The 109,615-nt window shown below is 36.5% G+C and overlaps 1 protein-coding gene and 1 pseudogene across 3 annotated transcripts; both read left to right on the top strand.

The window, feature by feature from the left end:
• Positions 1-7,368: 7,368 nt before the first annotated feature.
• BTBD8 (BTB domain containing 8) lies at positions 7,369-100,601 on the top strand. 3 transcript variants are annotated; one of them, XM_025417666.3, is made up of 18 exons: positions 7,369-7,704; positions 13,324-13,521; positions 31,166-31,401; positions 34,556-34,673; positions 55,631-55,720; positions 64,924-65,004; positions 66,184-66,280; positions 70,856-70,944; positions 71,490-71,592; positions 83,750-83,932; positions 84,607-84,744; positions 85,610-85,739; positions 88,154-88,215; positions 92,463-93,171; positions 93,427-93,511; positions 93,927-94,066; positions 96,149-98,464; positions 99,735-100,601. In XM_025417666.3, the coding sequence occupies exons 1-18, from the start codon at positions 7,556-7,558 to the stop codon at positions 100,202-100,204; spliced, it is 5,394 nt and encodes a 1,797-aa protein (XP_025273451.1). In that variant the 5' UTR covers positions 7,369-7,555; the 3' UTR covers positions 100,205-100,601. The 3 variants fall into 3 exon arrangements, with proteins under 3 accessions (XP_025273451.1, XP_025273452.1, XP_025273453.1); XM_025417667.3 differs by lacking the exon at positions 13,324-13,521 and having other exon boundaries at positions 7,393-7,704; XM_025417668.3 differs by lacking the exons at positions 7,369-7,704; positions 13,324-13,521; positions 34,556-34,673 and having other exon boundaries at positions 31,276-31,401.
• Positions 43,553-44,245, top strand: LOC112640879 (creatine kinase B-type-like; annotated as a pseudogene).
• Positions 100,602-109,615: the final 9,014 nt, after the last annotated feature.

Genomic DNA, 109,615 nt, shown 5'->3' with positions numbered 1-109,615 from the left:
GAGGAGAAATAATAACTAAAACCACTGAAATATTATTATAAGAGAATAGGGATCCCTGGGTGGTGCAGCGGTTTGGCGCCTGCCTTTGGCCCAGGGCGTGATCCTGGAGACCCGGGATCGAATCCCATGTCAGGCTCCCGGTGCATGGAGCCTGCTTCTCCCTCTGCCTGTGTCCTGCCTCTCTCTCTCTCACTGTGTGCCTATCATAAATGAATAAAAAAAAAATAAGAGAACATTATAAAAAGCTATATGCCAACAAATTGGATAATCTGGAAGTAAAGGGTAAGTTCCTAGAAACATATAAATTACCAAAACTGAAACAGGAAGACATACAAAACTTGAACAGACCAATAACCAGCAAAGAAATTGAATCAGTAATAAAAAAATCTCCCAACAAACCAAAGTCCAGGGCTAGGTGCCTCACAGGGAAATTCTACCAAACATTTAAAGAAGAGTTAATACAGGGGCATTTGGGTGTCTCAGTCGGTTAAGTGTCCAACTCTTGGTTTTGGCTCAGGTTGTGATCTCAGTTTCATTTGATTGAGGCCTATGTTGGGCTAGACATGGAGACTACTTGAGATTCTTACTTCTTTTGCTTCCCCCATCCCTTGTGCATTTATATACTCTGTCTCTCAAATACATAAATCTGGTTAAAAAATGAGCAAAAGATATGAATAGACTTTTTTTCCAAGAAAACATACAAATGGCTTACAGATATATGAAAAGATGCTCAACATCATTCATCATCAGGGAAATACAAATCAAAACTACAGTGAGATATTACCTCATGCCAGTCAGAATAGCTAAAATCAACAACACAGGAAACAACAGGTGTTAGTGAGGACATAGAGAAAGGGGAACCCTCTTACCCTTTTGGTGGAAATAATAAAAATGAAAAGATATAATATTGGGAATACCATTGAAACAATTATAAATGGTATGGCTGCCATTTAAAGTTTTTTGTTGTTTTTGTTATGAAAGTTATTATTTATTTATTTATTTATTTATTTATTTATTTATTTATGATTGTATTTATTTGAGACAGTGAGAGAGAAGGAACAGGGTGAGGGGCAGAGGGAGAGGGAGAAGCAGATTTCCTCCCCTCTGAGCAGGGAGCCCAATGAGAGGCTTCAACCCCAGGACCCTGAGATCATGACCTGAGCTGAAAGGCAGATGCTTAACCAACTGAACCCCTGAAAGTGATTCAGAATGAGTAAAGAAATTACAACAGAGTACAATTTCTGAAAAGCTGACTAATATTGCAAATATAAGTTATAAATACAGGAATTTGACAAATTCTACTTTGTATGAGTCTCATCAAAGGGGAAATTTGTGTTTATAATTGCATATTCTGCATTACTAATAATGCCCCTTTCACTCTGACTAAACACCAATGAGAACTGAAGCCCCTACTTACTGTTGTATACCTCCTAACTACCGATATACTTCTAGCACCCTTTGCTATGAGACATCTTCACATGTGATGTGATGGGACCTTGGGCCCTATCCCTTCATGTCACTATGCAGGATGAATCAATGAAATATTCCTGGAAGCCATTCCTGCACCAGAACAGGGAGAAACAACATATCTAGATATGGAAATGATTGTGAACCAAAAAATATGCCTTTCTAACCCAAACTACTATATCTTCAACTTAGTTTCATTATGGCCATATCCCAAAAATGCCTGTAGGCACTCAGTGCCACTATATGAGGGGACACTTGGCTAAGAAGGAAGTCTTGATCAAATGTGGCATAATTGCTTACCTTTGCAAAATTTACAAAAACATACCCCCAAAACTGCAGAAAGGAAATAAATTCTAGGGTCTTCCAATGGAATCTTGGGAGGGGCTTGTACAAGTGGGGCCCCTAAAGCTTACATTTCATTAGTTAGCTTCCTAGTATTTTGAGATGGAAGGAAAAAGAGATGAGTGAGGGAGAGGTGAGCAGAGGAGGAAAGTTTAAGGAAAGTGACAGAAAAAAATTAAATACTGTTCTGAGATCATTTCCATGCATTTCTCACCTGAGAAAGGACAGGATATGTGATATTTTATAATCCTGTCTTATTTCAGGCTGCTATGACAAAAATACTAGGGACTAGTGGCCTAAAATATCAACATTTATTTCTTATAGATCTAGAAGCTGGGAAGTCCAAGATCAATGCGCTGGCAAATGGTGTCTCATAGGAGCTTGCTCCCTGGTGTGTAAACAGCTGTCTTCTCACAGTGTTCTCTTATGGTGGAAGGGGCAAGGGAGTTCTTTGGGGTCTTTAAAAAAAAATTTTTTTTTAGGGGATCCCTGGGTGGCGCAGTGGTTTGGCGCCTGCCTTTGGCCCAGGGCACGATCCTGGAGACCCGGGATCGAATCCCACATCAGACTCCCGGTGCATGGAGCCTGCTTCTCCCTCTGCCTGTGTCTCTGCCTCTCTCTCTCTCTCTCTGTGACTATCATAAATAAATAAAATAAAAATTAAAAATTTTTTTTAACTTATTTATTCACAAGAGGTAGAGAGAGAGAGAGAGAGAGAGAGAGGCAGAGAGGCAGAGACACAGATAGAGGGAGAAGCAGGCTCCATGCAGTGAGCTGGACGCAGGACTCAGTCCCGGGTCTCCAGGATCACATCCCGGGATGCAGGGCACTAAACTGCTGCGCCATCGAAGCTGCCCTCTGGGGTCTTTTTTATAAAGAAACTAATCGCATTCATTGAGGGTTCCATCCTCATGACCTGATTACCTCCTGAAGGCCCCAACTCCAAATTCCTTCACATTGAGGATTAGATTTCCTTTTTTTTTTTTTTTTAAGATTTATTTATTTATTTATTCAGAGAGAGCGAAAGAGAGGCAGAGACACAGGCAGAGAGAGAAGCAGGCTCCATGCAGAGAGCCCGACGTGGGACTCGATCCCGGGTCTCCAGGATCACACCCCGGGCTGCAGGCGGCGCTAAACCGCTGCGCCACCGGGGCTGCCCGAGGATTAGATTTCCACATATGAATTTTGGGAGGACACAAATAGTCATCCTTAGTACCCACCCAACTTGATATTTCCATGATAATAATGCAAAATGCCTTAAATTGAATATAGTCTAATTGTTATTAGTAATATTTATCTTATGATACTCTGATAACTTCTATAGGAATGTATAGATAAGTTATTCTGTTAATGTTGTTAGGAGCCAAGAGTTTTTCAGTGAAAGAAAAAAAATAGAACAGAGTTTAAAAACAAAAAAATCTAAAAATCTCATAATATTAAATTTGAATCAGATACAGTATAAATTCAGCAACTTTTTTTCTTATAGAAATGTGTATTGCTTAGAAACAACCCTTCCAATATCGGTGAGCACACTTAGCACCCAGATTGTGGCCTATACCTACCATTCCACAGTAAAATGAACTGTAGCTCTTTAGAGGAATAGCTGGGGTGGGAAATAAACAAGGTATCTGGTATTGGTTGTGCCAGAGAGCAAGGAAACTATCACAGATTAAAGAATGTGTCAAAAGGACACAGGAGCCAGTATTCCCATTGAATTCCCAAGGAATTCCCATTGGCCAGATAAGGCTATTTGAGCATCAAATAAATAAATAAATAAATAAAAATAATCTTTGCATATATAAAAATTAATGAGTTCATGAAAATAACAAAAATAATAAATCAAACACATTGGAATTAATGAGGGTACCAACTCCTTTCTTTGAAAAGTGATCATTTAAATAAGAGAATTTAGTATTTATCCTGCTTTTGCAGTGTGAAATGTATCTCTGGATATCCAGTATTTCTAACTGATGAAGAATGGTTCTTCTTTAAGGAAGATTTCCAGCAAATGAATCTAGATAATGATAGAATTATACAATTATTTTGCAATGCCTAGTTGGTTCAAACAAGAATTAGCAACAGATAAACTACCAGATGAAAATGTATGATACATTTTAGCAACATTAAAAGGAGAATAACCAAACATTATGTGCCCCCTAATATGATACAAAGTAAATTATCATTTGTAGTAGGCAGATTAATGCCTGCCTCCACCTTCCCAAAAGATATCCATGTCTTAATCCCAGAACCTGTGAATATGTTGTCAGGTTACATGGCAACGGGGTATTAAGGTTGCAAATAAAATTAGGTTTGCTAATTAGCTGACCTTAAAACAGGGAGATTATCCTGGATTATTCAGTTGGACTGAATGTAAAGGAAAGATGGAGGCAAAAGAAGAGGTCAAAATAATGCAATGTGAGAAGAACTCAGCCTGCTGGTTTGGAAGATGGGAGAAAGGATGTCAAGAGCCAAGATATATGGACAGCCTCTAGAATCTGCAAAAAGGAAACTCTCCCTTAGAGCCTCCATAAGGGAATGCAGTCCTGCTCAAACATTGATTTTAGCCCAGTGAGATCCATGTAGGATTTCTAACCTACAAAACTGAAGGAAAAATTTTGTGTTGTTTTTGAGCCATTAAATTTGTGGTAGTTTGTTAAAGCAGCAATAGAAAATTAATAGACCACCTGTTAAGTATTTTTTGCTAAAGAATTGAGCCTGAATCTAATCAAGTCTCTGAAACTAACAATGGCAGGAAATGTACAGTATAAATGAACATAGTAAGTGATACTACAAGGACACAAACAGTAAAATTTAAAATTCTCAGTTGGCTGGGCTTCTACAACATCAATGGCATGAAGATAAAAATGGGAGAGCAAACTGCTCTAGATTAAAAGAGACAGAGGGGACATAAGAACCAAACACAACCTCTGAATCATTTGAAAACTGATTCAAACCAACTATAAAGGATATTTTTTAGGACAGTTGGGAAAATTTTATAATGGGTTATGTAGTAAATGGAATTATTGTTAATTTGTAAGGAAGAAGTTAGTGGATAGAAAAATCCACTTTTTTTAGAGATGCATATTGAAGTATGTAGGAATGAAATTAAACAATGTCTGTGGTTTGATTTTCAAATATTTTAGAAGGAAGGAAGAAGAGAAGGAAACATGAGAAAAGACGAAAAGGAGAAAAGACTTGATAAAGCATACATGCCCAAATTGTGATAATTGTTGAATCATGGTAATGGGTATACTGGGGTTCATTGTTTCTCTCTTTACTTCATATATTTGAAATGTTTCAAATGAAAACATTTTTATTTTTTAAAGATTTTATTTATCCATTTATTAGAGACACAGAAAGAGAGAGGGTGAGAGAGGTAGAGACACAGGCAGAAGGAGGAGCATGCTCCATGTGGGGAGCCCCATGTGGGACTCCATCCCAGGACTCCAGGACCACGCCCCGGGCTGAAGGCAGGCGCCAAACCCCCTGAGCCACTCAGGGATCCCCAAATGAAAACATTTTTAAAGAAGGAAAAAAGAACGCATCCAAAAAAATCACTTAATCACTTTTCTTTCATGAAATTGTAGTTTTTGAAAGAGTTTTTGCCTCCCAAGGATTTTACCTAAATTGATTTTTCACACGTGAGTATCATAGTTAACGCCAGCCCAACCCAAAATTATGGATTTAGCTGTATCTACCTTCAATGCTCCCTTTGCTAGTTACTTAGGATTCTCTTTTCTTCCTAAATGTCTCTCAGGAAAAAAAAAATCTGATAACGTCACTCACATTAAATGACCTCATAGCCTGAATTAATGAAAATGAATATGCTTTTTTATTTTTAACAGAAAATAATGCTTTAAGTAAAAATTCTCTGATGGTGAAATGTGGAGCATTATTGACAAGATCTTCGTTTAAATTTTTTATTTATTTGTAAGATTTTTGTTTTTTAAAGGCTCACTTTTTCTTTAATCACTTCACATAGTCAATTGCCTAAGGTGTTTTTAAGAGAATTAAATTATATGAACCAGAAAACCATTCTGTCAAAAATTCTGAACCAGTGAGTTAATGCAATTGTGCATTGTAAAAATGCCTGTTATTTCCTTGATGAAGGGACATGGTGGAACTCTTGCAGGACTTTGAAAGGGAAGAGTTGGTTGCTAGTCAGCCTACCCTTTAATACCTAGACCACCACTACATGGGCTGTGTGACCTTTCTGAAGTTACCTGTCCTGTCATGCCTCATCTTCCTCACCTGCAGATTTCGCTCATGTTAGTATGTACCTAAGTGGTGGCTGTGAAGACTGAGGTAATGTATATAAAGCAGTTCTCTCACCTAATAAGCATTCAGTAAATACTGTTATTATTTTTGACACTCCTCTTTTCCACAGGAATAGAGATTCGATTATCCAGTTATTTATTTACTTATTTATTTATTTATTTAATTTATTATTTTTCATTATCGTGTCTGAAAACTTCAGAGGGGCATTATTTGGCCAAACAGCTACTTTTGGGCCAATCTTATGGTACAAGGCCCATCTATTTTTCCAAATACTTGGTATTTGGAAGAGAGACGCAAGAACCACATGTAACTTTTGAATCGCTTGAAAACTGATTCAAACCAACCAATGATAAAGGATCCTTTGTGCGCAGCTTTGGAACGAAGCGGAATTATTGAGCTTTCTTCCTTCGGTCAAAGTGTCAAAAAAAAATTTTTTTTTTAATTATATCCAGTCCAGATATTTTCTTCAGGCCAAAATGTTCAAAATTCCATGGCCCACCAGTCCACTCACTGCCCTGCTCCTTCAGCCTTGCCTCCTTCCTTCCTCCCCATAAATATTCTGGTTTTATATGCAAAGCCCTGGAATACGAGCTGGTATTTCTCAGCTAAACGTCCCCGAGCGGTTATCTGAGCCACTCCCTGGGTTAGAAAGCGATGGGGGGCCTTGTGGACTCTGTACACACCCTTCGCAGAGGACTCGGGGGTGTTCTAACTCTTGCCGATTTCACGCAGTTCTTTCCCGGCTCCTCACACCCCCGGCTTTTCTCGCCCAAAGCAACAAAACGAGCGAGCGTGACTCGCCACAGAAAAGGTCCTGTGGGGATCCCTGGGTGGCGCAGCGGTTTGGCGCCTGCCTTTGTCCCAGGGCGCGATCCTGGAGATCCGGGATCGAATCCCACGTCGGGCTCCCGGTGCATGGAGCCTGCTTCTCCCTCTGCCTGTGTCTCTGCCTCTCTCTCTCTCTCTCTCTCTGTGACTATCATAAATAAATAAAATTAAAAAAAAAAAAAAGGTCCTGTGAACTGTTCTTTCCTGGGGAAGAAAGAAAAAATAAAAAAAAGCGCGCTGACGTCCCAGGAAGACACAATGTGGAAAGGCTCACAGGTCGATACGAACCCGGCCCGCAATAAAAGCCCCCGCCGAGCAAACGCTGCGAGGAAAAACAGCCCGAGAGGCCGGTCCCTTCCTCCAGACCGTTTGCTTCCCGGGCAGTGGGGGCGGGGCGCCCGCGGGCCGAGGTAAACAGAGCTACTGCGCCTGCGCACAGCCTTCCCGGGTCACGTGTCGCCGCGGAGAGCCGTCCCGCGGCCGTCAGGGGCCGAGTGCAAACCCGAGAGGCGTCAACCTTTCCCTGAGGGGCGGATTCGGGCCGGAGCCGAGCGTTCGGTCGGAAACGCCCCCTTCTTCCACAGCCGGAGGTCGAGGTGCTGTACCGGGCCTGCGGCGTGGCGCCGCGCCGCCGTGGGACATGGCCGGCTGTGGGGAGGGCAGCGCGGCGCCCGCGGTACTTCTGGGGTCCCCTGCAGTTTGCAGTAAGGGGTTGCAAAGGAAGGGGCCCTGTGAGCGGCGCCGGCTGAAGGCGGTGGTATCGGAGCAGCTCAGCCAGGATCTGCTCAGGTAGGAGGAGGCGGGAACTCTGGCTGCTTGCATCCATCTCCGCCCAAGAAGCCGTGGCTCCTTCTCGGCCTCTCCATCCCTCCCCTCCGCGCTCTCCTCGCCTCAGGCTTTTGTGGGACGTGCACCGATCTCCTCACAGACGGAGCGGTTCTCTCGTCGGAAAGCAATCCCGAGCACCTCGGAGAGTACGTAGGCGATTTAAAAAAAGGAAATCACCAGGAGTATCGTCGTGACGTGCAGCACCAGTTTAAGACAGAATAACTCGAATAGGCTTACATCTTGAAAGACAGATCGCTAAGGTCGAGATGGGTCCAGGCTTGGGGGTCCTGAAACGTACACTTAAATAAGTTTAAACAGTTTGAGAAACATGACAGATTAGGTGTACAAATGAATATATAGGATAAGGAAAAATAGAACAAATTAGTGGAGTCACGGAGGTCTCTTACTTCTGAACTCTTTAAACAATTTACTAGAAATGCTTCCATAGAAATTCTTCCTGATTGCAACCTGGCTTCCCCTCTCCACCTAGAACACTCCACAGCTCCCGACAACTCCCAGCTCCCACGAGGATGCGAGCAAACGGAGGGTTGTTTCCGGAGCTTAACTCGGGCTGTGGTGAATCCAGTTGATGACATCTCAGTTTATAAAGAAAATGAAGCTTGGAAATATTCCCTAGCCAACTGCCATTTCCACCAAAACTGATTTTGTGAGCATTCGTGTGCATCAGAATCACCTGGAGGGCTTGTTAAGATTTAGATTTACTGGGTCCCAGGCCACAGTGCTCCTTCAGTTGGTCAGGAATAGAGCTTTTGCATTTCTCACAAGGTCCCAGGTGATGGTGATGCTGATGCTGGCTGCTTGGGTCAGACTTTAAGACTGAACTAAAGTAAACATAATAACTAATAACCAACAGTGGTACAGCATTCTACATTTTTAAAAGTGCTATCACCAACACTTAGGCTCCAGCAGCTATAAACTAGGCTTTCTATAAAGTAAAAAAATTTCCTTTTAACTTGGGCCTATCCAGTAGAGATGCTCTTTTGTCTCCACCAGTGGGGGATTAATGTAAAAGATGGAAAAATAAAGCTGAAGTTGTTCTGTTTCCAGGGTGAATCTGGAAGGAGACAATCCTCTTCAGTGGCTTTATTCTCCTGGCTATATTGTGAGCTTTAAGGTGCAAGGCATTTAAGGAAGAGAACAGATCTAATTTATATAAAGAAAATGAGGCTAAAGTATTATCTTTAGCCTCATCTGAACAGTAATTAAGGATACGAGCCTGAACTCCTAAGTTCCTCTTACAAGCAAAAAAAAAAAAAAAAAAAAGTAGTTTTTTTAAACAAGAAAATTTCATTTGTGTTCCCAGCCACCCTAATTGCTGTGCCAAATTAATCCTTTCCAAACACAATATAATGGATTTATTCTGCAAATATTAATGAAGTATTAGCACCCACTATGTACCTAGATTTGTACTAGGTCATGAAAAATCAAAGATTAATAAGACATAGCTTTGATTATTGTGCTTACACTTTAGTAAAAGAAGTAATAGCCAAACAAAAGTTATGGGGACTGGCATGAGTTTGGGGAAGGCTTTTTAGGGTGACATTTGAGTGATCTCCTGAGGATTGATTAAAAGTTGACTAGGTAAAGATCAGGAAGGGAGAATTAGGATATCTAAACAAAGGGAATGGCTTTTACAAAGGCACAGAGATTTGAAAAAGTTTGATTTATTTTGGGAAAGCAAGTTGTGTTAGATTCTTCCAAACAGCAAGGAACAGAAACATCTCTGGGTTACCTAAGATAATAGGGTATATGGAGAAGTGAATAAAATAGGAAACTGTTTCAGTGGTCAAAAAGCCAGATCCGACCTAATGTAGAATTGGAAAGTTGCCTGGAATATGATAGCAGCTATACTGTAAGACCTCATTGAGAAATGGACCATTATTCAGGACAATTGTAAGAAAAATAGCTAAACTTACTGCTATTCTACTATTAGATAGATGCTAGGTTGACATGTTTTAGTTAGTACCCTGTGAGGTAAGTCTTGGTAGTATTCCCATTTATTTATTTATTTATTAAAGGTTTTTATTTATTTATTCATGAGAGACCCACAGAGACACAGGCAGAGGGAGAAGCAGGCCTCCCGCAGGGGCCTGATGCGGGACTTGATCCCAGAACCCGGGATCACAACCTGAGCCAGAGGCAGACTCTCAACCGCTGAGCCACTCAGGTGTCCCAATATTATTCCCATTTAACAGATAAGGAAATTGAACATTGAGGATGAAGGGATAGAGTGAATAAAAACCTTGACACTCTGACTCCAGAAACATTAAAATGATTTGCCCAAGGTCCTATAACCGGAATATGAGCCAGTCAGTGTGCTTTCTTTGCAGTAGTTTTACAAACTGATCTTTCAGTAATTTTGTTCCTTCATCTCTGCTTCTGTCCTTAGCCATTCCTTTTTCTTACTCTTAGATTTGCTTTGAAACTCTCTTACAGTGTTATCAGTTGGTTTCTGTTTATTATAGAACATTTCTGTTAGAGTTTGCAGCTTTAACTACCATATTGGCTCTTGGCTAACCTTGGCTTATTCCATTTTCCATTCAGATGTGGTTAAGAGCATCAGGGTCATGTGCTACTAAGCTGAGCCATATGTAAATGATAAATGAATTTGGTAGCTTTTTGGGAGGGGATTGTGGGTATGGCCTGCAACCAAAGTGACAGCAGATGAGGGTGAAATGGGTAAACTAAGAATAGACCGCGGAGGCCTTCTTTCTTCAGTGAAAAGTTTGGAATGTATTGTGAAGATAGTGGAGAGCCATTGGTGTTTTTTAAATAGAGGATTAACATATTTAGATTTTAAGTTGAGAAATTAGGAACAAGGAAACCAGTTAGGAGATTTTTTAATAGTCAAGAAATACATAATGGCAGGGGCAATGGAAAAAGTGAAAGGGATTCACATGTACAATTGATGGGCTCAGTGACCAATTACATGTGGAGATACAGAGAAAGGGAAACATAGAAGATGGCGCCAAATCTTAGGGCATTTGAAAGGGAGGAGTAAGGTGAATGCTGAGGAAATCCTATCCAGGAGACAATTGGAAATATGTCTGGAGTTGAGAATGAAGATTGGAGTAACAGATACACAGTAAAGGTTAGTGGTATATCAGTACCCAGTTGTCCAAGCCGAAAAAGAGAGGTTATTCCCTTCTATTCACCTTCTACATCCAGTCACCAAGTCCTGCCAATTTTATTATCAACGTATATTTTAATTCCATTCCTCAGTCTCTATCACCATTGATCTCTTCTAGCTCAAGCCTTTACATCATTCATCTGTGTTGTGCAGTAATTTTCTCATTTCCTCCAAATTCCTCGTCTACACAACTAATAGGTGATATTTTGAAAAATGAATTTGTGTTTCAAAACGTTTGGTGATTCGCCTTCAACTGTAAGATGGAGTTAAACTCTTTTCTTCTTACATGTCTTTATCCCAGAAGCTTCCTCTGTCGCTTAGCCCCACAGTACTCTATGCTGACCAGTTTGTAGCTCCATACTCACACATACCTTAGCAAGGAATGTGGAGCCAGGAACTAACTCTCTATGACCTTGCCTTGCTTCCCTGACCAACTCTTGTTTGATCTTTAAAATCTCATTTGGTTTTCTTGCCCTCTGTAAGGTCTTTTACGTCTGTCTCTGAAAAAAATTTGTGTTATCGAATATATCACACTCCTTAATTTTCAGGCATATCTTCCCTACTATTTAGTAAAATCCTCAAGGGCACATATGTTTAGTCATCTACCTGTCCCCAGTGCCTGGTATATAGTTCATGCTCAGTACATTTTTTGTGATAATCAGCAGTCCAAAATGCATTAGATAGGTTAACGCAATAGTTGGCAGAGAAATGAAATAGAAAGAAGCTGGATCTTGACATGGTTGAGCCTTTGCTCCAACCTGTCCTTCCTCTAGACTTTACTTTTAGATAAGCAAATAAATCCCTTTAATATTTAAGCCAGTCTGAGTCAGATAATTCTGTTAATTGTAGCACACAAGATATGCTTGTAACTGATATAGTTTTATAAAATAAAAGGCACTATAGTTTCATATTAGCAATTTTTTAAACACATTAAATTTTTTTATTTAACAAATACTCATGAGCATGTATTAAGAACAAGGCAGATTCCCTAGTGATGGTTATATGGCTACCAGCTGCATTGATTACTTACTTGGGGAGGAAGGGAAGATGATGAGAAGGTGGGTGGGAGGAAGGAACAAATTGAGTATTTGTCCAATTTGAGTTTTTATTAATGTTTGAGAGACCGGTTGCATTTTTCCATAGCTTTAAAAGCCACTTATGAAAATTATTGATTAAGATATTGACTAAAATGCTTCTGTTTGCTTATTGTTTCCAAGGATCTGAAAGTTTTGTGTTCTGAAGCCTTTGTTTTGTTAAGGGTAAAATACAACAAAATTCAACAAGCAGATATTGAGCTCTGTATACTGAATATACAGTTTTTGCCTTTGGGAGTTTATTGTCTAGTAGGGAGAAAGACGCATACAAATAATGATGCAATGACAGAAGTGCTATAATAGAGGTATGCACTGAGTGTTTTGGGATCAGAGGAAGAAGCCATTAACTTGGTCTTGGGGGAGTGTGAATGTCTGTGGCAACATTCTGAGCTTTCAGTGTAATGGATATCTTTATCCATTACTTGTACCTTTGTACCTCCTATACTGTACTGGTGTGATTGCCAGTTATATCTTGTGATATGGAAATCCTCTGAAAATACATACCTTGCCAAGGATAATGATATAGTGATATGAAATATTATTTAGTGTTTAGAGAATAGAAATATATATTTACCACAGGGACAAGAGATTATGACAGTTTGTATTATGATGCTGATTTCCGTTCTTCCATCACTTTACATGTAATCAGTGGGCTTTACCATAACCATGTGCATTAGTAAAGGGATTTAAATGGGTTACCCCATGAGCCCATCATTTTAATAATAGATTAGAGCATGGTTTGTACTCTTTGTGTGAGGAAAAAACTGGAAAAGGACTTAAATGTCACATTCTTGATGGCCAGGCCTGCATTTCAGACTTGGTATTTAACAATAGTCAGAACAAAGTGTACCAGTTTCTAATCTGTATTGTCTATTATACTCAGCTTGTTTGTTTTGTTGACATTTTCCTTTTTTTTTTTTTTTTGGCTTATTTTAATAAGATTTAAAAATTTTTATTCTTTTCAATAGTCAATGACCATATGACTTTGTGTTCTTGTTCTGAAATCTAATGTAGGTACATTTTAAAGGAAAGTCCACATAAATAGCCAGAAAATAAATTTTATTATTGCCAGAAGGAATTAAAAGATATTTTTTGAAAAATAGTCTTACTCTTTTTAGTGTGATCACCTTTTGTTTTCACTATAAATTTTAGAAAATTAGATTCTAAGCCAGTATTAAACAGTGTTCTTTGGAATGAACTGAGAACAAACTCATTTTCATATTAACCTTTTTAAATTTTGTTATTTACCTCTATATTTTTAGTTCGTGCTATTTTGAAAAATTATTTTATATTTTTGATTATCACTAAACTATGGTTCCTTTTTATTCATTACAGGCTCCTAAGGGAAGAAATCCATACAGATGTTACTTTTTCTGTAGGTTGTACTTTGTTCAAAGCGCACAAAGCAGTCCTTTTAGCAAGGGTTCCTGATTTCTATTTTCATACTATTGGACAGACATCTGATAATTTAACAAATCATGAGTCTATTGCTGTGGAGAACTTTGAAGCTTCAGAATTTAGAACATTTTTACAGTAAGTGTTTATCTTTATTCTCTTATATTTAAGTCTAATATATCTTTATGTTTTAAATATATATGTATGTTTAATTTCCTGTTTTTTCGTATCTTTTATAACCTAAAAAAATCTATTCATTTAAATAACAAATTATCTTAGTAATTAGTATTAGTAGAGGCTAAATATTAGAGTATTAGAAGCTTAGTGTTCAAAAAGACTAAGTAAGTAGTAATTTGAGACTGAGCCTAAAGGAGGAAAAATGGTGTTTTCTCTAGTAATTTGAATGAGTTACTCTGTGCCAAGATTTTTTGACAGTGGCACTATTGATACGTTGGGTTGGATAATTCTTTGTTTTAGGGTCTGTGCTGTGCATCTTATATGTTTAGCAGTATCCCTGTCCACTAGCCCCTAGATGCAAGTAGCATTCTTCTTGAGCCCCCACCCCCTGAATTGTGACAATCACAATGTCTGCCAGATGTTGCCAAATGTCCTCTTGGGGGTAGAATTACCTCCTGTTGAGAACCATTGCTATATACTGACTTCTATGTTATTGGTGTGCAAAAACTTCAAATTATGTTTGTAAAAATATGAGATCATAACTTTTTATTCTTTTGGCTTGTGTGTGGTCAAAATTTTTGAAAACAGAACATCCATTGAACTCGTTAGTGATTTTAGGGACTTGTGTTTGCTGAACTTAGAATTTTAATCACCTAAGTAATGGGAGAAATTAGTTTAAATTAATCCCCATTCTAATTGATTAGAATTTCATTTTAATGCTTTACTATTATTTTCATGTATGTATAATTATTTGACACCCATTTTTGCTAAATGTATCCAGGAAGGAGGTCTTTTTTAATGTAGTTTCTCAAGATTATATCTCTTTGTGTGGGTTAAATAAGACGCTTATAAAGCACTTAGCACAGTGGTATGGCATATTGTAAGCACTGAATACATTTTAATAAGTGTTATTTATAGTAGTAGGCCTGTACTAGGCCCTATGAAATGATGTATTTCTGGAGTGTATGTTTATTTTCTTTTTTTAAAAAAAAATATTTTACTTGTAAGTAATCTCTGCACCCAATGTGGGGCTCAAACTCACAACCCCAAGATCAAGAGTGGCATGCTCTACTGACTGAGCCAGCCAGGCACCCTTTGAGTGTATGTTTAGATGAAGATGCATAGGATATATCAAATTTTTGTATATCAGAGAAAAGAAGAAACTATACCACTGTTTTCCTTTATTTATTGTCATTAAAAGTAATAGAAAAAAAAAAGATAGACAGCATAGTAAAGTGGAGGAGGCACTGGACTTGACAACAAGGCAGAGATCTGCCTTTGGGCTATGCATTATCTTGTTTTATTTCTTTGAGCCTCAGTTTTCTCATATTTAGAACAAGGAGGTTGGTTGGAGTAGATGGCTTTGTGCTTCATAGCCCTTCACAGGCCTCTATTTAAAGCACATAATCACATTTTGTATTGTATTAGGTTAGTCATGTACGTCTGTGGTTATGTAAGCTTTTTGATATTAGATCATCTCATTGATGTACACATCCTCAGTGGTATCTCGTGTAGTGTCTTGCAAAAGTGCTTGTGATGTACCCCTTATTTTTTAGCAGATTGCATTGAAATCTCATCTATATTAATATAAAGTAGAAGAGGATTATAATGTAAAATATTGAGATTAATTTTTTTAATAGAACTTCAGAAAAAATAATTTTAAAAATTTTACTTATGAAATTCAGTTGTTATTAGTGGCTTTATTGCACATCCTTTCTCTTTAGACAACCAATAAAATTTTTTGAGATACTGTATTGCTACTTACTATAGAGTCCTTTGATATTATGCACTTGAGTTAGAGTAGAAATAACAGTCTGTGAAAAACTGTTGTATATACAACATCATATATGATTCAAATGATTGGCAGTGGAAAATAGTTCTTGCTTCATGACTTCATGACTAAAATTTAAAAATTCAACTTAGGGCAGTCCCGGTGGTGCAGCGGTTTAGCGCCGCCGCCGCCTGCGGCCTGGGGTGTGATCCTGGAGACCCAGGATCGAGTCCCACGTCAGGCTCCCTGCATGGAGCCTGCTTCTCGCTCTGCCTGTGTCTCTGCCTCTCTGCCTGCCTCTCTCTCTCTCTCTCTCTCTGCCTCTGAATAAAAAATAAATAAAAATTAAAAAATAATAATAAAAAAATAAAAATAATAACAATTAAAATTCAACTTAGTATCATAAAAATCTTTGATTTCCCAAGAAGACTTAACACGTTGTCATTGTCAGAGTATGTATATCTGTGTGTATGCGTGTGCTAGGAAAGGCTTTTTTTTACTCTCCGATTGTTTATTCCATAGTCTGTTTTTGTTTTTAAGAGAAATAGCCTTTGAATTTTTTCTTTTTTTTTTTTTTTTAAAGATTTTATTTACTTATTCATGAGAGACACAGAGAGGCAGAAATATAGGCAGAGGGAGAACCAGGCTCCCTGCTGGGAGCCTGATGGAGAACTCATCCCAGGGCCCCAGGGTCACGCCCTGGGCCAAATGCCAACGCTCAACCACTGAGCTACCCAGGTGCCCTGACCTTTGAATTTTCAACATAACATCAATAACTGCGGAATGCTAAGATAACTTGTCAGTAAGATAAACACATTGAACAGTACAGAAACAAAGATTCTGTTTCCCCGGCAGCATTTTCAGGTGGTGGTTTTTTTTTTTTTTTTTTTTTCAGGTGGTGGTTATTTTCTCTCTCATATTTCTTATACTAACAAGACTGGAAGTGGGTGGGATAGATGTCTTGTATTAACTGTATTTAACTATATTTTCTTATTTTCTGTATTATTGTTGCTCTGGCATCTGGGGCCTCACTGACAGTAGAGATTGTTCCCCCCAGGGTTAGGTAATTCCTATTGAGCACATGAAGTAATTCTGCATTCATTCCAACACCCACCTCCTCAATCTGGTTCTTACATTCCACAAGGCAGTATTTCTCTGCCTTAATCTTCCCAGGGCCAAGTACTAGGCAACTAAAGGCCATCCTTATAGCCCAGAGTACCCCCTACCCCACCTCACCCCACCCCACTCCCATCCCCAATTATTAAAACTATCTAATATTAAGCTTCTTCAGCTGCTTATTTTGTCTCACTCCTTGTTTCCCACAGAAAACACAATAAAGGCTTTTGCGGTGCTTTGCCCTCCCTCCTGCTTCCAAACCAACCCTATTGCTTCCCCATGTGGCCATTCCTGGTGTGGTGTGCCTCTTTCCAATTGGGGACTGTAAATTACAAACTATCTTTTCAATGGCAGTCATTTCCTCATCATTTGGCCTCAGCATACTTGAATAAACCGAATTTCCAGGGACGTTTTAAAACATTTGATAACCAATTGCTGCCTTTAGATCTTTCTTCCTCCCATCTTCTAAACTGCCTGTCTTTAAATCTCATGAGCCAGTCCTCTGTACTCCCCCAAGTCAGTCCTCCTCATTTCTTCTTTCTTACTTTCTAAAAATGTTAATTAATTTTAATTTTAGTTCCTTAGTTAACAATACGGTGTTATATTAGTCAGGTGTACAATATAGTGATTGTACGTGCAGTAATTTTGTACATTACTCAGTGCTCATCATGGTAAGTGTACTCTTAATCCCCTTAACCTATTTCATCCATCCTCCTCACCTACCGCCCCCCTGGTAACCATCTGTTTGTTCTCTGTAGTTAAGAGTCTGCTTTTTGGTTTGTCTCTTCTTTTTCTTTGTTTTGTTTCTTAAATTCCACATGTGAGTGAAATTGTATGGTATTTGTCTTTCTCTGACTTATTTCCCTTAACATGGTATCCTCTTGGGACACCTGGTTGGCTCAGTGGTTGAGCATCTGCCTTCAGCTCAGGGTGTGATTCCAGGGTCCTGGGATTGAGTCCCACATTGGGCTCCCTGTAAGGAGCCTGCTTCTCCCTCTGCCTGTGTGTCTCTGCCTCTTTCTCTCTCTTTCTCTCTCGAATAAATAAATAAAACCTTTTTTAAAAACCCATTATATTCTCTTGATCCATTTATGTTGTTGCAGCTGGCAAGATTATATTCTTTTTTTATGGCTCAGTAATATTTCATTATGTATATATACCATACCTTCTTTATCCATTCATCTGTTGATGGATATTTGGGTTGCTTCCATAATTTGGTTATTGTACATAATGCTGCAGTCAGCATAGAGGTACATATAATCTTTCAATTAGTACTTTTGTATTCTTTGGATAAATACCCAGTAGTGGAATTACTGGATCATATAGTAATTCTATTTTTAACTTTTTGAGGAACCTCCATACTGTTTTCCACAGTGGCTACACCAGTTTTGCATTCCCACCAACAGTGTACAAGGGTTCCTTTTTTTCTACATCCTTCCCAACACTAGTTTCTTGTCTTTTTTATTCTAGCCATCATGAGTGGTATGAGGTGATATTTCATTGTGGTTTTGATTTGCATTTCCCTGATCAGTACTGTTGAACATCTTTCTATGTGTCAGTTGCCATCTGTCTGTCTTATTTGGAAAAATACCTACTCAGGTCCTCTGCATATTATTTAATGGGATTTTTGAGGGTTTTTTGTTTGTTTTTTGTTTTGGTGTTGAGTTGTGTAAGTTCTTTATATATTTTGGATACTGACCCTTTATCGGATATGTCATTTACAAATATCTTCTCCCATTCACTGGATTGTCTTTTAGTTTCATTGATTGTTTCCTTGCTGTGCAGAAGCCTTTTATTTTGATATAGTGCCAGTAGTTTATTTTTGCTTTTATTTTCCTTGCCTCTGGAGACATATCTAGAAAAATGTTGGTATGGGTAATGTCAGAGGTGTTACTGCCTGTGCTCTTTTCTATGATTTTAATGGTTTCAGGTCTCTCATTTAGGTCCTTAATTCATGTCAAGTTTATTTTCATGTTGGTGTGAAGTGGTTCAGTTTTCCCAACACCATTGTTAAAAAATTTTTTATTTTTTAAGATTTTATTTGTTTATTCCTGAGAGACGAGAGAGAGAGAGAGAGGCAGAGACAGAAACAGGCTTCCTGCAAGGAGCCTGATGTGGGACTCGATCCCAGATGCCAGGATCATGCCCTGAGCCGAAGGCAGACGCTCAACCGCTGAGCCACTCCGGCGTCCCCCAACACCATTTATTGAAGAGACTTTTCCCTGTTGCATATTCTTGCTTCCTTTACTGAAGATTGGTTTACCATATACTCATGGTTTTATTTCTGGGTTCTCTATCCAGTTCATTAATCCGTGTTTATATTTTTATGCCAGTACCATACTGTTTTGATTACTATAGCTTTGCAGTATATCTTCAAATCTGGGGTTGTGATACCTCCAGCTTTGTCTTTTTTTCAAGATTGTTTTTTGGCTATTCGGGGTCTTTCGTGGTTCTATCCAAATTTTAAGGTTGTTCTAGTTCTGTGAAAAATGCTATTGGTATTTTGATAGGGATTGTTTTGCATGTATAGATTGCTTTGGGTATTGTAGACATTGTTTTTATAGACTTTTTTTTAAAAGATTGATTGGAGAGAGAGCACAAGTACAGGGTGGGACAGAAAAGGAAGGAGAGGAAGAGGGAAGAATCTCAAGCAGACTCTGCATTGAGCTTGGACCTGATGCTGGGCTCAATCTCATGACCCTGAGACCATGACCTAAGCCAAAATGAACAATTAGACACTTAACTGAGCTACCGAGGCATCCTTGGTAATATAGACATTTTAACAATATTTGTCCTTCCAATCCATGAGAATGGAATATATGTCCATTTCATTGTGTCATCTACAATTTCTTTCATCAGTGTTTTATAGTTCTCAGAGTACATCTTTTACCTCCTTGGTTAAACTTATTCCTAGGTATTTTATTATTTCGAGTGTAATTATAAATGGGTTTGTTTTCTTAATTTCTCTTTCTGCTGCTTCTTTATTATTGTATAGAAATGCAATGGATTTTGTATCCTGTGACTTTACTGAATTCATTTATCAGTTCTAGTAGTTTTTTGGTGGAATCTTTAGTTTTCTATGTATAGTATCATGTCATCTGCAAATAGTGAAAGTTTTACTTCTTTACCAGTTTGAATGTCTTTTATTTTTTCTTCCTGATTGCTGGGGCTAAGACTTCCAATACTATGTTGAATAAAAGTGGTGAGAGTGGACATCCTTGTCTTATTCCTGATCTTAAGAGAAATGCTCTCAGTTTTTCCCCATTGAAGATGATGTTATCTTTGGGGGTTTTATATATGGCCTTTATCACTGAGGTATGTTCCCTCTAAATCTCCTTTGTTGAGGGTTTTTGTCGTGAATGGTAATTATACTTTGTCAAATACTTTTTCTGCATCTATTGAAATGATCATATGGTTTTTATCCTTTCTCTTGTATTACTTTGAGTTATGAATATTGAATCACCCTTGCATCCTGGGAATAAATCCCATTTGATCATGGTGAGTGATTTTTTAATGCATTGTTAGATTTGATTTGCTAGTATTTTGTTAAGGATTTTTGCATTTATATTCATCAGACATATTGGCCTATAGTTTTGGGGGTTTTTTGGGTGTCTTTATCTGGTATTGGTATCAGGGTAATGCTGGCTTCGTGGAATGAATTTGGAAGATCTCCTTCCTCTTTTATTTTTTGGAAGAGTTTGAGAAGAATAGGTATTAACTCTTCTTTAAGTGTTTGTTGGAATTTACCTGTGAAGCTGTTTGGTCCTAGAGTTTTGTTGTTGTTATATACTTTTGTTGGATTGTTCCCTTTGTGATTATGTAGTGTCCTTTTCCATCTCTTGTTTTAAAGTCTATTTTGTCCAATATAAATATTGCTCCTTTGGCTTTCTTTTCACTTCCATTTGCATAATGATTGCTTTTCCATTCCTTTACTTTCAATCTGCGGGTATCTTTAGTATGAAATGAGTCTCTTGTAGATGGTTCCTGCTTTTTTATCTGTTCTGTCACTCTATATCTTTTTATTGGTACATTTAGTCCTATTTCATTGAAAGTAATTATGGAAAGGTATGGGCTTACTGCCATTTTGTTGCATGTTATGGTTGTTTTTGTAGTTCTTCTCTGTTTATTTCTTACTCTCTTCCCTCACTGTTTCTTTTTTTTTCTTTTTTTATTTATTTATGATAGTCACAGAGAGAGAGGCAGAGACACAGGCAGAGGGAGAAGCAGGCTCCATGCACCGGGAGCCCGACATGGGATTCGATCCCAGGTCTCCAGGATCGCGCCCTGGGCCAAAGGCAGGTGCCAAACCGCTGCGCCACCCAGGGATCCCCCCTCACTGTTTCTTTAGTGATATGCTTGGATATCACTTTGGTTATTGTTTTTGTTTTCTGGTAATCAATAGATATGATATCTACACATCTTACACATATAGCATTCTGTATTAAGTTGATGATTCCTGAAGTTTGAACCCACTCTTAACTTCTCTTCCCCCATCCCTGCTATATTTTAGGTATATGATGTCATACTTTATATCCTTTTAGTTTGGGAATCACTTGACTGATTTTAGTAGATATACTTAATTTTACTGCTTTTGTACTTCTGGCTTTTTTTTTTAACAACTATTTGTGATCTTTCTACCAAAGGAGTTACTTTTAAAATTTCGTGTAGAGCTAGTTTAGTGGTTATGAATTCCTTTAACTTTTGTTTGCCTGGGAAACTTCTTCAGTTGTGAATGATAGCCTTGCTGGATAGAGTATTCTTGGCTGCAGTTTTTTTCCTTTTAGTACATTGAATATATCCTGCCATTTTCTTCTGGTTTGCAAAGTTTCTGCTGAAAAATCAGCTGATAGCCTTATGAGGTTTTCCCCTGTATATAACTGTTTTCTTTTCTCTTGCTGCTTTTAAAATTCTTTATAACCACTTTTCTCCATTTTAATTACTATGTGTCTTTGTGTGGACCTCTGTGGGTTGATTTTGTTGAGAGCTCTCTATGCCTCTGGATCTGGATTTCTGTTTCCTTCCCCAGATTCAGTAAGTTTTCTGGCATTATTTTTCAAATAAATTTTCTGCCCCCTTTTCTGTATCTTCTCCTTCTTGGATCCCTATAATGCAAATATTATTATGTTTGACTATGTTGCTGGGCTCCCTTAGTCAATTTTAATTTTTTTTTAATTTTTATTTATTTTATGATAGTCACAGAGAGAGAGAAAGAGAGAGAGAGAGGCAGAGACATAGGCAGAGGGAGAAGCAGGCTCCATGCACCGGGAGCCCGACGTGGGATTCGATCCCGGGTCTCCAGGATCGCGCCCTGGGCCAAAGGCAGGCGCTAAACCACTGCGCCACCCAGGGATCCCCAATTTTAATTTTTTATTATTATTTTTCTCTCTCCTGTTTAGCTTGATTGCTTTCCATTACTCTGTTGTTCAGGTTGCTGACTAATTTTTTTTTTTTTTTTTTTTTTGCTTCCTCCAGTGTACTATTTCTTCTCTCTAGTGTATTTTTAATTTCAGTTGCTGAGTTCTTTGATTGGCTCTTTTTCATATTTCTATCTCTTTGTTGAGTGTTTCACTGAGGTCCTCCACTCTTTTCTCAAATCCAGTCAGTATCTTCATGACCATTACTATAAATTCTCTATCAGGCATATTACTTATCTCCATTTGTTTAGCTCTCTTGCTATGATTTTGTCCCGTTCTTTCATTTAGTACATATTCCTCTGTCTTCTCATGTTATCTAACTCTCTGTATCTGTTTATATGTGTTAGGAAAATTAGCTATCTCTCCTCCTTGTGAAAACAGTACCTTATGAAGAAGAGGTCTTATAGTGCCTATTGTGCAGTATCTCCTGTTCACTAGAACCTGACACTTTTTTTTTTTTTAAGATTTTATTTATTTATTCATGAGACACACAGAGAGAGAGAAAGGCAGAGAGAGGCAGAGGGAGAAGCAGGCTCCATGCAGGGAGCCTGATGTAGGACTCGATCCCGGGACCCCAGGACCATGCCCTGGGCTGAAGGCAGGTGCTAAACCACTGAGCCACCCAGGTATCCCCAGAACCTGGCACTTCAAAGGTATCTTTTATGTTTGGTGTATTTTCCCCTGTGTTGTGGCTGAACCATTTTTGCCTTTATTGTAGTTGTCTGCAATGGCTCTCTTTGCCTGTTGTGGCCAGAGTTTGGTCCCTGTGTTGTTAGTGGGCCAGTCTGGGGCCACTTTGGGCTTGATTGAGCCATATCAGGCATTTGCCAGAGATGCAGTAGCATGGAACTGCAGGTACTTTTCTGCATTGTCTCCTGAGAATTTTTCATTGGTGAGTGGAGTACGCGTCAGACCTGATGTCTGTCCCCAACCCATGCTGGGGCTGCATTTGGACTAGTATGTGTGATTAATTTCTCCTCTCCCCCAGAGCAGAGGCACATTGAAATGTTGATGGATCCTGTTAGGGCTGTTTGCATACTGCCAGGCTTATGGCACTGCTTTGGATGGGCTTCAGCCAAGGACGTATTGAATGGGGCAGGTCTGCAGGAAAATGTGGGATGGGGTTGTGAGGAGCCAGTAGGTCTGTGTCAGTCAGTTGTGGGTAGGGGTCTGTAGCCCCTGGGGAAAAGTCTCGGCTAGGCTGTGATGGAGAGGGCATTTCTGTAGGAGAATTGGGGTATGGAGTATACTTTAGCATGTAAAAGGATAGTGTACATGCTCTGCTTGTTCCTGCAGGTGCCCATGTAGCTAGACTTTGGTGTGGGGGAGGGTAATGGTGCTCAACAGCTGTTTTGTTCTTGGAGAAGTTCCCTAAGATCCCTACCCCTCCAGCACACACTCTGATATTAGCAAATAACCCCTCCCCCCCTTTTTAAGGTTTTTATTTATTTATTCATGATAGACATAGAGAGAGAGAGAGAGAGAGAGAGAGAGGCAGAGACACAGGCAGAGGAAGAAGCAGGCTCCACGCTGGGAGCCCGACTCGGGACTCGATCCTTGGACTCCAGGACCGCGCCCTGGGCCAAAGGCAGGCACTAAACCACTGAGCCACCCAGGGATCCCCCAAAACCCCTTCTTATATGCCCCAGGTATTTTTCAAACTGCTGCAGCTCTGCTGTATTTCATTGTGGCTGTTGTTGTGCTCTCTCCTTAAATGAGGGGACTCCTGGCTCTCTCAGAGCTTTGCTTGCTGATTTTTAAAGTTCCAGGTGTTAAGCCCCACTGATTGTTGAGTCCATCTGGTTTTTAAAGCCAAATATTATGGGGATTCATCTTTCCCATGTGGGTCCCCCGTGGCTAGTGTCTGGTCATCTTCATGTCCATGGCATCCTTCTTTCCCACAAACAGTCCCAAGGGCCATTTGACTCCTGACAGCATCTCCACCCTTCCTGCCCTTTTTGATGTGTCCTCTTTTCTACATTTAGCTGTGGAGAATCTGTTCTGCCAGTCTTCAGTTTATTTCCTAGGTTATTTTCATAGATGTGAGTGTTATATACTTGTATTCATGGGAGAGGTGTGCTTAAGATCCTCCTACTCCACTATTTTTCCTAGAAGTCAGTCCTTTTCATTTCTCAAAGAAATTCTTGTTAATTTCTCTAGTAATGTAATTCTTGGTAATTACAATTGTCACATAGGTAATGTTTCCAATACCATGGACTTTTGGTTCTTTTAATTCTTCTAGTAATCTGGTTCTCCACACTACCTCACTACCGTGTCAAATCCTAAATCATGTCATTATCAATAACTGCATAATCTTGATTCCAAGCATCTCAACCTCTAACTTCCACCTCCTGTCTTTCTACCTTACTCCTTTAAAACTCCCAAATATAATAATTTATCAACTCCATCCGGACCTGTAATGACTCTTACCTCAGTTTTATTGTCTCTTATCCTCTTGTCCTTACTTTAGCTTAAATTTGTCTATCATTATATCACTTCCTTTACATACAGCCTTTCTCCCCTTGCCCCCTCTGAATTTGCCTTATTTGCATGTCAAAACCCCAAACCTCAAATCCAGCTCTTTGACTATTTTACTCCTGCATCCACACAATTAAATGACAAGAGAAAAACATAGGCTATTTGGTCTCACTTTAAATTATGACCATGAACCTCAGGTAAGCACTTAGTGCTGACTGTCAATCATACTCAATGCAGTCATACTATATCTCCCTAGTCCCATTTGCTCTCCTACTCTCCTAGATGATTTCACACCTCCTTTTTGTTGAGCCATCAGCTGTTCTTCCCCATCTTCATTCTTACTTGATGACCTTTCTTCCTATTTCACTGAGAAAATCAAAGCAATTAGAAGAGAACTTTCACAAACTGTTCCCACATCTATTCATTTAGTTCCATTTACACCATATGCTTTGTCTTCTCCCCAGTTACTATTGATAAACTGTCAGTGCTTCTAAAACCGTTCCCTCCACTTGTGCGCCAGTTGTCACCCTATTTCTTTTCTCCTATTGAGGAACATTGCTCCAGCAATTTTCGTTTTCCCCAAAAGAAGTTTCTTTTTTTTTTTTTGGACCTTCTCATTGTTATATAAACATGATATTTTATCCCCATTTTAAAAATAAGAGAAGCCCTTCTTGACCTCACTTCCCTCTCAACTAATACTCTGCCAGCTAGTACTCTAATGCTCTGCACCCTTTTGTAATAAAGCTCAAGAGTTATCTATTACACTGCCTCCAGTTCCTCTCCTTCTTTTCTCAGTCTTTTAAAAAACAGATAAAATTCACACATCTTAAAATTCACCCTTCTAAACTGTATAATTCAGTGGCTTTAGTATATATGCAGTGTTTTGCAACTACCACCACTCCAATTCCAGAATACTTTCACCATCCTAAAAAGAAGTTTCATGTCCCCAACAGTCACTTCCCACTCTCTCCTCTCCCATTTCCTGGCAGTCAGTAATCTACTTTCTGTCTTTATGGTTTTGCCTATCTGGGGCATTTCATATAAATAGAATCATATAATAAAAGACCTTTTATGTCTGGCTTTTTAAACTTAGTGTGATGTTTTCAGGATTTATTGATGTTGTGGTGTTTGTCAGTTCTTCATTTGTTTTCATGGCTGAATATTTCATCGTATGATGGATAAAGGATCATCACAACCATCCTCAGGTTTGATGATTTGGTGAGTTATAGGACTCAGCATATAGTCTTATTCTGGGCTATGATTTATTACAAAAGAAATAAAAAGAAAAGGCATATGAAGTGAAGTATGGGAAACTAGGCACAACCTTCTAAGAGTCTTCTCCCAGTGGAATCACACAGGACATGCTTAATTCCCCTAGTTAATGAGTTATGACAACACTTCTAAAATGTTGCCAACCAGGGGAGCTCATTAGAGGCTCTGTCCAGAGTTTTTACTAGGTGTTTGTCATGTAGGCACCCTGTATCTATTGTGCATCCATATTGCAGACTCCTGGAAGGAAAGCAGGTGTTAAGCATAAACCATACTATTTATATAAATAGTTCAGGCAGAATGAGCCTGTCATGCTTGTGCCATGCTTGTCATTTATAGAATGCCAGGAACACTTCTGAAATCATGTTCCCAAATGTCCTCCAAGGACCAACCTTATAATTAAGTCTTTTAAAAGATAGTCAGGGCTGCTATGTTAAACCTCTTCTGTGCATATGGATATACCATATTTTGTTTATCCATTCATCAGTTGATAGACATTTGGGTTGTTTTGACTTTTTCGCTGTTATGAATAATTCTACTATGAACATTCATGCACAGAATTTTGTATGAACATATGTTTTCATTTCTCTTGTGTTATAGAAGTGAAATTGCTGGGTCATACGGTAAACTTTTGAGGAAATGCCAGAACTCTTTTCCAAAGAGGCTACACCATTTTACATTCCTACTAGTATGTGTGAGGATTCCAATTTCTCTACATTCTTGACAACACTTGTTATTATCTGTCATTTTGATTATAGTCATCATAGTGGGTGTGAAGTGGTATCTCATTGTGATTTTGATTTGTATTTCTCTAATGGCTAATGATGTTGAGTATCTTTTCATGTGCATATTGGCTACTATATATCTTCTTTAGTAAACTCTATTCACATTCTTTGCCCATTTTAAATTGGGCCATTTGTCTTTATATTATTGAGTTGTGTTGTTTATATTTTTAAATTATTTATATATTCTATATTCTATACATAGTCTCTATGTAAGAGTTTTATTCTGGGGCACCTGAGGGGCTCAGTCGGTTAAGCATCTGCCTTCCGCTCAGGTCATGATCCAGGGTCCTGGGATCGAGCCCCATATTGGACTCCCTGCAAAATGGGGAATCTGCTTCTCCCTCTACCCCTCTACTCTGCTTATGCTCCCTCTCTTTCACCAGCATTCTTTCTCTCAAATAAATAAATAAAATCTTAAAGAATTTATTGTATGTAAAAGGATTTTATTTTATTTTTATTTTTTAATATTTTATCCATTTATTCATGAGAGAAAGAGAGAGAGAGGCAGAGACACAGGTAGGGGGAGAAGCAGGCTCCATGCAGGGAGCCTGACATGGGACTCGATCCCAGGCCCCCAGGATCACACCCTGGGCTGAAGGCAGTGCTAAACTGCTGAGCCACCCAGGCTGCCCTGTAAAAGGATATTAAAATTCTTTATATGTAGTCTCTTATCAGATATGTGATTTACAAACATTTTCTCTGATTGTGTGAGTTGTCTTTTAACTTTCTTCATAGTGTCCTTGAAAGTACAAAAGTTTATAATAATTTCTGTGATTTTCATTTTCTTTTCTTTTCTTTTTTTTTTTTGTCACTTGTGCTTTTGGTGTTATGTGTAAAAAACTGTTGCCTAATCCAGAGTCTTGAAGATTTATACCTGTGTATACTTTTTTAGTTCTTACTTTTAGAACTTTCACCTTTTCCATTTGGATATCCAGTTGTCTCAGCATCGTCTTTCTTTTTTTTTTTTTTTAATTTTTATTTATTTATGATAGTCACACAGAGAGAGAGAGAGAGGCAGAGACATAGGCAGAGGGAGAAGCAGGCTCCATGCACCGGGAGCCCGATGTGGGATTTGATCCCGGGTCTCCAGGATCGCGCCCTGGGCCAAAGGCAGGCGCCAAACCGCTGCGCCACCCAGGGATCCCAGCATCGTCTTTCTAAGAAACTATTCTTTTCATATTGGATTGTTGGACATCTGTAAAGGAAAACCACATTACTGTGTATTTCCATTACTTTTAATACTCTACTCATAGTATACATCACTTCCTACCCTTCTGGTCACCATATGTGTGGGAGTTTTCCCCCACACCAAGCAATTCTGAGATTCTCTAGATACCAGCTGGGTGTCTACAAGTACAACTCAATTCTGACACTACCTGGAGATAATACTTTTTTTTTTAATTTTTATTTATTTATGATAGTCACAGAGAGAGAGAGGCAGAGACACAAGCAGAGGGAGAAGCAGGCTCCATGCACTGGGAGCCCAATGTGGGATTCGATCCCGGGTCTCCAGGATCGCACCCTGGGCCAAAGGCAGGCGCCAAACCGCTGCACCACCCAGGGATCCCTGGAGATAATACTTGATCCCACAGGTAAACAGTTCAGTCCCATAAGATTGTCTCCAACCCTTTTCAGATGCCAATTGTGAGTCCAGGTTGTTCCCTGTACTCCTGACCAACCAGCCTTGAATTGGAGGTACCCATGACTCCTTTCTTAGGTTCAGGTAATTTACTAGAATAGCTCACAGAACTCAGGAAAAGATTTTACTTACTATATTGCCAATTTACTATAAAAGGATGTTACTTAATAACAATCAGATGGGAGAGATGCAAAGGGCAAGTATGTGGGAGGAGGAGTGGAACTCCCATGCCCTCTCTGGGCACACCACCCTCCCAGCACCTCCACGTGTTCACCAACTCAGAGGTTCACCAAATCCCATCCTTTAGGGTTTCTGTGGAGGCTTTATTTCCTAGGCATGATGGATGGAATTATTGGCCATTGATGATTAATTCAGACTCTTTCGCCAACTGGCCCATATCCTTGAGGGTTTTCCAAATGTCACCTAGCTCATTAATGTAAACTCTGCTGTGGTTCAAGGGCTTGTTGTTATGAGTAAGAAAAGCCATCCATTCCACTTCCATCCATCTGGAGCTACTTCAGAAGCTGGGAACAAAGTTAAGTATTATAGCAAAAGATGTCTCTATGACTCTTGCATAGGAAATTACAAGAGTATTAGGAGATATGTGCTAGGAACAGTGGACAAAGACCAACTATGTATTTCATATTATAAATCACAATATCACAAATCTGTTGTCAAAAGTTAGTTGCCCATATATGTAGTTCTAGACACTCAGTTCCATTCCACTGATCTATATGTTTATCCTCATGCCACTACCACACAGTACAGATGACTGTACCTTTGTAGGAAACAGAATTTGGGAAGTGTGAATCCTCCATCTTTGTTCTTTGTTAAGATTGTTTTGACTATTCTGGGTACCTTGCATTTCTATTTGAATTTAAGGACTGACTTTTCAATTTCTGGAGAAAGGTAGTTTAATTTTGATAGATATTGCATTGAATCTATAGAGCAATTCAGAGAGTATTGCCATTTTAACAATATTAAATCATCTGCTGTGTGATGGGCATTAAGGAGGGTGCATGATGAGATGAGCACTGGAAGATGTATGTCGGCAGATTGAATTTAAATAAAATTTAAAAATCAAAAGTCATCTAGAATGTTTCCCTTTACATAATTGCTTTCAGCATTGTTTTGTAATTTTTTAAAAAGATTTTATTTATTTATTCATGAGAGACACAGGCAGAGGGAGAGGCAGGCTCCATACAGGGAGCTCGATGTGGAACTCTATCCTGGGTCTCCAGGATCACACCCTGGCTGAAGGCGGCGCCGAACTGCTGAGCCACCTGGGCTGCCCTTGTTTTGTAATTTTGAATGAACAAGTCTTATGCTTTTTTGTGAAATATATTCGTAAGCATTTTTTTTATCTATTGTAAATGGTATTATTTTCTAATTTTATTTCAGATTGTTCATTTCTAGTATTTAGAAATACAAGTGATTTTTGCATATTGATCTTGTATCCTGCAACCTTGTAGAACTTGTTTAACAAATAGGTTTTGGGGTGGATTTCCAAGGACTTCTATATACAAGTTTGTCATTTGTAAATAAAGATAGCTTTACTTATTCCTTTGTAATCCAGATGCCTTTTATTTCTTTTTCTTGCCTAATCCCCTGGCTACAGCCTCTAGTTAAATGTTGAATAGAAGTAATGAGAACAGGCAGACATCCTTTCTAATCTTACAAGGAAAGCTTTCAGTCTTGTGCCATTAAATATGATGTTAGCTGTGGGTTTTTCATAGATATTCTTTATCAGGTTGAGGACATTCCTTCTATTTCTAGTTTGTTGAGTGTTTCATCATGACAGGGTATCAGATTTTGTCAAAGGTTTTTTCTGCATCTATTGATGTGATCATGTGGTTTTTGTCCTGTTGATATAGTGTCTTAGTCCTGCTAAGAGAACTAAATTTAAAAAGTTTTATGATGTCTTTGGGCTGCTATAAAAAAATACTACAGACTGGATGGCTTATAAACAACAAAAATTCATTTCTCACATTTCTGGAGGGTGGAAGTCCAAGATCAGAGTGCCAGCATGGTAGGATTCTGATGAAGACCCTATTTTGGGTTGTAGGTGCTGACTTCTCACTGTGTTCTCACATTTTGGAAGGAGGCAAGGGATCTTTTTGGAGCCTGTTTTATAAGGGCACTAATTCCATTTATAAGGGCTTCACCTAATTAACTTCTCAAAGGCCCTACCTCCTGCCTAATGTTACATTGGGCATTAGGTTTCAACATATGAGTTTTGAGGGTCTACAAACATTCAGACCATAGCATGTGATATATAGCATTGATTTTCATTTGTTTAGCGACCATTGAATTCCTGAGATAAACCCCAGTTGCTTGTGGTGTATAATTCTTTTGAAATGTTGCTAGATTCAATTTGCTGTTACTTTGCTAAGGAATATTAATCTACGGTTTTCTTATGGTGTCTATCTGCTTTTGTATCAGGATAATAATGGCCTCAGAATGAGTTAGGAAGTGTGCCGCTTTCTAGTTTTTGGAAAAGTTTGTGAAGGTTTGGTGTTATTTCTTTAAACATTTGGTAGATTCACCAGTGAAGCCACCTGGTCCTGGATTTTTCTTTGTGGAAAGTTTTTAATTACTAATTCAGTCTCTGTAGTTGGTATAGGTCTGTTCAGATACTCTGTTTCTTCTTAAGTCAAGTTTGGTAGTGTGTGTCTTTCTAGGAATTGTGCATTTTATCTAAGTTATCTAGTGTGATTGTATTATATATTACTTTCTAACATTAAAACATTTTCTACTTTTAAAACTTTATGCTATTTGAGATCTTTTTCCAGTTAGTCCAGATAAAAATGGTTTTAAAATTATGTCGTTGGGGGATCCCTGTGTGGCTCAGCGGTTTGGCGCCTGCCTTTGGCCCGGGGCATGATCCTGGAGTCCTGGGATCGAGTCCTGTGTCGGGCTCCCGGCGTGGAGCCTGCTTCTCCCTCCTCCTGTGTCCTGCCTCTCTCTCTCTCACTCTATGTCTATCATAAATAAATAAATAAATAAATAAATAAATAAATAAATAAATCTTTAAAAAAATTATATCGTTGTATTATATGAAAGCAGCACTTGGGAGACTAGGTTTTAAGAATCACCAACATTATTTTTATTAATATTTTACATTTTCTTTTAGGATTGTATATTCATCAAACAGAAGCATAAAAAACTATGAAGAGGAAATTCTTAAAAAAAAGATAGTGGAGAGGGGAGTACCACAAAAGACACACGACTTCAGTTTTGGAAAGTGCACTGACAATGGTGGAAGATCATCTGTCGAGTTCTTAGATAAAAAGTCACCTCATTGTTCTCTTCTGAAGCATGAAGTTCCAGAGGATATCAGTGATGGAGAGAACAATTTAATTTCTACTGGTGAGGCATTTTTTTCTGGATTTTTATAAAATTGCAATGCCATGATAGTAATTATATTCTGATACAATTGGAGAAAAACATACTTCAAAAATCAATTATACTGGTTTCTTTCTAATAGGTAAATGAAATAAAAATAAATGAAAGTAAATGTAATAAAAGTAAGTGAAAGTAAATTTATATGGGTAAGTGAAAGTAATCCTATAGTCAACTCCTAGTTTTCCCAAACAATTGGAGATGGGGTTATTATGAACAATACACATGTAATTCACAATTGTCCTCTTAAGCCTCCACATGTCATCATCATTATTCTAATCTACACCAGTAAAAGCTTTAAGCAGACTATAGATCCAGTTGTTATAACATAACATATGTATTACTTAAAAACAACATGCAACATAAAATCATCATTATATTTTGTCACAGCACAAAAATTACAGTTTTGTTGTGACATGTTGTAAAAAGATAGGAATATAATAAAAACAGTATGGTTTTACACAGGTTGAATTGTTAAGAAATACATTACTACAATAAATATGGTATTTGACCTTGTAAAAGAATTTCAGTTTGTTTGTAGAAGTGGTTATCAGAAGGGTTGCAGCTTATGAATTATTGTGAATTGGCAGAAGGAGGATGTTAAGGACATAGGAAGGTATAGATAAATATGAGTATAAAAAATGATAGAAGTATAGATGATATAGTTAGAGACATATAGTAGATATTCTGACAGGAAACTCGAGATCTCTGGATCAAAAAACCGACTGTTACAGTTACAGAGCATCTAAGTTCCCAAACCCCAGTCCCTACAAGGTTAGGTGGTGAGGGCCTGATGTTACCCTACATGTGAAGTGGGATTGCACTATAAAAGAGGAACACTAAAATTAGGAGACTCTGATAGACTACTGGCAGATCTGCCCATCTTCTTCAGAGAAAGAGAGAGTAGGAGGGAGGGGTCTTTACTTTGGAAGGTAAATAAATCTTCCCTGATGAACAGAGAGGAACATATTAGCTTCACCACCCAGGAGTATAGGGAAATGGTTTTAAGGGGAAGAAAACCTGTCAATCTTTCTGGAACCTCACAGTTATCTCTAGCTTCCAAACCTGTTTGTTCTTTAATCATTCTTTGTCCAAGTTTTCCAATGCTTTGCTCAGAAAGGTCAGACCATAGGGAAACACAAAAATATTTATAGAAAATGGTCTCCTAACAGTTGGTTATCTGAAATCAGATGGAAATGTATAACACCAGATATGGAGGATGTGGCTCATAACATATGCAGTGAATTGAGGTATCTGGTAGATATTTAGGATGTTTCTGTGTATTTTGTGTATTCTTACATGGCTCCGTTCAGCTGGGTGCGGTTTTTTTGCATTGACCTAGTATTTCTTGTGAATGAGCTGCGAGGAAGTGAAATGCACATAAGCAAATGAAAATTTCACATTACATTCAGATTGTTTCCTAATAAATCAATTGTGTTAGATCAAACTGGTATTTTCAAAACAGGGACTGTAGCAGAATGTATATGAAAGTATCTGTTAACTAAAGGATTTTATTACTGATATTTAGTACAACAACAATAACTAAATTGATTTAAGCCCACTTAGAATCCTCTTTTGTGTGTTAACAACATCTAACTATGGTGAATAAGTGAATGGATGTGTCTTCTAGGCTTTAAGGTAGATCCATTCATACAGTTTATCTCATTTAGTCTCAGATAACTCTAAGGAGTAAGTGGCTATAAGCTGATTTATAGATGAGAACTCTAAGAGCATAAAGGACTTTCTCAAGGCCACCCAGAGCAGTTGGTTGAGCTGATATTTAGTACTCATTTTTCTTGCCTCTTGTCTAGAGTTCTGTCACAGCCCCACGGCATCCCATTAAAGTGGCCAAACACATTGCAGTTTTAAGTGAAGAGTTCATTTACTTTCAACCCCCGTCTTAACTATTTCTCTATTCCTCCGTGGAAAATTCCCATGTTGACCAGTTTAGCAGATACTCGTTGTCCACATCTTACTAACTTCTTTGCAGGCTTTCCTACTGTGAGTGTCACCCTCCTTGAAGCTTCCTGTGTACTATGACACTGTACTCTCTTGATTCTCCTTCTTGGCCATTCGTCTGCCTCCTTCACTGGCACATTGTCTTTCTACCCCCTAAATAATTGGTTTTCTCCCATTTTTTTAAGCTTCATATCCAACCACTTACTAGACATATCTGTCTAAATATACCTTAAATATTTCAAAATTTAGTCTGCCTCAAACCGACTTAATCATCTGCCTCGAACATAATTTGTTCTTAAGTACTCTATCATGTAAATTTTATCACTATCATTCTACTCAGTTACTCTTTTACCCTTCATTATATTCATAACCATGTTTGTTGATTTGTCTTCTAAATATTTTTTTAAGTTTATTTATTTACTTATTTAAGTAATCTCTACACCAACATTGGGCTCAGACTCAGGACCCTGAGATTGAGACTTATGCTCCTCCAGCTGAGCCAGCCAGGTGCCCTTCTCTTAAATATTATTACACACTTCTCTTTTTTATCCTCCTGCCATTTCTTTATTTCAGGTCTTTGCAATTTTTCTTGAGCATTTGTACCCCCGCTAGTTGCTAGGCCTTTCATTGTGCCACCCTCCATTTATACCGTGTAGAACAATGTTTATTAACTACAGGTCTGATCATGGCACTCCCTTTATTAAAATTCTTAAGTAGTTTCCCATTGATTTTATTTGGATATCTATTGGTTCAAATGTTATTTTCACCAAAAAAGTCATGAACAGGAATAGGAAGGTAATAGGTAACAAGAAAGGGCATCAAAATTGGAAAATTTTCTAACTTCTTATGTCAGATATTCATGAAGTGGCTTTAATTTGGGTATGTAATTTTGTGATAATATTACCTATATTTAAATGTGAATCTATATTAAAAGGTATATTTAATTATTTAAGTTGAAATTTATATTTCAAAGCAAGATATATAGGATTTTAAAGGTTGTTTTATTTTGAAATTACCAGTTAAATATTTTAGTTACTATTGCTCTCTCTTAGTAGCTAATCATGATAACTATATGGAAAACCTTTAGTTAATATTAAAACACATTTTGGGGGATATTTATAAGAAAGAAACTATTTTTTAGTTTTGTTTTTCTCTTTTAAAGATAATTATGACTTGGATCCTGCATCTGAATTAGGAGAAGATTTATTGAAACTTTACGTGAAACATTGTTGCCCAGATATTGATATTTATGTTGATGGAAAAAGTTTTAAAGCTCACAGGTAAATAGGCATGTGATTGATTTGGTGTCTTGGTTGTGAAAGTAAAGTTTAAAGGGGTGGCTGTCTCTTTCTAGCACAGTGGTTTTCAAGCTCTGATTCATAAAAGTCACAGAGGTGTCATGGTTGTACCTCAGGGAGCCCCTGACAGGGGAAGAGGTTGTACATCGGGTAGAGTTTTTTGCCTGCAGGTTCACATAGACACACATATCCCTTCCCCAGACATGTTCGCATGTTTTAGCCAGAGCGAATTTCTACTTTGCATTGGGCATGAACCTAAGATTTCATTAGAAGGAAATATTCTATTGCCTAAAATAGGTTTGAAAGCCACTGTCACAGAAAATGTAATTAAATGCAATTTTTAATTTCACAGGCATTATAGTATTGAAAATTATTATTTCTATATGAATGACATATATTTTCTCTGGATGCATTTTGGTTCAAAGTCTTTGATTCAGAATAGATATTCTTATGAATAGCATTGATTAGAAGGCTTAGTATTTCAATGTACTTTGAAAAAACCATTATCATGCTTTAGAATTGGGTTGCTTCAACATTCTGGGCTTTTAGATTTCAAATTAAAGCCTGCTCTTTTTTGCAAGTAACTAAAATCTGCTTAAAAGAAGAAAAATTTTTAATAAGAAATACAGATTTTTGTTTGGGAACTCAAGGGAAAGACGTACAGCTGAGCCTCACAATGGACAAAAAATGGTACCAGAACACTGAGGAGCCCAGTGTTCTTCCTCCCTCTCTTTGTGTTTAAATAGAATGTCGATAAGTTATTCTGGTGCTTCTGAAGAGGAAGAACCAGGCTGTTTGCAATGGCAAGAACCAGTCTTCTAGGCTCAAGGGTGCACATTCTTAGTGAAATTAGCAATGGGTTTAGATTATAGGATTCAACTATGCCAACAGTACTGATGTTTGTGCTCTCAAACTTCATATTGGCTTTGCCAGTTAATTGACAGCATTACCTTGCTAAACTCTAGGATTCCCAGTTTCAGTCAGACTACCATTCACAATTTGAGCTTTTCTCTGGGGAACATGTATTTTATAATTATAAGTACATACATATGCACATTTTTCCAATTTTTATGAAATCTGCATTATATATATAGTAAAATACAGGATATAATACAGATTTAGTAATATGTTTTCCATATCATGGATATATATTTTCAAATATTGTGTGCATATGTGTTTGTTTGTTTGTTTGCTTCTTTCATTCTTTTTTATGGGGGGGCAACACAGTTTTATTTTAAAAATTAATTTAATTTTATTTTGTGTTCAGGTTTTTCTTGAAACCACAGGGGGATCATACCAAAGTTTACTTATAGAGCCCAAAGGTTATTGTTGTCATACGGGGAAAGCAAGACCTTGTGATCATTTGCAATATATCCTCAAACAGTGTCTATATTTGGCCTCTCTGTGCGCTGCCTGACAGTGGACTGTTTTAGGAACTGGATCTAGAATATTAGGTTTGCATTTCAGAAGAGCTCTTGCTCACACTTCTGGTTTATTTTGTTCACCTAGCAATAAAAAATAAATGTATATTAACTAGAAGGGCAGTTTCCTGAGCACATGTTACAAGAAGATCTGGCTTAATGTTTTCTACTACTCAGTACACTTCTGTGAGTTACAATGGCAAAATCTAAATCTCATTACCTTCCTACTCCAAACTGAACAACTCTCTGTTTAGTACATAATTTTATTATTCAATTTAAGGAATATTATGTCAGTAGTTCAGAAGACATATATTCATGTCATGTAATTTAAAGCCCAGCATCAGACCTTTCTGAATTACTTCTTGTTCTAGCTGGTCAACGTTCACATTTATCTTAGTGGTGTGGCTAAAAATCTGTTTGTAATATGGCTGTTTTCATTTTAAAATTATATGTACTCATATATTGAAAGATCAGTGCAAGTACTAATAATTACCAGGATTTATGATCAGAATTATATTCACATTAGGGGTCTATTTTATAAATAGTTTGCTAGTGTAATATGTCTAAATTGATGTGGTAATGAGGTAGTTTCTTCTTGAGTCCCTGTTTCTCATGCTCTCTCTTCATAAATATCCCCATACCTGGTTCTTCCAAGATTATCTCTCCCATTGCTAGTTGCTCTGTCCAGTCTTTATCTTGATCCCTAGCTTAATGCCTGGAGCCCTTGATATGCAGTTTGATGCCAGTCACTTGCTTGTGGTAGCACAATTAAGCCAAAGAAGTTATTTTATAACAGAGTAATTAAGAGTGTGTGAACTGTGTGTGGAGCCTTTCTGTCTGGTTTTGAATTCTAGCCCTGCCATCTTTTAGCTCTGTGAATTTGGGCAAGTCATTTAACCATTTTGTGCTTCAGATCTTCATCAAACAGGATATTCTCAAGGCACTCATCTCACAGGGTGATTATTAGGATTAAAATACTTTAAAGTACTATTTAGGTGTTTGTTATCATCATGCAGGCAACAAGCCTTTGATAACAAGTTTTTGTGTAGAAAGTAACAACAACCTGTATGCACTTATAGGGGACAAGCAGAGAAATGTGGCTTGAATCACTTCCATTTCACCCCAATCCAAGAAAGGATGGAATAGCAGTGGGCCGTCAGGAAAAGTCAAATTTACTTTACTTTTTTCCATCTACACAGGCCTTTTCCCCTCTGAAGCATATTCTACACTCTTCTCACATCTTTGTCCTTATTTATCTATAATACTTCTATTCAAAGGAGAAATGAAGAGAGCACTTTTTATTTGAAAGGATGGGGGTTATAATAAATGGAGGACCCCCTAGAATTCATTGATCCTGTTTTTATGTTACTCCTTTTCTGAGTACTGCTTCCTGGGATGCTACTACGCATTACCTACTTTTGTAGACCTCTGTAACATTACTTTCCTGCCTGAATTGCTCTCATTCACCAGATGAGTACTATCTGGATATTGTACATTTCTGTCTTTATTTCCTCCTATCATCTTCAGCCTACCCCTAAGTTCACACCTGACCCACTCTATTGGGGATTTCCCATTTTATGGCATTATTTATTATTGTAGTGTTTCCAGAGAGATTGAATCTGTTTCATTTTTAAGATTGTCTGTTGTACTTCTGTGTTCCATAATTAAGATTTTCTTGGGCTGATTTATTGAAATAAATCATTTATTTATTGAAATAGCATGGCAGTGATTCCTGATTTTAGCTTTGATGCTCAATCTGATATCCTTTCCAAAATGCCTTTCTTTTCAGTGCCTGATATTATACCATTAGATTTTTCATTCAGTGAGTTAAAGTATCCAACTCCCCTTTTAAAATGTAGATTTTTTTCTGAATATTTAGCAAATTGGAACTCAGTCAGAAGGTCAGTGTTCTAGTTTGTGCCATAGTATTAATCAGTTATATGTTCAACTGGAAGCTTTTCTAGAAGTGTATAGTTCAGTAATTCATAAGCTAGTTTTTCTGGGTTTAGATTCTGACTCCATCATTTATGGAATGGTCAAGAAGTGCCTTCAAGTCTCAATTTCTTTATCTATGAAAAGAATAATAATAGTAATTATAGCATGGGATGGCTCTGGGGATTGAATGAGGTAATGCACACAAAATAACCTAATAGCTGGCACATTATAAGCTTCTAGTGAATGTTTGTTGATATAAATATGTATTGGGTATCTGGAAGGGAGACACATTGTTGTGTCTTATACCTTATAGTAGAGGCTGGCAAACTATGGCTCAGATCTGGTCACTGCCTTCTTTTTATATAAAACAACAAAAAACAAGCATATGCAACAGTACCCTGTAAAGCCTGATATTTAAATCTGATATTTATTATCTGTCCCTTTACAGAAAAAGTTTGCTATCTTACTCAGATTGCCAGGAAGCCTTAATAATTATAAAATTCCAAATTACCATGCAATGAAGTGAGTCACTAACATCTTAATATTAATTACTTTGTTAGTAATAAGTGGTCAGCCCTGTCCACTTGTGAGGTTTGATGTGATAACAATAGAAGGAAAACAGAAAATTCCTGAGTGCTACAGGCTTTTAAGGGAGGTTGCAGTGGGGTACCAAAGCTAAAGGCACTGGGTGCCCGATGCAGTACAATCTCCCTGATTGAACTAGACTAAAACTGCTCTTTAGATATTCTCTATAGAACATACTAACAGCACAGGAGGCAGAACTGTCAAGGTTTAGGAGGCTCTTCTCTGTACTTAGATTTTTCCGTTCTTGTCATTGAGTTTGTGTCTTCTAAGAGTCACTTGGGTTGTTCCCAAACCTGTTTAATGCCATTTAACTTATAATTTTCACAGCATAACTTAATGAAATATTAAATAAATCAATGATACATGAGTATGAAAGAATTTTTATGGGGCACCTGGGTTGCTCAGTCAGTTAAATGTTTTACTCTTCATTTTGGCTCAGGTCATGATCTCAGGGTTGTGCTATTGAGCCGCGTTGGGTTCTGCACTCAGTGTGGAGTCTGTTTGAGATTTTCTTTCCTTCCCCTCTTCCCGCTGGTGCTCTCTCTCTCTCTCTCTCTCTCTCTAAAATAAGTAAATCTTAAAAGTATTTTAAAAAGTTAAAAAAAAAGTTATTCCAGTACAAAATAAAGTGAATGGGAAGATTTAATAAAGAAGAGACATTTTAAAAATTGTTACTGAATTTAGTATAGATGAACAATGTAAAAGTTTGAGGGGGAAGTTACAAAAATCTAAAATGATTCTATACATTGGGTGCTTCACAAAAGTTTTAGATTTCATTCTTCATTTTAGAGAAATTTGAATTCGAAATTATAGATGTATATACATATAGTTTTTGTGAGAAAAAAGATGCTCTAATCAGTGAACTCACATTAAAAAAAGGATTGGCCTTATGGTGAAAGATTTGTGAATGAATCCATATGTATTTTTTTTTAAATTGGCAGATATTTTATTAAGATACAGTTTTTGGAAGTGGGACAGACATTCTAACTGGTCTTCAGATACATTTGTTAATGATTGGTTGGTTGCAAGTGAGCATGAAAACAGTTTGGAGAATTTCAAAAGAGAAAGGATTGTTCAGTGTTAGGGGTAGAGAGGCTTTTTCTTTTCTTTCTTTTTTTATTTTTTATTTTTTTTTATTTATTCATGAGAGACACAGAGAAAGAGGCAGAGACATAGGCAGAGGGAGAAGCAGGTGTCCTGTGGGGAGCCTGATGTGGGACTTGATTCTGGAACTCCAGGATCATGCCCTGAGCTGAAGGCAGATCCTCACCACTGAGCCACCCAGGCATCCCCGGGTAGAGAGTTTTTTGAGACTGCTAATTTCCTGCAAGAAGTTAAGGTCATTATCAAGTGATTACTGGTGGTTTTCTCGTTTTCTCCCCATGAAGAGTATAGAAGGTTTTTTTTGTTTTTTTTTTTTTTTTTTTTAAGCATACTTCTACCTGTATAATTTGGAATTTCTGGAATTTTATTTTATTTTATTTTTAATTTTTTAAAAATTTTTATTTATTTATGATAGTCACAGAGAGAGAGAGAGAGGCAGAGACATAGGCAGGGGGAGAAGCAGGCTCCATGCACTGGGAGCCCGATGTGGGATTCGATCCTGGGTCTCCAGGATCGCGCCCTGGGCCAAAGGCAGGCGCCAAACCGCTGCGCCACCCAGGGATCCCGGAATTTCTGGAATTTTAATGCTCAGTAAAATGATTGTTTTATTGACATACAGTTGACTAATACAATATTGTATTAGTTTCAAGTGCATAACCGTGATTCAACAACTTATGTTATGCAGTGCTCACCACAATAAGTGTAGTTACCACTGTCCTCATACACAGTCATTACAGTATTAGTGACTATATTTCCTATGCTGTACTTTTCCATATTTATTTTTAAGTTATTATAAAATGATTATGACATATACAAATAATTAAATTCTCTTAATTATTTTTGATTAGCCAAACAACTATCAGTTCTAATTTTGTTGGATAATAGGGCATCCATCCATTACACTTTACAAATAATTTTTTTACTTAGGAAGGCTAATCTTATGAAAGCTTTAATCAATGGATGTCAAAATGGATGTCTTAAGAAAAAGCTCTTTGCTTTTTTTAAAGTATGTGTTCTCTAAGATGCTTGCAAAGATGTGCAGTGAGTAATAGTGACAACTCCAAAAAGTTTGATTCACTACCCTTGGTTTAACTTTATTTAGTTATATAGAAATAGTTTAAAAAGTATTCTTGGAGCAAGAGTACTTAAAAACAAAACAAAAACAACAACAACAACAAAAAACAGTCTTAGTGAAAAATTCCTTCTTTAGAGCTTCCCCAAGTAATCCAGGCCATTATTCTGCCTGGAGTAGTGAATCTAGTTCAGCTAACATCAGGAAGTATTGAATAGCAAGCAATGTGCTAATGCAAGAGCAAGGGGGAAATTAGGGCATCTTGACAGAGCCAGAAGCAGAAGCAGCCTTGTCAGTTGAGATTAAATTTAATCAAAAGGAGAAAATGTTTTTTGGCATGTTGAAGAATGAAAAATCTGGCAAAGATTTTTAATATGCTCTGCCATCTCATAGCACTTTTTTAAAAATGTAGGCTCCATGCCCAGTGTAGAGCCCAGTGTGGGCTTGAACTCATAACCTCGATTTCAAAACCTGAGTTAAGACCAAGAGTTGGATGCTTAACTGACTGAGACACCCAGTCACCTTATACAGCATTTTTTTTCATACAGCTTGCTTTTCTTTTCTCTTTTCTTTTCTTTTCTTCTTTCTTATTTTTCATGAGATACGCAGAAAGAGAGAGGCAGAGACATAGGCAGAGGGAGAAGCAGACTCCATGCAGGGAGTCTGATGTGGGACTTGATCCCAGAACTCCAGGAGCCGAAGGCAGACCCTCAACTGCTAAGCCACCCAGGCCTCCCCATATAGCATTATTTTTAAACTGAGGCTTGTATCTAATTAAGTAGGAATATTTTCGAAGTTTCTGTCTTAAAGTCGGGGAAATTGTTTAAGTCTCAAATGCTTTTAATCTTACTTAAAGGAAATAGCATGTTGTATTAGTGCAAATATTCTGAGAAGCAGACATGAGGATAGGGTTTATACTTGCAAGAAATTTAGTAGGCTAAATGCATGTGAGAGAACATGGTAAGGAACCCAGGGGTGACTGAAGGAGCTGTCAAACTTCTGTGTTGATCTGCCTATGATGGAAGGAACAGGGAAAGGAAGGAAGCTTGGGTAGTATTTGTCTTAGGCTACAGTGAAGTTCTGAGGAAAATCAGCAGTGTTAGAAAGTTCCCAGGCCAAGGTCACCCATCAGAAAAGGCCCTATCTCTCTGGAATAGTGTCCTGGATGTCCTCAGTCACTAGTAGAGAACAGCCTGTGAGAAAGCCTTGGTACCCATGTGGTAACGAATGCAGGGTGCCCTACTGGAGCCATTGGTCAGTTATGCAGTCAAAGATCAGAGAGATGCATTCTCATGCCTGCCACACATGTAAGTTATGACATGCTATATGTTTATACAGGTATAGCTCCTATTGCGTTTGGCTTTATGGTGCTTTGCAGATGGTATGAGTTTTGTTGTTATTGTTGTTTTGTTTTGTTTTTGTTTTTGTTTTACAAATTGAAGATTCATGGCAACCTGCAGCAAACAAGTCCAATTAGTGCCACTTTCCCAACTGCCATTTGCACACTTCATGTCTCTGGTCACATTTTGGTAATCCTTGCAATATTTCTATTTTTTTTTCATTATTTGTTGTGGTGATCAGTGATCTTTGATGTTATTATTATAATTGTCTTGGAGTGCCACAAACTACACCCATAAAAACATGGCAAACTTAATTGATATGTATTGTGTTTGTTCTGACTTCTCTCTCAATCAGCCATTCCCTTATCTTTCTTTCTCCCTTTCCTCAAGCTTCCCTATTCCTTGGAACACAACAGTGTTGAAATTAGGCCAGTTAATAACCCTACAATGGATTCTAAGTGTTCAAGTGAAGGGAAGAGTTGCACATCTCTCACTTTAAATCAAAAGCTAGAAATAATTAAGCTTAGTGAGGAAGGCATGTTGAAAGCCAAGACAGGTTGAAAGCTAAGCCTCTTTTGCCAAACACTTAGCCAAGTTGTGAATGCCAAGGAAAAGTTCTTGAAGGAAATTAAAAGTGCTACTCCAGTGAAAAAACAAATGTTAAATGAAAACCTGATGGAGAAAGTTTTAGTGGTCTGGATGGAAGCTCAAACCAGCCATCACATTCCTTTAAGCCAAAGCCTAATCCAGAGTAGGGTTTTAACTCTCTTCAATTCTATGAAGACTCAAAGAGGTGAGGAAGCTGTAGAAGCAAATTTTGAAGCCAGTAAAGGTTGGTTCATGAGGTTGAAGGAAAGAGATTGTCTTCATAACATAAAAGTGCAGGGTGAAGGGAATCCCTGGGTGGCTCAGCGGTTTAGTGCCTGCCTTTGGCCGAGGGTGTGATCCTGGAGTCCCAGGATCGAGTCCCATGTCGGGCTCCCTGCATGGAGCCTGCTTCTCCCTCTGCCTGTGTCTCTGCCTCTCTCTGTGTGTCTTTCATGAATAAATAAATAAAATCTTAAAAAAAAAAAAAAAGTGCAGCGTGAAGCGCCAAGTGCTGGTGTAGAAGCTATAGCAAATTAAAAAAAAAAAAAAAAGCTATAGCAAATTATACAGAAGATCTAGCTAAGATAATTCATGTAGGTGGCTACACTCAACTACAGATTTTCACAGATTTTATTCTTTTGGAAGAAGATGTGATCATATTTGCAAATGATATATTTGGTAATGGGTTAGTATCCAAAATCTGTGTAGAACTTATCAAATTCAACTCCCAAACAACAAATAATCTAGTTAAGAAATGGACAGAAGACATGAATAGGCATTTTCTCAAAGACATACAGATAGCTAACAGACACATGAAAAGATGCTCAACACATGACCGAGGCGGAGCAGCAGCAGCTCATTGACAACCACTTCCTCTTTGATAAGCCCATGTCACCCCTGCTCCTGGCCTCGGGCATGGCCTGCGACTGGCCAGATGCCTGTGGCATCTGGCACAATGACAATAAGACCTTCCTGGTGTGGATCAACGAGGAAGACCACCTGCAGGTCATCTCCATGCAGAAAGGGGGCAACATGAAGGAGGTGTTCGCTCGGTTCTGCAACGACCTCACCCAGATTGAAACACTTTTCAAGTCGAAGAATTATGAATTCATGTGGAACCCTCACCTGGGCTACATCCTCACCTCCCCATCCAACTTGGGCACAGGCCTGCGGGCAGGTGTGCACATCAAGCTGCCCCTCCTGGGCAAGCATGAGAAGTTCCTGGAGGTGCTCAAGTGGCTGCGGCTTCAGAAATGAGGCACAGGTGGTGTGGACACAGCTGCTGTGGGTGGTGTCTTTGATGTCTCCAACGCAGACCGCCTGGGCTTCTCAGAGGTGGAGCTGGTACAGATGGTGGTGGATGGTGTGAAGCTGCTCAGTGAGATGGAGCAGCATCTGCCACCACCACCAGCCCCACTGCTTCCTAACTTATTGCCCGGGCAGTGCCCGCCATGCATCCCTCTGTTGTTCGCCACTTGGCAGCTGAGCCCTTAGCCTCCCTGTAGAGACTTCTGTCACCCTTGGTAGAGTTTATTTTTGTGACGGCTAAGATGTTGCTGATGCTGAAATAAACTAGGGTTTCAGCCTGCTACTACCAGTCAAAAAAAATAAAAAATAAAAAAAAATAAAAAGAAGATGTTCAACATCATTCATCATCAGGAAAATACAAATCAAGTACAATGATACATTACCTCACACCTGTCAGAACGGCTAAAATTAACAATGCAGGAAACAACAGTTGTTGGTGAAGATTTGGACAAAGGAGAACCCTCTTACCTTGTTGGTGGGAATGCAAACTGGTGTAGCCACTCTGGAAAATTGTATGGAGGTTCCTCAGAAAGTTAAAAATAGTACTACCCTATGATCCAGCAATCATACTAATAGATATTTATCCAAAGGATACAAAAATACAGATTCAAGGGGGCACATGCACCTAGTGTTTAGCAGTAGTATCAACAATAGCCAAATTTTATGGAAAGAGCCCAAATATCCAGCAACTGATGAATAAAGAAGATGTGATATATATATATATATATATACACACACACATATACACACACACACACACACACACACACAATGGAATATTACTCAGCCATCAAAAAGAATGAAAGCTTGCCATTTGCAATGATGTGGATGGAGCTAGAGTGTATTGTGCTAAGCAAAATAAGTCAAAAAAAGAATTACTGTATGATTTTACTCATGTGGAATTTAAGAAATGAAACAAGTGAACATGGAGTGGGGGGGAGAGAGAGGCAAACCAGAAAACAGGCTTTTTTTTTAATTACAGAGAAAAAACTGAGGATTACTAGGAGGGAGGTGGGCAGGGGATTATACACAGACAAAACTTAATTCCTGTCATTTCTGGAGTTCTTTTTCTCATAACTCCCTCCTCCATTGTATTGTGCCCCATAAATTCCATCTGACTTATCCTCCTGAAGCTCCTATATTAGTCTTCTCAACTCAGGAAGACAACCAGGCTCTTCTTGTGTTTGTTCTCCCTATGCCATGATCTACAATTTGTTTCCAGGAAGAAAAGTATCATAACTATAGGACTTACCTAATTAGTTTTCCCTCTTTTAGGAATCAGTCCTATACTACCTTTTTTTTTCCAGTGTCATATTTTATTCACTTTTCTACTTGTTAATGTAGAAAAGTTACCTTTTCTACAAAAGTGGAAGCAGAATCCCTAATATTTTTAAAAAGGTTTTATTTATTTATTCATGAGAGACACAGAGAGAGAGAGGCAGAGATATAGGCAGAGGGAGGAGAAGCAGGCTTCATGCAGTGAGCCCGATGTGGGACTCAATCCCAGGACTCCAGGATCATGCCCTGAGCCAAAAGGCTGTCATCCAACCATTGAGCCATCCAGGCATCCCTAATTTTTTTTTAAGACTTTATTTATTTATTTATTTATTTATTCATTCATTCATTCATTCATTCATGAGAGACACAGAACGAGAGGCAGAGACACAGGCAGATTGAGAAGCAGGCTCCATGCAAGGAGCCCGATGTGGTACTCGAACCTGAGCCAGAGGCAGATGCTCAACCACCCAGGCATCCCTTTAATTTTTTTCTTAATATCCTTTATTTTTTAGGACAGAAAAACTGGGAAGAGTACAGAGAATTCTCATATGCCCTCACGCAGTTCCCATATTATCAACATCTTTTATATACATTTAGTGTAGTACATTTGGTACAATTAACCAACATTGAGACCTTATTAACTAAAGTCCATAGTTTATTCAGAATTCTTTAGTTTTTGCCTAATATTTTTTTTCCCCAGGGTCACATCCAGGATGCCACATTACATTTAATGGTCGTGTCTCTTTAGGCTTCTCTTAGCTGTAACAGTTTCATAGACTTTACTTGTTTTTGATGACTTGGACAGTTTGAGCTCTGGGTAAGTATTTTGTAGAAATATTCCTCAATTGGAGTTTATCTGATTTTTAAAAAGATTTTATTTATTTATTCATGAGAGACAGAGAGAGAGAGAGAGGCAGAGACGCAGACAGAGGGAAAAGCAGGCTCCCTGTAGGGAGCCTGATGTGGGACTTGATCCCAGGACCCTGTGATCACAACCTGAGCCGAGGGCAGACGCTCAACCACTGAGCCACCCAGGCGTCCCTATCTGAATTTTTTCACCATTAAATAGGTTATAGGTTTTGGTGAGGAAGTTCAAAAGGATAAAGTGTCATTTCTTATTATATCATTTCATGGGTACATGTAATGGTAGTGACTTATTACTGTTGATGTTAACCTTGATCACCTGGCTAAGGTAGTTTTTTGATTTTGCACTGTAAAATTATTCTCATCACCATCCCCAATCTCCCATTTGCACACTATACTCTCTGGAAAGAACTGTATATAGCCCACACTTAAGGGATGGGAGTTAGGGCTCACCTTCTTGAGGGAATAGTATGTATCTAAATTATTTGGAATTCTTTTGCTCAAGAAATTTGCATCTTTTCCCCATTTATTTATTCAGTCATTTCTATATATCAGTATATACAGAAATTCAGGAGTGATTCAGCAGATCTTATGATAAAGGACAGACCAGAGTGGACAAACAGAAACTAAGCTGCAGAGCACTGAGCAGAGGCTTTTGATGAAAAAGGAAAAGTCTTGCACATTGAACTATAATGATATGGACAGTACAGGATAACCAGAGGTGGAGCCAGGGCCTCACCACTATGGAAGAGTATCTACTGAGGCTGCAGACTGGCCCAGGAGTGGCATCATGCTGTTGGGATGGCCATCCTCAGTAAGCTTCTCCTTGAAACACAACTGCAGCTGTATTCTGCATCACTGGAAATGGCAATATTATATTAACTCTGTTGGTCTATGGAAAAAAAATTTATTTTGTACTTTGACTTACATTTTGTACTTTGGTTTGTAATTTGGCTTATTCTTTACTTTGGCTTATTTATTTTATTGCTGAAACTGTTCCAGCTTTAGCTACAGGAGCTCTTTCAATGTGTTCTTATATCCCTTTAACAACCCCCACATCATTGTGTGTATGTGTAGCATTTCCTTACTTTTTGACACTAAAAGTACTCTAAGCTCATCTGTCCTAGAATCAACCATTTCTCTAATGATCCCTGGTTCTTTTATTCTAATGGAATTAGAAACTAGTATCTGGATACTGGGTGTGCTTGTTGCTGTTTTCTTTTAGGTCCTCTCAGCCGACAGAGCAAAGAAATATATGTGTTATATTCACCGGCATATATGCACGTATCTATAAATATTTCTATATGAATCCATCTTTATATTAAGCTAAGTATAAATTCATATTGATGTCTCCAATACTAATCTGTCACCACATAGATCATCCTAGTCTACTCCCTTACTTTTTGTAATCTTCTATAACAGTGACAAGCTTGGCTTTCATATTCCAATATCTAGTACTTAATTGTTCAATTCTCTCTCTCTCTCTCTCTCTATATATATATATATATATATATACAGACACACATGCACACACACACATATAATGGTTTTAGAATTGTTAATCTCAGGGACACCTGGGTGGCTCAGTGGATTGAGCATCTGCCTTTGGCTCAGGTCGTGATCCCGGAGTCTTGGGCTGGAGTCCCACATCCGGCTCACTGCAGGGAGTCTGCTTCTCCCTCTACCTATGTCTCTGCCTCTTTCTTTGTGCCTCTCATGAATAAATAAGTAAAATCTTAAAAAAAAAAAACAGAATTGTTAATCTCTATTTTATGAGAAACAGCTTCACCAACTGGCATACAGTGTTTGTATTTGGTTCCTTTGTCTTTATTCTTGTAGTCTGTACTCATTTCCAAAGTTATTTAGGCCAGGACCTTCCTTCTCCACTCCCTTCAGTGAGGTTATTTCATACATGTGTAATGCAATTAGATTCTTTTGTCACAGACTGCATTTCATCCCAGGGTCCCCTGACCTCCTCCAAAATATTTTGTCTTTACATACCTTAAAGTTCACTTGTGCTTAAAGTTTTTTGGGTTTTTATAAATGGATATTGTCCTACATCTACCATTGCAGTTATCATACAGAATAGTTTCACCTAAAACTTTCCTGTGATTGATGCCCTCCCCAAATTTCTGGCAATTTTCAAAATTGTCTTCACAGTTTTGGCTTTTCCAGAATGTCATATAATACAATCATACAGTATGTAGCCTTTTCAGACTAGTTTCTTTTGCTTAGAAATATGCATTTAAGATTCATCCATGTTTTTGTGTGGCTTGAGAGCTAATTCTTTTTTTTATCACTGAATAATGTCTGTTGTTAAGACTATACCACAGTTTATTGATTCACCTGTTGAGGGATATTATAGTTGCCTTAGACTTGATGATTTTATTTTATTTTATTTTTGACTTTTTTTTATTTTTAAGATTTTATTTATTTATTCATTAGAGACACAGAGAGAAAAAGAGAGGCAGAGACACAGGCAAAGGGAGAAGCAGGCTCCATGCAGGGAGCCTGATGTGGGACTCGATCCCGGGACTCCAGGATCATGCCCTGGGCCAAAGGTAGGCGCCAAACTACTCAGCCACCCAGGGATCCCTGTTGTAAACATTTGTATGCAAGTTTTTTGTGGACGTAATTTTCAGATCAGCTGGTTAAATAGGATATGATTATCAGATCATCTGATAAGATTATGTTCAACTTGGTAAGAAACTGCCAAACTATCTTTCAAAGTGGCTGTACCACTTGCATTCCTTCCTTCCTTCCTTCCTTCCTTCCTTCCTTCCTTCCTTCCTTCCTTCCTTCCTTCCTTCCTTCCTTCCTTCCTTCCTGTTTGTATATGAGAGAGAGAGAGAGAGATTGAGAAAGCAAGCATACCCATGAGCTGGGAGGGCAGAGGGAGAGAGAGAAAAGAATCTTAAGCCAACTTTACTCCCAGTGCGAAGCCTGATGTGTGGGGCTCGATCTCACAACCCTGAGATCATGACCTGACCTGAGCTGAAATAAAGAATCAGTAACTCAACTGACTGAGCCCCCCAGGCACCCCCTACTTGCATTTCTACTAGCAGTGAGTGAGAGTTCCTTTTGGTTCTCATCCTCATCAGTAATTGATACTGTCAGTTTTCTGGATTTCAGTCATTCTAATAGATGTGTACTTATATCTCATTTTACTTTACTTTTTTTTTTTTTTAGTTTTTAAAAGAAATTTAAGTAGGTTCCACACCCAACATGGAGCTCAAACTCACAACTCTGAGATCAAGAGTCATATGATCTACCAACCAAGGTAGCCAGGCGCCCTCATTTTACTTTTTATTTCCCTAATGCCAGAGGATCTTTGTTTTTTAGTTCTTTTTTTAAATTTTATTTATTTATGAGAGACACACAGAGAGAGGCAGAGACATAGGCAGAGGGAGAAGCAGACTCCCCGCTGGAAGCCAGATGCAGGACTTGATACCAGGGTCCTGGGATCACACCCTGAGCCAAAGGCAGACACTCAACCACTGAATCACCCTCGCGCCCCAATGCCAGAAGATCTTGAGGATCTTTTCATACAATCAGTTGCCATCTGTATATCACTGGGAGTTTTTTGTTCATATCTTTTGCTCATTTTTCAAGTGGGCTGTTTGTTGTCTAATATTGGGTTTTAAGAGTTCTTTCATATTTTGGATAGAAATCCTGTATCTGAAATGTGATTTGCAAATACTTTCTCCCTGAGCCTTGTCTTTTCATTCTCTTAACAATGTCTTCTACAGAGGAAAAGTTTTAAATTTTTTTGAGTTAAAATTGACATGTTGTATTTGTTTCAGATGTTAACAACCATTCAATATTTGTATACATGGTGAAGTGATCACCACACGAAGTCTATTTACCATCCGTCACCATGCAAAGTTACAAAAATTTTTTTTTTCCTTGTGATAAGAACTTTTAAGATTTACTTTTCTGGCAACTTTCAAATATATAATAAAATATTACTGACTAGTTTCCATGCTTAAGTTTTTAAGTTTAATAGAATCCAACTTACCAGTTTTTTCTTCTATGGATTGTACTTTGATATTGTATCTATATTCTTCACCAAACCCAAGATCCTATGTTGGTGTTTTCTTCTAGAGGTGTAGGGTTTTATATTTTATATTTAGATCTCTGATCAATTTTGAGTTAATTTTTGTGTAAGTTAAAGATCTGTATCTAGGTTTACTTTTTTGTATGTGGGTGTCTGATTGTTCCAGCACTATTTATTGAAAAGACTCTCCTTTCTCCATTGGTGTTTTCGTCAAAACTCTGTTAACTATATTTGTGTAGCTCTATTTCTGGCCTCTGATCTGTGTTGATTCTGTCTTGAGTACTGTTACTGTACAGTTACTCTTGAAATCAGGTAGTCTGAATCCTCCAACTTTGTTCTTCTTTTCCAGTATTGTTATGGCTATTTTTGGTTCTTTGCATTTCCATATAAATTTTAGAATCACTTTGTCAATACCTACAAAATAACTTTCTGAGATTTTGATTGGAATTGCCTAAATTTTTAATTTTTAAAATCATAAATTGGTGTTGAATTTTGTCAACTGCTTCTCTATATCTATTTTAATGACCACAACTTTTTAATTTTGTTAATGTGCTAAATTATATTGCTTGATTTTGAAATATTAAAGCAATCTTGTATTCCTACAATAATTTCAACTTGATTGTGATGTTTTATTCAATGTATTTATTGCTGGATTCAGTTTGCTAATATTTTGTTGAATATATATTTGCATCTATATTTCTCTTTTTTTTAAAATTTTATTTATTCATGAGAGACACACACAGAGAGAGAGAGAGAGAGAGAGAGAGAGAGAGAGAGGCACAGACACAGAGAGAAGCAGGCTCTATTCCATGCAGGGAGCCCGATGTGGAACTCCATCCCGGGTCTCCAGGACCACACCCGGGACTATGAAGGTGGCGCTAAGCCACTGAGCCACCCGGGCTGCCCTGCATCTATATTTCTGAGAGAAATTTTTAGGTTTAGGTCTCAAGGTTATGTTAACTTATAAAATGAGTTGGAAAGTATTTTTTCTTGTTCTTTTTTTCTATTTATTATTTTAATAAAACTTTGAGTAAGATTAATTTTATATCTTCCTTAAAAGTTTATTTGACTTTACTGGGGAAGCCATCTTGGCCTGTAATTTTCTATATTAAGTTTTATTTTTATTCTGCTTTTTACAATTAAGTTTATTATATTTAGAATTCACATATAATCAAATTCAGAGAGTTAAAAGTCTAATTTGATGAGTTTTTTAAACTAAAAAATGTTTAAAGATTTTATTTATTTATTGGAGAGAGAGAGTGAGGGAAACAGCATGAGTGGGAGCGTGGGAGGAGAGTAGCAGAGGGAGAAGGAGAAGTAGACTCCCCACTGAGCAGAGTCCTGGATGTGGGGCTCCATCCCAAGACTCTGGGATCATGACCTGAGCCAAAGGCAGATGCCCAGCCAACTGAGCATGTAGTTATATGAGCATGATATATGGTTATCATACAGGGTTACATTAATTTCAGATGTACAATATAATGATTCAACAATTCTGTACATTACTCAGTACTCATCATGATAAGTGTACTCTTAATCCCCCTTAGCTACTTCACTCATCTCCTCCCCTCCCCCCCTCCTCCTCTCTGGTAGTCATCTGTTCTCTCTAAGAGTTAAGGGTCTACTTTTTGGTTTGTGGCTTTTTTCTTTCTTTTGTTCCTTAAATGCTACATATGAGTAGAATTATACGGTATTTGTCTTTCTCCAACTGTCTTATTTCACTTAGCATTACACTGTCTGGCTCCATCCATGTTGTTGCAAATGGCAAGATGTCATTCCTTTTATATATATAACATATATATAAAAACACATACTTCTTTATCCAATCATCTATCAGTGAAAACTTGGGCTTCTGCCATAATTTGGCTATTGTAGATAATACTACTGTAAACATTGGGTGTGTATATCTCTTTGAATTAGTATTTCTGTATTCTTTTTGTAAATACCTACTAGAGTAATTGCTTTAATATTGTAGTTTAGTAGGGTTGTAGGGTAGTTTTTTTTTTAACTTTTTTAGGAAACTCCATACTGTTTTCCACAGTGGCTGTACCAGCTTGCATTCCCACCAACAGTACACAAGGTTCTTTTTCTGCATATCCTCACTGACACTTGTTGTTTCTCATGTTTTTTATTTTAGCCATTCTGACAGGTGTGAAGTGATATCTCATGTGGTTTTGATTTGTATTTTCCTGATGATGAGTGCTGTTGAGCATCTTTTCATGTGTCTTTTAGCTATCTATATGTCTTCTTTGTAGAAATGTCTGTTCATATCTTCTGTTCACTTTTAATGTGGATTATTTGCTCTTTTGGTGTTGTGTAAGTTCTTTATATATTTTGGGTACTGTTTATTGGATATATCATTTACAAATATCTACTCCCATTCTGTAGGCTGTCTTTCAGTTTTGTTGATTATTTCCTTTGTTGTGCACAAGTTTTTATCTTGATGTAGTCTCAATAGTTTTTTACTTTTGTTTCCCCTGCCTCAGGAGACATACCTAGGAAAATGTTGCTATGGCCAATGTCAGAATAATTAACCACCTGTGCTCTCTCCAGGGTTTTTGTGGTTTCAAGTCTCACATTTAGGTCCTTAATCCATTTTGAGTTTATTTTTGTGTATGGTGTGAGACAGTGGTCCAGTTTCATTCTTTTGCCTGTAGCTGTCCCATTTCCCCAAACCATTTGTTAAAGAAACTGTCTTTTTCCCATTGCATATTCTTGCCTCCCTTGTTGAAAATTAATCTTTGTCCAGATTACTTATGGGTTTATTTCTGGGTTCTCTATTCTGTTCCATTGATCTATGTGTCTGTTTTTGCCAGTACCATACTGTTTTGATTACTATAGCTTTATAGAATATCTTGAAATCTGGGATTGTGATACCCCCTATTTTGTTCTTCTTTTGCAGAATTGCTTTGTCTATTTGGGATCTTTTGTAATTCCGTATACATTTAAGATTATTTGTTCAAATTTCATGAAAAATGCTCTTGGTGTTTTGATAGGGACTGCATTAAATCTATAGTTTGCTTTGGGTAGTATAGATATTTTAACAATTTTTGTCCTTCCAATTCATGAGCATGGTGCATCTTTCCATTTGTTTGTGTTTTCTTCATGTTCCGTGTTTATAATTTTCAGAGTACAGGTCTTTCATATCCTTGGTTAGGTTTATTCCTAGATATTTTATTATTTTTGCTATAATTATAAATGGGATTGTTTTCTTAATTTCTCTTTCTTATATTTCATTAGTAGTGTATAGGAATACAGTGGATTTATATATATTAACTTTATGTCCTGTGACCTTATTGAATTCATTTATCAGTTCTAGTAGGTTTTTGGTGGGCTCTTTAGGGTTTACTATATGTAGTATGTCATCTGCAAATAGTGACAGTTTTACTTATTCCTCATCAGTATGGATGCCTTTTATTTATTTTTTCTTGTCTGATTGCTATGGCTAGGACTTATAGTACTATGTTGAATAAAAGTGGTGAGAGTGGACATCCTTTTCTTGTTTCTGATGTTAGGGAAAAGGTCTCTGTTTTTCACCATTGAGCATGATAGTAGCTGTGTTTTTTATATATGGCCCTTATGTTGAGATATGTTCCCTCTAAACTTACTGTGTTGAGGGTTTTTATCATAAGTGAATGTTGTACTTTGTCAAATGCTTTTTCTGTATCTGTTGAAATGATTTTATGGTTTTTATCCTTTTTCATGTTGGTGTGATATATCGCTTTGATTGACTTGCAGTTACTGAACCACCCTTGCATTTGCATCTCGGTAATAAATCCCACTTGATCATGGTGAATGGTTTTTAATTTTTTTTTAATTTTTATTTTTTTTAATTTTATTTATTTATTCATGAGAGACACACACACAGAGAGAGAGAGAGAGGCAGAGACACAGGCAGAGGGAGAAGCAGGCTCCATCCAGGGAGCCTGACGTGGGACTCGATCCTGGGTCTCCAGGATCACGCCCTGGGCTGCAGGCAGCGCTAAACCACTGAGCCACCCGGGCTGCCCGGTGAATGGTTTTTTAAAAATATATTATTTGATCTGGTTTGCTAATTGTTAAGGATTTTTCAGATCTGTGTTCATCAGAGATACTGGAAATTGCCTCAGTGGAAAAAGTTACCTAAAATACTTGGATGAGCTCTTTTGTCTTCTCTCTTAGAATTTGTTTCAAAATCTACCATGATGGTATCTTCCTGATGCCTTCAAATCAATCTTGCTTAAAAAAAACTATATTTATATATTTATGTATATGGCTGTATTTATATGTATCTCCCTTTTTTTCTTAACTATTTTTAAAAAGATTTATTTATTTATTCATGAGAGACACAGGCAGAGGGAGAAGCAGGCTTCTCGCAGGGAGCCTGATGTGGGACTCGATTCCAGATCCTGGTATCATGCCCTAAGCTAAAGGCATACGCCCAACCACTGAGCCACCCAGGCATCCCTTTCTTAGCTATCTTGAAGAATGTTGGTCTGAGATAACCCAGTAAGGCATTGCCAGAAGTGTATTTTTCTTCTCCTTGTCCCTCTCCATTCTTCTATACCATCCACTAGAATATAATATTGTTTTGTGTATCTCATTTACTGCTGTATTCATAGCACTTAGAATAGTGCCTAGCACAAAACAGAAGTCAATAGACATTTGTTGAATTAAAGAGTGAATGGACATTTTATGTGAGAATATAGAATAGAAATTCAAAAGAAAATATCTTTCTTGTCGTTTCTCCCATCTAAGATATGGGTGTTCTTTAGCATAATTAGGGGAGTTCTGAACTTGAACTCAGGACCTTTATAGTTTTAGTACCTTTCTTGTTGCTACTCTCTTAAAATGTTAAATAACATCTTTGGTTCTTTATTTCTCCATTTGCAAATGATTTATTACTCTCTTATTCATGAAAATAGTTTCAATCATTGAAGGTAAAGAGTTTTCAAGGGGAAAAAATAAAAACATTAGAATTAACGTTTTAATTAAGTGATCAAAATATTTAAGTATAATCGGTTGCATGGATTGTTCAGTTGGTTAAGTGTAGAATTCAATTTCAGCTCAGGTCATGATCTCAGAATTGTGAGATCAAGCCCAATGTGAGGCTCCCTGCTGAGCATGAAGCCTGCTTAAGATTCTTTCTCTTCTCTCCTCCTCCTCTCCTTCCCCTTCCCACCCCCCCCCCACCTCACGCATGCACATGCTCTCATTTTCTAAAAAACAAAATAAAAAAATATTTAGGTATAAATATAGATGTGTAATTCTTATTATAATCCTACCAGTAAATGTAAACAAGACAAATAGATTACTACATTTTAAGAGGTAAAGATGAGTTTCATAAAAAATTATATCTTGCATAATACATAAATGTTTACCTGTGTTTTCCACTCTCTTCCCTTTAGGGCCATTTTAAGTGCCAGATCTAGTTATTTTGCTGCAATGCTGAGTGGCTGTTGGGCTGAAAGCTCCCAAGAGTACATTACTCTTCAAGGGTAAGCATAATTTTTATAAGGCAACTTGACTACAAATACTCCTTCATACAAAGCACTTTTTATGGATCTGATTTCCCCATGTGTTCAATGGAATGTTTCTCATGTTTGTGGAATTCATTAAAGTACATCTTCTGAAAATGACATAGTAGGAAGCATTTAGTAATAGAGATAATGTGTTAGTCTTCTTAGACTGCTATAACAAAATACTACTATTGGGTTGCTTAAACAACAGAAATTTATTTTCTCGCAATTTGGCAAGATCAGAGTGCTAGCAAGTTTTGTGTCTTTGAGAGCTCTTACCTCAGGTTGCAGACAGCTAGTTTTTTGTATGTGCTTAATGGCCTTTCCTTACTGCATGGGGGCAAGGGGAGATGAAAATAGAGGGAGAGAGAGAACTCTCTGGTGTTTCTTCTATAAGGACACTAATTTTAGCACATTAGGGCAGGGCCTCACCCTGTTACCTCATTTAATCTTAATCTTTCATAAACCCTATTTCCAAATATAGCCACACTGGAGGATTAGGCCTTGGTATATCAATTTGGATGGGTTGGGCTGTAAAAGGTAGTTTTGCTTCTTTTTTTTTTAAAAGAATAATTTGGGTAGGTGTGGATTTAATTGACCTATTATGAGGCAATGGTGAATCTACACAATTGGTGGCAGTTTATGTAAACTGCTAAAATAGTTATTAAGAGATGAACTAGTACCTTAAATGATAAAAAGCAACCTTTTTTTTTTTGGTCATAGATGATCCCTGCAAGATTCTATAGTATGGGGGAGGGCTTTCTCAGTAGGAAAATTGCCTAGGAGTTCTGAGGGAACCTCTCAGCTCTAGATCTTAGCCAGAGATTTGGGTGTGGAATAGTGATAGTGGTAATTTCATGACAATTGATGCACAGAAAGTATTGATAAATTCTTACCATTTATTTTGTCATCCTGACCTATAATCTTGATTCTTGGTTGCAGTCATCTGGTTCTCTTACTATCTAGAACATATCTACAAATGCCTATCATTTTGTAATTTCTCACTCTATAAAAAAATGGAACTGTTATTTGTAAGAATATATAATGTGTTCTTATTTTGTTCTTTTTTTCATATTTTATCCATTTAGTAGAAATGAAACATCTGCAAAAGGTCCTAACCCTGTTTTCTTCATACTAGGGCCTTTGAGATTATGTTTTAATTATACTACCACAGTTTTAATACACATATCCCTGTATTTTGCAACCTTTTTAAAAAAAAAAAAAAGATTTGTAAAATGTATTTATTCATGAGAGACAACACACAGAGAGAGGCAGAGACACAGGCAGAGGGAGAAGCAGGCCCCATGCAGGGAGACGTGGGACTCCATCCCAGGTCTCCAGGATCAGGCCCTGGGCTGAAGGCCGCGTGCTAAACCGCTGAGCCACCCAGGCTGCCCTAAGATCTCTTTCTTTATGATGAATTTAAAATATCCACTGAATATAGAAAAAAAGAATAGTGCTAGTAGAGGCCAGAGTTTAAGTGTGCCATTCCTAGGGATAATCACATTGGTGTAATTTTGGAAACTTGTCCAGGGTCTGTGTTTCAGATATTTTAGACATCATTTAAAAAAAACCTGTCAATCCACTTCCATTAGAACTGAATTCAATAGAAATGTAAATGGAGAAGTAACAGTAGTTTGATTCAAAATGCAACTTTTGACATTCATTAAAAATCACATGATCCTGTGTAGTGAGATAAAAGTCAACAGAAGAGTATGATTATGAGATCTTTTTCTACAGCAGGGGAAAGTAATTTACAGAAAGCACATGTCTAGTTTTTTTTTTCTAGAAGAAATCTTAGTTCCTTGTAGGTTTAGTGACAGTTTTTATTATCTGATACCTATTATGTAGCTCTTTCTTCCTTTCTCCAAATAGATTCTGTCCACACCAGTAATAATAATACCTTATAGTAACACCATGTCTTTTTCTGGGCTTCTTCCACATTTACTATGCCCTTTAATTTTTAGAATCAGTCTTTGAGAGAGCAGGTGTATTCATGTATTGCAGATGAGTAAAAGCAAGATCAGTTAAGTTAAATGTCTTCCTGGAGTCACCTGGTAAATAAGAGCTTATCCTGAATATAAATCACATGATTTGGGGGGACTTAATTCAGTGTCCATTACACCATAGTCACTAAAGAATTTAAAAGTTTCCTATTGGAATGAGTTGGGTTCTTGAGCTAATGCACTAATTTAAACTGATTGTTTAAATCACTGATTTTTAAACTTCATCCCATAGGACCCTAAATGTTCCTGGTAGGTATGTTAGGGAACAGATGGCATGGGATAGGGATCTGAGGGAAAACTACATGGGGAAGGGCACTCCTTCAACCAGATATGTTCCGCTTCTATCTGTTTTGTATTGTTTAAGATGACCTCTGAGTTTAGCTATGGGAATAAGGGAAGTCCTTAGTCAGCCCTCATGAGTGATCAGATTAAACATTCAAAATACAAGGCTTTTAAAGATGAAGTCTGTTAAGAAGTGAGTAGACAAGAAACAAGTGGTATCATTAACTACTGGTCTCTACGACTTTACCTGTAATTTTCCATCCTTGATTATGATGGATGTGATGGATAATCTCCTGTTATAATATGGCTTGACTACCACTGACCAACTTTAGTAGCTTGCCCAAGAAAAAGCCAAATAGAAGTAGCCAAACTTGTTTCACAATTTGTTTTTCCCTTGAATAAGCTACTGAAGTTGGTCAGTGGTAGTCAGAGAAAGACAAATATCATATGATTTCACTGTGAAATCTAAAACAAAACAAAGATACAGATGCAGTGAAACACCGGAACACCTGCACCCCGATGTTTATAGCAACAATGTCCACAATACCCAAACTGTGGAAGGAGCCTCGGTGTCCATCAAAAGATGAATGGATAAAGAAGATGTGGTCTATGTATACAATGGAATATTACTGAGCCATTAGAAACGACAAATACCCACCATTTGCTTTGACGTGGATGGAACTGGAGGGTATTATGCTGAGTGAAATAAGTCAATCGGAGAAGGACAAACATTATATGGTCTCATTCATTTGGGGAATATAAAAAATAGTGAAAGGGAATAAAGGGGAAAGGAGAAAAAATGAGTGGGAAATATCAGAAAGGGAGACAGAACATGAGAGAGTCCTAACTCTGGGAAACAAACAAGGGGTGGTAGAAAGGGAGGTGGGCGGGGGTGGGGGTGACTGGGTGACAGGCACTGAGGGGAGCACTTGATGGGATGAGCACTGGGTGTTATTCTATATGTTGGCAAATTGAACACCAATAAAAAATAAATCAAAATAAAAAAAATAAATAAAACAAAACAAAGAAATAAACAAAAAGCAGAAACAGACCCATAAATACAGAGAGCTGATGGCTGCCAGAGTGGGAGGGCCTAGGAGGATGGGCAAAATGGATAGAAGAGTGGGAGATACAGGCTTCCAGTTATGGAATGAATAAGTCACAGTAATAAAAGGCACAGCACAGGGAATATGGGAGCTACACTTGAGAGCATAACATAACATACAGAGTTGTTAAATCATTGTGTTATATTCTTTTTTTTTAAGATTTTATTTATTTATTCATGAGAGGCAGAGAGAGAGAGAGTCAGAGACACAGGCAGAGGGAGAAGCAGACTCCATGCAGGGAGCCTGATGTGGGACTTGATCCTGGGACTCCAGAATCACGCTCTGAGCCGAAGGCTGGCACTAAACCACTGAGCCACCTGGGCTGCCCAAGCTGCTGGGTTTTGTATACAACCTTTATTCTTATTACACAATATGTTTGCTTTTCCCTCTTGCATCACATATCAAATTCGCTGTGTCAAATTATCACCTAAAATGTTATTAGTATCATGGGATATAAAGCTATAGGAAGGCTAAAGGGAATTTAGGAATTTTGCGGTTAAAAGGGATTTAGGAATTTTGGTTTTTAAAACATCACATCTTTTCAGGCACCTGGGTTGCTCAGTAGGTGGAGCTCTTGGTTTCAGCTCAGGTCATAATCTTGGTTTCAGCTCAGGTCATAATCTCAGGATTGTGAGATTGAGCCCCACATCAGGCTCCCTGCTCAGCTTGAAGGATTCTCTCTCTTCCTCTCCCTCTGTCCCTATCCCCACTTACGCACATGTGCTCTCTTTCTCCCTCTAAAACAAATTAAGCTTTAAAAAATGAATAAAAAATCACACCTTTTAGGAATTTTTATAACAAAGCAATCTACAAAACAAATTTTTTCCACATTAGTATATATTGTAAACCTGGATAGCTGTTTCCATGGGTAGTGTAGTTTAGATCATGGACTTTGATGTCATTATAGGCAGTCCAACATCCAGCCCTAACTTGTTACATGACTTTAGAGACATTGCTTACCTTCCCTGAATTTCCTGAGGTTATTGAAAGGATTAAATGAGATAGTGCTTGGTATATAGTATATAATGTTTATTAATATTTGTCTTTTCTTTTTTTCCCTAGATTAGATTGTTCTCATTTTCTAGAGAGAAATGGGTTCAAGCAAGGGCCATTACCAATACTAGGACAGCAATACCTGCTTTGCTTGATCAGCAGCCTTTTTTGGGAACTGTACCACTGTTGTGTGCCTGTGGGATATTTTCTGCAGTAGATTAGAATGAAATCCTGTCTGTCCTTATAGAAAAGAACCATAGAGTTTTTAATGAGTTGGTAACTCATAGATGTAACGCACGTGATATTTTTCAAGAGGGATAACCTTCAATAAATTGAGTGAGATAGGAGTAGTAGAGTCCTATAACCCTAGTTCTACCTATGCCCCAGGGTTGGAAAGTGTAAGAAAGTTTTCCAGTTTTGATGGAAGAAGGGGGAAGTTTTCCACACCCTGCACTGCAAATCGAACCACAGCCAATAATTTCTGTAACTCTACATATTTACATTTTATGTAAATAAAAGTCTTTGAATGGTGGCTTGGGGTTCTGGAGCATAAATTTGGATTTTCTCATTTCCCTTAGGAGATTCCAGGGATTACACTGAATTTTCAGGATGATCTTTTGAAATATAAATTAGATATATTTCTCTTCTGACTAAAATTGTTCAGTGCCTTCTCGTCACAGAATTCAACCCAAATCCTTATTACAACCTAGAAGACCCTATGTGATCTGGCTCCTTGGTTTTTCCAGACTATCCCACCTAAAGTAACTATAATCCAACTCTCCAGTTACCCTCATTTATATTATCTTGTTGTGTTATATTCATGGCACTTTTCACTATTAAAATTATCTTCTTCATATATTTGTTTATATATTTAATGTCCATGTTCTCCCTCTAGAATGTAAGCTTCTTATAGCCTCAAGGTCTAGAATAGAGCCTATCATTCAATAAATATTAAATGTGAATGAATTAACTTATGGATGAGTCCTTAGGTTACCTTAGCCCACACACATCGAACCCTAAAACTTTAGGAAGCACACATTAAGCACAAAGATTTTAGTAAATGAGGTGCATGTTTATTCTCTGGTCTTAGAGCTCTCATAGGTTTTTTCTCCCTGGAGTATATATAAAGTTTTCATCTCCTAAAAGCTTTTATTCTGATTACATTTATTTTTTTTTTTTTTTTTTTTTTTTTTTTTTTTTTTTTTTTCTGATTACATTTAAATGGAGATAGTGCTTTCAGTCTTTCCATTTAAACTGTAGGCTATTGAAGTGATTTGTTGTTTTTCTAGGTCAGTTGAATATGTCTTTATAAATAATTTTAGTAAAAATACATATGACTTACAACACTGTAATGAGAATGCAGTTTAGTAAAACATCTGTAAAACTGTAGGAAAATGGTTTCTTGTCATTTTTATAACATATTTATATATACGCTCAAATGTCTAGATTTTGCTATTGATTTTAATAACACTACTTTTGTTTTTACTTAATTATTATTATCTTTTGCTTAAATATGTCAAATTTTGAAAGAAACCATTATTAAACATAAATGACCAATTCTCATTAACAATAATAAGAATGGCTCTTGAAATTTTGAGGGAAAGTGCATGGCATATACATTGTAGTAATTATGCTAGTGTCATAGATTTACAGACTACAGATAATGTGGCATAATTAGTCTGAGATCAAATTTTCTCATATCCATAGTACATAAATGAGAATATGTAGAGATTTGACTTTTTTCCTAAGTATTAAAGATGTGGGATTTTTGAATCAGCAGAAACCAGTATTTAGCCATAGTGGGGGCCAGTAAATATATATTAAATTAATTGAAAAATGCTTTTTTTTTTAAATGCTTTATATTTTCAACTCAATATTCCTCTGAAGAGTCAGAAAGATGCTACAAGTGTCCTAATAAGCCATTCATTAAACATTCTTCAAACATTTATTGAGCATATGTTATATAAGAAATAGAATCAAACACCTTTCTGAGTCCTACCCTGTGGGACTCTATTTTTTTCTTGCCTTCCTTCTTTATTTCCTTTAGCAGATATTATTAGCAGATATTATTTAGCAGATATCTTTTAGCATAGATACTATGCTTAATGAATTGTGGAAATCTTATTAGCATTGTTCCCACCCTGATTCCACTGCAGAACTGCAATATTGTATGGGTGAAGAAAATTCTTCTCAACTTGGGGCTACTGAATCATTGCTGACATTTGGCTGCTATTAGAAATGCAAGGATAAACCTAAGGTATAGCCTGCCCTAACATAACTCAGTCTAGAAGGAGAAACAAATGTGTAAACAAAGATATTACAAGTCAGTTTGGATCCCTGGGTGGCGCAGTGGTTTGGCGCCTGCCTTTGGCCCAGGGCGCGATCCTGGAGACCTGGGATCGAATCCCACGTCGGGCTCCCGGTGCATGGAGCCTGCTTCTCCCTCTGCCTGTGTCTTTGCCCCTCTCTCTCTCTCTCTCTCTGTGACTAACATAAATATATATATATAAAAAAAAAAGTCAGTTTGATAAATGTGATAATGGAAGCATATAGTATAGTGTACTGCTTAAGAGTCTACACTTTGGAGTCAGTCGGCCTGGATTTAAACTATAGTGTAAGCCATTTATCCTTGGGCAAGTTGCTTAATTTCAGTTTTTCACTTGTATCTATTATTAAGTTATTATTCAATGAGCAAATGGCATTCAAAATGCTTATTAGCTCAGTAACTGGCTCATAAGTGCTCAATAAATGTTAGTTATTACTGTTTACTATTTGGTGATTTTTATTTTTTGGCCTTTGGGATATTAAGGAAACAATCAGAGATAAAGAGCCACATGTCTGGTGTCTGGAAGATGAAATAAGTAGAGAGAGAGAATTTTAAGAGTAAACAGGTGTACTAAGGCATAGACATATAAGGAATTATAAGTAGTTCAAGTATAGGAAATGAGTAGTTCATTCATCTCCCTCTTTAGAGGGAAGGAGAACGAGGTCAGTTGGAAAAGAACACTATACACCAAGCTAAGGAATTTGTACTTTTTTTTTTCAATGGGCTATGGAGAACTGTTGAAAGGTTTTCACTCTAATAGTAGTGTGGGAAATGGGATGTGAAGAGATTATTTCAGGTAGGAAACCCACATGAGAGAGAAGATATAGTCATAATACAGATGAGAGAAAATAAGAGGCTAACCCAGAGCAGTGAGAGGAGAAAGAGGGAGCAGAGGCTGAATTCAAGAAGTTTTGAAAGTGATGGGATATAATGAGGGAGATGATTAAGATGAATCTCAGGCTCTAATTTAGGTATGTAGGTGATAATCTAGATGGTATTAGAGTTGGGGTGGACAATAAATAATACACTTTCTTCCTATTCAAAATAATTTGAAAGAACTAGCAGATGAAGTAAGAAAACATTTCCTTTATTATTATTATTTTTAAAGATTTTATTTTAGAGAGTGTGTGAGCAGGGGGAGGGGCAGAGGAAGAGACAGGAGCAAATTTCAAGCAGACTCCCTGCTGGACACAGATCCCTATATGGGCTCCATCTCATGACATTGAGATCATGACCTGAGCCAAAATCAAGAGTTGGATACTTAACCAACTGAGCCACCCAGGGGCTCCAACATTTCCTTTATTATCGATAGAAACTGTTAAAGCAATAAAATGTGTGTTAAATGGAAGAACCACAGTTTACTTGCTTACTATGTCCCCTCTATAACAACCCATCTGAAAGAAAGTCTGAAACTGTATAGTAGTAGATGCAGTTCTTCCCAATCACCTCTTCACACTTGTTCAATAGAGAAGAAAGGAAAAAGAAATCCAATTATCTCTCATCTCAAGTTCCTCCTGACTAATGACCAGTGCTTGTTACCCACAAACCCGATAATTCAGTCCCTTTGGTACAGAGGCAGAGGATAAGACAAGATGCAAGAAGCCCTATTACAGTGCTATGAACAAATTAGGAATAGCATGAAGAAGACTGAATCTGGGGTACTGGGGGAAATGGGGAAGAGGAAGGAGGCCATGAATTCAGTTTGAAATCCAGTAGTCAGTAGGACATAAAAATTATCACTCTAGACTACTTAAGTCTTATCTTTACTTTTCATCTGTAATGAGGATGTTGGTCAAGCTAGAGCTGCTGGATAGGTATTACAAATTAAGAAATCTATACAGCATAACAAGAATCTTTCCAGTGAATAGAGTTGTTCATATGAGGCTTTAAGAAGATTAGAGGCGGGATCCCTGGGTGGCGCAGCGGTTTGGCGCCTGCCTTTGGCCCAGGGCGCGATCCTGGAGACCCGGGGTCGATTCCCACGTCGGGCTCCCGGTGCATGGAGCCTGCTTCTCTCTGCCTGCTTCTCTCTGCCTGTGTCTCTGCCTCTCTTTCTCTCTCTGTGACTATCATAAATAAATAAAAAAAATTAAAAAAATATATTAAAAAAAAAGAAGATTAGAGGCCATTTGTCAGCGATGATTTCCTAATGAGCCAGAGGTTGTATTGTGACCTCTCAGATCCCTTCTAACTCTAAAAGTTCATTACAGAAGATGCTCAACAAGTAATCAGTGATTTGATAACATACAAATAACATTTTATAACATATAAAAATCTATAGCTACAGTTATACTTAATTTTAAATTAATGGAATAACTGTATAGATGTTATTTGAATAATATATTCAGATAAAAGTGTGATTAAAACTTTATCTTGGCTAAAATTTTGCAAGAAAATAGAATGTATCATTGATATCAGTCAAACCTTAATTATTTCTGGATTTGAATTAAGTTTTCTTTTATTTTTCAGTATAAACCATGTAGAAATGAATGTTATGATGCATTTTATATATGGAGGAATTTTGGACTTTCCAGACAAAGCTAATGTTGGGTGCGTATTACTTTTTAATGATTTTAAATATAGAAGTATTAAGACTTAATGGTTTCTGCTTGATTGAGCTATGTTTTAAAGTGTCAATGAAATAAAAGCTTCACTTTTATTATTTTGCCATATCTTGTTTGTGTGTGTTAGGAATATCTAAAAACAGTAAGTCACCTTAGTTAGAAGAAAAGATGATCTAGCAACTCACAATGATAAGATTAGGAAAAGTATTTGACTTAAATTTTGTTAGGAAAACTTTATATTTGTTTGAAAAATTACAGGTTTTTATAAAGTTGAATCTTTATCAAATTTGGAATAATTATCTTACTACTTTATTTTTAAATTTTAGGATTACTCTCTTAAGCAGCAAAAGAAAAGAAAAAAAAAAACCTAAAATTACTTTAAGAATATAGGTATCCTAAAAAACCACAATGGTTCTTCATTGCTCTTTAGTGAAATGCTAAGTTGCTGAAATCATACTGGAAAGTGAAATCTACCTTGCTCTTCTAATTTTTTGAATGTTCTCTTCTTTTATTGCTGTTCTAGTATCAAACAAATGAAAGCTGCTTCTTTAATTTAAATATTCATTGGTTCCTTTAATTATAAACTGATTAATATAATTTTGGAAGGAAAGTATCATAAGTCACAGGGATTAAGTACTGAAGTTTTCCTGCCTGGAAATCTATATGGAATTTTATCATGCTCTTAAGGCTTGTCTGTTTCCTAACTACCTAAAGTAAGTGTGGTGCTGGGAAATACTTACCAAATGAAAGAAGCAATGGAAAATCTCTTTGTAGGCATTTTCAATGATAAGCATCAATTAATTACTCTTCTCCCAAGTAAGTTTTTATTGTACAAATTTGTTGCAAAGAGTTTCATAACTTTTACAGCCTTTGAAGCAGCTTCCTGAACTTTGCTATATATGTCGCTGAAAATATGAGGGGAATTTGATTGAAACATCTCCAAATTTACTTCTTGTTATCTCCACTAATCAAGTCATGTAACAGTGCTTTCAACTTTTGACCTGTGTCCTTTTTATTATCCATAAAGAAAATATATAGGGCAGAAAGTTAGAGTTAAAATAATTCAGATTATTATTTTTTTAAAACAGACTAATCAGGAAATTACTATGTATTATTTCTTGATTTTTAAACTGGAGAATTAACAGTGTATCTATTTTTATTTTAGTCAGATACTCAATATGGCCGATATGTATGGACTAGAAGGATTAAAAGAAGTAGCAATCTATATTTTAAGAAGAGATTACTGTAATTTCTTTCAGAAGGTAATTATTGAGTCTCAGAAATCTTACCCAATGCTTAAAGTCACCCATTATTACCTACTAGATTTTTAACTCTGATAGTGAATAGTGCTTTGAATCTTAAAAATATTAAGTCAATTTAACTAATGGGAACTCTAGTTAAGAAATAGCTCATATGGTATGTCTGCAAAAAAACTAATTCAGATCATTTAAGTAAAATAAAATTGACATGGGGTTTATTAAAAGGATATAGGAGTATCCTTTATAATTCAAAGGTAGAAGGTATAGCTGGGACTCAGTCAGGATTTGGAACTAAGGAAGTCAGGAACCAAAGTTACCTTCTCCATTTATCAAAACACATTTATTAGAAGTGTTTCATTGGTTCTTTTTCCTGAAAGTGCTCTTCCTTCCTGTGACTTCTCTTTGTAGCATGTACTTGGGGTCGAATATATTCCTCTCAGTCTCCCCAGATAGAGTATGAATACTAACTTTTAACTTTAGTTTATGCAAACAAATTTATTTTCTAAAGAAAGATATCATACTGTGCATTTGTACAGATCCCGTTTTGTACATTATTCTTAGATTTTCCATTGTTTTAATTTATTCTGTGACTGATAGGTTATTTATTCTTTTTAAGATTTTACTTATTTATTCACGAGAGACACAGAGATAGGCAGAGGGAGAAGCAGGCTCCATGCAGGGAGCCTGATGTGGGACTTGATCCCTGGTCTCCAGGATCGTGCCCTGGGCTGAAGGCGGCGCTAAACCACTGAGCCACCCAGGCTACCCTATTTTTTATTTTCTGATTATGCTTTTCTACATTTTCTACAATGGTCATGTATTACTTTAGTAATAAACAGAAAAATCTTAACAGAATTGTTTTACATCATTCCCTTCTTATTGGGTACTTGAGGCAACAGTATGCATTGTATGAATTTTAATTAGGTAATTTAAATAATTTAAATAACATTTAAATTTAGATTTTTGTGTTAGGTAAGACTTTTCCTACCTCTATATAAGTTGTAGCTGAGAAAGCACTCCATGTACTAAAACAGAGCCATGAATAGTTGCATATAGCACCACCTCCACTACCACCCACTCAGGGTTTACTGAAAAAGTTAAACTTCTCAGCCACCTTTAATCAGCCATTCATTCCAGCCTCTAGAAGTAAGGGAACTAGAAGAAGGAGGGTAGTAAGTGGTATCCTCAAATATGTAGAAGGTGAAGAATTTTTTTTTTAATTTTTATTTATTTATGATAGTCACAGAGAGAGAGAGAGAGAGGCAGAGACACAGGCAGAGGGAGAAGCAGGCTCCATGCACCGGGAGCCCGACGTGGGATTCGATCCCGGGTCCCCAGGATCGCGCCCTGGGCCAAAGGCAGGCACTAAACCGCTGCGCCACCCAGGGATCCCAAGGTGAAGAATTTTGATGAAAGATTTTCCTTCTCATTCATCTGCTTCCCTCATCTCCCAGCCAAGTGAAAGTTAGGAGGATGATACAAGCATATCCTGAATAAAGATTAAAGATAGAGGGTATCTGCAATGAGGAGATATGTCTTATCCCTAACATGGACATATACCATATCTCTAAAACCAGCCCACTCTGGAGCTTCCATTAAAGAATAAAAGAAAATGGTAAGAGATTTCTTCCAAGAGCCTGGAATATGCCTCAGAAACCAGTGAGAGTATACTCTAATATGGAGATTTTTAAAGGGAGAAGCCAGTATAAGCTTGGTGATTAGGGACGATAGCTATTATCATACATTGAAGAAGTATGGGGCGTCCACCCTACCCCAGTTATAAATGGTACAATAGGCAGGAGGAGAACCCTAGTGGGTATGTGAGATTAGAGAATGCTGGTATAGGGCCAAATGATGCTGTATCCACCTAGGGAAGTTTTGTGCATCATGAACCACTGGAATAATCTTTATCCACTAAGAGACTAGGGTGAAATTCAGTCTGCTCCTAAAAGAGTCATCAGCAAAAGTCATTGACATCTTAAGTAGAGCAAACTAAGTGACGTCAACCTACTACCATGTTGCATCTGGTTAATTATATAGCCATTTATAGAATCACAGCATTACATTACATATTTTTTTGCCACCTCTTTTTTTTTTTAAGATTTATTTATTTACTTGAGAGAGTGAGAAGGGAGCACACGCAGGTGCGCGAGTGAGGAGAAGGGCAGAGGGACAGAATCTTCAAGCAGATTTCCCACTGAGTAGGGAGCCCCACATAGGGCTTGATCCCATGATCCATGAGATCATGACCTGAGCCAAAATATAAGTGTCCAAGAATTGGACGTTTATAATTGACTGAGCCAGCCACACGCCCCGTTCCACCTCTTAAAAACGTATTTTAGGTAGTAATTTAAATGCACATCTTTCCAGATTCTGCAGGCAGATTTTGAAAATGACTAAAAGTCAGTCATCCTGTTACAAAACCTTTGGGAATTGGCATTTTTATATAATTACAATTCTCAGAGAGCTAAAGTTAACCTCCTAAGCCAGTGGTCAGTAGACTTTTTCTGTAAAAGGCCAGGTAGCAAATACTATAGGCTTTGTGGGCTATTTGTTCTCTATCACAGCTTCTGGGCTCTGCCTTCTGGAAGAAAAGCAACTATAGACAATATGTAAATGAAACAGTGTAGCAGTGTTTGGATAAAACTTTATTCACAAAAACAGTGGTGAACTAGATTGGCTCACAAGTATAGTTTGCTAGTCTCTGCTTTAAGTAAGTTACTTTGCATTTTAATATTTTTTATGGAAAAAATTTTAAAGTTATACATCAATTAATGGACTTCACATTGTAAATGGTTGGTTATTCCTAAATAGAATTAGATTGCTAGACTTTTTTTAACTCTTGTGTTTACTTTTGCAGTTTTTTAGACTCTGAGTGTTTTTGTTTATACCAGTTGTTTCTTCGCATGAGTTTGATACTCTTATCTAAAGTGGCTCAGAAAACCAAATTATTTAACTTTGTAGAATTATCTCTGTATAATCTATATAGTGACAGCCATTTCTGATTTTAGAATAACCTAGAGTACCTCCAGTTATCTTAAAGGGGATAATCAAATTGTTAATATATAAAGCAAAATATTTATATTCAATTTATTAAACACTAATATGATACCTTTAGGAGAATTGTATTAGAAACTCAAATAATAGCAATTAATAATTTTAAAAGTTGGAAATCACTGACCTTATTAGAAATACAATGCTGGATGCAATTCAAAAGAAGCTTTTGCTCTTCTCTGAGAGCAGGGGATCTTCAGAAGGACACATTTAGAGACTATATCTATAAATTGACTGATTAGTGGTCTTTATTAAGTGTATAAACCTCGCATTACAACAAATGAATGTGTACAGAGAGAAACTGAACTCTGTTCACCCTAATAGGCAATAGATATGCTTAGGAAATAATCCAAAACCTGAAAATAAATGATATGGGCTATATGTTGCACAGAGGCTTAACACCAAGAGCAGTGAGTCGTCACTATTTATATCTACATTTTATTTGATTCTTCTGTATTTGAGCTTTTAAAAATGTGTTATATAATTATGATCTAATTAACTTCTATAATTTTGTCTGAGGTCAGTGTAGGACCTCCCCTTGCATATATACTTAGAGTTATGTTTATATGAAGCGGATTAAACCATATGGTTGCATTGCACTGAGATGTGCTAGAAATTATTATACCATTTTACAAAAAATTAAGCTAAATGTAAGCAAAGTAAGTCAGAGACAAATATCATATGACTTTATTCATATGTGGAATTTAAGAAACAAAACAGATGAACACAGGGAAAGGAAGGAAAAATAAGATGAAAACCGAGGGAGACAAACCATAAGAGACTCTTAACTATAGGAAATAAACTGAGGGTTGCTGAAAGAGAGGTAGGTAGGGGGATGGTGTAACTGGCTGATGGATATTAAGGAGGGCACATGATAGAATGAACACTGGATGTCATGTGCAACTGATGAGTCCACTAAATTCTACCTCTGAAACTAATAATACATTATATGTTAACTAAATTGAATTTAAATATACACAACTGATGAATTGTTGAACACTATATCTGAGGCTAATGGAGTACCGTATGTTGGCTAATTGAATGTAAATAAAATTAAATGGAATTTAAATAAATAAAACAAATAAAATTAAGCTAAATGAAATTAGAATAAAACTTGTAGAGGATCCCTGGGTGGCTCAGCGGGTTAGCGCCTGCCTTTGGCCCAGGGCGCGATCCTGGAGTACCGGGATTGAGTCCCATGTCGGGCTCCTGGCATGGGGCCTGCTTCTCCCTCTGCCTACATCTCTGCCTCTCTTTCTCTCTCTGTGTCTATCATGAATAAATAAATTTAAAAAAAATAAAAACAAAAAACCAAAAAACTTGTATGCATTCTGACACTGAGAGCTCAAATGCCATTCTATAAAACTAAAGGTTGTTAGTGATAATTTTGAAAGAACAGACTTTTGAATCATAAACATTTATTCTATAGTTTAGGTATATAAATCAGGTCATCTTTATGAACCAAACACTTTTAGCCTCTGTAAATTGAAAAATAATACATGTGTTGTTTTCTATCAATTTTAGCCGGTTTCCAGAAGGTTGGCGTCTGTATTAGAATGCCTGATTATTGCTCATACAGTTGGAGTGGACAGTCTTTTTGCTGACTGCATGAAGTAAGTGATCTGAAGTAGTGTTGATACTATTGATGTAGGGACTGTATTAGAGTGCCTGATTATTGCTCATACAGTTGGAGTGGACAGTCTTTTTTGCTGACTGCATGAAGTAAGTGATCTGAAGTAGTGTTGATACTATTGATGTAGGGACTTTGTTCTTCCATCTCCTAATTTTCTGAGAAATTTTGGAATTGGCCTATTTTCTTGGGCACACTATGTAGCTTAGTGCTTAACTCATTGTAACAATTGTGAGGAGAAGTATTGACTTAGATATTACTCAAGGTGCTTGGGATCAATCTTATTTTAGCTGAACCATAATTATTTATGTTAAAATCTGTGCATATAACTCGGTGGATTTAAAATGTGTTCACAGAAAAGGAAGGATAATTAAGTCCATCAGAGAACTCACAAAATTAATTATAAGGGTTAGTTAGTCATCCACATATATGTGTACAACTTATGTCACGGAAAATAAAAGTATTATTTGAGTATCATAATTAAAAATATTTCTCTAACTCAGGATTCTTTGATTTTTTTTTTAACAGATGGATTGTAAAGCATTTTGCAAGGTTTTGGTCTGAGAGAAGTTTTGCAAATGTACCTCCTGAGATTCAGAAAAGTTGTCTTAATATGTTGATTCAGTCTTTAGTAAGTATAACCTGAATATCCTTCTTTGTGTTTGTCATCAAAAAGTTCATTTGGTTTTATATAGGTACTTTCAATGTTTTAAATATAAATATAGAATTATATTATAAAAGCAAGATGAGAAAAGCAATTCCAGATAACACAGAACTAGTTGAAAACCTGTCCTTAAGATTCTGTTCCCCTGTACCAGATTCATTAGTTAGGGTTCAGAGATGCAGAACCACTGAGAAGTATATTTTGATTCATGAACAAAAGGAGGATGGTGCCATAGATGGAGATTGTACATTGGTATCAACAACATGGATTTTCACTCACTAAGGTAGATTGGGATATAACACTGAAACTTCTCTATGGCAACATTTCCCAAGAGGATTTACGTGGTGGCCAGTTAATTATATTGGACCATTTCATCATGGAAAAGGCAGTGCTCCGTTCTCAGTAGAGTAGACATTTGCTCTGGCTATATATTTGCCTTCCTTGCCTCCAATGTTTCTGTTAAAACCACTATTCATGGACTTACAGACAGCTTTTTTCACAATCATGGTATTTCACACAGCATCACTTGTGACTAATAAACTCCACAGTAAATCAAGTCTGGCAGTAAGCCGATGCTCCTGATTTCAATGGCCTTTCCATGTTTTATATCATCCTGAAACAGCTGGCTTGATAAATACCAGCTATAACCAAGTTACCAGTTACAGAAATGAGTGCTATAGTGGTGATGATATAAATACTCATTTCCCTTTTTTATTTGAATATTTGTTTATATAAACCAGTATTTGTGTATACTTTTTCTACTGTCTCATATCTCTACCATCTAATATAAGATGTATTAATAATAGTTAATTTTATATTTCCATGTTAAAGTTATAGGATACCAAAGGGAAGTGTGAATCAGTCTGGAAACAATAAATATCACCCAAAGACAAAAAAGGGGTTTTATATCCTCTTATAGGGAAAAAGTTAGCATATTTGTTGTATAGAGGATAGTTATACTAAGTTAGGTAAAAACACAACTTTGTTATTGTTTCCATTTGAGAATTAAGTATCGTATAAAGAGAAGTGTATGGGTGCCAAGCTGACAAAGGGCAGACTACAGTGGTTTTGTAATATTGTCAGCTTGGCTCTGATGAACTATGCTTCCCAGAATTTTCCTCTTTGAATGTTTCCAGTTGAAGTGGCCACGAGAGACAATTTGGCGTGAGATTTGATGGGTAAAAGTGAAGCAGCAGCCTTTTTTTATTTAAACACCAGGACTGTTGGGGTAGGCACTTTTATCTCATACATGTTGCTTGTTTACTGGCTCACCTTGTTGAAATGAAACAGCAGACAGGCTGCAACTGCTCCACCATGCCGTGTGTCCTTTTTTGGCTTTCGTTACCCCTCTGCTGGGGATATGTTTAGTTCCATGATGAAGGGCACCAGAATCTCCTGAAGGACATCCATTTAATCCAGGTTGGAGGAACTGAGAACTGAAATGAGTCCATTCTTGTAGGTTTTAGCTTGTGCTCTTGGATGTCAGCTTGTTCTTGCTGTCCTATATCTGTCTTCCCTTAGCTGCCTTCCCTGTGGTCTTCAAACTACATCAGTAGCCAGCTCCTGCAATTGAATATGGTCAAATCCCTGTAACAGATTCATATATATATATATTCATATAAATATATATATATATTTAACTCCTAGTGGTTCTCTTTCTCTGATTGAACCCTAAATGATGCATCAGACTGGGTTACATGGAAGATACATCTAAATCTAACTGGGGTAGGCCACCAGCTAGTGAGATACCATTGCAAAAAATAAATATAAATCTATATTTATGCTAATGAAGGACTGTGTAGTTTTGTTGCTTAATATTTTGGATTAGTTTCTTGATCAGTAAATAGTTACTCCCTGTTCATGAAGGCAAACAAATGGCCTAGCTATAATTCAGTTTACTAGAAGTAGAAACATCACTTACTACTACTACTACTGTCATTATTATTTAATAGGTGTTTTTAGAACTTCACAGTTCAAAAAATACTTTCATTTTAAAAATTTTATATAAGATAGGTACCCTTATCTCTCTTTTATATATCAGAAAAGACAATCAGAGAAGTAAGTGCTTTATTTAAGTTCATAATATCAGTAAATGACAAAGCAGATCTTAAAACAAATTGTTGCCATTCTAAAGATAATATGCTAGGTCTTCACTGTGGGCAAAGATTTTTTCTGAAGAAGTGTGGACCTTGACTTCATCATTTCACAAGTTGATAGAAAAAAGGCATTTAAAAAAAAAGATTTTATTTATTCATGATAGACATAGAGGGAGAGAGAGAGAGAGAGGCAGAGACGTAGGTGGAGGGAGCAGCAGGCTCCATGCCAGGAGCCCGATGTGGGACTCGATCCTGGGACTCCAGGATCGTGCCCTGGGCCAAAGGCAGGCGCTGAACCTCTGAGCCACCTGGGGATCCCCGAAAAAAGGCATTTAAATAATTAAGTAAAATACAAATTAGACTATGTGAGTACTAACATTAAGTTCAAAATATAGCATCTATTCTTGATAAAAACCCTCAACAAAGTAGGGATAGTTGGAACATACCTCAACATCATAAGGGCCATATATGAAAGACCCACAGCTAATATCATCTTCAGTGGGGAAAAACTGAGAGCCTTTCCCCTATGGTCAGGAACAAGGGTGTCCACTCTCACCATTACTATTTAACATAGTACTGGAAGTCTTATCCTCAGGAATCAGACAACACAAAGAAAAAAGGCATCAGAATTGGCAAGGAAGAAGTCAAACTTTCCCTATTTGCAGACATCATGATACTCTATGTAGGAAACCTGAGAGTCAACCAAAAAAAAAAAACCCAAACAAACAAACAAACAAAAAAAAACTGCTAGAAGTAATACGTGAATTCTGCAAAGTTGCAGGTTATAAAATCAACGTACAAAAATCTGTCGCATGTCTGTATATCCATAATGAAGCAGAGAAAAATCAGGGCATGGATCCCATTTGTAATTACACCAAAAACAATAATATACGTAGGAATAAACCAAACTGAAGAAGTTAAAAGGTCTGTACTCTTAAACTATAGAACACTTATGAAAGAAATTGAAGAGGACACAAAGAAAAGGAAAAATATTCCACAATTGTGGATTGGAAGAATAAACATTTTTTAAAAAGATTTTATTTATTCATTCATGATAGACCTAGAGAGAGAGAGAGAGAGAGAGGCAGAGACACAGACACAGGCAGAGAGAGAAGTAGGCTTCACGCCGGGAGCCCAACGCGGGACTCAATCCCGAGACACCAGGATCGTGCCCTGGGCCAAAGGCAGGTGCTAAACCGCTGAGCCACCCAGGGATCCCCCAAGAATAAACATTTTTAACTGTCTATACTACCCAAAGCAATGTCCACATTTAATGCAATCCCTATCAAAATATCACCAGCATTTTTCACAAAGCTAGAACAAACAATCCTAAAATTTGTGTGGAACCACAAAAGCACAAAATCCTGAAGAAAGAAAACAAAACAAAAGACATCACAATTCCAGATTTCAAGCTAAATTACTAAGCTGTAATCATCAAGGCAGTATGGTACTGACACAAAAATAGACACATAGATCAATGGAACACAATAGAGCACCCAGAAGTGGACCCACAACTATATGGTCAATTGATCTTTGACAAAGCAGGAAAGAACATCCAATGGAAAAAAGAGTCTCTTCAACAAACGGTGTTGAGAGCAGCGACATGCAGAAGAATGGAACTAAACCATTTTCTTATATCATACACAAAAATAAATTCAAAATGGATGAAAGACCTGAATGTGAGACAGGAAATCATCAAAATCTTTGAGGAGAACACAGGCAGTGACCTCTTTGACCTCAGCTGTAGCAAATTCTTCCTAGACATGTGTCCAGAGGCAAGGAAAACAAAAGCAAAAAAAAAAAAAAAAAAAAAAAATGAACTATTGGGACTTCATGAAGATAAAAAGCTTCTTCACAGCAAAGGAAACAAGCAACAAAACTAAAAGGCCCTCTATGGAATGGGAGAAGATATTTGTAAATGACATATCAGATAGAGTTAATATCCAAAATCTATAGAGGACTTATCAAACTCAACACCCCAAAAAACAATCTAGTTAAGAAATAGGCAGAAGACATGAATAGACACTTTCCTAAAGAAAACATGACTAACAGACACATGAAAAGATGCTCAACATCATTATCAGGGAAATACAAATCAAAACCACGATGAGTTACCACCTTGCACCTGCCAGAATGGCTAAAACTAGCAATATAAGAAACAACAGGTGTTGGCGAGGATGCAGAGAAAGGGGAACCCTCTTACCCCGCTTTGTGGGAATGCAAGCTGGTATAGCCACTCTGGAAGATAGTATGAAGATTCCTCAAAAAGTAAAAAATAGAACTACCCTACAATCCAGCAATTGTACTACTAGGTATTTACCCAAGGGATAAAAAAATATACAGACTTGAACAGGTACATGCAGCCTGATATTTATGGCAGCATTATCAAGAATAGCCAAACTATGGAGAAAGCCCAAATGTCCATCAACTGATGAGTGGATAAATAAGATGTATATATACACAATGGAATATTACTCAGCCATCAAAAGAATGAAATCTTGCCATTTGCAATGACATGGATGGAGCTAGAGTGTATTGTGCTAAGCAAAATAAGTCAGTCAGAGAAAGACAAATACTGTATGCTTTCACTCACATGGAATTTAAGAAACAAAACAGATGAACATAAGGGAGGGGCAAAAAAAAGAGGAAAACTATAAGAGACTCGTAAAAACAGAACAAACTGTGGGTTGATTGAGGTAGGCGGGGGATGGGCTAGATATGTGATGGGTAATTATTAAGGAGGGCACTTGATTTGATGAGCAGGTGGTGTATGTTAGTGATGCATCACTGAATTATGTTCCTGAAACCAATATTGAACTGTATGTTAGCTAAATAGAATTTAAATAAAAATTTGAAAAGGAAAAAAAGTTCCATGTTCTAATTTATCCTGGTAACCCCAGTTTAGGCCATGCAATATGTATTGTCAAATAGGTAAATAAATGAATGGATAAATATGTTATAATTCAGGTATGTACTGGGATCACAGAGGTAAAAACAATTGATTCTGATTAGAAGGATGAGAGCAGTAATTTGAGATGAAGCTGAAGATGAGGATAATTTCAAAATAACAGAAGTACATTAGGATATTCCCGACAAACTTCTAAATTATACCAGAGATCTGGTGGCAGGCAGTTCCAATATTCTGCTGTTACTGGAATGAGAAGAGGTAAGTCTGCGGAGAGGGTAAGGCCAGATTGGGAGGGATCTTAACTAGATGTCTTGTTAAAAAGTCTATTTTTTACAAGTGGTAAGTTTGTGAATTTAATTGAAGAATAAGCCCTCCAAACTATGCCTCTACCTCTGTTACAATATTTTATTTTGATTTTATAACTCTAGTTAGGTTCTTATAAGCTTTATGAATGTTCATTTTTTCCTTTCACAATAGATGAAAAGGTAAACATCAGAATAGCCAAATATCCAGTGGCCTTTGGTATCTTGGTGATTATAATGAAAATGTGAAATTATGTCTTTCTTTGTGAATAGTCAAGCTTTAAGAAACATTAACTTCATAAACTCTTCATATTTTATCAGTAAAATATACTTAGCTTTTGATTTAAAAAAATAGGATATTTTTAAGCAGTGCTGGGAAAACTGGACAACTATAAGTGAAAGAATGAAACTGGGCCAGTTTCTAACACAAAAATAAACTCAAAATGGATTAAAGACCTAAATGTGGAACCTGAAACCATAAAAATTCTAATGGAGAACATAGGCAATAATGTGTCTGACAGGGTCATGGCGACATTTTTCTAGATAGGTCTCCTCAGGCAAGGGAAACAAAAGCAAGAATAAATTACTAGGACTACATCAAAATAAAAAGGTTTTGCACAGTGAGGGAAAGCATCACAAAAACAAAAAAAAACAATGCAACCTACTGAGTCGGAGAAGATACTTGCAAGTGATATATCCAATAAGGGGTTAATATCCAAAATATATGAAGAACTTCTACAGCTCAACATCAAAAAACAAACAGTCCAATTGAAAAATGGGCAGAAGACCTGAATAGGCATTTTTTTTCCAAAGAAGACATACAAATGGCTAACAGACACATGAAAAGATGCTCAGTATTACTAATTATCAGGGAAATGCAAATCAAAACCAGAATTAGATATCATTTCACACCAGGCAGAATTACTAGTTACCAAAAAGATAAGAAATAACCAGTGTTGGAGAGGATGTGGAGAAAAAGAAACCCTCATGCACTATAGGTAGGAATGCAAACTGGTGCAGGCACTGTGGAAAACAGTATAGAGATTCCTCAGAAAATTAAAAACAGAAATACCATATGGTCCAATAATTCCACTGCTGGATATTTACCCAAAAGAAAATGAGAACACTGATTCGAAGAAGATATGCACCTCTGTGTTTATTGCTACATCATTTACAATAGCTAAGATATGGAAGCAACCTAAATGTCCATTGATAGACAAATGGATAAAAATGATATACAGACATACACATACACTTACACACAGGAATGTTAGGCAGCCATAAAAAGGATAAGATATTACCATTTGTGACAATGTGAATGGACCTAGAAGGGATTATGCTAAGTGAAATAAGTCAGACTAAGAAAACCAAATGCCATATGATTTCACTTATATTTGGAATCTAAAAAAAATGAATAAATTTTTAAAAAGCAAGATCAGACCTATTGGGGGTCGCTAGAAGGAAAGGATAAGAGGATAAGCAAAATGGGTGAAAGGGAGTGGTTGATACAAGCTTCTAGTCCTGGAATGAATAAGTCATGAGAATAAAAGGCACAGTTTAGGGAGTATAGTCAGTGGTATTGTAATAGCATTGCTTGATGACAGATGGGAGCTACACTATGGTGAGCATAACAATGTATAGGAAAATTGGATCATTATGTTGTACACCTGAAATTAATGTAACATTGTATGTCAACTATATTCAAAAATTTTTAATAGAATATTTTTAATTTTTTCAAATTTAAAATGTAAATAAGTTATTCAAAAAGTGAAAGAGCAGGCGATCTTTGTAGTCTCCTTTAGTTCTAATTCAGTTCAGGTACATGTGCTGTGGTGGGCACTTTACTCTATTGGTGACATGACCAACGCTGTTATATAGCAAGGGAGATAAGAAAATGCTGCATTGAACTATATTTTGAGGGTTTTGTTTGTTTTTTATTAATTTGAGAGACTTTAAGGTTTTTCTCTTTCTTGATCAATTTGCAGCAGTTCAGTAAGATGTGATGTACGACCATTGCTTTTGAGAAGAGAAAGCAGGGTGGAGGCATGAGTATAAGAGAGAGGTGTCAGAAAAGTTATGATTTTTTTTAAATTTTTTATTTATTTATGATAGTCACAGAGAGAGACAGAGAGAAAGACAGAGACACAGGCAGAGAGAGAAGCAGGCTCCATGCACCGGGAGCCCGATGTGGGATTCGATCCCGGGTCTCCAGGATCGCGCCCTGGGCCAAAGGCAGGCACCAAACCGCTGCGCCACCCAGGGATCCCAAGTTATGATTTTATAATGTGTAATTACTTGAACTATTTCAAAACATTAAATTTTTCTTTGTCAAAATACTTTAAGCCCTTTATTTTTTTTTAAGATTTTTTTATTTATTCATGAAAGACACAGAGAGAGAAGCAGAGATACAGGCAGAGGAAGAAGCAGGCTCCCTGCAAGGGTCTGATGTGGGACTCGATCCCAGGACCCCAGGATCATGACCTGAGCCAAAGGCAGATGCTCAACCACTGAACCACCCAGGTGCCCCGTTTAAGCCCTTTAAAACAAATTATGAAGAGTTTTTAAATTTAGGAAAGTTAAAACAAAAGTAGGTATGGGCATGGTCCCTAGGGTGAAAAACCAAAGTTATATATATTATGCTATTAGTCCTAAGGCCAAAGGATAGCTTAAGACCTATTTGATTAATGCAGTATCATAAGGATTAGAAAATGATATGAATCATAGTGTTTTTTCAGTATAGGATATTAAGACAACCAGGAAGCTAGCTGGAAAAATTTTAAGTTGGATCTATTCTTCATATCCTGGTATGCCAGTGATATATTCCAAATAGATCACAGGTTTGAATATGAAGGGGAAAAAAATTAAAATACTACAATAAACTCTGGGAGAATTATAACCTTGGCAGGTGAGTAGAGATATAAAATTCAGAAGCCTTAAATATTTTTGATTACATAAAAATGCAAGATTTCTATGTAGTAAAAATGACCATATGCAAAGTCAAAAGACAAATCACAGTTCATATCATACTTTTGATTCTAATTTTCCTAATATAGAGGATTTCTACAATTTGATTATTAAAAATAGGGCAAAATTAGATCATTTGCAAAGAAAATACAAACACTTCTTAATTTGATGAATAAATCTCACTTCATTTAAGAGAAATGGACATGAAAATTACAATATCAAACCATTTTCTATCTTTTAGAATGAAAATAACTAGTATAACTTTTGCTGTGTTTTTCACACTTTTTTGACTGGGACTAGGAATTTCTTTTTTACACTGTAACCTAGTACACTCAAACATACAAAACTGAAACAAGTTTTACAAAAGAATACTTACTATTATTACACGATGTACTGATATTTCCTATTTTTCTCTTTTCTCTCCGTTTTGTTTTCTAATGCTGATCATAAGCCACGAAAAATATTTCCCTAGGTTGCTAGGAGAGAAATCTGCAGTTTGGAAAACAGTTCTTTATTGAATATATATTGGCAATGTTTAGGATACTTCTGGTGCCCCACCTCATATCCTCTTGGCCAATGTGTGAACTCCAGCCATTGCTGCAGGACCCAGCTGCATATGCGTGCAGTCCAACAGCACTTTCCCTCAGGCACATCACACATATTTCTCACTTTCTGTCCTAAGGCTTCACTATCACTCTACACAGGGTACCTACAACTCAGTAATTCTGGCATGCAAACCTGGAAGTAGAAGGAAATTAACACCACAGGGGATAAGCCTTGACTAATGGGAGATGGGAGCCAGTGGTTAAATGTTTCCTTTTTTTGTCCCTTGGGCAGAGTAATTCAAAGTGCATTCTCTGTGGCTCTTCAGAGGGTCCCCAGGAAGATTGAGCCCCAGTTGCCTGTAATAGTGAATGCAATATTAGTGCTCATCAGACTTCAGTATATACACAAAACACTTCAGAATCTTGGTTACAGGGCAGCCTGGGTGGCTCAGCAGTTTAGCGCCACCTTCAGCCCAAGGCGTGATCTTGGAGACCTGGGACCGAGTCCCACGTCGGACTCCCTGCATGGAGCCTGCTTCTCCCTCTGCCTGTGTCTCTGCCTCTCTCTCTCTCTGTGTCTCATGAATAAATAAATAAAATCCTTTTTTTAAAAAAAAGAATCTTGGTTACATGTATATTCTTATTCAATAAGTCAGAGGTAGAGCCTGTGATTCTATTTCTAACAAGCTCCAGGTGATGCAGATGCTGTGGCTCACACTGAGTTGTAAGGAGCTAGAAAACATACCCTTTCTTTGGCTTTCCCTCCTTCTCTGTTTCACTCTTCTAATGGATCACTTCCCAAAATAAACTATCTTCATATAAGCCTGTTTCTCAGACTCAGGGTTCAGGCAGAACCCAGGCCAAAACAAATAGTATTGACCCAGCAATTCTGCTTCTAGGAATTTATCCTGTAGAAATATTCACATCTGTGTGAAATAATTTCATCTATAAGATATTTTGTTACAACATTGTAACAGCAAAAAATTAGAAACAATGTAAATATACGTATAGGATTGGTTGAATGACTTATCCATATTGTGGGCTAGTGCTAGCTGTTAAAAAAATAAAAAGGCTCTTCATATTCAGATTAGAAAAATATTTAGGATGTAACTGAGTTTGAAGGACAAGAGTATTATGCATATTATTGCCTCATTTGAGTAAAATAAAGGCAATATTACATATATTTCTTGGGTGAGTATGTATGAAATAGCTTTGGAAAGATGCAGAAAATAAATAATATTAATTGGGAGGAGGGAAAATGGGTGGCTTGGGGAAGGAAAAGGAAAAAAACTTAGTACTACCCCTTATATATTAAAGTTTGGAGCATATGTTATATTAACTATTGGATTAAAATTTTATATATTTGGTCTAGAAATGTATTACATTTTCTTCCTTTGAACTCTAACATTTAATGTTGTATATTCAGATCTGCATGGAATAAGATCACATACCACTTATATTATCATTTATGTCCATATTTTGGTTTTCCAGTAGGTTCCAACCTAAATTATTATAACTATCTGTATTTTTTAAAAATTATCAAAAAATTATCATAGCACATGACATTATGTGTATAGTAAGCACTTTGTAGACACTTACCACGTTTATTTGAATACCCTACATTTGGCTTCACCACCAGAACAATCCCTACAGTAGAGCAAATTGGACTTACTGCCTAAAAGCACAGTTATTCAGGATGTCATAGAGGAGAAAAGGATGATGGTATCAAAAAAAAAAAAAGAATTATATCAATGTATGATTTTTTTTTACTCTAATAAGGCAAGGAATTATATAATATATTTAAAAAGAATTCTTGGTAAGTGGGTAAAATGTTAAAAAGTTTTGTTCAAGGATTAAACTTAATTCAGCTTAGGAATTCACATATAGACCCTCACTCTCTGATGATGCTAAGAAATGAAGAAATATTTGAGGGTCTACTATAACCCAATTCTGTACTAGGCCCTGGGGATATAGTGGTGAGCCAAAACAGACATGGTTTTATGCTCAGTAAACATGCAGCCTAGTGAGAAAGACAGATACTAATCAAGTAGTTGTGTTCATGATCGAATAATTACAAAGGAATCAGTTACCCAAAAGAAAAGGGACAGTTCTCTGATGGCATGTATAAAAGGATTCTGATGTAGGGCCAGAGATGAGGGAAGATAGAGTTGAGATCTGAAACATACAGAGGGTGTGCAAAGTTTACATCATGCAGCCTATGTTGAGGATTTCAGCCTTTCACTTCCAGATTTATCAGTTATTTATTGTTCTGTAACAAACTACTCCAAAACTAAGAGATTTAAAATTATAATTATTTCTCACAATTCTGTGGGTTGACTGGGTGATTCTTCTGATTCTTCCTGAGTTCATTCTGGAGCTGCTTTCAGCTGGTGGCTAAGTTGGAGCTTGGGTTTCTACTCTATGGGGTCTCCCTTACCCACCTTCATGGCCTTGTGGTCCCACAATTGTAAAAGCATAAAGACAGAATCCGCAGGGCTTCTTAAAAACCTTGGCTCTGGAACTTGCACAGTGCCACTATTTGTGTAAGCAAGTGAAAAGGCCAGTCTAGATTCAAGGAATGAGTAAATAAATTCCAAAGAATTTTACAAAGAATTTGTGGCCATGTTTTTTCAGTCTACTACAATCTATCAGGTAATTACTCATTAAGCAGTTATTTACTAAGGATTGTTTTAAGAACTAGAAATCAAATATGAATAAGATACAGTAATGTGTATGTTGCCATTTTTTCCTTTTCCTTGGAGCACATAGTATTTGTAAATTGTCATTCTACTAGAGAGATCAGTATTCATGAATATTCTTTTCCTGTGGTATAAAAATGAATCATCATTAAATGAATAAAATATAGAGTCTTACCTAATTAGAGAGGAGAAAGAAAATCACTGGAGAATATAAGTAATTTTTAGCCTTTCTAAATTTGTAATAACATGTATTTTATAGTCAGAAAAGAAGGTTTTGTCAGTGTAGGCATACCATTATGAATGATATCTATAAGCACAAAAACTAATTTAATAGTCAAAATCTCAGGTCAAGTTTTTCTTTGTAGTTATATCTCTGCTCTCAGGCTTGTTTTAGTCATCTTTTAGAGGTAGTTTATTCCCAGCTCAAAGTTTGCCCTTTTGGATAATTCTGAATGGATGAATAAATAAGTATTTTAAGTAATGACAAAGACATTTGCTACCTGGAATTTTGGGATTTTTTTGCAGGAAACATCATAAGAAAAGTATTTTCGTAGAAAGTTATATTATAAATAGTAATCTAACTTTTTTCCAATTTTTAAAAAATTATAAGAATGTTGAGAATGCTGCTTTTCTTCTGATGGAAAGCGACAGGCTAATCATCAGTTTACCCAGAGTGAAGTGGACAGAAGTAGCACTGACTATGGCATCTCAGCTGCAAGAAGAATGTATTGCATTTATTATAGAAAACTTCTCCACGATCATTCAAAGTGAAAATTTTGCTCTTCTCTTGCAGGTAATGTGTCTAAAATTATATCCTATATTTAGCCCCATCTTTGTGTTCTGATTACAATTATGTAAGAGTTTTTAAATGCAGGTTGCCTTTGATTAAATTAGTGTGACTTAAATAAATTCCATAGCAGATGGCATGCTTGTATAGGATTTAGAGCAATGATGGACAGGATTTTTGGCTCACAAGATAGTGAAGGCAGGAGGGGACAGGTTTGAGTGCACTGGCAAATAGAATGTAACTCTGGCCAGCAGTGGCCCTCAATTAGCATAAGCCATATTTTAGAAATCAGTCAAAAAGATATTGTTTTGTCAGTAATACAGTTATGATCCATGCAAAATTCTCAGTTTTACTGGGGATTCACTATTCCTAAGTTTAGTTATTGAATAAAGAATTTTTATTATTTCTAGTTCCATTTTTGGGACTATTTTGGCTCCTAGGAACAGTGTGTGCGTGTGTGTGTGTGTGTGTCTACAGATTTTTTTAAGGGAAAAAGATTTTTATAATAACGGCTATGATTATAATTATGTGATTATAATTATTATTAACAGAGGAAATAAGATTTCTGGTTGACTGCATATGGCCAGTTATGATGAATGGCCTATTGTTAAGCCAGACTTTCACATTTCTTACACATTTTACATGTATTCCTATTAAATATAAATTTCTGTGTTTTGTAGTCACAAGCAATGAGCAGCACAGCTGATCTATTGGACAAAATTTTAAAAGCAATTGAAGAAAATATTACCACTGAGAATAGTTGCTCTCTTCTAATGGCTTTGGACATGTTACTGAACTCTGACAATACAAAGGAAATGGTATTGAAAATTATAAAGTTCATTTAAATGATATAATATTGAATTGTTTCAAGACTTTAAAATATATGCACATTTTAAATGTTGCATGGTTCATTGAAACTAGGTGATGGGGGTTGGTTATAGGCTCTAGTTTTGTATCTGCTTGGAGCTTTTTATTAAACAAAAATTTTTAAATTTCATTTACTTCTCAATAGACTTATTGTAAAAGTTCAGAACTTGGCATTTGACTCACTAATTCTAAAGTTAGTTTGGTACTAACAATATTAACTGGTACAGCATAACTTGTATTTCTCCCCTGTCACTATTAAATTGCCTAAATATAAAACTTACAGAAAATTTTAAATAATTTTTTAGAATTTTCAATACTCCTTGTTTTTTATTTTTATAGTATATTTTGATTCCTTTTCATCTTCAGAAAAAATCATATTTAAAATTGGATTGACTAAGAAAAAGCAAAATTAAAATCTTATTTTTAAATGTAATTAGTGTTAGCTTATTGCAAATTATTGACATTTTGTATTTGTTTAACAAGAATGATAAAAATTTCATCATATTTATTACTATTACATAGAGTATTTGACCTTGTAATGTCATAGTTGACTTGCTGTAGAAGGTATTCATGTAAAGGCCATTGGTGATTTAAAATAATGTTTGGTTGAAAGGATAAGGTTTAGCTTCGTGTTCACTATAAAATTCTGTTTTTGAAGAGTAAGCCTTCATAAATAACATGTACTCGACGATTTTAAAAATCTAAGTGATGACATCATTGATCTAGCTTAGGAGTAAGTAGATTCAGAAAGGAATAATGACTGGTTGCTATGACAATGTGGCTCTCACCAGCTGCTGATTTGTTGCTTGAACACAGGGTTTTACGTGCAAGATCCAGGCTCTGCGTGATAAGCTGTGGATCTTCCTGGTTCAGTCTTTCTATGCTGTTCGTCACACAGAAAGCTGGAAGCTGATGAGCACAGATGATCAACAGAAAATCCAAGCAGGTATGTTAGCCTTGGGATTTTTCATTCTAATTTTATGATCTTTGTGCAAGAGATATTTTGAGAGGATGCTAATAAGTGGTAGGATTAACATTGTTTGCTTCTGTTCAATAATAGCTTGCTAATTGAAACTAGTGATAGTATGTTTAGGCAGTTTTAAAAAATCATGCTTTGCTGTTCTTAGAAAATGACTCATTTCCTTTACATATATGTTTATCAGTTTTTAACCCTACTCTATATTAGCAACAATATTCCAGCCAAATTTGCTTAAAAAGCATTCTTATAAAGAGATTAGAAGTATAGGAAATGTAATCCACATAGAACATATTACTAAACATACTTTCTCTTCCTTTTAAAATATATTTTGTCACAGAGCTTTTCCGTGTTTTGTATAATATATCATTTCTTGTGGTTTTGTCTAAATTAGATGGCTTTATTTCACAATTGATTGGTTCAGTGATACAATGTGTGCTATTGCGGAGTGTCCCTCAGGAGCTGCACAGTGGTCTCTGACATTTAATAGGTACCATTTGAAATGTTACCATTAAACAAAAGATGTATATTGCTCAGAATATATGTTTGTTTCAAAAACATTAAGATAAAAATTTTGAGGGTGTGGAACTAAAAATGGCTTCATGACTATTTTTGGGTTTAAGCAGGTGCCTTAGAAAAAATATTTGCAGATTCAGCAAGTATACTTTTAAAAACATTCTAAGAGACTCTATTTTAGGAAGTGAACATTTTGCACTATAAAACATGAAAGCCATATGTGATATATTTCTTGATAGTACATAGATATGTTAAATTCCTTAATGGAATAGTCAGAATATGATTTGCTCTGTCTTGCATTTTGAGCATAACATGATAGTGTAGCTAGATGTGAACTGAAGAGCACTTTTCAAAGACATTCCAACAAAATAATAAAAGAACAAAATCATGAAATAATGAAAATCTCAAGGTCTTCAGGAATTTGAGATTTTTTCTTGTGACTATTTCTGTACTGATTTTTAGATGACAGTTAATTTTTACTATGAAATCTATTCAATATGAAGGAATAGGATAAGATCAGCATTCCATGAGTAGGTGTCATTCAACTCTCTTCTGATTGGTGTAAACTTTGTTTTTCTTCATTTTAAAGGATTTCATAGTTAAGTTATGCCTTAAACAATGTTCTTTATTTTAATTCTATAAGATGTTAATTAAAAATAATGCAAATACATATAAGTACACACATATGTAAAACAAAATTATTGGTAATTGTACTAATTGTCAAAAAGAACTTTTCAATCCTATCAGTGTAATAATATTTTTTTAATCTTCAGTATGCTGAATTATAATGAGTCCTGACTTACGGATAGTTACTGCATTGGGAAACCCCAGAAAAAGGAGTGATTCTAGGTTGTCTTTGTTGTAGCATTTCTTATAGTCTAATTGAGTTACTGACCTTTGGGAGAAATCCTATATTAATTTCTTTTTGCATAGGATTGTGCAAAGTCATTTGCTTACTGTAAATCAGTCCTTATAATGCCATTTTCTAGGATCCTGCTTTGTCTTATAGCACAGATTCTATAGAACACAAATAGAAGATACAATGGGAGTGTTACGTATAATTTAATATATTTTTATCAGCTGTTTTAATAAATATTAAATAATTTTTGGAGACTATATTCAAATTATGTTTTAAATAGTTTGAACTATAACCTTCAAAAGAAAGAAATACATTAGCTGAACTATATTTATAGCTCTCATCTCATTATTTCTATATATTTTCCTGACGTCATTCAAATTCTTATTTGAAGAACATAAAAACATGAGCTCTGCAATAATTCCCGTATAAACCCAATCTAGAAAGTGAGTTTTTAAGTAATTCTAAAAAGAATGATAATGGGTTTGAGGGTTGTTTGTTTTATTTTCCAACAGTATCTTATTTTTTTCTCTTTTCTTTCCTTTTTCCTCATGAAAAACCTGCAAAACCAGGAAATATTTGTAGTCAATTTCAACAGAGTATTTTTACATTTTTTTAGGATAGACACTTTCTTATATTTAATAATTTATAAAATATTAATTTGCCACAACCTGAGATTTTTTGAAATTTGGAAAACTTAATGAAACCAATTATAATTTTACAGCTTGATAAAATTGTTTTTTTGTAAATGTATGAATCTTCTCATAAGATTTTACATTTATTTATTTTAATAATGTAAAACCCAGAGACCAGAAAATAAGATTGAAAATGAGATTCTTAAAAAAAAATTCTAAAATATAATATGCAATTATTTAAGTGTACTAGATTGTTTTTAGCCTTTTTAAAGTTACTTCCACTAAAATACCACCTTTTTCTGCTAGCATACTATTTTCCTTCTAGTTTTATGGCAATGATAGTGTTTTCTATAAAAATAAATTGTTTCTTTCTACAGCTGCATTTGACAAAGGTGATGATCGAAGACTTGGCAAAAAGCCTGTATTCAGTAGTTCTCAGGTAAACTTAAAATTTTACAGGTCTGAAAAAAGATGCTAAATAATTTAAAGTTTATTATTTTATATTTCAGTGATTTCCTTAAATATATTCTTTAAGTAAAGCTGATTTTTTTTAAAGATTTTATTTATTTATTCATGAGAGACACAAGAGAGGCAGAGACACAGAGAGAGAGGGAGGCAGAGACACAGGCAGAGGGAGAAGCAGGCTGCCTGCAGGGAGCCTGTTGTAGGTCTCAATCCCGGATCTTGGGATCACGACCTGAGCCAAAGGCAGATGCTCAACCGCTGAGCCACCCAGGCATCCCAAATAAAGCTGATTCTTAATGAAAATAATTTTGAGTCTTTCTCTAATCAAGTAAATATTCTATACATTTTTAAATGATGTGAATTTTTAGTATCCAGCTGGCATAGGAAGTGAAATATTCAGCCTTTTTTATTTCTTTGAAAACCTTTTTGGCAACTAATGTATTGGAGCTATTCCGACAGATCAGAAATTGTCTAAAATCCTAGACCTAATTCAGTGTCTAATTTTCTAATTAACCTACTTCTTACAAAAGATTTTAGTTGTCCCAGTTTTCTCTATACTAAGTTTTTAGTTCATATAACACATTTTTGGTGTGAAAAAGGCAATTAATACCAAGAGTATAGTTGGTTGTGTTTTACTTTTAAAGTTACTTGCTGTATTTATGTGATCAAAAGTAGTCAAACTCTTAGAAACATGAAGTAGAATAGCAGTTCCCAGGGCTGGAGATATAAGGAAAAAGGCAATTTTTCAGTAGGTATAGAATTTCAGTTTTACAAGATGAGAAGGTTCTAGATATTTGTTGCACAAGATCTATATAGGGAGCATTTTTGTTCTTCCCACTTAAAAATGGTTAAGATGGTTAATTTTGTCTTTTTTTTAACCCCTTCCCACACACAAATGACTTGCTTTATTTGTTATAATGTTGAACATTTTTCTTCCCTAAGCATGGAACACTGCTAGACTCCCCCTTGACCGTTCTTAGGTATATTATAAGTTCCACAGAACATACTCTGAAGTGGTACATTAGAACATTTTTCTCTATGTACTAGTTCCCTGTTATCCCCAGTGGGTTTTTTTTTTCAGGCTCCCCTAGAATTATCCTACCTGCCTTTCTTTCTGCTGTTCTACTAGCTGTTATCAACCAGTCTTTTCCTCTTTCCTTGCCTTACAGTGAAATAGAACAAAGTCTTGTTGCTCTTCCTTACCTTCCTGACTTTCAGGTTGTCCATGGATTTATACTGTTAACCACAGTGGGAAGAAAACAGGGTAATACATTTCCCTCTGAAGGACAGTATACTGAATTGGGTGCTGGACATGGAATAATAAGAGTTAAAATCTTGACTTCACTTTTTTTTTTTTTTTTATCCTTACCTAGATTTTTATTGGTTTTGTGAGGAAGTGAAGAGGAAAATGTGTGGCCTCCATGAGGCCAAAAGGCTGAATGCAGGGTACAGGTTTCCTGGGGTCTTTCAGCATCATTCTTTACCTGCCTAAGGTGTTTTTGCTTACCCCTACACAGAGGTGGGAAGTGTGTGTGCGAGTGTGGGAGGGAAGGATGGGTAGAGGAGAAAAGTTTTCTAGCCAAGTGCAAGGGAAGCAACTCTGCTGCCTGGCAGTTGCCAGGACAATGCAGCCTTGATTTCACATTTGTTATCTCTGCCATATGTGAGTCTTAGCTTTCTTGTCTGTAAAGCGGACTAATAAAACCTAGCAGAATTATTGTGAAAATTAAGTGAAATAATTTATGTGCAATTGTTTGATATGCAGTAAATGCTCAATAGGTATGGAATGAGTAAATGTGTTTTACAAAAAGAGATGAGATCTTCTGGAAGTGGAAGAAAGTTAATGAGATAAGACAGAAAGATTTAAGAAGAGTTCTGGTACCATAATACTTAAGGTAATGATGTCTGGGACTTGTTTCAAAATAAAATGGTAGTTATATATGAAACAAATTTGGCCAAGAACTGATCATTGTTAAAGCTGGTAATAGGTCCATGATTCATTATACTATTCTATCTTTTGATTATGTGTGAATTTTACTACAATAAAAAGTTAAACAAAAGGAATAGTAACTGGAACTAAAGGGTATCTAAGGGGAATTCTTTAAAAGGTTGACTCTTTTTCTCATTTTTGTCAATAGCATGTGGTGATCTTCCCACTTGGCCATTCGTATATAAGAAATATATGTAAACTTTGCAGATGGAAGTTAGAGAATACGTAGAGTTGATGTGTGTATGTATTGTATCCTCATCATGCTATACCATGTTAATATAAAGTTTCTTATGGTTACCCCATGTACTACATAGATCTCACCCATAGCATGATGCTTTAAAATAGATTCAAGGATACAGAAAATTAAGTAGGATCAATTTTAAGGGTGAGAAGAAGTCTAGAATCAGAAGTCTACCTGGTATTTATTTATTTATTTATTTAATTTTTATTTATTTATGATAGTCACACAGAGAGAGAGAGAGAGGCAGAGACACAGGCAGAGGGAGAAGCAGTCTCCATGCACCGGAAGCCCGACGTGGAATTCGAACCCGGGTCTCCAGGATTGCGCCCTGGGCCAAAGGCAGGCGCCAAACCGCTGCGCCACCCAGGGATCCCTCTACCTGGTTTTAGATATTAAAAATAGGGAATGGTTATTTTTTGAGCTAAGATTTGATCAAGAAAACAAAAAATGAGGGCCAAACCTATTTGAACTTTATAAATATTACATAGAATCCTAGAACTTTACACTGAGTAGGACCAAGTCTCCACCCCCTAGAAATATATAATATGAGGCCCAGATATGTCAATGACCTCTTAGATATCCTAAGTCAAGTAGGTAAAGCCATGACAGGAACCCAGTAATTCCTTTATTAGTACCACACCTAGCTTTTCCTTAAACTTAGCCAGGTTATTACTTTGTGCGTGCGCATGCATGTGTGTGTGTGTGTGTGTGCGTGTGTGTATGTGTGTATTCCCACTCCCATATATATGTTATCTTTAACTTAGGCAAATTTCTAATGTAAAAAAAGTTTTTTATATTCAGGAATATTAGTCCTTGAACTATATGTCAGTATATGTTCAGATTTGACAACATGCATCACATTTTTTTTTGAGTACCCAGTATGTTATGGGCACAGTGGTAAAGGACACAAAGACGAAGACAGCACAGGTTTTTCCTCAGACCTCTGCAGTTTCATACAGCTTTTCAAAGCAGGGGGACGTATTTCCTAAAGAGTAGCAATGTAATTTTAAAATTTTATTCTGCACTTCCTACCACTTTTTAAAATGTTGTTAGGACCTGTTAGAAGGACCTTGAGACATTGGTCCTTCCCTTTTCACCTTTTTGCCTACTTCATCTGTTTTTAGAACCTCTTTTCCTCCACTTTCTCCATATAGCCAGTGCCGTATTACTATTTTGTTTCTTGCAAAAGCCAAACTTGTCACATGTACTGTCTTGTTTCCCAGAGGCTTGTGGCCCCCAGCCCCCACCCCCAAAGATTAAATCTTCAGTCATAAAATTTCTGGCATTTGGGGTAGGATTGAAGAAATGGTTTTTGGTGAAAATCTTTATAATATCCCTCAAATTATACCATGTAGATGATTGTCCTGCTTAAAGCAGTAAATCATGAGGTCAAGTCCTACTTCCATCCTACCAAGCATGTAACCTTGGTAAATCACATACCAGCTTTAATTCTCAGTTTCTTGTCTATGAAATATAGATAGCAACAGGAGCTTATTGTTGCTTCATACAATATGAAGAGTTTTAGCAAGGAACCTGGGAGTGGGCCCTCAAAAAACGTTGTACATAGTTATCATTGGCTCAAGGCATCCTGACACCTTTAGGTGTTAATCTCTAGCATAACTTCACAAAGCTAAATAGTATGCCTTTTTAAAATAGCATTGCCTTTTGATTTTTTTATGCTGTATTTTAGATTCAATTAAGGTAATGTCATGAAAGACACATTCAGATGATCAAGAATAATCCAATTTTGAGTGACCCTATATCCTTTTTTTACATTTTTTAATATATTTTTAAATTGGAGTTCAATTTGCCAATAGCATAACACCCAGTGCTCATCCTGTCAAGTGCTCTCCTCAGTGCCCATCAAGTGACCCTATATCCTAATGTGATCTTTACTTTTTCCTCTTTGAAAAGTTGGCTTATTGAGACAAAGTATTATAAGTCAAAGACTTTAGTCAAGTTATAAAGATTTTTTTTTTCTTCTTTGTAGCAAAGGAGACAAGTTTCTGACTCTGGTGTTATAAAAAACAAATCTTGGAGAGGAAATACCAAGGATTGTTGGAGTTATCCCTCTACTAAGCAAAAGATGAAATCTGATGGATTGGGAGCATCTGGACATTCATCAAATACTAATAGAAATACTGTAAATAAAACTTTGAAACATGATGATTTAAAGGAAAAGGGTGGTACAAAAGTAGCATCTAAAGTTTCAAAAGAACTTAAAACTGGGGGGAAAAATGTCTCTGGAAAGCCCAAAGCTGTAATAAAGTCCCAAACAGAAAACAGTGATAATGCTAAGTCAGCAAATGCGTCACCTAGACAAGCTGTGGAAAGATCAGCAGCAGTGTCAGCAAATGGACAGAAAAATTCATTAAATGAGAAAGGAGTGAGAAATCAGGAAGGGCACATTACAGGTGCCAGACCCAAGGTACTCACTGGAACCTTAAACGTGCAAGCCAAAGCAAAGCCTTTGAAGAAAGTGACAGGAAAAGATTCTCCATGCCTCAGCATTGCAGAGCCTGCCAGCAGATCAACCAATTCAAGTATGGAATTACTGATTTCCACTGAATGTCTGGATGAACCAAAAGAAAATGGAGCAGTAGGAGAAGAGAAGCCTTCTGGTGATAAATTGTCCTTTTGTGAACCTCCAGGACAGACAGTGAAAAACAATGTGGAAAGTATCAAAACTTCTTCTGTAGGTGGGTTTTAGTACCCCTATTTTTAATAGCTCCTGACAGTTAAAGTTCCTAGAAAAAATGATTCTATGTTTGGATGTTTATTTAGTTTCAAATGCCAAGAAGCATTTATTTACATGTGTTCATGCAAACTGAGAGAAAACATACTTCTTACCACATTAACATTTATTTTTGGATATAGTGTCTGACCAGTGAATTTATGCATGACATTCACATATGCAGTGTTCAGTTTCATGACTGACTTTTCTTAATTTACAGTAGTAAAATCTCGACCTGTTTCAAAAGTTGCCAATGGAACTTCAAATAAAAAAAGCATTCAAGAAGAAACTAATATAAATAACAGGTAAATTTTCATTCTTTTTTTTTACCTATACATTAGCTTTCTCTGAAAGTTAATTATATGCTAACTTCTAGCCAAATATTTTTAAAATATCTTTTCTTTTTTGTTAGAAAATTTAATGTATTTATTTATACAATATTTTAAAACTTTATTAGAACATAGTATATTTATGAAAAATGATTATTGATACAAAATGATAGATTACACTTGTGGCACTTGATTCTGTATTGCTTTATCATACTTAATTAACCTACAGGTTTATAAACTTAAAGACCTATGAATATAAGGTTTTCCTATTTTTAGAAAAAAAAAAAGATATTTTTAATTTCTTTGAAAAAAATATTTCATATATGGGTCTTTTAAAAAGTGCATGTGATGCCATCTGAGTATAATACTGAATGCAAATCATTTTTCTTAGTGGGCTAAAGAAGGTCACTAGCAAAGGATATAGTGATCCAGTACCACAGGCTATTATAAAGAAAAAAGGAAATGGCAATGGATGTGCTACAGCTCAACAGAGGACAAAAAATGCCTCATCTAATCTTGCTAAAACTCAAGGTAAAGCTGATATGGTCCTAGGTATTACATCTGTGTTTAAATTGAATAAACAGAACTCTGATTTGGAACTTTAGCAACAAATAAGAATATGACACGGTTTCACTCATTTTATATTTGTATCATACTATAGAGATAAGATTTTACACTTTAACTTTTAGATAAATATTTTTTTTTAAAGATTTCTTTATTTGAGGGATCCCTGGGTGGCGCAGCAGTTTGGCGCCTGCCTTTGGCCCAGGGCGCGATCCTGGAGACCCGGGATCGAATCCCATGTTGGGCTCCCTGCGTGGAGCCTGCTTCTCCCTCTGCCTGTGTCTCTGCCTCTCTCTCTCTCTCTGTGTGACTATCATAAATAAATAAAAATTTATAAAAAAAAAAAAAAGATTTCTTTATTTGAGAGAGTGCCTGAGTGCATGCATGGGGAGGGGCAAAGGAAGAGGCCCAAGCAGCCTTTGGAGTGCAGAGCTGGGAGGAGGCAGGCAGATGGATTTATAGACCTGAGTCTAAGCTGAAACCAAGAGTGAAACCCAGCTGCCCCTAGATAAGTACTTTGGTATTTCAGGGTGTGGGTTTAGTTTTAATTGTCTTTTATGAGAAATAATTAAAAGAGTCACTAATTTATCTGCATTTTTGGTCCTTTAATATGTTATGCCTAGGTTTTTTCAGTTTCATTGACAACTACAGAAATTCCATACAGAAAACCAGCACTAACATTAGAGCCCTTTACAAAAGCAATGGTATAGTCTTGAGAGCTGTATTATATAGGGAAGAAGAATTTTCCTTCTGTGCCTGTTTTGCCGTGTTCTAAGAAAGAAAAGCATAATGATCAGATTGCATAATCTGCTGACCTAATAACTGATTTTAAAATTAACTTGCTTTATGCATTAAGCATTCACATAGGTAAGAGCAGTTTGTTAAAACCTAAAATCGGGATCCCTGGGTGGCGCAGCGGTTTGGCACCTGCCTTTGGCCCAGGGCGCGATCCTGGAGACCCGGGATTGAATCCCACGTCGGGCTCCCGGTGCATGGAGCCTGCTTCTCCCTCTGCCTATGTCTCTGCCTCTCTCTCTCTCTCTCTCTCTCTCTCTGTGACTATCATAAATAAATAAAAATTTTTTAAAAAACCTAAAATCAATTTTGAGTTAGATAATGAATTAATACTGAAAGTATATTTTAAAATAAACCAGAGAAAAATTATTCATGTTCTAGTAATAGCTAAAAATTAAACATTTAAAAAGATTTGGCAATTCTTTTTGATAGATTTAAATATCATCTCTAGGACTTAACCAGTGTAAACAAATAGAGTCTCATAATTAATCCTTTCCCTCCAATTATCAGTTTTAGTTTCTATTACACATCTAAGTCGTTAACCTAAATGATCTACAATAATAATGATTTAGTTATGAAAAGTAAATTAGTTTTGTTCATGTTTGACAGAAAAAACTGTAGTAATTTCAACATTTCTATTTTATATATTTTTTTAAGATTTTATTTATTTATTCATGAAAGACACAGGCAGAGAGAGAGAGAGGCAGAGAGACATAGGCAGAGGGAGAAGCAGGCTCCATGCAGGAAGCCCAATGTGGGACTTGATCCCAGGGCTCCAGGATCATGCCCTAGGCCAAAGGTAGACGCTCAACTGCTGAGCCACCCATGCATCCCTCTATTTTATATTTAGTTTGATTCTCCTTTTTCAGCTGTGTGGAATAGTGTTTTTTTCCCAGAAAAACTTCAAAGGGAAGACCCTTCCTGCTCTTTTGTGATATAAGAAAATCAGATTTTTCCACCCTCATGGATTTATGCAAATCCAATTCTGGCATAAAGATCAAAACTCTTTACTTGAGGAAGAAAGATCCTATTTAAATAATTTTACTAAGATGCTGGAATAATCCCCCTATATTTGTAATAAAAATATTTTTTATTTTATCATGTACTAACACCTAATCTTTTGTTGTCCATTGTTATGGATATTTCATTGTTTATTTTATTTCTTATAAAGTAATTTGAAAATAAATATTGCATTTCATTCACAAATTGTAAGATACATTGTATTTTTAAATTTTCTTTTCTTTGGATCTCAAGGAGAGTCACCAAATTCAGTAAAATCTTCAGTCTCTTCAAAGCAGTCTGAAGAAAATGTGACAAAATTGGACCTCAATACAACTACAGATAAACAAACACCTAAGAAAAAGATTGTCAAGCAAGGACACACACCTTTGCCCAAGGTTAATGCAAAAATAGGGGCAATGCCTAAAAACTTAAATCAGTCTAAGAAAAGTGAAACTTTGAGTAATAAAGATTCAAAACAGAAAATGCTTCCTGGACAGGTTATATTGAAAACTCAGCCTTCTCAAAGACCTTTAAAAAGTGAAACATGTGTTGTCCAAAAAAGTATGCTTCATGATGTACATGAAAATAATAACAAGGATGATATTTCTGAACAGAAGCCTCATGAACCTCTAATTAATCTCACATCAGAAATCAGCAGTACAGAAGCTTTCCAGTCATCATGCAAACCTGAGCCACAAAAGCCATTAAGCAACCAAGGGAAAGAGAAATTAGTATTAGAATGCCAAAGTATTTCAAATCTGGATAAATCAATAAAACATGAACTGGAATCAAAACAGACTGGTTCAGATAAAAATGAAGCAAAATTTTCTGGCAAAGAATCAGATCATCCCAACACAGCTAAAATATATTGTCATTTTGATGGGAGTGCTAATGTAGATTCAAAATTTTATACCACCACTGCCCTAAAATCCATGATTTCAAATCCCAGTGAAAACTCTTTGAATTCTAATCCTGTTTGTGATTTAGACTCAGCAAATCCAAAGCAAATCCATTCAGTATCAGACAGGGAAAAGCAAGGAGAGGAACAAGATACAAATAAAAAATTAAGCATTAAATGTGTCAAAGATGTTTTACCATGTGTTCCTGGAAGGACAAATGGCACCTTAAATTCTGTCCAAGATGACAGAAAATCTAAAATTCATGTAGAAGAACAGAAAATTCCTAGGCACTTATCTGATGATTCTGGTATGAGTGAAATCAAACATGCTACAGCAGACTCAGATATTTCCTCCAAGTGTGTTTTGGAACATACATCAGGAAAAAATTCTCCTAAAGATATGGAAACAACAGAAACTCCAGATAGCCATGAAACTCCAGAAGTTCCATTTATGAGCCACTGGAATTTGAGTACCAGTGGTCTGCATCAGAGAGAGAGTCCTGAATCTGATACTGGCAGTGCTACCACATCCTCTGATGACATAAAGCCCAGATCTGAAGACTATGATGCTGGAGGGTCTCAGGATGATGATGGGTCAAATGACAGAGGTATTTCTAAATGTGGCACTATGCTGTGCCATGATTTTCTTGGAAGAAGTAGTAGTGATACCAGTACTCCTGAGGAATTAAAAATATATGATAGTAACTTAAGAATTGAAGTGAAAATGAAAAAGCAAAGTAGTAATGATCTTTTCCAAGTCAATTCAACAAGTGATGATGAGATTCCTAGGAAAAGGCCAGAAATTTGGTCTCGATCTACAGTAGTCCACCCTAGAGAAAAAGAAAATATTCTACGAGGCAGCATCCAGTTTGCTCAAGAAGTAGATCAAGTTTCTTCCTCTGCAGATGAAACAGAAGATGAAAGATCTGAAGCTGAAAATGTTGGAGAAAATTTCTCTACATCTAACTCAGCTCCTCAGCAGTTTCAGGGAATAATTAATTTAGCTTTTGAAGATGCAACAGAAAATGAAAGTCATGAGTTTTCTGCAACTAAGAATTTTAAAAGATCAGTTTTACTTTCAGTAGATGAATGTGAAGAACTAGGATCTGATGAAGGGGAAGCCCATACTCCCTTTCAGCCTTCTGTAGATTCTCTTTCCCCTTCTGATGTTTTTGATGGCATTTCTCATGAACATAACGGAAGGACCTGCTATTCCAGGTATACACATGGAAGTGAAGGTAGTATTTTAGAATGTAAACAAGATAAAGGCAAGAGTGTATATAAAAACGAAAGCTCTCTCTTGGGTCCCAGTAGCATTGACTCATCAAGAAAAGATAAACAGAGTGCTTTAGCCACAGGAAAAAAGTACACAGTAGATGTCTTGTCCAAAGGAGGCAGACAGCTTCTTCCAGAAGATAAAAAAGTAAACAGTGGAAACGATGTGGATAATGACTTTCAGCAACGCAGCAAACTCTCAGATAGTGATATAAAATCTCAAGAAAGACCGTGTCATTTGGAGCTTCATCAAAGAGAACCCAATTCTGACATACCAAAGAACAGCTCTACAAAATTTCTAGACTCCTGTCGGAGTCAACTTCTGCCTCAGGAAGGTCAAGTGAAAGAGAACCATTCTACTGCTACCAAAAAAGCTAATATTGCTTTATCTGCAGGTAATGTACAGAAATAGAAATACTAAATCCATAAGAAAATGAGTTTATAGAATTTTAAAGTTGTATGTAGCCCTGAATGTTATATTTTAGTTAGAATAATTAAGCAACAGATTTGAAATTCAAATGAAAACTTAAATTTCATAATAATATGAAAACTAGCTAGTTAATCTTTATTGTTCACTGAAAATCCTAGTGCAGAGTTAAGATCTAGTAAAATTTTGGTTATTATTAGAGTTAATCTATTAAGAGATTTTACATAAAAGAATGAAGAGAAAAACTTAGTTTGCTATTATTTAGTTATTATGTCTAATTTAACATAAAATTCTTGACTATTAGAAATTTTATTATACATTGGATATGATTTATGGACTATGCTAAGTATATATCTAAGAGGGCTGTGCAATAACTATAGTAATATAACTAAAAGCACTGAACTATTTTAACTAGATTAATTATTATAATTTATATGCATTTTACAGAGATTAAGACTTTAAGCATCACTATAATTCTAAAATTTTCAAGTAAAAAGATAAATTTCCTAAAAGAGATTATATTTAGAAGCAATGATAATATATGAAAAAAGCCCAGGCTTATTTCATATGAATAGATGATTTCCTGTCTAATTGTTTTGTGTGTTTGTCTTCCTTATTACAGTAATTTGAACTAATGACCCACATTTAAAATATGCAATAGTGGCTGACTGCATAGCTATTGTATATCAGAACTAAGAAAGATACTGATCAATAGCCCTTGTTCAGCAAAATCACAACAGGGAGCTCTTTAAAGTTGTACTTTTTTGTTTGTCCTTGCTTGCATCCTCCTTTGCATGTGCAATATACAAATAAGGCTTTAGACAAAATGTATGTATCCCCTTTTGGAACTGACTCACCTTAAAAGTCACCATCAAATAACCATGTCTTTTTTTCTTCTTTAAGTTCCTATTGTAGTGAATTAGATACATGTGCATATTCTATGTTTATGTTTAAATAATTTTTGTTTTCTGTATCACAAGTTTTCAAATTAAAGTATGGAGAATTATTATTAGTTGCCTATGTTAATTTGCTGCTAAACATTCTTCGGTTGGTTTTTTTTTTTTTTTTTAACGTAGAAAAAGAAATGCCTCAATAATCTTGTCAATTTTGTATAAGTGTTATTTTTTCCATTCTGTTTTTTGGGACTATATTATATTGTTTTAATATTATTCTACAAAACTCTGAGGGATACCAACATGTGCAATTTTTACATTGTGTAGTATTATGAATTATTTCAGGAGACATAGATGATTGTGACACACTGGCACAAACCTACATGTATGACCATCGGCCTTCAAAAACCCTCTCTCCAATATATGAGATGGATGTAATAGAAGCATTTGAGCAGAAAATGGAATCAGAAACACATGTTACAGACATGGATTTTGAAGATGATCAGCACTTTGCAGAACAAGATTGGACACTATTAAAGCAATTGCTCTCTGAACAGGATTCAAACTTAAATATTACGAATTCTGTTCCTGAAGACTTAAATTTAGCACAGTATCTAATCAACCAGACACTACTTTTAGCACGAGATAGCTCAAAACCTCAGGGTAAAGCACATGTTGACACTTTGAACAGATGGAGTGAACTGACCTCTCCCCTTGATGATTCCTCAGCAAGCATTACCATGGCTAGTTTTTCCTCTGAAGATTGTTCACCCCAAGGGGAATGGACAATTCTGGAACTGGAAACTCAACATTGAGAGTATTAACACTTTGGAAAATTTTGAACTATGCCACCACTTTATTTTTTGATGCTTATATTATATCCAAATAATTGCATTAGCCAGAGATAGACTGTCCTTAATATTGAGGGAGTCTTTCTAAATTTATGGGGTACACATAATTTATTATTAATATGATATCACATATAGGGAAAAGGTGTTTTTCTAAAATTTGAGCATGTTTTATTAATTATTAGACAAATTAGTAGACTTATAAAGAAAACCTTCAGTTTTCCTTTCCTAACTGATCATTTGTTCACTTGTTTATAATTCAAGAATTTAAAATGTGAATGCACAAGTAGATCAGTCCCTTTACTTTTTGCTCTGCATATGGTAATAATAATTTAAAAATAAAAACTTATTGTGCTTGTGTCAATTTATGTAGAGTTAATCAGTGAGTAACATTGAAACTCAGGGTGGTGTGATTGAGCCTGAGAGCTAAATATTAGGAAAAAAACCCTTCATTTTCCCAACAGTGCAGGTCCAAGAAATTGTGAAGTAAATGCACCTCAAATTTCAATCATATTGATACTGAAACGGAAATAGAATCCCTTGTAACTCTATTTTTGGAGTATTTCCAGAGAGAGACATCTGCCCTTATTCAAAAGAAGCAGGAGAACTGTCCATTTGTTTCATCTGTATAGACTTTATAGTTAGATAATTGCTCTTTATTTTCTATTCCATATTAGAGATATTTTGGAACTGTTCCAGCAATAAGCCTGCACTAAATACTAATTGTAAAATGGGTACATGAGGCAATCGAGTTACTGAGTTAAACTGTATGTATGTGTGTACATACACACGTGTGTTTGCTTTCTCCACACATCTATATGCTCTAGTTCCTTATTTCCTTGATCACATTGTCTTTCAGTCTATAATTTTGGTAGCAAGGCAGAAATAATAATCTTTTTTACAAAATGGTACTGGAGAGCAAACACTTGGATACCTACTTGATCTAAGAGGACACTGCCCTTAGGATGATGAGATTTAGTAGAATTAGCCTCTCTCCTCAAAGCTATATAACTTACATATAACTTCTCTAAAATATGTCAAAAGTAAGGAAAACTTTTGGTTTAGAATTCCTTTTTTAAAATAAAATAACAGTTCTCAACAAATTAACAATAGAATGAATCTGTATATTGAATATCCACATCATATTAATGCACGATCATTTGTTATTCTTGTATAATAACATTAACATTAGCCACTAACCTGTTATACCATAAATTTGCTATGCCTTTTTTAAATTAGAAGCTCTGTAGGGGCACTCATTCATTCAGTCGAGAAACAGGCATTGATTCTAGGCACTAAGGTACAAAAATAAATAAGGTTTGATTCCTGCTCCCCACTCAAAAAAAGAGTGTTTAGTTTCTAATGAGGGGAAAAACCATGTAAGAGAAAGGTTAAAATATAGATTGTAAGAACATTGTATTTTCAAGCTGGATGGGAATTTAGAGATTGGTCTAATCCTTACAAATTCTAAAGAAGAACTCTGAAGGCCAGAGGAGTTAAAAGATTGCCCCCCCCCCCCACCAAAATAAAAAAGATTGCCCAAGGTCCCACAGCTAATTTATGGACTAGAATCTGATATTCCTTAATTTTAATATGTTATTTCTACCATACAACACACTCATTTGATTTTTGTCATAAAACCTGAAAATAAAGTATATTTTATAATATAAAGAAGTAATGTATGATGGAGTCAGAAACAGTGCAAATTCCCAAGACATTGTGTTATTTCCTTTTCTCCAAATGTGAAATTGTTTTATCTTATTTTTAATAAATAGCTCAGAAGTTCTAAACTTTATAAATGAAACTTCTTTCCCAGTTTTAAGGTCTTAAAAACTTTCTTCTTGGATCCCTGGGTGGCGCAGCGGTTTGGCGCCTGCCTTTGGCCCAGGGCGCGATCCTGGAGACCCGGGATCGAATCCCACGTCGGGCTCCCGTGCATGGAGCCTGCTTCTCCCTCTGCCTATGTCTCTGCCTCTCTCTCTCTCTGTGACTATCATAAATAAATTAAAAAAAAAAAAACTTTCTTCTTAAACTACTATACATTAAAAAGCCATTCAGTTTCGTATCACATCTGCAAGGCATTTTGCTTAAGTAGTGACCTCTTAGGTAATTTCAGGACGTGTGTGTTTTCTTATGATGCTCTTTTGTGAATGACACATCTACCAGTCTGTTTCCTGTGGGACTCTTCAGGCTAGTACTTCATGATCTAACAAACACAAAGGGAAAAAAATTGCTAACATTTTATTATGTTATACACTGTGCTGAGTGCTTTAAATATGCAGTAACATATTTAACTCTCACAATAATTCTATGAGATTTATCTTCTTATCTTTATTTGACACATGAGGAAACTGAGTGAGTCCTTACCCTGGACTAGTTACCCTAGTGGAAGAAACTAAGAAATAATATACTATATTATTGTTTAGTAAGATAAGAGTTGTATATGATCAGAGTGTGTGAGCCCAGAAGGAGAAGCTATGAACAGCTTGTCGGGAAGAGAAGATTAGAGAAAGCTTCTTAGAGCAACTAGTATTCTGTAACTCCTTCAGAATTTCTATAAAGGGCTTAGTGACTGCAATCTAGTTGGAAGTATAGGCCAGGGGACTTAATTTGAAGTTGTATTTGTATAGAAAGTACTTTGTTTTTATTTCAATTGTATGTTATAGATCTATAAAAATAGAAATGTCCTTAAAAGATGCTTTTATACATAGTTTACATCATGTTGCAAAAAGTCCAATTGAACATACTCCCCCAAAATCCTATTTTTACTTTGATTTGGCTTGCTTTGGAGGACTGATAAAGATTACATAAACAGTTTGAAGCTTCTTTATACCATTTCTTGGAGCAACCGGGTAACCAGATGCTGGCTTTCAAGGATGAGTAAGAATTTGCTTGGTGATAGGGCATACTAGACACAACAGTGTATTAAAGAATGGTATCCAGGATGTGTGTTGAGGATGAGGAGAAAGTGAAAGGAGATAGAGCTAAAGAGCTGAGCTGGGGTTGGATTCTCAAAGTTATTAAATACTATGCTATAATGTTTAGTAAAAATCCTGAATTTAGTGAGAATTGTGTCTCCTTCCATTCTTCTATTTTTAACTTCATAGAAAAGCATTCTATGCTTTTTCTTCTTCTTTTAACTCCATAGAAAAGTGCATTCTTCTATTTTTAACTCCATAGAAAAGCTTTCCATGTTTTGAGGAAATACCCACCTATAATCAAAATGAGTAGTCATCAAAGTTGTTTTCTTAAGTAAAGTAACATAACCAGGTGTGTTTTAGGAAGGTAACTGTCAGCTCTAGTGACAATAGCCTGGTTTGGAGAAGCACCCAAGTCTCAGAATGCAATTAAAATAGTTTAATCAGGGGATCCCTGGGTGGCGCAGCGGTTTGGCGCCTGCCTTTGGCCCAGGGCGCGATCCTGGAGACCCGGGATCGAATCCCACATCAGGCTCCCGGTGCATGGAGCCTGCTTCTCCCTCTGCCTATGTCTCTGCCTCTCTCTCTCTCTCTCTCTCTCTCTGTGACTATCATAAATAAATAAAAAAAATAGTTTAATCAACCTTAGAAATGGGAAATGGAGGCGGATCTGGTAACGGAGATATCAGATAGATTGAGATTATAGAACTTGGTGAATAATTAGATGTTGGGAGAAGATTGAAAGGAATTTTATAATTGCTCAAAAATGGCATTTATTTAGGGGCACCCGGTGGCTCAGTTGATTAAGCATCTGCCTTCCACTCAAGTTTTTTTTTTTTTTTCCACTCAAGTTTTGATCCCAGAGTCCTGGGATCGAGCCCTGAGTCAGGCTCCCTGAGCCAGCTTCTCCCTCTCCCTGTGCCTGTCTCCTCCTGCTCATGCTCTCTCTCAAATAAAGTCTTTTTTTTATTATTATGAAATTGTAATGTTAAGTGTCATAATAAAACTCTGTATAAAGTGTAATCTGTGCATAAAGGAGAGGGAAGTGATGGAATGATACTTGGATAGGCTCCCTTACTATTGTAGGAGTTCACAACACAAAAGAGGCATACTCTTGGCAGAAAGAGTTTAGAAGCAGTGGGGAATTCTAGTTGTTCCATATGGCTAGAGAAAAGGGAACAGATGGTAAGGGCAAGGGATAAAGTTGGATGGGGATGTAGAGTCCAAGGAGTAACAATCAGATTTGCATTTTATTTTTATTGTTTGTTTGTTTTTAAGTAGGCTCCATGCCCCACATGGAGCCCAATGTGGGGCTTGAACTCGCAACCATGAGATCAAGACCTGAGCTGAGACCAAGAGTCACACACTTGACCAATTGAGTCTGGGTGTGCATTTTATAAAGATCATTCTGGGGGCACCTGGGTGGATCAGTCAGTTGAGTAACCGACTCTTGGTTTTGGCTCAGATCATGGTCTCAGGGTCTTGAGCTCAAGCTCCTAGTGGGGCTCCATACTCAGCAGGGAATCTGCTTGGAATTTTCTCTCTTCCTCTGCCTCCTCCGCCCCTTATTCACACTGTTTCTCTCTCCCTCAAATAATTTTTTTAAAAAGAGTGAGAGCGATCATTCTGGAAGCAGTATATAGAATGAAATGGAGCAGGGTGACGAGGCAGAGGGAGTCCAGTCATGAGTATTACAGTAACCAAGGCTTAGACTAGAGCAATGGCTATGGAGAAAGAGAGGTGTGGACATATTTGAGAGATTTAACATGTGGATTGGACTGATGTGGGGATGAGAAGAGGGAGTCATCTTAAAAGACTCAAGTTTCTGACTTGAGGGTGCCTGGGTGGTTGATGATATCATTAGCCAAAAATTGAAGCAAGCTTAGGATGAGTTTAATTTTGGACATCCTGCATTTGAGCTGCCTGTGGGACATTCAAGAGACTGAGGACAAAATACTGTGGAATAGAAAAAAGCCTGAGAAAGAGAATGAAAAAGAACATTCCGAAGAGAACTAGAAGACTAAAGTGAGGAGGAAAGAGTGATGAAAGTGATGAAAGTATAATATCACTATAATCAGAAGGGCAAATGAATGCTACAAGATTCCATTTGAACCTATCAAACTTAAAGTATTTTTTAAAAAACTACAATGTTAGGAAGAGAATGATAAATTTCAGATACTCATACATTGCAATGGGAATGTAAATTACCTTTCCTGTAAGTAATTAGGCAACTTATATCATGAATGCTTATCACTTATCCTGAACCTAGTTTTTTCCCTTCTTGGGATATTCTATTAAGAAATAAGATCTGAGACCTAGATATATTAGTGAAAATTGAAAACTAGCTGAATGTCAACAGTAGCAGAAGGCTAAATAAAGTATGATACATCTATAACACATTATGCAATGATTAAAATCATTTCCAGAACATTTGTCTAATGCCAAGGGAAGATGCATAAAGAAAAAACCCAAAATACATATTTATAATATCCCAATTTTCCATACTTACAGTATATAGAAAAAGAGACAGAGGAAATAAAAATGTTAATGATGGCTGTGGTTAAGTGGTACTGATTATTTTATCTTTTAAGTCACATATTTTCCATGTGTTCTACAAGGTGCAGAAAAATAAGTAGGTTGGTTTGTTTGGGGGTAAGTAATAGTTAACAGTGTTAAGTGCTGTTTGAGATGTCAGCTAAGGTATGCACCTAGACTAGTTCATTAGATTTGGACATGATTTTACTGGCAGCTTTTGTCAATTGGTGTTTTTTAGAGTAGTAGGAAGGGCAAAAAGATGAACAGGAAGTAAAGAAATAGAAGTTACTCTTTCAAGGAAGTTGCCTGAAAAGGAGACAGTGCTGGTTTGTTTTTAAGTTAGAAGCAACTTAAGCACTTTGAAAATAAGAAGTTGGGAATAATCACTGAATCAGGACCATTAAGGAAGAGGCAGGAAGCAGTGGGATCAAACACAAAGAGTTCTAACTAACACAGGGCACTTCAAGGAATTTCAGGTATTTAATATAACTAAAGTACTGAATGCCAAGTACAGCATTGGAAGATAAAGCTGGAAAAATACAGGCAGGCCAAAACATGAAGAAACCTGTAAGTCATGCTAAGCACAATAAACAAGCCATTTAGGCAAAAATATTTAAAATTTTTTAAAAGGCAAATACATTATAGGACTTTTATTAAGATTACTTTCGGTGGGGGCCCTGAATGGCTAAGTTGGTTAAGCAGCTGCCTTTGGCTCAGGTCATGATCCCAGGGTCCTGGGACCTAGCTCTATGTCAGGCTCCCCACTCAGCAGGGAGTCTGTTTCTCCCTCTTCCTCTGCTTATGCTCTCTTTCAAGTAAATAAAATCTTTAAAATCTTAGTAAAAAAAAAAAAGATTAACTGTAGAGTGTGAGTATATTTTGGGATGAGAAAAGGCTGGAGGAAGGAAGGCCTGTAAGGGGGTCATTGGAAAAATTAAAGAAGAAACCCAAGCTTAGGAAGTAATAGCAAGAATAGAAATGAGGATGGATTTGAGATATAATCAGAGGTAGAAAAAACAAGATGTGGTTGCTAATTGAGGGTGAAGACCTGGGAGAAGGGATAAGAATGATCCCCTGCCCATGTCCCATAATTATAACAAGTTAAAAAAAAAAAGAAAAAAAAAAAGGAAGGCTGATGGTTCCTGATAGGAAAAAAGACAATTTTAAATTTGGACATATCACAATTGAGATAACCAGGGTATACAGTATAATGTCTTTCAAAATTCAGAAACCCAACAAATTATGACCTTTCTTACTTCCATCCCATCTTCTGCAACTTTTTTGGGGGGGTGTGGCGGAGTTTGGACAAGTGGAAGTGAGGACTTGTTTTGTCTCAGTTTAATAATGATCTATTGCAGGATCTATTTTCAACTTGGAATTATCTACACACTCTTCTCCAGTGATAATTATATTATTTTCATATTGTAAATTCTTATACCAAAAGTACTTTGAATCTGGCCTACATATGAGAAGTATACATTTTTATCATGTTAATATTGCGTGAGTTACTTTTAGTGCTCATAATTCATCTTCCAAAAAGTGGTTCCTTAACTACTAATTTAGCCAACATTAACATAAGAATTTTAATTCTGAGAATTTCAATTCTACTCTGAGTCCACATTTTTATATTAAGATCCCAAACAATTTCCAAATCAGGAAGATATTAAGAAAAAAATACTTTCACACAAAGACATTTTCCCTGAAAGAGTTTTCATATAAAAGGTACCTTTTAATTTTTGCTCAAATTTAGCCTTGCAAGAGAACTTTATAAAAAAACTGAAATAGAAATATGCCTACATTTAAACTATTACATGCTTAGGGAAAAGATGTCTAACACCCTTATAAAAAATTTTTTTTACTTAGATTAAAATGCAAACAGCTGGTAAACAATGAAAAGATGTTTAACCAGACTCATTAAAGAAGCATTAGAAAAAACCATAAAAGGTTTTTAAAATATGAATAGATTCAATAAGTAGTAAAAGTAGTAATACATTTGATAAGTGAGACTATTATAAGTAAAATAAATGAATAACCATTAACCCATTTTATTTTTTTGTTTTTTCACAATGTTCATGTAGTAACTATTCGTAATTAAAAAGTAGAAACAACTCAAACGCTCATCAGCTAACAAGTAGGCAAGCAAAATGTTGTGCATGCACACAATGGACTATTAGCCACAAAAGGGAAGGAAGTACTGATACACACCACAGTGTGGATAAACCCTGAGAACATTATGCTGCACACACAAAGGGCCGCATATTGTGCAATTCCGTTTTCATTAAATGTTCGGAATGAGAAAATCTATGGAGACAGAGTAGATTAGGGGCTAGGGCCAGGAGTGAACAAGAAGTGGATGTCTTTCTATGATGATTTATTTCACTTAGCGTAATACGCTCCAGTTCCATACATGTCAAAGTACATGGTAGGTATTCATCCTTTCTGATGGCTGAGTAATATTCCATTGTGTATATATACATCTTCTTTATCGATTCATCTGTTGAAAGACATCATGGCTCTTTCCATAGTTTGGCTATTGTGGACATTGCTGCTATGAACATTGGGGTGAAGGTGTCCTGTCATTTCACTACCTCTGTATCTTTGGGGTAAATACCCAGTAGTGCAATTCCTGGGTCATAGGGTAGCTCTATTTTTAACTTCTTCAGGAACCTCCACACTGTTTCCACAGTGGCTGCACCAGCTTGCGTTCCCACCAGCAGTGCAAAAGGGTTCCCTTTCTCCACATCCTCGCCAACATTTGTCGTTTCCTGTCTTGTTAATTTTACAATTTTACACCATTCTCACTGGTGTAAGGTGGTATCTCATTGTGATTTTGATTTGTATTTCCCTGATGGCAAGTGATGTGGAATAATTTTCCATGTGTCTGTTGGCCAAATGTAGGTCTTCTTTGGAGAAATGTCTGTTCATGTCTTCTGCTCATTTCATGACTGGATTGTTTGTTCCTTGGGTGTTGATTTTGAGAAGTTCTTTATAGATCTTGCATACTAGCTCTTTTTCAGATAGGTCATTTGCAAATATCTTCTCTGATTCTGTAACCTGTCTTTTAGTTTTGTTGACTGTTACCTTTGCTGTGCAGAAGCTTTTTTTCATCATGAAGTCCAATACTTCATTTTTCCTTTTGTTTCCCTTGCCTTCATAGATGTGTCTTGCAAGAAGTTGCTGCAGCTGAGGTCAAAAAGGTTGTTACCTGTGTTCTTCTCTAGGATTTTGATGGATTCTTGTCTCACATTTAGATCTTTCATCCATTTTGAGTTTATCTTTGTGTATGGTGTAAGAGAATGGTCCAATTTCATTCTCCTGCATGTGGCTGCCTGTCCATTCTTCTTCCCAATACCATTTATTGAATAGACTGTCTTTTTTCCAGTGGATATTCTTTCCTGCTTTGTTGAAAATGAGTTGACCATAGAGTTGAGGGCCCATTTTGGGGTTCTCTATACTGTTCCATCGATCTATGTGTCTGTTTTTGTGCCAGTACCACACTGTCTTGATGATCACAGCTTTGTGATACAATTTGAAGTCAAGCATTGTGATGCCCCCAGCTTTGATTTTCTTTTTCAACATTCTTCTGGCTATTCAGAGTCTTTTCTGGCTCCATACAAATCTTAGGATTATTTGTTACAACTCTGTGAAGAAAGTCCATGGTATTTTGATAGGGATTGCATTGAACATATAAATTGCCCTGCGTAGCATTGACATTTTCACAATATTTATACTTCTAGTCCATGAGCCTGGAATGGTCTTCCGCCTCTTTGTGTCTTCCTCGATTTCTTTCATAAGTGTTCTGTAGTTTTTTTTGTTTTGTTTTGTTCTGCAGTTTTTAGGGTGTATATCCTTTACCTCTTTGGTTAGGTTTATTCACAGGTATCTTATGCTTTTGGATGCACTTGTAAATGGGACTGATTCCTTA

This window comes from Canis lupus, chromosome 6 (genome assembly GCF_003254725.2).
Source record: "Canis lupus dingo isolate Sandy chromosome 6, ASM325472v2, whole genome shotgun sequence".
Lineage (NCBI taxonomy): Eukaryota > Metazoa > Chordata > Mammalia > Carnivora > Canidae > Canis > Canis lupus.
Note: the sequence above shows the minus strand (reverse complement) of the source record. Positions and strands in the feature narration are given on the sequence as shown.

Coding starts and splice junctions, on each gene's coding strand:
- BTBD8 (XM_025417666.3), top strand. CDS start 7,556: ATGGCCGGCTGTGGGGAGGGCAGCGCGGCGCCCGCGGTACTTCTGGGG. Junction 55,721..64,923: donor GAGTACATTACTCTTCAAGG/GTAAGCATAATT, acceptor TTTATTTTTCAG/TATAAACCATGTAGAAATGA. Junction 98,465..99,734: donor TAATATTGCTTTATCTGCAG/GTAATGTACAGA, acceptor GAATTATTTCAG/GAGACATAGATGATTGTGAC.